The following is a 144,179-nucleotide window of genomic DNA, read 5'->3' on the forward strand; positions in this document are numbered from 1 at the left end:
TGAGCATCCAATCAGGTATATTCTTGATTATTTCACAGGATAAACCTTTTTCTGAGAACTTAACGTTAAAAAAATATTTTTGGCTCTGAACTTGCTTTGGATGAATTGAATGGCAGAACATTTACAGCCAACCAGCTTTCAATTAACTGATGGAAACTGAATGTTTCTCACGCTTACGTTTAGTTATTCAGATTTTGAAATTTATGTCCATTTTAATCAATCCTACTGCCCTTGGAAAACCAAAGTGCAGTGTTTCGGAATGTCAGAAAGAAATTTTTATTTTGCCAGACGGCCCATTTTGACATGCCACAATTGACGTTTCAGATCAATTTTTTTTGGAAATATTTGATCAAAGCACTGCGTTTTTTTTTCGACGCGCGCTCCAACACTAATATACATAGACGATAAAATTGTCTTTGGTATGTTTTTTAGGCTGGTCAATAGAAAATATGTCGGAAAAAAAGACTGAAGAAAAGTATCAAAAAAGAAGTTTTTTTTTAGGCGCCAGAAGGTCAAAATAATCCCAGAGAAAGGCTTTTCGCCTGTTTCCAATCCTGATCCCAATCGCCCTGGAACAAAAAAGACATCCCACTCCAACCCGTCCCCCCTCAAAATAAGTTTGCTCCTTAATGTGTGTGTTTGTGCGTGTCAGGCTGCAAGAGACTACCAGGCTCTGAAGTCGTTCACCAAGGGGGGGATGAACATCACGGCCCTCTCCATCCAGCAGCTGAACAGCGAGGAGAAGAGCAGATTCGTGCAGAAGCTAAACAACGCCACCCACCCACTCATAAACAACACTTACGCAGAGGTACACAGCCCATACTCGCATGTCAACACCCCTTCTCTAGAATGTAGTGGCAAGTTAAGTGAAGTGAGTTGTCTGTTTGTTCATGCAGCTCCGATGTTGCTGGCGTATGACGCAGTGGCTGTTCTTCGTCAGGCATGGGCAGATGTGGTCGTTCAGATCCAGGACACTTCAGGGGGTAATGGTGGGGGGTCGAGTGGGGGCAGCTCCAGTCTGTCGCAGGAGTGCTACGGGAGGAACGGGAACCAGGGACCCCTGTGTCTGTTGTCGAACGAGAACTTGAAGCAGTTCTGCATGCAGCCCAGAGACAGGAAGCCCAGAGTGCAGAAGCTGATGGATCTGTTTATGCGTGCACTGAGACAAGTGCACATCAGTGGCGTCACCGGCAACATCCAGTTCGACTCCAGCGGCTTCCGGCGCAACCTGTCTCTGGAGCTGCATGAGATCTCCTTCATCTCGGAGGACAAACAGGTCAGTTGTCAGTTGTTCGTGATGGAGTAATCCTCCCTTCTTGTTGGATAGTGACAGATGGGCTGTGTGAGTTAAACAGACTGAGCATGAGTATGTTGAGTCTGTTGTGTTGTGCTGTGTTGTGTGTAGATTGGGAAGTGGAGTGACGAAGCGGAGGACTTCATCCTGGATGAGCCTAGTATGGGCATGAGTAGTGGACAGGACGTCCTCACCAGACACCTCATAGTCACATCCATCATAGTAAGCATCCTACAGTTACTCTTATCAACACACCATAGTGTACTAACACTCAATTGTCCAAAGGCAACTGTTTCGCTTGGTTTGCACTGCGAGTAGCTCAGAGTAAAAGTAAAAGGGCAAAAATCAGTTCCAAGTTGATCACGGTTGAAGAATGAATGATATCTCATGATGAGTGGTTGACATATTTTATTCTGAATTGACTTATTACATGTCGGAATGTATTGATTAACACGTATAGTTTGTGTTTGTGTGTGTATTGGAACCTGATCTAAACTACATTTTATGATTGGATAAATTAGATATTTTACCAATGTAAAGTATTTAATATTAACCAATCATGATCCATCTAACTAACAACCCACTTATTTGTAAGTGCTGAAGTTACTTGTAATTTCAGCACCAGAGAGATTTGAATTTAACTTAGAAATTAGTTGGACTCTCCCGAGCACTTCAGCAGCCGCAATAAACCAGTATACCCTAGATCTATTGAGCCTAGCAGAGACTAGTTAAACAACCTGAGACTAGATAGTATAAGAGTAAGATTAGGATCGGTATTAGACTAAGAAGTTGCACGAATCTATCCGGCCGAAAATAAGATAGCGTGACGAGCAGACGGTGTGCCCTATCCGAAATTACTCTATGAGTTATACACTCCAGTCCTAACTCAGTATGTGTATTGAACATGCGTGTTTAGGAGCCGCCGTTCCTCATGTTGAAGGAGCAGGACCCCTCGGAGGGGGTGTTGAGTGGCAATGGGCGCTTCGAGGGCTACTGCGTGGAGTTGGCCCAGATGCTGGCCAATGACCTGGACTTCAGCTACGAGATCAGACTCGTAGGCGACAACCAATACGGAAGTCTCGTCCAGGGCACCAATGGCACCTGGAACGGAATGATCGGCGAGGTCATGACTGGGGTCTGCACACACACACAAACACATATATATACACTCCTTATGATTTGTTACTTTCATTGTCCAAAAATATTGGCTAACTTTGAATAAATAAACCAGCTGGATTTTTCCTTTTGCCCCAATAATGAAAACTTTTTTCTAATTGAAGTTATATTTTGCCCGTTGCTCGTAATTTTTGTAATTTTTGTACTCAGCAGAGGTCTAAACCTTTGACTAATTAGGTGTCTTGTCTCCCAAGTATGTATAATATTGATAGTGATTAATTGGTTTGTTTTGCGTTGACTGTCTATAGACTGCACACCTGGCAATTGCACCCCTGACCATCAATGCAGACAGACAGCGGGTGGTGGCATTCACGAAGCCCTTCATGAACATAGGCATCTCCATCATGATCAAGCGGCCCCAGTCCAAACTGCCAGGCCCACTCTCCTTCCTCGACCCATTCTCAAACGAAGTAAAGCCAAGTAACATACTCTTTTCCCCCACCCCTACACCTCGTATCAACATCTAGTTACCAAAATAACTTGCTATAAGACAAAAAACTATTTGTTGTCATTTTGCTCTGAAATTATCTAACATCGTAGAAAAAAATATATTTTTCCAAACCCAAAAAGTTGAATCCCTAGCTTCAAACGAGAAACATAAACGTTGTTGTTGCTGTTGTTTTGATTGTTGTTGTTGTTGGAATGGTGGTTGTGTGGTTAAATTAGATCTGGTATGGGATCATCATCGCCTACTGTGGAGTGTCTCTGGGTCTGTTCTTCGTGGCCAGATTCAGTCCCATCGAGTGGCAGGACAAAGTGGCCTACAGGGAAGTGACCAGCACCACCACTCTGCCCCCCTCCTCCTCCGCCTCCCTCTCCCTCTCCTCCCCCTCCTCCCCCGCGTGCACTGTGACCAGTCAGCAGCAGCAGGCAGTCTACCTCAAACACAACGACTTCACCCTCAACAACTGCATGTGGTTCTCCCTGGGGGCACTCATGCAGCAGGGCACAGACATCGCCCCCAAGTGAGTGCTGTGCTATACTGTACTGCCGCTAACTCCGCTACTGAATCCCCCTACTCCCACATACATACATATACATGTATATCCAGTCACTCTCATCCTGAGAAAAAACAGCCCCGAGACTTGTGTGTGTGTGTGTGTGTGTGTGTGTGTGTGTGTGTGTGTGTATTCGTGTATACATGTCTGTAAAATGTGTGTAGGGCGCCTGCGTCTCGCATAGTGGGAGGAGTGTGGTGGTTCTTCACTCTGATCATCATCAGCAGCTACACTGCCAACCTGGCCGCCTTCCTCACGGTGGAGCGGATGGTCACTCCCATCAACAATGCGGACGAGTTGCCGGCCCAGAAGGAGATCAGCTACGGCACCCGCTCCTCCGGATCCACCAAACAGTTCTTCAACAACTCCCAGATAGAGGTGTTCAAGAAGATGTGGGACTACATGAGCTCAGCCACGCCCTCCGTGTTCGAGCCATCGGTCAGTCTTAGTCACTCTTTAATCCATATACATGCATCGTTTTTTCTAATCCTTGTGACTAACAAGACCTGTTTGCCTGTGTGCAGATATCGAACTTACTGTTTTCACATGTGTCTGGTAGTGTGTTGCGTGTTGCTCACTCGACTAGTGTGTGTTGAGTAGAATGAGGCTGGGATTGAGCGAGTGAGGAGTAGCAATGGGAAGTATGCCTTCCTGATTGAGAGTGCGATGAATGAGTACGTGCAGCAGCAGAAGCCATGTGACACCATGAAGGTCGGACCCAACCTAGACTCCAAGGGCTACGGCATAGCAGCCGCACACAACTCCCCCTGGGTGTGAGTAGAGCAATGCAGTAGTGCAGTACCACCCCACCCCTACTTCTAACCAGAACAGAACCCTATAGATTAGATAATAGATATTAGTTTTCAGCTCCTCTATTCCATTTTAGTGAGCTTTAAGTTGAAATCCAATCTTTTTAGTTTCATTCTCAGGTCATTCAAAAAAGTTATGATTCATTACTGAAAACTCATTCAATTTTGTTTTTTTTTGGTGCAAAATTTTTCATATGTTTCAACGCCAATTTATATTTTTATTATTGCTAAAATGTAAACATGATTAATATTTCATTTTTAAGCGTTGGACCTTAACTTTAGACTTTTAAAAGGAAGCTCTGATACCGAATAAAAATGTATAGAAAGCTTTACTTATCATAGGGATTTGGAGGTGTTTTAAGGTAATTAAAAATTTGCTTCCCAAATTTCATTGATAGTCAAGTAAACATGGCCTCCAGATCAGGAAGTGATAATAAATGAACTTATAGATTAGAGTGTGTTTTGCTTTGTGATGTGTAGAAAGAACATCACCCTGAAGATTCTGAAGTACCAGGAGGATGGGGCCCTGGAGAGGCTGAAGACTACGTGGTGGGTGGACAAGGGCGAGTGTGGGGGCTCCTTCTCCTCCACCTCCACAGACTCCACCAACTCCCTGGGACTGAGCAGTGTGGCCGGAATATTCTACATCCTCATATCCGGACTGGCCCTGGCCATGCTCAGTGCTGTGGCAGAGTACACTGTCAAGTCATGCAACCACAAACACCTCAACAGAAACAGAAACAACAGCCACACACTCTCCCCCTCGGACCAGCAGGGGCCACACAAGAACAGCGCCCATCATGTACATAATGTGAGTCAACACATTTCTACTAGTGATGCAAAACAAAACAGTCTTTCTTTTTTTCTGGGGTTGATTTTTTACAGGGATAAAAAACAACGGGTGATTTTACGGCACTAATGAAAATTCTCACCCACTGTTTGAGAGTAGGAATAAATTTGATCTACTCGAATAACTTACATTCCAGCTGAATTGGGAGTTGAATGCTAAAATGTAGGCAATGGGTTGCTGTCTGTTTTGTATGAGTAATTGTGGCTGGTGTGGTTTGTGTAGCGAGTGTCGTATGAGCCAGTTGCATGTGTGAATGAAGAGAGAGATGGGAAAGAGTATGGGATGATGAGTCCCCTGGCAACACTGGTGGGGGCACATAACACACCAGGATCGCATTCCTCCGCCACGCCCTACGCATTCATCACTCCCTCCCCCCACCACCATCACCACAGTCTCATCGGCGGCACCACTGTAGTCCCCACCCAGAACCCCACCCTAATGGGCCACATCGGATTCTCCCTCAACCCCCATGCACTCTCAGACGGGAACGGGACGGGGGCAACAGCAGCCATAGCCCCACACACCCTCACAGACTACAACACAAACTACGCCACCATGTACAGCGCCCCCTTCGGATCACAGGCCTACTTCCTCCAGCAGCAGCAGCAGCAGCAGCAGCAGCAGCAGCAGCAGCAGAACCCCCCGCCCTCCCTCAACCAGACAGGCGCAGCAGGAGGGGGAGGCACGATGCAACAACCCCAACCCCCCAGCTACAATATGCAACAGCAAGTCCCCGCCTTTTCCCTCGAGAGTGGTCAGAACTCCGGCAACCCCACCCTCCTAACCCTATCCCACTCCTCTGGACACCACCTCAAGTCCAGAAAATCAAACCACACTGATGTCTGAACCACACTAGTATCCTGTTCTATCTTATCAAGACTACTGAAACAAAACACCAACAGCACATCGATAAACAACAGCATCAAACAGCAAAGATTAAGCCAAGTTTGCGTTGAATATACCAGACAAGGAGATCATTTCATTCAAAGGAGTTGCATGTGCTGCATTTCAATATGTGTATTCTGCATAGATTCTAGATTATTACACGTCTTATTAAAGGGAACAGGGCCAATTTTTGCAATGACGGAGGGTTTTCGGCTAAAATACATTGGGCTCTCAAAAAAAGAAGAAGCCGTTTGTTTTGCCGTCAAAGCAGTTTCAATTTTTTTATTTGATCAGCTTCAATATATTGTGTAAATTAGAACCTGAAGGAAAACTGAGGTTAATTATGATATGCAATTTAAGTTGTTAAGAAGTTTTCCACCGAGATCTAGAAAATATTAAGTTTTCTATAAGGTGATTCGAACTGTCTACAGAAAACTATCGGCCGGGCTTACGTCTAATATGAAGCCATCTATGAAGCTACTGGGAGGATTTTTTTGTATAAACTGTTCAGACAGTCACTCATGGCTACTTGAGAATTGAGAAAGTGAGCTTCACCTGGACCGAAACTTTTGCATAAAATTTTTCATGAAAAGGGGCTGAATAAGCCCAGATTTTAGTATTCCTGAGCCAAGGACACCTGAACGAGTAAAAGTGTTACCGTATGCGGGCATCTTCTACAAATTTGTTCACTCCTGCGCTTATTCAGCTAAAAAACATCATGTTAGGTCTCAAAAGACATAAAATGCGTGATAACCAGTGAGAACTGGAAGCATTGCACACTGTTGCAATAGACGCCACAATTCAGAGGTCATTACGGATTTTGCACTTCAATTAAAAGTTAATCTACCGACTATATCTAAAAAGAAAGAATGTGAGGAGGGAACTGTTTCTCTGCCAATTAGCCATCAATTATAGAACGGGCTTCACTCACACATAGGTTTAATTTAAAAACATTCGCTTTTGTTTAGGGGTGCGGACTTTTCGAAAAATTGATCAGGCCCGAGTTTGGAGCCTCCTTTGAACTTGAAAACACTTCCTCATGAAGTCAATACTAAAACAAACTATACAGCAGAGAAACCCTAACAATTAAAACGAATCAATGCCTAGGAAACCGAATAGGGTAATTTTTCTTGGAAATAAAGTGAGAAAGAGAAAGTGGAGGTGCACTAAGGCTCCTTACGATCGGTTAGACAAACAATTGTGTCTTCAAGATAATTATCACCATATTGCAATCTCGGTTCAAACTGGACACAGTTTTGCTCCATATATTCATTGAAACCATATATTAAAAATCTTGATTGCTACCATCTTTTTGATCCACAAGCATCTGCTTAGCTTATTCATTATCGCATCCTCGCAAATGCCACAGAAGATGGATTGCAGAAAGAAAATCTCATTCTTTGTCTTAGTATCAAAATTTAAAAAAGTTCTTAACATAATTCAAAAAAAATTCATCCAATTGGCTAACGACCTAACTCAACAAATCTCAAAAACAACCCGCATATAGGAAAAAAGAAAACAAATCGATTACAAGACTGCTTGTATCAGGGCAAAGCCCTGAATGTTCTGAGTGCCTTTTAAGGTTTATGGAGCAGTGACAACATTAAAAAATTACGTGAAATAAAACAAAATGAAAGTTTTTTTTTTCTCTAAAATTTGTAATTTTTTATGAAAATCATCCCCCCACACGCCATATAAAGTACAAACGGATAAACTTTGCTCCTTGTAACAAATCAATTATGTGCAAATAAGCTTCTTTCAACCAATTTGGAACGATTTCTAAGAGGGATTAGCTCTCCGCTCACGCGTTAATAGCGCGAAGTATATCGCGCGTTAATTGTCCCACATTGGCCAAAATGGCAATTTTTAAACCCCGTAATTTTACAAAAAATGGTCACCGGTAAAATATCTTTTCCAGTTTGAGATATCAGGACAACAATACCTTTTGATTGATATAAAACAATTCCGTCAAAAATGGCTAGTTAAAAAACCGAAATTTGTCTGAAGAAAAAAAACCCACCCCGAGCACAAATAATCCTTTACTTTCATAATTAATAAATTTTTGTGTTCTAAAAACTTGTAAAAATAATTGATTCCCATTTTACATTCAGACAACGAAATTGGACTTAAATGGATTTAAATCCCTTTTTTCTCGCCAAAACAAAATGCATTATAATTCATTTGTAATCCATGATAATGGATTTCTATATAAGTTGGAAATCACATTAAAATGGATTTTAGTCCACTTTTTTTTTGTTTCGCGCGTCGGAAATTCAGCATTTATCAAGTGAGTTATGCGGAAGTTTTGCAAAGCGAATGTACGGCCTAATCCATTTCTAAACCTAAACTCAAATTGCAAAAAGATTCCGTTAAGCTCCCCCCCCCCTAGCATTTGCCTCTTTGCTCCCTTTCAATCCCCTAACGTTTTTCCTTTGCTCCTCTCCCTCCTCACTGAGCCCCCCTCCCAATTCACCTGAACCTGCCCTCCTCTTCCACCTGAAGCCACCCCCACCACTGAACCCCTCCCCCACCTGAACCCACTCCCTCCCCCACCTGAACCCACCCCACTGAATACAAAAACTAACAAAAATATCAAGTTAGGCAGAAAAAAATTAAATTGTACAACAAGTAACCAACGTAAACAATTTTAGTTTAAAATATAAAAAAAGACTTTGTGTGTTGAAATTAGCATCCCCATCTGAAATTAGTATCCCCACCTGAAATTGGTTGAAAGGAACAAATTTCAGTTTTTGAGTAAAATAAAAAGTTTATGGAGCAGTAATAACATTTAAAAAATTAAAAGAAATAAAACAAAATAAAATTTTTTTAAATAAAATTTGAATTTTTTTAAATAAAAATCATCCCCCACACGCCTTATAAAGTACAAACGGTTAAAATTTGCTCCTTGTAACAAATCAATTATGGCAAATAAGTTTCTTTCAACCAATTTGGAACGATTTCTAAGAGGGCTTAACTCTCCGCTTACGCGTTAAAAGCGCGAAATATATCGCGCGTTAATTGTCCCATATTGGCCAAAATGGCAATTTTTAAACCCCTGTAACTTTACAAAAATTGGTCACCGGTAAAATATCTTTTCAAGTTTGAGATCAGGACAACAATACCTTTTGATCGATATAAAACAAATCCGTCAAAAATAGCTAGTTAAAAAGTCGAAATTTGTCTGAAGAAAAAAACCCACCCCGAGACAAATTTTCCGTTACTTTTGTTATTAATGGATTTTCGTGTTCGAAAAAGTTGTAAAAACAATGGATTACCATTTTACGTTCAATCAACAAAATTGGACTAAAAATGGATTTAAATCCATTTTTTCTCGCCAAAACAAAATGCAATATAATTCATTTGGAATCCATGGTAATGGATTTTTACATAAGTTGAAATCACATTAAAATGGATTTTAGTCCACTTTATTCTTGTTTCGCGCGTCGTGCAAAATTTTGCAACAAATTCTAAATTTATCAAGTGAATTATGCAGAAACCACTCCCTCCCCCACTTGAACCCACCCCACTGAAAACACCCCCCTGAATACACTCCCTGAATAGAACCCCCCCTCCACTGAAGCCCCCTCCCCCCACCTTAACAAACCACCACCTGAACAGCCTCTCCTAAACCACTGCCTCCCCACCTGAACCCCCCCCCCCCACTGAACCCCCGGGGAGGTTTGTTGTAAATGGGCAAACGCTAGGGGTTAATGGAAGGGTGAATAGTCCACCTCCAACTTTATCCCCCCTACCAAAAAAACTTCTAATAATTTACCAAAAATGTTTAAAAAACAAATTTCAGTTTTTGAGTAATTTAAAAAGTAACAAAAATATCAAGTTAGGTTAGGCAGAAAAAAATAAATTGAACAACAAGTAACCAACGTAAACAATTTTAATTTAAAATATAGAAAAGACTTTATGTCTGTTGAAACTAGCATCCCCACCTGAAATTAGTATCCCCACCTGAAATTTGATGAAATGAACAAATTTCAGTTTTTGAGTAACAAAAAAAGAAACAAAAATATCAAGTTAGGCCGAAAAAAGTTAAATTGAACGACAAGTAACCAACGTAATCAATTTTAAGTTAAAATGTAGAAAAGACTTTATGTCTGTTGAAATTAGCATCCCAATCAAGTGGAAAAAAATTGTTTACAATTTATTTTCATTATCAGTGTCCACAAAATTGAAAAAAAATCGATTATAATGGATGAAAAAAGGATTTTGTTGCCTCGAAAAAAAGTAATAGAATAATTCATTTTTAATTGATTATAAGTGATTTGTTTCCGCTTTTGTGGACTTTGAAAAGGAAACTCAATTATAATCAATTTTAACTCATAAAACTCCAATGCAGGAAGGTTTGAATAGAAATTTATGCATGCCTACGCGTATCAGTTTTCGACTGCCTCTCAAGGAAAATGGAGCAGTAATAACAAGAAAAAATAAAATAAAAATAATTTTTTTTTATTTGAAACTTTTCGTAAAAATTATCCGCTTGCACGCCATGTAGCGTACAAAGTGAAAAATTTCACTAATAACGAATCAGTTTTGGCAAATAATCCTCTTCGAACCAATTTGCAACGATTTCTAAGACGGATTAAATTTCTGCTTACGCGTTAAGAGTGAAATATATCGCGCGTTAATTGACTCAAAATGACAAAAATGGCATTGTTTAGACCCCCATAACTTTGCAAAAAATGATCACAGGTAAAATTAATTTTTTTCAATTTTAAGCTGGGGACAACAATATTTATTTGATAAATTTTCGTCAAAATGGCTAGTTAAAAAGTCGGAGTTTGTCTGAAATAAAACCACCCCGAACACCAATATTCTGTTAATTTTGTTAGAAAAATCAGGCCATTAAGCTCCAACCATAAAATTATGTCATAACAAGCCTTTTGTACAGCCCAAAAAATTCATAGGAAAGATGAATCTACAAAAATTAGCGCAAAATTTAAAAAAAATAATTTTTGGCAAATATTTTGGGCTTAATATTGTGAAAATCGTCCCCCCACACGCCATATAAAAAACAAAGTGATAAATTTCGCTCGTTGTAACAAATCAGTTCTGGCAAATAAGCTTCTTTCAACCAATTTGGAACACTTTTTAGGCGGATTAAATCTCCGCTTACGCGTTAATAGCCCAAACTAGCCAAAATAGCAATCTTTAAACCCCCATAACTTTGCGAAAAAAAATCACAGGTAAAATATCTTTTCATTTTTAAGCCCAAGACAACAGTACCTTTTGAATTATATTCAAAAAATCCCGTCAAAAATGGCCAGTTAAAAAGTCGAAATTTGTCTGAGGAAAAAAACACTAAAACGGTTCAAATCATATGGCTCAAAACAACGGAAGGAAAAAGACTCAACTGTTGTTTTTTTGTACATCATTTAACTGTGTCTTACTCCTCAATTTTGAGCTAATTGATTTAATACGTTTTAGCGGTTTTATTTTGGCTTGAATATTCACAAAATGAATTGCATTGCTTAAATGCCGGTAAAAATCAAAGCAAATTTTATCATCATCTTTTTTTAACCGAAGATAACCGAATTTGAAAGAAAAGAGTACGAAAATTCGAGTCTGAGTTAGTTTTACCCGAGTATTTCAAATCAAGACTATAGAAATTTCTTCAGCGCACAATGCAATGAAATTTTCATTAACTGCAAAAGCGTTTGATTGGATCAATTGAGCAATCTCCCCCCCATTCTCGCGTGGGGGGGAGATAGCTCAATAGGTACTTGAGGCATGTTTATAACCACTTGAAAATAGTTTGAATGACATGAAATCATAAAACATATTTTCCAACGAATGTGGAAAGCCAAAATTTACGATGAAAAAGCTCTAAAGTTTCATTTAGATTGAAAAAAGAATCAATAAAACAAGCATAAAAAGCGACTTTTTTCTTTCTTAAAATGACAAAAAAACTTTTTGCGAACAATATTAAGGTGCTGCGGAGAACCGTTTTTGCTATTCAGATACAAGTCTAGAGCACCAGCGTTCTTCGATGAGGCTATGGTCGCCTAAACAAAATTTTGCAAAAAAAAAAACTTTGCAAAAAAAAAAATTTTGCAAAATTTTTCTCGATACTCATGTAAGATAAACTTCGTTCGGTCAATTGATTGCGTGCTATAAACAAATCATCCATCTACTTGCGTTTGCTGTTGTCTTTTTGTAGAGTTTATTCGTGTTTGCTGGGGGGGGGAGATAGCTCAATTGGTCATTACGGGGGGGAGATTGCTCAATTGATCCGTTTGATTTATCTTCAGAAATTGCTAAGACAATGAAGCCTCAAAAAAACTAAAAAACACCCGAACTTGGATTTACCATGAACTTGTCATATTAGAGAATTAGACTTTTCCAGGTTTCTGATAATATCATTCGGGTTCAGGAAACAGATCTGAAAATTTGGAAGTTTGCAAAAGCAACTGATTGGGGCGTCGAAATGGAAAAATCTAACAAAAACTGGGAAGAACTATCCAAACAAGAATTTGCAGATTTTATCCAGAGACTTTTGTCGCTTGGAAAGAGAGGAGTAAACAGAGAAAGTGAATTGAATCGCAAAAGATGTTGAATAAGCAGACATTTAGGTCAGTGATAAAAAGCAGAGACACCGTCTGATTCATAGAGCTCCTGCACACTTTTTGATTGCGACATGTTTGTTTCTATCTAAGCAAACTTATAAGGAATTGAGCTGAAGCGTCATCTGGACAAAGTGAGTGGGAGTATATATCTTCGCAAATTCAAATAATGCTTAAGTAATACTGGTGAAAATCTGTGAGAAAATAATAATTGTGAAATGAAAATATCAAGTTTGAGCTAACTTTCTCTATCTACCCTGCACATCTAACAAATAACAAATAACTACGTTTCAAATAATCAGATCAGTTTTTTCTTGATTATGGAGATTCTTTTGGAATGGAACGTTTCTTAATCAGCAGTTTGTGGGTGAGTCGCATCTCTTATTGAGTCTTTGTAGATTGACATTTGAGTCAGTTATTGTTGCCTGTGTGTGATTTCGAAGTTGTTGCTGCTTTTGCGACTGTGTGACTTTGAGTGCTTGTATGACCTCAGTGTGGTGTGGTTGGGTGTGGTCTGTCTATCTGCGCACTATGTCCTTCTGGGCCACTATTCTGGGGTTGGGTCCACAGTGGAGACACTTGCGCAAAGTGCCCTGTCTCAAAATAGCAGACACCACACTCCCCACCCCACCACCCCCACTCTCCTCACCCTCGCCCCCATTACCACCTCCCCCTTCCACAGTTGTACCAGCAGTGGGCACAGGGCAGCAGAAGGGAGGGTCCAGGGAGTCCACCACTACTTCCAACACCTGCTCCTCCGCCGCCATGATGAACCTAAATCATCAAGCGCATCAGAATCAATAAAAAACCACAATCGCAGCCAATGATTTCATGGCTCTTTCCCAATGAAAGTTCCCCCAGAAATGAATTTCCACCCATAATAGAAAAACCTTGCTATGGTGCGGCCATATATTTTGTTCCGACTTTTCGAAGATGAACTTTGATCAAGGTCGTTTTTTAGGCATGATCAATCTCATTTAGACTGCATAACATGAAATTTGACGAGAGGCTAGCCACCAAATTGGAGCGTTATTTAGCTATAGTTAGCAATAATTCTGGCAATTTTGTTCCAATTCATTTGCCGTACCTGAAAAATAACAGATAATTTAGACAAAAAGTAGAAAAAAAAAGTAGAAAGAGTTAATTCCGATATGGCCCCCAATCCAATGTGATCATCTGATCCTAGAGTACCTCTCGTAGTTAATCAGTCGACGCAGTCTCTTCTTCACAGCCCAATCGTCCGAACACTTTCCTCCCACAATGACTCGGTCGTTGAGGTTGTTTGTTGTGCTGAAAGACACAACCAGATTTGTGTATGTTTGTATGTCTCATTGAACTCAGAAAATAACAAAACTCAGCTATAGTTGCTTTAGAACAGTCTTATGGTGTAAAGCTTATTGTTCCGACTTTCGATAATAAAGAAACGGAATATTTGGGCTCGGGGTGGGTTTTTTTCTTCAAAAAAATAATATAAGTTATGGGGGTTTGGAGATTGGGATTTTGGCCAATTTGGGACTATTAACGCGCGATAAATTTCGCGCTATTACCGCGTTAGCGTAGATTTAATCCGTCTTAAAAATCGTTCCAACTGGTTGAAAGAAGCTTATTTGACATAATTGGTTTGTTACAAGGAGCGATGTCTATCCTTTCGTACCTAATAAGGCGTGTGGGATGAGTGGGATGAGTTTCACTGAAAAATTTCAAGTTTTTGAAATTTTTTTTTTTTTACAATGTATTTTTTAAGGTTATTACTGCTTCTGAAACCTTAAAAGGCAGTCGGAACACTCAAGGCTTCGCGCTGATACGAGCAGTCTTTTTTTTTACATTTATTGTTCGTAGCGAAAGTAATGGAATATTTGTGCTCGGGGTGGTTTTTTCTTCAGACAAGTTTCGACTTTTTCACTAGCCATTTTTCACGGAATTTTTTAACATCATCCAAACATCATTCGAATTTATTGCTGTCCTGATCTTAAGTTTAAAAAGGTGTTTTACCTATGATCCTTTTTCGTAAAATGTAGGGGTTTCAAGATAATCATTTTGGTCAATTTCGTACAATTAACGCACGATATATTTCGCGCAATTAACGCGTAAGCGGAGATTTAAACCGTCGTAGAAATCAATCTCAATGGGTTAAAGGAAGCTTATTTGCCAAAACGGATTCGTTATTAGAAGCGAAATCTATTATTTTGTGCTTATTTGGCGTGTGGTAGGATATTTTTAACAAAAAGTCTGCTTTTATCAATCATAAAAACAAGACTGCTCGTATCAAGGCGAGCCCTGAATGTTCCTCTTTTAAGGTCTATGGAATGGAGCAGTATAACATGAAATAATTAAATGTAATAAAATCAATTGAGATTTTTTTATAAAAACATCCCCCCACACGCCATTTTAAGTACAAAGTGATAAATTTTGCTTCTATTAACACAGCAATTATGGCACATAGGTTTCCTTGAACCAATTTGAAACAATTTCTAAGACGGATTCAATTTCCGCTTTCGCGTTATTAGCGCGAAATATATCGCGCGTTAATTGTCCAAAATTGATCAAAATGGCATCGTTAAACCCCCATTACTTTACAAAAAATGATCACAGGTAAAATATCTTTTCATATTTAAGCTCAAAACAGCAATAGCTTTTGAATGATAAAAAATCTGCCAAAAATGGCTAGTTAAAAAGTCAAAATTTGTCTGCAGAAAAAAAACCCACCCGAGCACAAATAGAAGTTTAGGGCAAAAACTTGACTGTTCTGATTGCTCCTTGAAGCTCTTTTGATTCAAAAAAAGCAATAAAATCATTTAAAAAAGGAAAAAATAAGCGACTCGTTTTTTTTCTTCGTTTGATCCTCGCGCAAACTATCTGTAATACATAAGGATGTTTTAGCATCTTTTTTTTGTAAAATTATGACCAGTCGTGTCAAATCTTAGGCATCCCAGACAAATTCCTTTTCTATAATTTTAGTCAAAAGGCCTAGAATTTCACATATAAAATCATCCCAGTCATAATCTTCCGCCATTTTATTCATCCTGAAGCTAGATATTGCATATGTGTTAAGACTTATCATTGTAAGCAATTGTTGCGTCTATTCATGAGGATGAGTTTAATACAACATATTAAAAAGGGAGCAATACCATTAATATATCATGAAAGGTTAAAATAAGGCAAGTAGTTAATTGGCAGCTAAAAATGCTATTTTGGTCCAATAAACCTTGTTTCGAATATTTTCCTTATTTTGTCATAGAATCCATTTTTATGGCAAAATGGAACAGTCAAGAAAGGATAACAAGAGTGCTCGTATCAGGGCGAAGCCCTGAATGCTCCGACTGCCCCTAAGGTTTATGGAGCAGTAATAACATAAAAAACATTAAAAAAATAAATGAAATAAAAAAAAACGAATTTGTTTTTCTAAATTTAATTTTTTTTCTATGAAAATTATCACCGCACAAGCCGAATACAGTAAAAAACAATAGATTTCGCTCCTTGAAACAAATCAGTTATGGCAAATAAGCTTTTCTCAACCAATTTGGAGCGATTTCTAGGACTGATTAAATCTTCGCTTACGCGTTAATAGCGCGAATTAGGTCGCGCGTTAATTGTCCCTAAATGACCAAAATGACAATCTTTAAACCCCCACGACTTTACCGAAAAAAATCACACGTAAAATATCATTTCAAATGTAAGCTCAGAACAACGATACCTTTTGAATGATAAAAAAACTTCCGTCAAAACTGGCTAGTTAAAAAGTCGAATTTTGTCTAAAAAAAAACCACCCGAGCTCAAGTATTCCGTTACTTTCATATCCAAAGTCGGAAAAACAAGACTGCTCGTATCATGGTGAAGCCATGAATGTTCCGACTGCATTTTAACGTTTATGGAGCAGTAATAACATTTAAAAAGTTAAATTTATTCGTAAAAATGATTTTTTTTTTCAAATTTGAAATTTTTATGAAAGTCATCCCTCCACACGCCATATAAAGTACAAAAGGACAGATTTTGCTCCTAGTAATAAATCAATTATGGCAAATAAATTTCTTTCCACCGGTTTGCAACGATTTCTAAGACGGATTAAATCTACGCGTACGCGTTAATAGCGCGAAATATATCCAGCGCTAATTGTCCCAAATTGGCCAATATGGCAATCTTTAAACCGCCGTAACAATACAAAAAATGATCACAGGTGAAATATCTTTTGAAATTTGAGCTCAGGATTAACCTTGCAACAATCCGGTGTCGTGAAAAATGTAATATATTGACTCTGCCTGCAGTTTAGTCCCAGCCTCAAAACCTTTTGATGGGACGCTAGTTGTTTGGCAGCAGGGATCCTAGCAACTTTATTAGTATAACGTTAGCCAGTTTGTCATGTTTTTTAATCGATGAAATTGAAACGCTGCCAAATTGTTTTCCCATTCACGGATGCATTGCTTGCCTTCTTGTCTTTCATTTATTCTTAATTTTAGTCTAGCTCGTTTTTGTTTTGATATCAAAATAGTTGCTCAGAATTGGTCATTTTTTCAAAAGAAAGTTATTTTACAGCGAAAATCTTAGCTTTCATTATTTGCATGAGTGATTTCGTAGATTGAAAGACGTGTTTTTTTTTTAATTTTTCCTTGATTTAAATGGCTTCAAAATAAAACATTTTGCCTGGATTGGCTTTGTCTTGGAATATATATTTTGTCTATGACTTTATCTGAGACATGTTTTTTTTCTGGAAAGGTTTTGACTGTCCACCCTCATTTCAATTGGGAATACAAAAACACAAAATATTGAAACCCAAAATATTTTCAAACCCCCGCAATTTTACGAAACCTAATCACAGGTTTTTAAAAAAAGATTTAAGGCTGAGCACAAGACAACGACAATTTTCAATTGAAAAAAAAAGCAAACATAAATTTCTAGCTAATTTTTTTTTCAAAAGTGGGAACATTAATTTTTTTCAGGCGTACAATCGGAAAAAGTACAAATTACAACCCGATCATAAGCCTGGAGAGAACGTCATTAGACCTTAATGTTAAATAGTGAGAAAACTAAACTACAGGGTCAAACAGTCATATAGAAACATGGAAAAATAGATAGGCATTGCGCTGCTGACGAAAAGTTTAATTATGAAGTTGACGATTTAGTAAAGTATATTTTGCAGAAAAACACCGCTGCCGAATCAGGTAAATAAGAGAAGATATTACAGCGAACTATCTGAAACAGCTTGAAGGTGAAAGAGACACTCGCATTGTCCAATAGATAGAACCGATGGTTTTTATTGGCTAGAATTTAATGGTCTTAGCTCGTCTGCTCATTTGTTGACTGTGTATTTGAACCAGCCAAGTTTTGCGTCATTTGTGTTAGAAACTTAATTCAATTTTGTAACTATTACATGTTTTCGTGAGGATCATGCAAATGATCAAAATGATGGCTGCTTTTTTATAAATAACTGAAAAGTATCTGACCTGATGCTATCTGTTGAGGTGTTGTTGCGTTTAGTTGTGCTGTCGTGCAGTCTGTCATATTTGGCTGTTTGTGTAGTTGTTGATCCATTCAGGTGTCCTTTTTTGTTAAGCTTACTTGTGCAGCTGCTGCTCATGTTGGTCCCCACCCCATTTTTCAGTTGAGTCGCCGTGAAATGTGAGGGTGGGGCTGTGCTGATGTTGTTGTTGCTGTTGTTGTTGATGTTAGTGCAGATTGTGTCGAGGCCTGTGGGTGGGACGATGGGGATCATGTGGTCATCTGATGCAAGAGGGGTTGGGTGTGGCAATTGTTGCTGTTTGTTTGTGTTGTTTAGGTTGTAGACTATCACTAGTGGCAGTATGCGTGCCAGCTGCTCGTAGCACTCCTCCTCCACCCCGTCTCGAACACTGTTATCACCACTGTTCGCGTCCCTCTTGTCTACAAAGTCGAACACGCTTTACCTCTTCTCAAAATTATCCCAATACAAAGTCTGGGACAACAAGCCAACGAGACTTAGGCCGAAGAGATTTCAAGCCGAACTTTGAAAATTTTCCAAAATTTTAAGGACACTAAAATTGATCCTTGTAACCTTAGGTGATAAAAACTGGCATCCGGCCGGATTGGCATCATGATAGTGATGTACATATATACATATTTATAACTATTGATATAATTTAAAATACAGGTCAACTGACCTTGAGAGCTACGGCGAGTCCGTGCGGCTAGGAGCGTACGGTGTGCAGATTTGAGAAATGAATTATGTTTCAGTTAACTTCTATTTTCTTATTGAGATACCACCTCAGCCGCCAATCCGTACGGTTTCAATAAAGATCATATTCCACGGTATGGCATTACGCAGCCAGCAGGATACAGAAACCAGCAGAGCATTCAACCGTTCTGGCGGAAGGCAATGGCGGAATCGCCTATGGAATAGGGAAAATGGACATAGAAAAGCGTATTGTTCTTCGTGCAAAATCACATGTCATAGAAGCAAAGGAACCAATTTCTGAAATAGAAATTACCGGTGAAACCGAGGCGGAAAAACAAAAACGAGACATACGAAACCAGGAAAAAAAGTCAACTGGGAAAATCAAACAACAAGAGTTCCAGAACGAAGACCAACGTGCAACAATTTCACGTGGGACGAAGCAGATGAGAAGGTGAGAAGTTATATCTTTTTGTGTCTAGTGGCAGAAGGTCAAAGGCATCTATAACACAAACGCCTGGACTCGAGATACATGCAATATCATTTAAAGAGTAGATCCAGATATTGGAAAACATTTGTCACAACGAGGATATTTGCATTCGAAAGAAACAAAATCATCTGCCGAAAACAACGGAAGAATGAATCCTTAGAACAATTCCATGCGGGTTTAGTAGAGCTAGCGGCACGGCCGACTGCGGTAACAGAGAGGACGAACGGGTCCGCGACATGTTCACTGCACATATGACAAATGAGAAAATCACTGAAGAACTACTAGCAGATGAAAGGTAATCACAAAGAGCCTATGAATACGCGATGAGAGGAGAAAAAGGAAGAGAACACAATAGGACCATAAAAACCAATCCATTCGGTCCAACAAACTCACCGACTAGTAAACAAGAACCCATAGGATACATACAGCCACGCGGACGTCAGTCTGACATTACATGGAGAGGAGAGTCGGACCGAAAGGAGAGCCTCTTCGATCCCAGATGACACCGAAGAAAGACAACAACAACAACATATGGAAAATTGACATCCTCCTACCTAGATTTTTCATCGAGCCCTAATAACATCAGAGACGCCAAGGAGACAAAACAACAATCCAGCTGAGGAAGACATTTCTTGAAGATAATATCTCGGATACTAGCCCAACACAGAGCGAGATTCGTGCTTCAACGCCCAAATGACTAGCAGCGCAAAGGCAATCACCACCGTGACCATGACCCAAACACAGACGCAGTTGGCGCGAATACAGTCTCAGACCGAATCAATCAATAGGTGGAGTCACAGTGGGACTGGACGGTCGAACTCAACGATCAATATGAATATTGCGTCAGGCGAGCTGATCCCACAACCTATTAAAGAAAGGACATATTTTCTAATGAGCCACCACCGACAATGACCAGCAACGCTCAACAACTAGAGGCAAGCCATAAGACGACCATGTCGGGGATAGTTGCCACAAAGGACCAAGCCACAGCAACTTCAGATATAATAGAAGTTACGCCTCTGGAACGGGAGCAACCTACAAAGGTATTGGGAATTGCAATCATTACCACAGCGACCCGCAAGGACAGGAAAATAAAGCCAATCGTAAATTTTGTTAAAAAGCGAGGTTGGGACTCTCTCAAGCTAGCTTACGGGGACTACTGGTATAACTTCCAAAACCGCCTACTTGTGAAGGAGGACTGTTTTTTGCTGCACGAGCGCATCATCATCCCGCAACAGCTTAGACAAACAATTCTGGACAGTCTCCACCTCACACACTCGGGCGCTGCCGCGATGCTCGATCTATGCGAGAACATTTGGTTCCCCAACATTCACCGGATCCTTGTCCAAATGGGCTTGAACAGCAGACACTGCACAGAGCGAGGCGAAAACTTAAAATCAACTTTGGGAAAAGACAATAGAATCAGTAGTCGAACCAAACGGAAAAATACAGACCGATTTTGCCAGGCCATCCCGGGTAAACCAAATAAAGACTCTTACATCCTGGTCGCAATAGATAAATAGTCCAAATTCCCAACAGCTATGGTAGTTTCAAAAACAATGGCCAATAAATCTTATGCAAACATTTGTTTCAAACAATGGGTTAACGCGAAAAATTAGATGCGATCAGGCACAAACATTTCGGGCGAAAATGTTTCAAAATTTCTGCAAATCAAATAACCTTAAACTTCTTTTTGCACCAGTAGACGATCGTAGATCTATTGGAGTTCTTGAACGTTTGGATTGTTGAACGGGCAATCCAAACATTATAACGCAGATTGGGGGTTATGATTAATGACCACACAAAACCGTTCAAACTGGCGTCCAAGGGGGCAGAAAAAAATAAAAATTTAATAGTTTCTCCGCACGGAACCACAAAAATTATTCCCTTCGAAGCCCATATGGGCCAAACTTCTTTTTGCACCAGTAGACGATCGTAGATCTATTGGAGTTCTTGAACGTTTGGATTGTTGAACGGGCAATCCAAACATTATAACGCAGATTGGGGGTTATGATTAATGACCACACAAAACCGTTCAAACTGGCGTCCAAGGGGGCAGAAAAAAATAAAAATTTAATAGTTTCTCCGCACGGAACCACAAAAATTATTCCCTTCGAAGCCCATATGGGCCAAAAATTTATACACCACTTTCAAATATAGCAGCAACTAATTCTCAAATAATTTGAATTGGTAAAACGCAAAACACAATTGTTTACATCGAAAAAATTAATGTACCCTCAACTGCCACTAGAAGTATTGCGCGATTTGCATTGCTGGTCGGAGAGCGAAGTAAGAGTCTAGAGGAAACCACTTCAAAAACTACCAGAACCAACAAATGCCAAATTCCACAGAGAAACGAGAACGTCTTCATGTCCAAGCAAACAGGTGTGAGAACTGGGTTTTCATTAGCTAGGAAAAAAGAAGCACTAAAATCAAAGTTCAAAGGAATACAAGCACAACTTGATCCAAACACAAAAAATAATTAGAACAGCTAGCCAGAAAAACAATAAGATTCATAACAAAAATAGAAAAAAATTCAAAACTATTTGAACAAAAGTACAAAATCATAGATGGAAAATTTGTAACCTACACACTACATAGAGCCTGGGTACAAATAAAAGGGAAACAACCTCGGTTATTAGGAGATAGCCCCACTTGTCCATGGGCAGTGCAGACCTTCACGATTAAACGATTACGTTGCTTACAAATCAGCAAGACGAACAGGTCCACGTTTACGTTCTTTAGATATCGAACAGAAGACAAACGCGCCCCGGCACCCAACGTTCAAAGATGATAAAAAACGGGCCTATCTAAACGACTGTCCCGGGACGAGATGTAGGAAAGAAAAAGTGCGGAACCAGAACCATAAAGAAGAACCCCCAACAGGAAACAAGATCCGTAGGAAAACCAGCCCCAAAACAACGAAGAGGCTTGATGTTCCGGAATGGCGACAAAAAAAATCGACGTTTCCGACATCAGCAAGCGATGACGCCCCCACAAACATCTCAACCACAAAAAAACACCAATAGAGGTTACCAGAAATCCAACCCGAAGTCGACACGCAACCTTGGCTAATGCCTTTGGAAACCCTATTACTACAAACAAGGTGGACCAAAAAAAGTGTCAAATCGGTGGGAAAACAATTCGAGAAGCTTTATACACGAAATGGGTTTTAAAGAAAACTCTCCCCAGAATTCATTGTCTGCATCCGTTTCCCAGAAACAATCAAGCCTAGTGTTTCAGGAGGAACGTAAGACGCGGTCAAAGTAGTACATCTCCTATCATCGACCGACAGCCCAAACAACGAAGCGATGAGAATAAACGAAAAGAACGTTGAGGTTGCGAAAGAATCCAGTACACTGGTGATCAACGAACAGGCCAACACTACCGAAGAATATGAAAAGCAAGGCGACGAGGAAATAGTGAACGACGAACTCATCAATAGCACCAACAAAGGCACAAACACAACGGATCAATCATTCTAAGGAATACAAGAGCCCATAAAAGGGAAGTGATGAACAAAATTCACAAAAAAAGAATTCAAAAAGTCTTATCTGAGCTCAAACAGCCCCACAGGGACAACAAACTCAATTCAATTCATTTTGTTCCGAGGGGGAATGTCATCCGGCCGGATTGGCATCATGATAGTGATGTACATATATACATGTTTATAACTGTTTGAATAATTTATATTACAGATCAACTGACCTTGAGGGCTTCGGCCAGTCTGTACGGCTAGGAGCACAGTGTGTGCAGATTTGAGAAAAGATTATGTTTCAGTTAACTTCTTTTTTCTTATTGAGTTACCAGCTTAGCCGCCAACCCTTACGGATTCAATAAAGATCATATTACACGGTATGACAAAAACTAAGCTTGCTTAACCCAAACTGAATGCTGTTTGTAACTATTAAAAAGATGAATTTGAAAACAAAGTAGAATTTTTTTCCGATTTCATAACTTTATAAGAAAATTTTTGGCGTAAAGTCCCTATTCTTACAATCCGGTTTGAAATATTGTCGGCTTGTTGACTGGCACCCATGTTTGGCTATCTGTTCTTGTCTCGTTTAGTTTTACCGGGTCTTTTTACTTATTCCGCCCAAAGTTTATCTTTCCACATTTAAAATTGAAACTAGTTTTCTCGAATCTGATTGGCTAGACTTAGCCAATTTTTTTCAGCGCCAGCTTGAAATTTTGTGTTCAAATTTTAAATTAGATATATAAATTAGGCGACCATATCAAAGTAAAGGGGCTGATTTTCTCGAGGGGGCTGATTTTCAAAAACTTTTGAAATTTCGTCAATCTTTTTTATAGGTCGACCAAAGTCTTATCATTAAAAAGAGGTTTTAAGGGACTATTTGGGTAGTTTTGACCAAAAAATTGTGTTTTTGGCGTACGCTCCCCCTCAAAGGTTTTCTTTATTGGTGCCAAAAGCGCGCTTAGAAAACTTATAGGTTCAGCCAGGCAAAATCGAGCGTCTTAAAATAGTACAAGGAGGACTCATTGAGTAGTCAGGAGGTCAAATCCTTTAGGAAAGCGACCGCCTCTTTCCTAAATCCGCTACTGCCAAAAAATTAAATTGTTTAGAAAAACATTTTGCCCGGAACACAAAAAAAAACACATCACATCGTTTCCAACTTCGGTTTTGATGGAAATCGGCCAAAGAAAAAATTAACGTTATTGTCAACCCTAATTAGTAAACATTGTTATGGTGACCAGTCAATGAGCAGAATGATCTAAAAGCAGAAAGGGTGTAGGAGGAGAAAAACAGTTAAATATTGGTTTTTACGGGCTAATCGCTAAAATCAATTATTTCCTACCGATGAAAAGAATGAATAATGCATTATTTGAGTAATGTTGTCGAGTTTTTTTTTGTTGATTTTTTTTGAAAATATTGCTCATATTACTCAAATTGTGCGTAATCTATTAATTTTTCTTGGGTTAGATTGACAATTCTGATATTTGTTTTTACCGATTCGCTTATAAAAGTTAATATTTCTCTGTTTTTCTGCTCTTGAACCCATTCTACTATTAGATCGTTCTGCTCATTGCTCCGCCTCCTATTGTTATTAGCCAATCGAGCGCGACTCGGGCTTTGATCTCTGCTTTATATTGAATTAGCAAATTTACAAAAACTGAGCGGTATAAATAAAAAGGGAGGCAGGACAAGAAGCCGACTTTGAGTCGAATTGTAAAACTAGGGACTTCAAGCCACAAATTTTGTCAAAAAAAGATAAATTGTGATTATTACAGATCCTGTTTCGAATAATTGCTCAATTTCATGAACTTTCTTTACAAGTTATTGGATTTTTTCAAAAGTTTGAGCATCTAAATGATGTTTATCAGTATTAAAAATTAAAACTTTGTTGAAAGAACTTTCAGGTTTATAAATTATGCATTTCAAATCCGGCCGATTTAGACATCTGATACCATTCTTAAGTGGTGCAATGTTATGGAAAACGCATATTATGAACTGAACTTGCCTAACTTTCTGAAAAAAAAATAATTTAAAGATGAGATAAAGCGTGTTTTGAGGTGCTTGTAAAATTTCTATTTTGGCCTGAAGTCCCGTCGGCTCGTTGTCTTAGGACCACTTTTTAAATTTATAGATATTTTAAGCAGCAACAATATATACAAAATTGCTCGTATCAGGGCGAAGCCCTGAATGTTCCGACTGCATTTTAAGCTTTTATGGAGCAGAAATAACATCAAAAAATTAAATGTAATAAAAATAAAATTAAAATTTTGTTTTTTCTAAAATTTGAAATTTTCAATGAAAATCATCACCCCACACGCCATATAAAGTACAAAAGGATAGACTTCGCTCCTTGTAACAAATCAATTATGGCAAATAAGCTTCTTTCAACCAATTTGGAACGATTTTTCTTCGGATTGACTCTCCGCTTACGCGTTAATAGCGCGAATTATATTGCGCGTTAATTGTCCCGAACTGGCCAAAATGGCAATCTTTAAATCCTCATAACTTTACGAGAGGTTCAGGTGGGGGAGGCAGTGGTTTAGGAGGGGCTGTTCATGTGGTGGTTTGCTAAAGTGGGGGGGGGTTTGTTCGAGTGGGGGTTCAGTGGGGGGGGGGGGTTTATTCAGGGTGTGTATTCAGGGGGGTGTTTTCAGTGGGGTGGATTCAGGTGGGTGAAGGAGTGGGTTCAGTGGTATTCAGGGGGGTGTATTCAGGGGGGTGTATTCAGTGGGGTGGGTTCAGGTGGGGGAGGGATTTGTTTCCGCATAATTCACTTGATAAATGCAAAATTTCTTGCAAAATTTTGCACGACGCGCGAAACAAGAATAAAGTTGACTAAAATCCATTTTAATGTGATTTCAACTTATGTAATAATCCATTACCATGGATTCCAAATGAATTATAATGCATTTTGTTTTGGCGAGAAAAAATGGATTTAAATCCATTTTTAGTCCAATTTTGTTGTCTGAACGTAAAATGGTAATCCATCATTTTAACAACTTTTTAGAACACGAAAATCCATTTACTACAAGAGTAACGGAATATTTGTGCTCGGGGTATGGGTTTTTTTTTCAGACAAATTTCGACTTTTCAACTAGCAATTTTTGACGGAATTTTTTTTATATCATTCAAAAGCTAGTGTTGTCCTGAGCTTAAATTTGAAAAGTTATTTCACCTGTGATCATTTTTCGTAAAGTTATGAGGGTTTAAAGATTGCCATTTTGGGCATTTTGACCAATTTGGGACAATTAACGCGCGATATAATTCGCGCTATTAACGCATAAGCGGAGATTTAATCCGTCTTATAAATTGTTCCAAATTGGTTGAACGAAGCTTATTTGCCATAATTGATTTGTTACAAGGAACAAAATCTCTCTTTTTGTACTTTAAATGGCGTGTGGGGTGATGATTTTCTTAAAAAATTTTAAATTTAAGAAAAAAATTTCATTTTTTTAAATTTAATTTAATTTTTTTTATGTTGTTACTGCTGCTCCATAAACCTTAAAAGGCAGTCGGAACACTCAGGGCTTCGCCCTGATACGAGCAGTCTTGTTTGCCATATATGATTTGTTACAGGGAACGAAATCTATCTTTTTGTACTTTATATGGCGTGTGGGGGGATGATTTTCATAAAAAATTTCAAATTTTAAAAAAAAAATTTCATTTTGTTTTATTTCATTTATTTTTTTATTTTATTACTGCTGCTCCGTAAACCTTAAAAGGCAGTCGGAACATTCAGGGCTTCGCCCTGATACGAGCAGTCTTGTTATGATACCAACTTGACTACATACGAGTTTTCTTGGAGATATCTAAACTCCTGCTGTATAAAAACAGGCTTAGTCATTGTGTCTGAGTAGCCCGTTACGTGGGAGGTCAAAACCACTAGCAGGCTTTTTATAATGAAAGTTTTTATATTGAAATCAGGAATAAAACGTTTCTAGGGACAGATATTTAAGCATGGACAATTTCCAATTCAAGTTGTTTTATTCTGGTTGTTTTGCAAAATAAAACGACATATTTTGAGAAACTATTGTATCAATTTGGCCAAATTAGATTAACTTTAAACCCCCATAATGTCAAAGAGGAATGTTTTTTTTTCTTGAAATTGAGCGCAGAAAACCATAACTTTTTAGATTGCGTAAACAAAATCCGCCAGAAATGTAAGGAGAAAAAAACACCCCGAATAGCACGTCTTTTTTGTCGAATGTTGGAACAATAAGTTTGGAGAAAATAACTGCCGCATAAATCCAAATGGGCCTATTTAGCGTCTGTACTAATCATAAGATCAAATGGATTCATTTTGGAAATCATTAATCCACCGCTTATGCGTGTTAAAAAAACGCAATGTATCGCAGCGTTAATCTCCACAAATTTGCGAATATTGCAATTTTTAAGCCCACAAAACTTTACAAAAATGAGAGCTGATTATCAAAGCAAAGAGGCGACGCGCGCACAGCGAATCCACAGGCGACCTTAAACCGGACTGCTTTGTATTGGACCGTTTTTGTTCGTTTTATGTTTTTTTTTGTATTGGTATGTTTTGTATGGGAATGATTTGCATGTGCACTCTTTTCGGATGATGATATAATAAAACTCACTCTGTCAAAAACTTCTAAATAAAAATTCGGAAATTGGCTGAATAAAAAAATTACCACCCCAATCATAACTATTCTGCTTTTTTCCGAAAGTAGGAACAAAACAATTAAACTGTATATACGAAAAAAGTAGAACATTTCATATTGACTGGGGTATTTTTTCCCTCGAAATTGAGGGAAGGATTATTTGCGGACTGGAACCTTTGGCAAAAGAGACACCAGGCAAACATTTTTCGTGCAAACGTAATCAATCTGCTATTGCAATTTTTTTAACGATAGTTTTACTTGGTAAACGACTACGCCCCTTTTATGGGCATAAATGGTTAAAGAGTAAGGTCAGTCTGTGGTCCTCAAACTTAGATTTTTTGGAGCTGCAGCCTTCAATGAGGCTTTAGAGTACGAAACTCAAAGCAAGGAACATTTGTTGAGAGATATAAAACTGGAGGAACATTTTCCCTCATATATTCTAAAGAAGCATTCAGGCAACTGAAAGGACACACAAATGAATAAAATTATCATCTGAGTCTGTAAATGCTGTTAATTTGTACGAAGAGAAAGTTCGTTGACATTGGCATGAAAAAATACTGCGTCTGTAAGAATAGTTTTTTGTAATATGTGTGAATAAAAGAACTTGAGGTGAGTACCTGTTTGGGATGCATCCACGAATACCACAGCACAGTCCAGATTATCCCTCAACTTCCACACTGCCCCTCCCCCTCCCCCACCCCCAGTGGATGTCTTGGCAGTGGTGCCCCTTGTAGTGGAGGGTGGGGCATACTCAGTTCTGTGGTCACGCTCTTTCATCCTGTCCAACTCCACCAGGTGTAACTGCAGTACATGGAATGACACTACTGACTTAATCAACTCATCCAATCACTTACAGATAAATGTGACTAGTGGGTGAGGGAATCTGCCAACCACACCAAACTCAACACTATCCTGCTATGACACTGTCACTTCTATTCTCTCTTACAGTGGAGTGACTTAGAGTGTGCTTCAAGTCATTGTACAGGGCGAGTGTAGTTAGATTGAGTACGAGTGTAGCATATGTGTACATGTGTAAATGTGTATGTATGTGAGTAAGTATGGTTGACCTTGACAGCTTTGTGTTGCCAGTGGTAGTCGGAGTGTCCGAGCAGCTGTCGCTTGTAGACCAAGTCCACACTGTCCCTGTCACTCAGCCGCACACTCACACTCCCCCCACCACTTCCCCCACCACCGCCACTGCTGCTACTCACACAGGATGCAGGGGGGTGAGAAGGATGAGGCGGCGGGACAGATCCAGTGTGGGAGGGGGTGCCGGTGTGGAGGGAGTCACTCGTCGACTCCGAGTCCTAAGCGGGGGAACAGAATCAACTAATCAGTCTTCTCCGCCAATAGATATACCCAAAAACTCTTAACTGCGATGAACAATACTAAACAACGAGCCTGATTGAACTAAGTCTTAATCGTGGCCCCACCGTGAGCGACTTTTTCAAAAGCCCATCCACAATTGCTACCGCACTACTTGACACTTGACTGACCCTATCCCTGAGCAGTGGGAGTCTGTCGGCTGCATGATTCAGTTGGGATTGTGGGCGTGCCGGCTGGTTGGAGTAGAGGGTCGCACAGGCCTGTCTGAATTGAGTCCTGCCGGATGAGGGGGATCCCAACAGCAGAGCCCTCACAGTCCCCACCGACCCACTGCCACTGCCACTGCCGCTGCCCTCCTGCTGCTGCAGACCACCCATTCCTCCGCCCCAGTCGCCCAACACTTTCTCCAGGCTACTCATGATCCGACCTATACGCAAAAAACCCAGATATCAGACCTGCTATAACAATCAAAAAGAAGTACTTAGTTATTCAGAATTTGGATTACCAGCTTTCTAAAAGATTCTCTAAAAGCATATGTACTTAACGCTATTAGCCCATTCTTGAACCACTAGCCAAATTTGAGTTCCAGCTTGAAAAATTTACATAGAAAAGCTTTTTTGTTCAATTGTTTTTAGCTCGACCAAATTAATTTTCTGCGCACTCGCAAATCACTAATTCGACAAATCTTTCGGAGCAGCAGGCAAACTTTAGAAAAAGAACAAACAGAACAATACAGCGTTTTAAGGGAGCTTTTGGAAAAAGTTGACAAAAAAATAGAGTCTTTTTGGCGCGCGCTCCCACCTGAAAATCATTATATAAGAGGTGGCTAATACATTGGCAAAATCTGTGAATAAAATACACTGACAAAATCACGGTTGCAATACTAGCTCTTGCTAATGAGAAGAATCGAATGGAATAGTTCCCACCCGCACTGAGGTTACATGGTTAATAATCAATTGCAATCGATTTTCCGATTCAAAAATGATGCACTTGTAATGGACGAGGATAACATTTTGGGACCACGCAAGCGATTATAACCATCACAATTCGCTGTTTTCAAGGAATTTAAATCGATTACAGTCTTGTTTACATTCCTTTGTTATAGATTACAATGGATCGAATTCTGTATAAGTAATTTCCAAAATTGTGTGCAAATTGTGAGCAAAGTTTGCAGCTTTTTCTGCTTACTCAACTCATATTGGATTTATTTTGGAAAACAATCTCCATAGCATTTGTCCACATTTAACCCTGCCCAACTCCAACCCGCACTCAGAAAAAAGAGAAAATAATCGATTATATAACAATTAAAATTGTTTTTTTTTTTTTAAATCAGAATTGTAATTAATTAAAAGCGCCAAACGCCAAACTTAGATGTTTAAACGATTTATCATTAAATAAGATTTTTAGTGATGTTATAATAAATTATAATCAATTATAATTGATTATATTTTTCCTAAAATCTCTTATAATCTTTTATAAATTCTTATAACCTCTTATAAACTTTTATAAGAGATAACAATACTGCTCGTATCAGGGCGAAGCCCTGAATGTTCCGACTGCCTTTTAAGCTTTATGGAGCAGCAATAACATAAAAAATGAAATGAAATAAAATAAAATGAAATTTTTCTTTTAATTTAAATTTTTTTTTGAAAATCAACCCCCCCCCCCACAATCCATCTAAAGTACAAAGGATTAAATTTTGCTCCTTGTAACAAATCAATTAGGGCAGATAAGCTTCGTTCAACCAATTTGGAACGATTTCTAAGACGGATTAACTCTCCGCTTACGCGTTAATAGCGCGAATTATATCGCGCGTTAACTGTCCCAAATTGGTCAAAATGGCAAAGTATAAACCCTCACTTTACGAAAAATGATCACAGGTGAAATATCTTTTCAAATTTAAGCTCAGGACAACAAAACCTTTTGAATGGTAAAAAAAAAATTCGTCAAAAATGGCTAGTTAAAAAGTCGAAATTTGTCTGAAGAAAAAAAAACCCACCGCGAGCACAAATATTCCGTTACTTTCGTATCGAAAGTCGGAACAATAATACTTTTTTCTGTCAAAAGTCTCTCAAAGTGAGATATCTTGTCACTCTTTGGTTCATCTGAACACGAAGTCTTACCACGAAGCAAACGTTTCATTGAGATCCCTTCATATTAGTTGAAAGAACCCTGCGGTAGGTGAAACATAACTCTTCTATATAAATCATGAAAATAAAGCAGTGTGCTGATACTTTAGTGGTCAAAAAATAAAAAATGTATATCATGAAACAGCTATAATCAAGAAAAATGAAAAAATAAAAAAGTGATAAATTGATTTGAAAACTGTTAAAACAAATTTCCCAGTTTTCAGATAAACCAACGTCTACGAAAAGCATAAAAAATAAGCAATTGATTGGCAACGTCGAAGACAAAAGGGCAAACAAAAGGATTATAAACAATTATAATTGATTATAATGGATTTTTTCTTGAAAACAAATGAGATAGAAATTCGGATAAAATAATAGTTTCTAATGTATTATAATTGAATGTATTTCATCTCAAAAAGAGAGATCATAATCGATTATTAATTGATTAAAATCATCTTTTTCTCAATTTTTGTAAGACTGTTATTAAAATCATAATATAATCGATCATTGACGCTTGAAACTAAATGTGGCTAACCCCCCCCCCCCCCCCCCCGACTTTTTGAGGGGGGAGGTCTTGAATCTTAAATGCGAGTAGGGGCATCAATTGAATAAAGAGTTCTACCAAAATTTGAATTTGACCAGTATTTTTTGAACAGGTTGCTCAATTGCGCTGAAAAACAACGAACACCAGTAGAAAACATTCAGGATTTTTTCATCAACCCAAACTCCTTTGATTATCGATAGAAAAAAAGTAATCAATTGTGCAAAAACTTGTTTGGACATGGTTGTCCTTTTAAATGTTGCCATTAGCAATGGTCAAATGAATAAAAAACAACGAGTAATTTGCGCTCTACCTTTTTCAGTCGTATTAGTGTCTTGCACATCGGTTTTTTGATCACAATCCATACGTTCTAAAAACGAAGTGCTTTTCTAAAACGCACTTTTTCTAAAACGCAATTATAATTTTGATTTGAAAGCTTTGACAAGTTCTTATGATTCTTATGAATATGCACTTGTTTTTCTTTGTTTCTGCATTTTTTCTCATTTAATATGTGGGGAAGTGATTATGGTAGTGGGATGACATGCCTAGTCTTGTGGCTGTGATGGAGGGAGAGGGAGACCTGGACTGCGATTGGGACGCACACGCGGCTGCCCCTGAGGGAATTGAATGATGCGAACTAGGAGGATGGAGTTGAGGAGGCTGTTGATGAGATGTGAGCCTATGAGGACTTCTGCTGCAGCTGCTGCTTATATGGGTGCAATTATTCACAGTCCTCACACCAGGTGTCTGGCTACTGCCTTCGCCCACTTCTCCGATGCACTGTGTGTTGCTCTTGTTGACCTGTGCCTGTTCTCTGTCCTCTTCTGCAGTGTCGCTCTTCTGCCCACTGCACTTGTGACAGCAGTCTAACACAGTGTCCTTCTTATTGTCCCTGCTGCTAGTGGCGGTGGTGGTGGCTCCTCCTTCACGCCAATCCGTCTGTCCACTTCTTCTTCTTCCCCTCTGTGTCTTACTATCTGCTCGTTCCTTTGAATCCTTCGTTGATTTGGGATTCGCTGATTCCTTCCCCTTCCGTGAACGAAGGATCGGCACCAATCTAAAACACAAGGTCATACGTTTATACACTAAACCATGCCAAAATGAATCTGTCTTCAAAAATTTAGGGAAAAAATGGTCAGGTTTCAAAAATCTCCGCTAGTAATAAGCAATTGTTCGTCAATTGTAACTTTACCGAATTGGTTATCAAGATCTCCCAAAACACCAAAAAAACTATCCTGTGCAAACATTTTAGTAGCTGTCATTTTGGACTGATTGCTGGTAAATCTTTGACCAGCCCTGCCGGTTTTCTCAACATTTAATCGTCCTGAATTATATTACAATCTAATTTTTGAACAATAATATTTAATAAAATTGAAAAGCCCTGCGTGTTTGTTCCTTGTTTTAAAAAGTTCCATTATAAACTGTGCATACAGTTCAAGTGAAATCTGAACGATTTGCATTATAACCCGGGTTGAAAAAATATGAGAGTGAAAAAATTTCAATTTATGGAAAAAGCTTGTCATACAAATTCTGTACTTATTCAAAAGAAGAAAAAAAGTGTGAAAATAGCATGACCATCATGTTTTCCATTTATGAAATTGCATGACTAGCGTTTTTCTATTAATGGAACTGTATGACAAGCACTTTACCAAAGTAGGATACGCAGATGAGAAAACCAATAGATTAAACATGCAGATTAAACTAAGTTTTCAGATATGCCAAAAGTAAGTTAACTTCTTGACTTTCACGTAATATTTTAATTTAAAAAACGGAATTTTTGCATCTGGCTTTGAGGCTTCTATTTCAAAAAAAATGTGGCCTGTTTTTTGGACAGATTTGGGTATAAAAATTATTATAGAAAATTGAAAAATAATCATTCTAGCATCACAAAACACCTCCATTGTGACTTTTGAATTTTCTGTGTCAAACAACTGGTTAGAAACACATAAAATCATTTTCAAATTATAATCGGCCCTTAGTTTTTAATTTTGTAATATTTTGCGTTGTTTTTATAAGAGACCTGTGAAATAGGGGAAAAGTCTTAAAATTGTCATTAGCGGTTCTAAGTCAGGAGATTTTTGTAGTATCGTCACACCGGGTCAGCAATTTGAGAATTTCGACAACAATTTCACTTTTATTCATCAATGTTTTTCGCAAACGCTTCCCAGTGAAAATTGGTATGAAGAATACCTAAACGGCTCTAAACTATCCATAAAAATCTGTTTCTGGAGTTTTTGAGAATTTAACAGATAGACCTGGGGAGATTCTAATTTTTCTTCAAAAATACCCTGCTGTTTTAAATGATCAAGAAGAAATAGACACTTTTGTGTGCTATTTTCTTTTTGGAACCTGATCTAAACTACATTTTATGATTGGATAAATTAGATATTTTACCACTGTAAAGTATTTAATATTAACCAATCATGATCCATCAAACTAACAACCCACTTATTTGTAAGTGCTGGAATTACTTGTAATTTCAGCACCAGAGAGATTTGAATTTAACTTAGAAATTAGTTGACTCTCCAAGAAGACTTCAGCAGCCGCAATAAACCAGTATACCCTAGATCTATTGAGCCTAGCAGAGACTAGTTAAACAACCTGAGACTATATAGTATAAGAGTAAGATTAGGATCGGTATTAGACCAAGAAGTTGCACGAATCTATCCGGCCGAAAATAAGATAGCGTGACGAGCAGACGGTGTACCCTATCCGAAATTACTCTATGAGTTAACCACCTCGAAATTAACTCATCTGGTGCGACCATAAGTCTCGAACAAGACCTTAATAGCTTAGAATTAACCAAAAATAGATTAGAAATTAGACAAAACATTTTTAAAATGTTATACGACGATAATTTAATCTAAATGTCTCTACGACTCAATAGATCAGAGCCAATATTCCGAACGATAACAGAACTACCCGGAATTGCAAGAAGACCTCGAATCAGAGACGACATACGACAAAATAGAAACTTACCAAATAGTTATATGATAGTACGGCAAAAGCCAACACAAACTTTTATATTTAGAATTTTATTAGCAATGAATTTAGATTTTCATTTGCAAACATAAAATTTTGAAGTCAATCTTCATAATCATTTCAGGCGCTAAGACAAAACTATTAATATACAATAACGATTGAGAAAAAGATCTCAGATCGTTTTCTTAAAATTCTGCAGTATTATATAAAACATGTTTGGAAAATATTTATTGAAAATCAAAACAAAAATTAGTAGCATGACAATAAACTGTTAGTAATCATAAAATCATCAAATTGTCCCAGCTTCATCACCTAAAACATAACAGCAATCATAAGCTCACTAATATCATTAAAAAACTAAATCTTTTTCTTAAACAAATTTAAATCATTTTAAACTTAAAATCACCTAAATTTAAAACCAGATCATCAAGGCTTATCCTTGGATCTTAATTCATTTTCTATTTAATTAAATTTAAAACTTGAAAATCAAGGCCTATCCTTGGATCAAAAAGAACAATTTTGTTCTCCCCCACCCACTTAGCTAGTGTCTAACGACCTCAAACGTCGATTCACTATCCAACCCTTTCTAAAAACCCAAGACTAATAGAAATTTTTCAACAAAACTGACCATTCAAATTAGGATAAACAGTGAAGAACTTCGGTTATTCATCCTTCACTTGAACCCTCTTCAAGACCCAGGATAAATCTTAGACTTAGTAAGTTTAAAATAGTATCTAACGAACTACTCGCGTTCTAATTATACCTGAACCTTGTGGATCGATTTACTATTCTCCAACCCTTGAACACAATCACTACCCCCCTATGTAAGATTAAGTAAGTTAACACCTTAGCTTATACTAGCCACGAGAAAGTAAAAAATCATTCTTCGGAATCGATATACTTTTCTCTCCAACCCTGAACAAATAGAACCAGGTTAAGCTAGCCAAAAAATCGTAAGGACTAACAGATTAAGAAAATAGAAATCATCTAACAACTTTTTGCATCCGTCATCCTAAACTTTATGTCATTTAAAAATCTAGGAAACGAACAAATAATCGTTTTACACAACTGTGAAATAGATAACAAAAAATACGATCTTGTAATCACACCTCATACACAAACAGTTGGATATATTAGAACAAAACGACAAACACTAAAAAGAAAAATAATAAACAAACAAAGACAAATCACACGAAAAAGATTTTCCAAAAACAGAAACGCATTTTCAGAATCAGAAGCCAGCAATTTAGACGAACTTTATAAATTAAAAGAATCAATTGATAAAAATTGTCCCATTCACGATCAACTATATTTTTCCGACTCAGAAACAACTTCAAATTCATCAAAAAGAGGAAAAAGACGAATAAAAAAGCAATATAAACACAAACCAGTACACTTATATAACTGGAATCAACCAATTAGACACATCGATAATTACCTATTAACAGTCATTAAACGAAAAAATGAGCCAAACACACACTCCAAGTGAAGATAGTCCAGATGATGACGATATCTTCCCCATCCTCGTAGATGCAACCAATGATAGAGGACAGCATATATTTTGCAAGAATTTACTCCTAAATTTGTTTGAACCCGGAATCAGCCCATGTAAAACAGAGTTCCCAGATGTAAAAATCAAAAGACAAATTATTGATCACTATCTGAAAGATATATGTAATTTGATACAACACTACGGAATCTACACCATAGAATTCACCTCACCAAACCCGAATCACCGCAAATATGTAATTCAAACAGACGACCTTGATTTAGAATTTTCAAAAGTATTCTCAGAATATATAAAAAGCATACAATATCATAACTCACAAAGAGCAAACTCCATATTTACTAACGAAGTTTTTGCAATAATATATAGTTATATCTCAATATTAGAAAACGAAATCCCAATCCCAAATGTCTCACCGACAGAGACATCTAAACATATAAGGGTACGACATGAAATCACACTATTTTCATCTTTCCTAAATATAATTAAAAAAAATTTCACTAAAGATGAGGTTTCACAACATACAAAACATGACTTACAAAAAATTTTGGCATGGTTTATAATAGATTATTTCACACATAATATAGATTTAATTTCACAAGCAAGAAAAAATTTTAGACCTCAAAATTCAAACGATGATACCGCCATCACAGAACAGTCAGACTACATTTGGGACCCCGAATGGTCTCATTATGCATTCATAGATTTCCCACAATCAATCTCAACACAATGAAAACCTTAATGGAACTAGGAATCTCACTCAACAAGATATTTAGACACCATCACACTTCATAAATGAAGAAATTGTCCAAACAACAACAACTACACAACAAAGTATTTCACCGATACGTCCAAATTTAACAACACCAAGAAATACAAACACTTCACTAGCACAGGTAACCTTACAATCAACCGTTAAACCTTCGGTTGCTCCAAAATATTCACAAATGGATTACCAAACATATAGACCCATGACAATACCGTCAAAAACATGCACGCAGATCGTTCACAAGAAACAATTTTGCGGAACATAATTATAATTATACACATTCATCAAAAACAAACTATCCTCCACGAAATAATAATAATAATCAAATCAGATCTCGATATTGGAATAATCCAATGGCAACAACCAATTCAGTAAATTTTCAAGCTAATCCACATCCTCCACAGGATCATAGTGAAAATTACCCATTCTTTCAACAGAATAAAAATAAAAAACAAGCACCTCATCAAACGGATTACCTATCCTCTGATGATGATTATTTACAACCAGATATATTTGCACCATATACCCAAGAATATCGCGGACAAGGAATGCAGAAACCATATACACATCATAGAATTTTTTCTCCACACCAGATAGATACACAAAATCAACAACCAATACAAATGCAAAACCCAATTAATACACAATCTTTTCAACCAATTCAGCCACAAAACCCAATGATTACACACTCACATCAACCAACACAAATGCAAAATGAAATACCACTTCCATATTATCTGCAACAACACGAAATAACAAAAAATCAATTTTCAAATTTTTCACAAATGCCAAATGCAGCAGAATCATTACAAATGACAATGAATCCATACCTTATGGGTAGATCATCAATAACATCAAACAAACCATTAATGGAATTCACAGGAACAGACCCTGAATATTCTGTAGAAGATTATTTAAATGCAGTAACAGCAAATTTAATTTTAAATATAGGACCTGAACCAATTAATACGCCACTACATCAAAACTGGATACATCGACGCACAGCGTTGATACAGACAACCTTAGACGGCGCAGCCCAAAAATGGTTTTCAGTATTGCCTATAGAAATAAAATCAAATTGGAAGAGATTTACACAAGAATTTTCAAAAATGTTTGACTCCGAAAGAAACAAACAACAACAAAGAGTTTTATGTAATGAAATTCGCAGATTACCAAATGAAACCATCAAACAATTAGCAGTACGTATCGAAACACTAGTTCGAAAAGCATATTCATTAAATACACACGATTATAAAAACACAAAAATGACAGAAATCTTAATGATGACCTTAACACCTCAATTAAGGAAAATAGCAATAAAAAAGAGAGCATCTCATCCTTCCTCAATCCGAGAGCCCGATTTAGATTTTCGAAAACTAGTAGACAAGCTAGAGCAAGCGGAAATCACAATGAAACTTGAAGAAACAGAAAATCAGAAATTACAATATGTTAACCGAATCGAAACAAATACCACAAGTATCAACAATATACAGGAATCAGATACAGACCTTGTTGAAAAAATCACTGAAATACTCAATATTTATGAAAAACACCCAAACTTTAAAGGCAAACCATCTTTCAAAAAATGGTGTAATTATTGCCGACGATACGGACATAGCATTTCTGAATGTAGACAAAAACAACAAGATAATCAAAACAAACCTCAAAAATATAAAGAACCAAATAAATCATTCTATCAGTACTTGAAGAAAGATCAAAATCTACCGAACAAAAATGTATACAGCAACAACAGTTCAGGAAAACCACTTCCGAACAATACCAACTACACGAGAAATCAATCACCATATAACTCAAGTTATAGAGGAAGATCACCAGAACGAAGAAATACACAAAATTCGTCACAAAATTATTACAATAGACCAAATAGTCGAAATAACTATTCCAGATCAAATTCAAATACAACACGATTTGTTTCTAGATCTAATTCCCAATCAAGGAATAGATACTATCCAAACAATCAGTCACGAAACTCATCATATAATAGGAATAGAAACTACTCCAATAATCGAAATAGAAGTTATTCAAACAATCGAAATCAAAATTACCCGAACAATCGATCAAGGAATAACTCATATAACAGATCAAACTATCACAGATCAAACAATAATTATCAAAATAGATCACGAAACAATTCACAAAATCGACATTCAAGTTATAATAATCGTTATAGAAATTATTCCCAATCACCACACAGAAATAATAATCATTATAACAATTCCAACAATCGCCACAGAAGTAGTACACCTAAACATCAAAGACGTATAAACCAAGTACAATCAAATCCGGAAACAACATCAGACCCCCCAGGTATTGATGACACAGTAAATGACGAACTACAACTAAATCAAATAAACTATGGATCATCAGATTCAGAAAGTGAAACAGAAAACACTACCTCCATCAATATGATAACAGTCGAAAATGACTAGGAACCTATTATATATGAACAACCTTTTCCATCACACATATATGAAAAGCAATTAGAACTCCTTCACAATTATTATATTGAACCCATACATTCCACACAAACAACACAAGAAACTAGCGAAATCAACACTACAAATAAATCCAATGAAAATGACAAAACAAAATGCTTGAATACAAATCACATCTATCAAAATATACAAAAAGAACAACCTAAAGAAAAAATTTGGACAATACCATTTCTTTTAGAAAGTCCAAGAAACAAAGAATTTCAACCACCAGATCTTGAAATTGATTTTCTAATTGATTCAGGAGCAGAATCAAACATAATAAACATTCCCACATGGAATGAGATAAAAACATTACACCCAAAATTAACACCTCTTGAAACCTCCAGTAAACTAGCAACAGCACAAGGATCAACATTGGTAAACTATGGAAAAATTCAATTATTTCTTCTCCCCACAAGAACAATGGAGCAGAATAAAATTTTAAATAAACCATTTAAACAAATATTTCATATCACTGATATTAAACACAATATCATAGGAATACCATTTATCTCTAAATATATACCAACAACCAACATCTTAAACAGTAAAATACTAATCAAAGATAAATACACAAAAACAAAAGACACATCCCTAACATTTTTCCAAAGATTAAACAAACAACCACCATTCTTTTCAAAATTTTATCCAATATATAACCAACAAAGAAAACACCTGAAACCACTATCAGGAAACATATATAATTTTTCAATAAAACAAGTTCACCAATATGATAAAAAACAAAATAAACAACAACTCTATATGTCAGACTTTGAATTCAAACCTATCCATAAATTTTTCAAAATCACAATCTCATCCATAAAATATTTGAAAAACTCGAATTCAGATATTATATCTCTACATGTATACAACAATACACCCTATCAAGTAACATTACCTTTAGGACTTTTAGGCTATTGCGAAACCAATGCTACGATATCACCAATACACGAAAAAGAATATCGCGTAAATAATATACTCCAATTATTAGATATTTGTCAATCCACAATTCTTAATGAAGAATTATCCATAAATAATATAATAAGTAATGAAAAGAGAAATACAGACTATTTCACAAAAACCCCATATTTCAAACCTACATTCAACATAAGTAACTACACAGAGACTCAACAGAAGTTTTTAACAATGTTTAACTTCCAACACTCACAAATAACACAAGACGAATTTGATAAATTAGCCAAACAGCTAATAAAATATTCATCAGTCTATGCAACATCCAAATTTGATGTTGGCAAAATCAGCTCATCACTACATCTTCCATTAAAACCTGACGCAGTTTTCAAAAAACAAAGAGCAAGTAAAGTACCAATTCATTTACACGATAAAGTGAACAGATTACTTGATATTTTAGAACAATACAAAATTATATCACCGGTAAACTAAGAAGAACAACCAAAAGATAACACATTTATCAACCCTGTTATCATCCTAGCAAAAGGAGAATCATTAAAAATAGTTCTAGACGCTAGATACCTTAATTCACTAATAGACGAATCAAAATGCAATTGGCCTATTGAACCAATATAAGTTATTTTTAACAAAAATAAACGGAAAATACTTTACAACCGCAGATATGAATAGTGCATATAATCAAATGCCACTAGATGAACAATCGCGACGCTTAACACAATTTGTTATTGGAAATCAGCAATATGAATTCAACCGCCTATTCTATGGAATATCCATAGAACCAGCAGCATTTTCAGCTTTTATGAGCAAAATTTTTAGACCACTAATACTCAAGAAAAACGCAATCACTTATTTAGACGATGTTTTTATGCAATCACAGACAAAAGAAGAAATGTTCAATGTTTTAGAACACTATCACAAAATACTTCAGAACGAAAATCTGAAGGCCGCCCCCGATAAATCACACTTCTTTTTAACACGAGTTAAATTCTTAGGACATAATATAGAAAGAAAAACAATCACTCCATTAAAACCACGCATTGATGCTATTCAGAAGCTCCAACCACCAACAAACAAAAAGAAAATCCAAGAATTCCTTGGAATGTTAAACTTTTTAAGCAAATATGTCTATAAAATGCAATTATACCTAAGACCTTTTTATAATATACTTAGACAACAAAATAATTTAGAATGGAACACAGAACATCAAGCACGATTTGAAGAAATTAAAAAACTCTTAACTGAACAAATTTCGAATACAATTCCAGATCCAAATCAACCATTCTATGCAATGTGCGATGCTTCGAATTTTGGCATCGGCGCAGCATTATTACAATCACACAATGGTACAAACAAAATGAACCTTATATCAGCAAATTCTCGACTATTCACTCAAGCAGAGCTACGACTCTCAACTCTAATGAGAGAATGTACAGCCATAATATATACACTAACAGAATATGATTTTCTAATACTTGGATCAAAACATCCAACAGTTCTATTTACAGATCACAAACCAATCATTTTTCTCTTTACACAAAAATCCAATCCAAATCATCGAGTTTATAGATTTCAATTAATTCTAATGAAATTCCCAAACTTACATATAGTTTGGACAGCAGGAAAAAATCTTGCATTACCAGACACATTAAGTCGAAATACAACACCTGAATTACTTACACGTAAAACTACAGTTGAAATACCCAAAAATATAAAATTCTACCTTGCAGAAAATGAAACATCACCCCGACTAGAATGCAAATATGCAGTAAAAACTGACGTTGAACAATCACAGATAAATAATCTACAACACTTCCCACTTTCTTTAGATTGTCAAAATAACCACTACGAAGTTGATCTACTTGGAACATCAACTTTTAAACCAATTCCATATTCACAATGGATAAAAAATAACACACAACAAAAAAGAGTAAAACAATACCCACATAAAAAAGACCTTTTTCCATTAATTGAAAAAGAAAATCTAACTGATAAAATAAAGTTATCAGGACCACAAACGAACGATTCAAAATACACAATAAATCAAGTTTTTGACCTCCATGACCCACTTGATACAATTCCTTTATCTAAATTAGAAAATGAAAATATTTTTCTCCCCCCAACAGATAAAATTACAATTATCAAACTCTTGACCCAAAAACAATATCAAAATCTTGACCCAGTAATTAGACAACTAAAATCATGGCACAAATATAAAACTAAACCCGTCAAGGCAGATACAACTATTTTAGGAAATAAAACACTCCTCCGATATTTTCGAAAATTTAATAATACAACAATTAATGAAAACACAGACCTTCTAGAATACCAATTAAATGAATCTACAGTTCCCTGTCTCCCTCTAAGTATGATTCTTATAGCTTTTAATATTTCACATACACAAAACATTAAAGGACACTCTGGATCAGAGAAAACATATTCAAATTTCATACAAAACTTTTATTTTCCAAATGCACCAATTTGGATAAAAGTACTATGCAATGATTGTATAGTATGTCAGCTAAATAAACCTTATCCAAATCAAAAACAAATAGCTCAAAAACAGTATAAAATTCTACCTTGCAGAAAATGAAACATCACCCCGACTAGAATGCAAATATGCAGTAAAAACTGACGTTGAATAATAACAGATAAATAATCTACAACACTTCCCACTTTATTTAGATTGTCAAAATAACCACTACGAAGTTGATCTACTTGGAACATCAACTTTTAAACCAATTCCATATTCACAATGGATAAAAAATAACACACAACAAAAAAGAGTAAAACAATACCCACATAAAAAAGACCTTTTTCCATTAATTGAAAAAGAAAATCTAATTGATAAAATAAATTTATCAGGACCACAAACGAACGTTTCAAAATACACAATAAATCAAGTTTTTGACCTCCATGACCCACTTGATACAATTCCTTTATCTAAATTAGAAATTGAAAACATTTTTCTCCCCCCAACAGATAAAATTACAATTAAAACTTTGAAACAATATCAAAATCTTGACCCAGTAATTAGACAACTAAAATCATGGCACAAATATAAAACTAAACCCGTCAAGGCAGATACAACTATTTTAGGAAATAAAACACTCCTCCGATATTTTCGAAAATTTAATAATACAACAATTAATGAAAACACAGACCTTCTAGAATACCAATTAAATGAATCTACAGTTCCCTGTCTCCCTCTAAGTATGATTCTTATAGCTTTTAATATTTCACATACACAAAACATTAAAGGACACTCTGGATCAGAGAAAACATATTCAAATTTCATACAAAACTTTTATTTTCCAAATGTACCAATTTGGATAAAAGTACTATGCAATGATTGTATAGTATGTCAGCTAAATAAACCTTATCCAAATCAAAAACAAATAGCTCAAAAACAAGATTTTTAAGGACAAAGTTTGTACTTTAACCACCGTATTTAATTTGATACAAAAGGACCAATTTCCCCCTCATCCGAAGGAAACACCTACATTATGGTAATTGTTGACGCATTTACACATTATGTAGCACTTAACCCAGTACCACATTGTAACGCTTATTATGCTTACACAACACTTTATGAACACTGGATAGCTAAATTCGGACTACCAGAAGTTTTAGTTACAGACAACGGTACAGAATTCATAAATAATGAAATCATCACAATATGTCATTTATATAACATCAAACACAAACCACGTACATCTCACGCACCTTGGACAAACGGCTTAGTCGTCGGTATGAACCGTTCACTACAAGAATATCTTAGATGTATCATCAATGGAAATGATACAAGATACACCGAATGGTCAGCAGATGTAAAACTATTTCCCTTAGCATATAATTCACAAATCACGACAACTCTAGGAATGTCACCATATGAAATGGTTTTTAATCAAAAGCCACGCAAACCGATTATGTTTACAGCAAACTCTCATAAAAATGCACAAAGTTATTGTCAACCGAATAAAGACTCAATTTGTTATAACCTACCTCTACACACACACGATGAAGATCATTTTCATCACCCACAAATTCTTAAATTAGCCTCCGGTACACACACCGAATGGATTTTAAACAGAGATAAAAAACACAATGAAATTTACCAAAAAGTAACAAAAAAGTTGTTACAAAGGCAAAACATTAATGAACAAATAAATTCACGCTTTACACCAGCCTCCGATTTAAAAATTGGAACATTTGTTTTAATACCCAATTTTAACACTCAAAAAGGAATTTCTAAAAAATTACAACCCCTTCGTAAAGGACCATACCAAATAATTGCCAAACCCACTGATGTCACATATAAAATCACCGACTCAGAACAAAAAGAAATTGTTCAACATCGAAACAACCTATTACCTTATTACCCAAAAGAATACGCACTACGTGAACTAACTCAATTATATTCTTTCACAGGTTTAAAAGTTATTCAAAATAACCCACATACGGAAAATAAAACAAAGGAACAACATGACAATCACCTCGAAAACCAAAATAAAAAATCAACTACAACGAAAAACAATACAAAAAAGCTAGATCAAAATACACCACAAAAAGAAAAAAAAAATAGGAAAATGACAAAAAAATAATACCCCAAGAACAAATCGACAAATCAGAACATAGAGAGTCATCACGACTTAGAAATCAACCACGTAAAAAGTATAAAACATTCATTCCACAATCTAAAATATTAAAGAAAGTCGAATTTCAAAAACAGCTTTAATTTTATATTTAATAATTTTTGCACCTCTGAAATATTTTGAACTTTCATTTTTCAAAAAAAACATGCTGATAAACACGCAACGATTCTAGTCATAATTAGCCAATAGGATTCATCCAATCCGTCACCTTCTCTAACTCTAATACAGATCAACTAGACGAACGATATTAAACTCCAGGCATATCTATAACTATAACTTTGCGACCTCCAGGTCAAAAATAAGCAAACCATTCCAACTTGACAACTAAAATAAATATCAACATAATATCATAACCCTCCCTTATCTAATAAACCAAAGATCAACAATATTTCCCCAACTCAGACCTCAAATACCCTCCAAACAAATATGTTAAATTAGCCTAAAGTAAAAGAACGACCATTTTAATTAGCCTAAAGTATAAAAATCTCAAAAATACCCCAGATCATTTGACAAATAAAAATAAAGACAAAGAAGACCTCCCGATCACCATAAAATTTGCCCCCAACAATTTTTCACAAAACTCGACCCACTCGTCAAAAAACCAATAAATAATTCGACCACACTTGAAAATTGCCTCAAACAACAAAAAATATTCGATCGAGAAGCCATTTCTTAAATGCTCTTCTCTCGACCAGTTACCATAATTCTAAACATTCTCGCAAACTTTTTCACAATATTTAAACTTTTCATCATATTTCTTTTTGATACCTTTGAATCTTTTGTAATAATCTTAATCATTTTTTGCAATATTTTTTTAATTTTCTATTCCATATTTGAACTATACCTCCAGCTTTCAAAAGCTATTGACTATATCCACAGGTACGATTCACAAAACTTATCTAAATGATACGAACCATTTTTAGTAGAACAGATATTTTCTTACTATTTGTAATTTTTATAACATTTCTATCATCTCTCATCTTGACAATATGCAAATGTATAAAGAAAGCAATTATCACATTCGCCCTAGCAACAATCCTCCTAATTCTTTTTCTAGAAGAATACTACAATAAACATAAGTTTTTTCACTAAAAGAATAGATCAAAAACCATCAAAAATTGCTAACCAACAATCACACAGTCAGTCTTCACCGACATCATCCCAGGAAAACCCAACAGCACCTTCAATTACCCAAAACCCCCAAACATCTACACGATTTCCTTTCAAGATAACCCATATACCTTTGAAGAACGACACGCTCGCTTATCAGAACCACTAGAACCAGTTCAACGACAAGCACCTCTAAGTGAACCAACATATAACTTATACCCAACATTACCACAAGAATTAAGTAGAATACGAAATCCTAGTCAAAACCAAAACACAGTCGAAATAAATAGACAAATTATACATCCTCGACGAAACAGAAATTTTCAAACTCCCCGAGTTCATTTTGATATACCCCAATCCCCATCACAAAGTACTCCAGAAAACCCCATCGGTATATTACCAGAAACCCCTACGCTTCTTTCACAACGTAGCACCTCAAGCCTACCATCAGATTACTTAGGTTCAACACCAACATCTGAACAAATACGTGAAAATCCCTTTAACCCTACAAACCAAACATCACGACTACCATATTGGACAACACATTCATTCACACAAGGTGAACCAAATTTAATCAATGATCCAATAGATATTTCTACGGATACAACAACATCCTCATCACTACCAGAAACATTATCATTACCATCAACACCATCAATCAGCCAGATTTCACCAACACCTTTTAACTTCAATTTCCCAAATAACCTCGACGCTAGATACCGAGAACAATCATCAACAAATATTCCTTTAAGACTAGACTGGAATACATTCACAGCACCTCCACCATTATTTGGACAACACCCAGAAAGTAACCGACTCCACAACTGGGCACTAAATAGATTACAGTATAGACAAGACATCCACGAAGACATTCGTGCTCATAACATCCAAATACTCCAACAGATTAGTCTACAATTAAAATTTGAAATCACGGTTAAATTAAACAACATTACTCAACATCCCTATCCATTAAATCCACCAAATATAACAGCTCAATCCCTACCACCACCATTTATAACAACTGAAGTAATATACAAATACGACAGATATACCAAAAAGACAATTGGTTACATCACATTTTATAACCCATACTCAGGATTATCATACACATGTATATTCTAAAAATATTGATTTTTCTCCAACTCTTTTTTCTAGTAATCTCCAATCAAAACATAAACCCTTCCCCCCGCACAGGACCCCAAGATTTATTAGTAACACATTACGATTGTGACGAAAACGAACAAAAAACACTACACAAATATGCAATAAATCAAGCATCACAATGCGAAACAGAACCACAAGCCATAGAAACAACAAATGTAATAGCGACACTTTATTCAAAAGCCCGAGCAACAACAGTTATAAGATATAAATTCACAGCAACATTTTCTGAAAAGAAAGTACATTGTTCACAAGTCTCAAATGGAAATAAAAACCGACTTGACCACGAATCATTCTACCAGAGTAATATAGAACGACTTTTACATCTCAATCCCGAAGATTGTAAAAACGAGTTACTCAGACTAAATATCACAAAAAATAAAAACACAGATAGAAATTTAGTGTATTTCCAAGTTTTTTCAGATTCTGTACATCAAGCAGAACTTGAAAGATATCAAGGACATATAAAACTAGACGAAAAATATCCATACAACGGCGCACACGGAAGATTAACTTATGACATACACGATAAACACTGGATACCACATATTGGTATAAATAACCCATCAAACTGCAAAGCAGACACAAAAAATAAAGGATATCAAGAAATAAGGTTTTTCGATTGGAAAATACAACTCGAAAAAATACAACTCACACGCGATTTATCAGACAACACAATGATCTATCAAGGAATTAGATTACCTTGTAAAAACGATCAAGGCTATTGTGACCCTACAACACGAACACAAGCAACAATTGTTTGGTTCCCCGAAGACACATGTACAACATTTCAAGTAGCAAAAATACACGCTCGTATGATAAAATTTCACGAAAAATATTTTATACAGTCCATTTCATATGAACAAGTAAACACATCACGAAAACAAAGTTCTAATTTTAGGAACATACACAATATAGAAAATAAATTGACACGTTTCCAAAAATATCAAGAAACAGAACTTGCATGTAAATACAGAAACCCACTTCACAAAACACAATACTCTGAAATATTAGTTGAATACGAAAAAGGATTCGACATGACCACTGGAAAAAAAATCGACCCATATGCCACAGGTCATCCTCCAAACGAAGGAACATCATATATACCAGTTAATTTTCAAAAAAGTAAAGGTCAACCTGGTGGTTATCTAAAGCCCCATGACACTAGAAGCACACGTTTACAAGAACTATCACTAATGAATAGTACATATTTCGGTAATATCCACTATGATATTCACCTAGATATGAAATTAGACTACACAATTAGCCGCATTTTTCAAGAAATGTCACTCTCTGAATTAGAAACACTTCACCAACTATGCGAATTAGAAAGAACACAAATCCTACAATCACTTGCATTAGCAGTATTAAAAACACCCTACGCAGGATATTTATTATCAGGCAATAGATCAAATTTTTTAGACTATGAAGGAAACATTTTATGGTTTTATACCTGTACCAAAAAAGTATCACCACTATATGTTTTTGAAGATAAACGATGCTATAAAAGAATCCCTATCTTTTATAAGAATAAAGTACACTTCGTTGACACACTTTCAAGACGAACCTATTTCTGGGATACCGCAGTCCCATGTGGATCAGAAAACAGCCACAATGTAGTACAACTGAACCCTGATGAAGATAAATATTACCTTCCTACCCCATATCCCACATTAATGCAATCACTCAAAAAATTTTCACCTGAAAGCATTAGAGCTATTGTTCGAAACCCAAATATTGACTTACAATCAATTGGAATATATTCAAAATCCGATATACAACATCACATTAGAACACAACAATTCCAAGAATTATTAACACAAATGGACACTATACAAAGACAATCAATTGACCAAAACTTACGCAAACTTGCCGAAACAGCAGGATTTGCAGATATTTATACACAAGATTATAGCGGATATTTTAAAGACATTAAAGACTATATATATCTCAACGGTGAAAAATACCAACCACAAGATATCTCACCTATAAATATTTTTAGATTTGTTACACTCAAAAATGAAATTCTTGATTTTCTAGGATGGCCCTATTACATCTTAGAAAAATTAACTATTTTTTACGCAATGTTTAACTTTATAGGATTTCTTTTCTCACTCTTAAAAGAAATCTATAATACATGCGCTATACACACACAAGTAAATAGACAAGCAAGTGTAGCACGCATCTTATTTGCAGGATTTTTTGGAATTTTTTCATCATCAATAAACAAAATTCTTTTAGACGCACAAATAAAAGAATACAACACAAAAATAGCAACAAGACAGAACACATATGACGAAGAACATAACAATGTAGACATTACGCCTACAGCACCACAGTTACCACCCCTACCACATAACCATCCATTATCACTAGTCCCACGAAATTTTCGAAATTTAGCAATAACACATAATCCAAATTTCAGACCAACCATATCACAAAGTCCCATTCAACATATAATGACACACAATTCACTAGATGAAAATACATATGAACAAATCATAGAACAACCACATACAACTGCTTTTCAGTCTGAAAATAATAATTTTTTTAGCCCACGATGAGCCGACAACTTGGATCCCTACACCGCTCAAATTCCCACCCAACCAACCTCAACACTCCAATTACAATAATTCCACTTTTTGCTTTCCCGCCACCCGATTTCCCAACCAATAATATAACATCAGGCATGAATTCAGACACTAATTCACATATCTCAGTTTTATACTCCATCTCACAACTCAATAACCCAGATATTGAAACCCCTGATGAATTTGCCGACTCTGAACCATCTCCATCCAATAATTTTCAAACCAATCCCTCAGTTTTTTCGAAACCCCCTTTTCAACCAATCCCACCGTATAACCCACTCCCATCCATTTCTACACCCTCCTATGCTTCACAAGTTACCCCAACCTACTCTTCACTTCATTCAGATCGATCATCCAATTCTCCAGACACCCCCCAAATCTCCCAAGAGCTAGATAATTTTATCACCTTACAACAACAACCCTTCCACCTTGACACCTCAACTATAAACCAGATTCAACCATAGAATCATCAAACCCACCTACCCCTACACCCTCTTCAGCTTATACCGCATCATCAGCACCATCATCCTCATCCACCGAATCATCAATTAGCACTAATAGAGCTTACCGCACTTTCAAAAGAAAATTCCCAAACCATCCATTTACAACAAAACCAGGAATAGCCCGTGAATATATTAATCACCCAAATCACACTAACACGAGAGAATTTTTAGCAATCACCTTACCTTCATTTCCACAGTATACTTTGAACACCCCTAACGACACTAACAACACACGCAGTTTTGTAGATGAACACGTTTTAATGCCTACACTTCAATGGACATCATATTATCATTTTACTAACCCCCTTTGCCTACCTTTATCTAACACTCACATCGATATAGAACGAAATAAAGATATGCTATATCGACTCACTACACCACTAACACATAGACAATTTACCTACATCGGATATAAAAAGTCACTAAAAACATACACTGCACCCCGAGCTAACGAATATACGCTAGAATATTACGATCATAACATCATCCGAACTAACCAAGACCAATTTTTAGATGATGATCGCTTCGCTAACCCACAAATCACAGAAAATTTTTTCATCAAAACACCATATGTTTTCACACTCAATATATTTGATCGCAAATTCGACCACATCATTTCTGAAGCACTAACCGACACACAAGCTTACGAAAGTTTTAAAGAAAGATTTCAATTATTTTCACTAACCTTTCATTTCCTTGCACCACATGAACGAGATTTGCACTGCTCACACGACATTATGTTACGCACTAAACAAACCCACACATATACATATTACCGCTTTATACAAAATCACTTTGACCTACACACTCCATCAAGACAACCACACCATCGTTTTCAATTTATTAACTCTAAATACACATCACCATTTTTTCTTAACTTCACATATTGCATCAAAGATACTAACCTTCACGGTATTCTTCGCAATTATGATCCCATAACCCAAATGTATATTTTTTGTCCCATCACAAAGACCTTCAACGCAGAAGAATCCAGACCCTTCCTTATCCCACATGAATTTGTTCAACCTATAGAAATCCCCATATTAGAATTCATCCACAACACTAAATATAACCACAAATTATATAATCTCATCCAAAACACACCTTATGAGTTTGAAGTTGGCACTGAAGAACTAAAAACCATTAAAGCACTTCAATTGCTTTGGCCACTGCTTCAAACTAAAAACATCATTCGCATACTAGCAAAGTTACTAACAAATTCCGACATAATCCACGACATCTTCCCCCACGGTTTTTTCCCCGACGACTAACAGGTAAGTATAATTTATACATATTCTTAACTAATAAATTTAAAATAAAACACTAACTATTCTTTATCCATGTTTTATTTAGATTTTTAGTCTTCATCTCACGATCATCTGCAAAATACAATAAAGAAAAATAAAAAATCGAAAACTTCTTCAAATTCTTCAAAACTCTATTAATATTTTACACTAGATAAATTCAATAAAATTCATACCAATGTAGTAAATTAATTTATAAATTATTTCCCTAAAAGCAGTAATTCAAATAATGATGAAAATTTGTAACTTAATTTTTCCCCAAAACTAGCAGTAAAATTGAAATTCTATGTAGTAAATTGATAAAACGAAAATGCAGTACTAACCTTTTGATATTTCATTTACTCGCACAAAAATTCTATCCAAACTCGCACAGCTCGCCCACGAAGAATTGTTTAAAATAATGAATTTCAGTTTCAAGTTTTCACACTCAACAACTCTAACACACGATAACAAGTTTCAAACTTTCCTTTAACCCGGTTGGAAAGGAATTATAAACTAAACAAAACTAACCAATTCAGCTTACTAAACACCACAAATCATAGAATAACAGCATGACTAAGAAAAGGAAACTAACGGTACCCAAACCGGATTAACCCAGTTTAAAACTGGATAATTTATTCTTTTGAAGACTATTATAAAGTCTAAGAAAGAAATAATAAAACACAAAAAAGTCGAAAGACAAACCCATACCAAAAACAATTTGATTATTGAAAAAAGGACAAAACCAACGAAACATAAGAAAAACCACAATAAACCCAACATAAAACGTTATCACATAACAGGACCTCTCACAGAAACCGCACGAAATCATACTCCCACTCCTGGCCTAACCCACCAGAGAGGACGTCCTGAGCATGCTCTATAGCCGGCCTAACCCACCGCGCTACATCCACGCTTTGTGACCACACTCCTATTTTTAATAAGAGGTACTCAAGGGTGAGTAACTCTTCAAAATAACCAAACTAAAACAAAAAGCTTTTGTGAAAACAACTAACCAAAATCATAATTAAAACACCAAACTAATAAAAATTTTATAAAATGTAAATTATACCTTGCAGTATATAGATCAGCATACAACACCAAAGACGAACATCCAAAGACAAAATGACCCCACTACACTCGAAAAAGAATGGCCAACCACAATCAATATGCCGCCCACAATCACAACTCAAAGGATTTAGAGTACGACTTGACTTCGCAGAAAAGGACTTCATTGAACTAGACCAATGACCACCTCGATGTTCAAGTATACGTACAGATCCGAGTAACCAGGCATCCCCTCCACGCACAATCTCCACGCCATTCCCAGACAAGGTCAAACACAAAGAAGTTCTCTACATGAAACGAAAAAACCTGTCATAGCCAACCATTCTGAAATCAGATTTGAGTTTGTTGCGAAAACCCAGTCGTTGTCATGAGAAGACACAACGATTGAACCTGGAACTTCTCTAACAAGAGAACCCAGACGAAATATGATGTTTGCCAAAAACCAACGTTCATCATCCATCATTTGAATTACAGAAAGACTATTCTAAAAAACTCTGTAAAACCCGGATGGGTGAAACCTGATCTAAACTACATTTTATGATTGGATAAATTAGATATTTTACCTCTGTAAAGTATTTAATATTAACCAATCATGATCCATCAAACTAACAACCCACTTATTTGTAAGTGCTGGAATTACTTGTAATTTCAGCACCAGAGAGATTTGAATTTAACTTAGAAATTAGTTGACTCTCCAAGAAGACTTCAGCAGCCGCAATAAACCAGTATACCCTAGATCTATTGAGCCTAGCAGAGACTAGTTAAACAACCTGAGACTAGATAGTATAAGAGTAAGATTAGGATCGGTATTAGACTAAGAAGTTGCACGAATCTATCCGGCCGAAAATAAGATAGCGTGACGAGCAGACGGTGTACCCTATCCGAAATTACTCTATGAGTTAACCACCTCGAAATTAACTCATTTTGCTGATAATAAGTTTAAATTTAAATTAGTCCTTCTGTGGTCTCGCTGTAATATGTTATGTACGTATTTTTGTTATTCTTTTGGGTAGTTAACTGTGGTTATGGGGATGAACGTGTTCGTTTGCACTCGAGTTTTTGCAGAAAACTGCAAAAATAGAGCAAAAAATTATAAAAAAAATCAAATAAATTGAAAACAAAAATGGTATTAATCGATTATAATGGGTTTTAATGGAACTTTGTTTTCAAAAATAATCGATAATAATGGACTAAAAATCCTTCACGTTGTCTAAATTTGTCACGATTAGTGATTATATAGACAACGTTTTATGCTCATTCAGATGCTCATTCGAGGTAGGGAAAAGGAAAAAGAGTCCTATTTTGCAAGATTCTTCCAAAGGAATGCAAATCTTGGAAGTTTGTCTTCTCCATTCATAATGCCAAACCTGGTAATTTTGCAAAAAAAACTTCAAGATTTAAGTTATCAGGTTTTTTTTAGCTGTATGCTGTCTAAAAAAGCCAATTTAACTAGAATTTTTAAGAATCTGTAAAAGTTCAAACATTTGCATAGGTCTTTTTTAAGATTGCACAACCTTGCAATAGTTTTAGTGATCTCAGTTGAGAAAAATTGACAAACATCGGCTAGAGACGTTCAAAAATTATGATTAGCTCTTCAGATCTCTCATTAAATTTTCATTAGACAATCGATTTTAATGAAATATATCGGCAAAAAATTTAACCCAAATGATCGATTTGCAAGACCCAATTACCATGAAAATGGCTTTTCAGGAGGTTTAAATCTAGTGTTTTCAATAATCAATAATCCATTATAAACCATTTTAATCTTTTATAATCCGTTTCTTACTTTCAGAACAATCAATAAGTTTTGCTGTAGATTTTAAATGTTTACTCTACTTTTGCAGCTTCATGTTCAATCAGAAACCGAACGAGCACGTTCATCTGCGTGTACACCCAAAGCGTTCCGGAAACGCCCTTAGGTCCACAACTACCCCATGCACCCCTCCTAACCATAACTAAATCCTTTCACCCTCACAACACCATCGCCTACTTCACGTTCTCAGTCCCCTGTTCAATTCCTTTTCACGCCTCCCCCTCCTCACCATTCTGATCATCCTTCGTATTTGAGGGTTTAAATGTGGGGACCGGGTAATGTGTCAGGGGGGTAGCGTGGCACACACACAAGTATATATGAAAGTTGATCGGAGGAATGAGAGTAGAGTGGGATAAAAAAAACATGAACATGCAAGAGGGGGTTTAAGCAATGAGGGGGGGGGGGGGGGGGGGGGGTAAAAAGAGGGAAGGGGTCACTCACTTGAAGGGACAAAAAATAAAGGAGGTAAAAAATTGGATTATGGAGGGTAAAAAATAAAAATGGTCAGCAAAAACAAAACACTTAAATTGTGCATCAAAAAATTGTGAACTAAAAAATTGAAAACAAGATATCAATTTTCAAAGCCAAAGTGAATCTCACTTTATCTAATAAAACGTGTGCTAAACCAAAAACAACTGTCAAATTTGAGGAATGAACCGAAGAGGAATGATTCAATTACGTTAGTGGAAATCAAAACTGAAGCTAAAATTAAGATAATTTTTTCCTCAAACCCAAAAACTGAATAAAAAAAGAAAGAAGACTGCCTGAATCAGGACAGAAACTTTTTGAATGTTTTTTTTTTGAAAATCATCCACCCTACACACTTAGTAAGTTCAAAGTTATGTAATTTGCTCATGGCAAAGTATTACATAGACCAAAAAGCATGCCTCAAACCAATTTGAAACTAATTCTATTACGAATCAAATGTCCGCTTACCCGTTGATAGCACGAAATAAACCACACGTTTATTATCCCGAATTTGCCAGCCACTTTGACAGTTTTTACACCCCCAAAAATTATAAAGACCTATCTCAAAGATTCAAGTTTGAGTCCAAACGTCGAAAAAAAATGCATCAAAAAATTCAGTCCTAATTCTAAGGAGTTTTTCTTCCGATACTTTTGTGTCTTAAATTAACTCAATTTGAGAAACAACAACTCAAAAGCAACACAACTGCTCGTATCAAGGCGAAGCCTTAAAATTCCGATGAACAAAATTTAAGAAAAAATAATCATTGCGAGGCCAAACTGTGCACTGGATAGGCGCACAATTTTGTGTCTCTATGTTCCTGGATTCCAGAGACAAGTATTTAAACATGTTAAAATTTTGTCAAAATGATCAAGGAAAAAGAAAGAAGAAAGTAAGAACAAAGGGGCAAGTTTGGTGCGGAATCCGCTTAGAATTCACAAAATAAACAGTTTGGCCTCGTAATGATTGATGAATTTTTCAAAAAAAACTAGTGAAAACAATTGATGAAGTTTTCAAATGTTTTGCATATAGCAAAATTATTATTAGACCAAAGAGCATGCCTCAATCCAATTCGGAACGATTTCTAAGTCGGATTAAAGTTCCGCTCACCTGCTAATAGCAAGTATATCGCGCATTAATTGTCCGAAATTGGCAATTTTTAAGCCCCCACAACTTTACGAAAACACAAAAACAGGTGAAACATCTTTTCGAATTTGAGCCCAAGACAACAGTACCTTCCGAATTATATGAAAAAATCCGTCAAAAAATGCTGGTGGAAAAGTCAAGTTTTTTGTCTGGAGAAAAAAAACCTCACCGAGCACGAATATTTTGTCACTTTCATTGAAGGTCGGAACAAAAAAATTAAATCTTCTCATGAACAGCGCAGTTCTAAAATTAGTGTTATGCAGTGCTGATTCGATTTATCCGGACAAAATGATTAAAACTTGAACTTATGAAGCCGTTTTTCTTAAATTGGGTTGTTTTTCGACATTAAATGATGAAAAACAATCTTGCTTAAAAATTTTTATATAATATTTAAACTAAATAAAACTTTTAATAGTACAAAAGATTAATTTGGCCATTTACTGATAAAACTATCTTGCTGCAAGCTTCTGATGAAATTCAACAAAATGTAGGAAGGGTATAATTTTCTCAGCTTTCTATAAACATATTTTTCTTTGTTTGATACCCAAAAAATGCCATTTTTTTTCAATATAATACAATTTTTTTTAAACCTTGTACACATAGCTTGGGAGGTTACACCTTTCTTAAATTTAGATTGGGCTACATATGGGGCTTGCAGTGATGTATTTTTGTCAGCAGATGAAGAAATACGTTTGGAGTAATTAGGGTACATTTTTGGGCCCGAATTTTGCAAAACAAAGAATACCATATTAATTCTGTTAATGTTCTAGATAAAACTGGTTTTCATCATTTTTTGTCCCCAATTTGAGAAGAACAGGGTTTAAATTCCAAGTTTTATTCATTTTGTGTGGATAATTTGAATCAGCACAGTAGTTCAGAGATTATTGATTCCAGAAACTTTTAATTCTTTAACTGATGTAGTTTTTGCGTAATTTGGTATACTGTTCTTGAATTTTGCTGACACATTGGTTCACTGAACGCACCCACCTGGGCGGTATGCAACAAAAACAGCAAAAACAATTCAAGAATACTAAAATAATAGAAGTAATTGGCGTATGGAATGCAAATCTGGCAAGAAGTAAACGATGTATTTTCTTTCACAACTTTTGCAAGGTTGGCATTCAAAAAACACTTGATCATAGGTTTTATTTGTTTAATTTGGAGTTAAATATTTTAAAAGTTTGCTGTCAAAAAGATGAATTTGCTTAAATATATTTTTTTCTTGAATAAAAAATATACCAAAAAATTAGGAATTTCGATTAGGAATGAAACAAATAATTTCAAAATTTGTGCCGAATCAAAAAAAACTTCATCTTAGGTTCTTCTGAGATTTCGTTTAGGAATGAAACAAATAATTTCAAAATTTGTGCCGAATCAAAAAAACTTCACCTTCGGTTCTTCTGAGATTTGCAGAGAGTGTTATAGACGGCCCGTATATTTGCTTAACGCTTGCTAAAATTGAAAGCAATGATAAATAAACTGCGTTTTGAATTTTCTCTTATCTTTTTGCTTTGTTCTATAACAAAAAAGGAACAAAAAGTTTCTGACTATAGTTTGAGAGAGGGAAGAGAAAATATGAATTAAAAGGATCAAGCACCATTTTAGAACTCAACTACACTGTTGTGTTTGTGTAAAAAATTGAGCTGTCTTTACAATGCACAACGGATTAAAAACCGAAACACAACTGAAGAAATAGAATATGTTTATCTTCTTAACCTAAAACACATAAACTCAATGGAGCTGAACTGAGAAGAGTTCACATCGATGGCAATGATATGCATTGGATCAACACAAGGACGAGCAGGTATAATCAGGAGGCCATCATAAATTGAGAGACAGAGGGAAATTAAAGTGATTGTGGGCGATAAAAAGCAACAGCCGAAACCGAACGAGATAGAAACGAATGGCGAGTTCCCCAGAGTGGTTATACTTCCCGCAATCTCAATTTTTGTGCGTTTCCCAGTGATTAAGATTCTGTCTCTAATTTTGTGCACAAGCTAGGCGAAAACATCATTCATAGGTCTGGAACTGGAACTACGATACAGTCATAATCTAGTTTAATCGGACCCAGCAAACAAAGCTCCCCGTATAAAAATCTGGAAGAAGTTTGTTACAAAGTTTTTATAATTTTACATGTGCAGCCATTTTATTATTTCTATAAAAGGGTTGCAAATCTAAGAATAATTTTTTTCTTCCAAATTTTCCGTTTAGAACTTGCACGCTTCATGCAGGTTTGTTTTTATAGCTCATTCACCAGCGCAATTTTGCAGTTTTTGAAAAATGAAAGGCATGCAATTCCCATTATGTTAGGATGCTCGTCAGACAATTCCCTTAATGGAAGAATGCTAGTCATATAATTTCCTTTTATGGCCAAACTATTTCATTATGGGTGAATGCTAGACATACAGTTCCCATAACATTAGAATGCCAGTCATAGACTTTTTATGCAACTTTTTAAATGTATGAAACTTATAGGCATGTTTGTGAATTGTATGACTAGTATTTTTTGTCAATCCTCAATAGTACTAATGTTTACACGGGTTGACCAAAACTTCTTGTCATATAATTTCCATATATGAAAAACTTCTTACCATACAATTCAAACAATACAAAAAACTGTATGAAATCTCTATGATAAAAATTTTTCCAAATATGAAAATTTATGACAAGTGTTTTCCATAAACCAAAATTTTGATTTATTTTTCTAATTTAATTTCTGAAAAATTTTGAGTTGTGTTCGTAACCGAACCCAAGTGACAAAGACCTTGTTTTACCCAAAGCACCAAAGGTTGGACTGTCTTGCATTTACATTGCATACAAAAGAACCTGAATTGTCTTAAAGCTGTCTTTCACAAATGTTATAACGAAAGTAACAAACTTTTAAAGTTTGGCAAAAAATTTCAAAGATGATAATTTTCAAAGATTTTAATTATCCATGGATTGATCTAGGCATACATAAACATGCCATACAAAATGAAGGAGTTGTTTTAAAACAGTTTGAAAAACTGAAAAAAAAACTTTTGTGTATCTAGGAATACGTTATAAACACAAAAATTAAATTTTGCATGCAACAAAAATTTTTTGGAAAATGTTTGTTTGTGTAATAAACTTCTTTTGCGGTTTAGTAAAAAATTTAAAAAAATTCTGGGGCCAGTTCAAAATTACCTTGGAAATTTTTTGTGTCGCCATCGAAAAAATGCTAGTCATACAATTTCCGTATATGGGAATTGTCTGTTAAGCATTTTTTCAAAAAACAAAAATCTCGTTTTATTAAAATCAAAAGCCGCAGAAATTAGTTAGTATCTTTTTTTCAATCATTTTATGAAATTGTATCAAAATTGTATGACAAGCAGTTTTCCATACACTTGATGTATGTAATTGTATGATAAGCATTTTCGGTGTATGGAGATCAACCCGGGTAATTGGAAGTTATAAAAATTCGAGGTTTTGAGAAATAGCGATTGCTCTCTATTGTCGATCAGAAGTTTTTTAGTTACCCCCCTCTTTGCCCCCCTCTCACAGGTTATATACGTTATTTAAAGCACCAAGTAAAACATTTTGGGCGCAGCAACGTTTTGAAAAGAACAAATTGCCTGCTTCAGTTCAAATTATTAAGAACTTGCTTGCAGGTTACGCTTTAATAGTACAAAAAATATAGAGCGTTAATTAACTCAATTTGAAGTATATTCGTCATAACAGTTCCTAATTCAAAGCATTCTAACTAACTACGTTCGATAACACAAAAAACTCTTTTATTTAAGCTTCAGACAACACAGTTTTCTAGATGATTTGAAAAATTCCGCCAGAAAATTTTTAATCTTTGATAAGATGTCGAAAAGTGACTGTGGAAAACAAAACCACCCCAAGTATACAACACCCGCATTTTGTCAAACGTCGGAGGGCAACATAGCCAATTGTAGTTATTCTTACATCAAATGAAATTTATTCACTCCCTAATGTCAAATAATTGAGTTTAATCGTTTTAACTTGAAAAAGATGGTAATTTTACTCACCAGTTTTGTTCCCAATCTTGTGTTGTCGAAAAACAATTAATGTATCTAGGATTACGTTATAAACACAAAAATTAAATTTTGCATGCAACAAAAATTTTTTGGAAAATGTTTGTTTGTGTACTTAACTTCTTTTGCGGTTTAAAAAAAAATTTTAAAAAATTCTGGGGCCAGTTCAAAATTACCTTGGAAATTTTTTGTGTCGCCATCGAAAAAATGCTAGTCATACAATTTCCGTATATGGGAATTGTATGTTAAGCATTTTTTCAAAAAACAAAAATCTCGTTTTATTAGAATCAAAAGCCGCAGAAATTAGTTAGTATCTTTTTTTCAATCATTTTATGAAATTGTATCAAAATTGTATGACAAGCAGTTTTCCATACACTTGATGTATGTAAATGTATGATAAGCATTTTCGGTGTATGGAGATCAACCCGGGTAATTGGAAGTTATAAAAACTCGAGGTTTTGAGAAATAGCGATTGCTCTCTATTGTCGATCACAAGCTTTTTAGTTACCCCCCTCTTTGCCCCCCTCTCACAGGTTATATACGTTATTTAAAGCACCAAGTAAAACATTTTGGGCGCAGCAACGTTTTGAAAAGAACAAATTGCCTGCTTCGGGTCAATTTATTAAGAACTAGCTTGCAGGTTACGCTTTAATAGTACAAAAACTATAGAGCGTTAATTAACTCAATTTGAAGTATGTTCGTCATAACAGTTCCTAATTCAAAGCATTCTAACTACCTACGTTCGATAACACAAAAAACTCTTTTATTTAAGCTTCAGACAACACAGTTTTCTAGATGACTTGAAAAATTCCGCCAGAAAAATCTTTAATCTTTGATAAGATGTCGAAAAGTGACCGTGGAAAACAAAACCACCCCAAGTATATAAAACCCGCATTTTGTCAAACGTCGGAGGGCAACATAGCCAATTGTAGTTATTCTTACATCAAATGAAATTGATTCACTCCCTAATGTCAAATAATTGAGTTTAATCGTTTTAACTTGAAAAAGATGGTAATTTTGCTCACCAGTTTTGTTCCCAATCTTGTGTTGTCGAAAAACGATTAATGTATCTAGGAATACGTTATAAACACAAAAATTAAATTTTGCATGCAACAAAAATTTTTGGAAAATGTTTGTTTGTGTACTAAACTTCTTTTGCGATTTAAAAAAAATAAAAATATAACTTTAAAAAAGTAATTTTGCTCACCAGTTTTGTTCCCAATCTTGTGTTGTCGAAACTTTATCGAATTTGAGAAACACATATTTGATTTTTTTTTCGATTGATTTTAGCCGGTTTTTTAATAGCACCACCATAGAAAATTGTTGAAGAAGAAATCAGTGTATTTCTGTCATACTGCCAGAAAAGCGTGAACAAAAAAAAACAATACAACAATACTAAGATATAATCTATAGATATATACTTATGGAGCTTTACAAATAAACAACCAACAAAACAGCTGGTATATCATTGTGAATTGCTGAATGTTTCGACTGCCTATATTTCAGGGCCAATGAAAAAGTTTATCTAAGTTGACCAAATAAACGAAAAGTTGACGAAATAATCGAAAAAAGATAGAAAACCATTTTTTTTTCTAATCCATCAGCCCAGGCGTAATCTACAAAAGGATTTACAAAGCCTTTCATATACTTTTAACAAGACTGCTCGTATCAGGACAAAGCCCTGAATGTTCCGACTGCCTTTTAAGGCCAATGGAGCAGTAATAACATGGAAAATTTAAAAGTAATAAAACAAAAAAATAATTTTTTTTTTCTGAAAAGTTCAAGATTTTTTGTACAAACCTCCCCCCACACGCCATATTAAGTAAAAAAATAATAAATTTTTCTCGTATTAACAAATCAATTATGGCATATAATCTTCCTTGAACCAATATGGAACGATTTATATGACGGATTAAATCTCGCTTACGCGTTAATAGCGCGAAACATATCGCGCGTTAATTGTCCCACATGGGCAAAAATGTCAATTTTTAAACCCAATAACATTACAAAAATGATCACAGGTGAAATATCTTTTCAAATTTAAGCTCCGAAAAACAATAGCTTTGAATGATGTAGAAAAATTCCTTCAAACATGGCCTTTTAAAGAGTCAAAATTTGTCTGAAGAAAAAAAACCCACCCCTAGCACAAATATTCCGTTACTTTCTTTACGAAAGTCAGAACAAAAAGACCGAAAGTTTTGCCTTAATTCAATTTGGAACGCATTTTTTTCTCAGTAGAGTAGAGCTCATGGTTTTTTATTTCTCAGTGTACGGTCTATTTATATACACCCAATCTGACCCTATCTGACCAAAGTAACGGAATATTTGTGCTCGGGGTGGTTTTTTTTTCTTCAGACAAGGTTCGACTTTTTGACGGAAATATTTTGTTCAAAAGGTATTGTTGTCCTGAGCTTAAATTTGAAAAGATATTTCACCTGTGATAACTTTTCCTTAGGTTAAGAAGGTTTAAAGATTGCCATTTTGGCCATTTTGAGACAATTAACGCGCGATATATTTCGCGCTATTAACGCGTAAGCGGAGATTTAATCCGTCTTAGAAATCATTCCAGATTGGTTGAAAGAAGCTTATTTGCCGTTGTTGATTTGTTACAAGGAGCAAAAACTATTGTTTTTTGCTAGCAGTCTTGCTTCGCCTTGATACGACCTGTCTTGTTTCGTTAACCTCAGTAGATCTAGAAAAAAAACAGTGGCTCTTGCTAGTAATTACCCGGGTTGACCAAAAATGCTTATCATACAATTCTCATAAATGAGAAATTTCTTTTCATACAATTCCATAGGTACAGAAAATTTTATGGAATTTGTATGAAAGGGGTTTTCTCCATAAACCAAAAAGTTGGTTTTTGTTGCTTCATTTATTTTCTGACAAATTTTCGGTTGTGTTTGCAACCGAGCACAAGTGACAAAGACCTTGCTTACTCAAAGCAACAAAGGTTGGACGGTCTTGCATTTACAATGCATGAAAAACGACTTGAATTGTCTTCGAGCTGTCTTTCACAAATTATATATAAAAAGTAAAAAGCTTTTAATTTTTGGCAAAATTTTTCAATAATGATTATTTTAATTTTTTGAATTTTCATATTATCAGACATACAAAAACACGCCATACAAAAGAAATAAGTATTATAGGTTTTTGAAAAAAATTTTAAGTGAAAAGAAAAAAGCTATTATTATCGTATCTAGGACTATGTTATGCACACAAAAAAATAAATTTTGCATGCAAAAAATTTTTTTTTCGGAAAACGTTCTTTGCGTACAAATTAGATTTGCGGTTCAAAAAAAAACAAAGCTTTGGGGCAAGTTTTCAAAATTACTACTGAAAAATTTTTGTGTCGTATATGGAAATTGTATGGTAAGCATTCTTCTCAAAAAAATTTTCAAATCAGTTTTTTTTGTCATCACTGTTCAACTGTTCTCAAAAAGCCGCAGAAATGTTTTAATTTTTTTTCTATTGTTTTTCGAAAATGTATGAAAGTTTTATGACAAGCATTTTCTCCAAACACTTGATGTATGGAATTGTATGATAATGATTTTTGTTGGGTGGAATTGTATGATAAGCAGTTTCGGTGTATGGGGGTCAACCCTGGTAATCATGAGAGCTAGCCGTTTGTTAGAGAAATTGGTATGCTCTGAAATACTTTTCAGCCTGTATTGCACAGTTTAGCGAATGAAATATGCTTCATTACAAATCTGTATTTAACAGTACTAATATTGCACCACAGAGTGTTTCCGGCTCATGACTCATTCAAGCATCCGCTCAAAAAATGGTTGGACTGCGTCGTCTTCTGCAGGTGCGTTCGAGCCATGGAGTCTCTTATTACCGACAAGTCCGCGAACATTTCCGGGAGACTAAAAGAAAAACTTACGCCAAATATTTGTTTAGCTGATTGGTAACAGGCATGGAGACAGATATGTTAGTAATTTGTCAGAGGGTCGCAGCAAACATTTCTAAAAATGACAAATTATTGAGGTCGTTACGATTGGATAAATAACTTCGTATAAAGCAGCAACATCGCTCAAAACACAGCGAAAAAAACACGATAACACTGTGAAATGATGTGTTTAACTAGAAGACAAGAGGCAGGTTAATAAGCGCATCTAGCAAACTGCAGGGACCTAGAAGACAATTGGATTGATTGGTGTAGTCTATTGATTAGAGTCTATGAGTTGTGAGTTGTTGTGTGTGGGATTATGGTAATAAAAAGGGATAGGGATTATGTGATTGGAACTACACTGCAGAAGCTACTGGGATGAGTGCTATTGTGGGATAGTATTCTGTCTGCTGCTGGGGATAATCTGTAAAAAGCAACTGAAGAGATTCACAAATGGGAGGAGAAGGAGCAGTGCAACATCAGTTACACAGGAGTCAGCTGTCAGAATAGTGGCACAGTGTGTGTGTGTGTGTGTGGGGGGGGGGGGGGTGACTATGGTGTATGGATGTGAGAGGAGGGAGGATGTTGATAGTAGACGAGGGTTGAGATAATTATGTGTTATGTTATGGAGCACACACTATGATGAAACTAAGATGCAATACATTAGGCGATGGAGAGTAACAGAGTGAATAAACCAATCAACTCTGTCAAGACCGACTAGCAATAGGGGGGAATAAGGGGCAAGATAGAAGGCCAAGTGAAGGTCATGTAACTGGTAGGGGGTGGGGCAGTTATGCTTTAGACGGACCAGATGAGCTGCTCAGTTGAGGGCCTGAGTGACTGACAGTGTGATATGACAGATGAATAACTAATCCAACCATCTTTTAGAACAGCAGAGGATAGTGCAGAGGAGGACGGGAGGGAGAAACAAACTAGCCAAACAAGTGTAGTCTATACTGAGGTTGATTTGGGGTTTGGGTGACATCATAAGCGGACTGATATAGTTATCTGTCTGAATAGCGAGAGATGAGACCCAACAAAGAGATAAGACTGGAAGTAGAGAGAGAGAGGAAGAGATCAAGTGAATGGAAAATGGAATAAGAGATCGAGGAGAGAGAAACAGGCAGTTGTAACGTAAGAGGAGTTTAACGCGAGCAATGAATGAAATGGTTTTTGTTCATCTCACAGTTCGCTTTGCGAGTCCAATCATTGAAGCGTGGCTTGTGCGCACTTCTTACAGGAGTAAGATGAAAGGAGCCATAATGGAATGGGTATTATGGAGAGTAAATGAGAGAGGAAAGGGGGAGGGGTGGGTCTGTCTGTAGGATGTAATGGAATGGTCTACCGGCGGAGTTGAGTGCTCTTCTTACGCATAGACGGTATGCACTCGTGTTAATAAAGAGTAAAAAGCAGTGGCGATGTTTCTCAAATCATTTTGAATTAAATGTATGGCTAACTAACAGACATCAGTGTGTCCATTTAGTGGCCCCATCAATGACTGTGGTTCAGCCGAGCCCAACAGTACTTTCCACTCCAGTCTGCTAAGAGTGGTTCAGTTCAAGTTCAAGTGTGTGTCCCTCTGCTTTTAATTTTGGATTATTAGTGAATTTTTAATGTTACAGTGGCAGAGTGGGTTGGGTAATTGGCATCCCCGTTTGGAAGTTACAGAGAATAAGAGATGGATATTGAAACAATGACCAGCAGGCCACTAACAGAATAGAACGGCTAAAAATGAAAAACAAAATGAGAGCAAAAAGTGGAATTGACGAGGGGTGAAAATTGAGGGCAGAGTGAAATTGAATATACGAATGGAGAGTTGAATGAAATAAAAAATAATCGGTGGCTGTAAAACAGGATCAGAGCAGAGCACGCCCGCCCTCCCTTCTGCTCCTTGTAGTTGTAACTGTATGGTGTGTATCTAAGTGACGCTTTTAATCCAATTACTGGCCACAAAAGAAACGCTTCCTTTGTTCTCCCGGCCTCAATAGATTATCCCACTTGCAGGTTAGCAATAGATGTCGGATAGAAACAGCCCTGCCTGTCTCCTTATACCTCGCCCTATGCGCCACAAAACCCAACCAATTCCCCCATTTCCCCCATGCTTCCACGGCCACCACTGCTATCCCCCCTCCCTCCCTCCCTCCCCACCCTGTTATAGCAGCACCATTAGGCGCACCCACCTTCAAACAAGGGACACCATCAACGGGTAGTGAAGTGAGCAAGTGTCAAATTGAATTAACGGCCAAAAACACTCCAATTATTCAAATCAGGCAAAGTGAGGCCAAAATGGAGGGTACGGACAGTTTACATTCTAATCTCATTGTTAGAATGTCATGCCATATTATTATTGTTATTTGCCACATTTACTACATATCAATGGCTGAATTACACGACATGTGTTTTTGTTTGCATACAATCAACATGGGGATATTGATAAATGGATTGGCTAAATTGCTATTCAAAATATCACACCTACACGTCCGTGTCCGTTCCTCTCATCTCCTTGCCCCCCCCCCTCACCTTAACCCAAACCCAATTTGTAGCAAAGTTTTATAAAATAAAAGCTGTTTATTGAACTTTATAGAAGGTTATGAGCAGCATAGCAATCAATCAGGTGATCTCCGAAATAACTCATTAAAAGGCGAAATGTGGAAATGGGGAAAGAGGGGCAGGACAAAACATGGAAGACATCACAGATCATATTGTCCCTCTGGAGCAATGAAAGTAACTCTGCACCAATCACTAGCAGACACTAATGGTTCCAGTCGACAACAATCAAGTGGCACGAGAGTGACATGCCCAGTGGTCTCAAAACCGGCAACGCTCCACTCCTCCTCTAATAATTGCCGGCTGGGGACAAGTATTTTTTGACTTCAATCAGGAAGGACGGGAAGGTTGCAGCGAGCAAAACTTGCAATATTCAATCCTATTTCAGAAAATTCCTACAGAGATAAATATTTTGTTACGGTTGTACTTGTTGGGCAAAAAATTTCATGCCTGATCCCCCAAAAATTACAAAAAGTTTATCATTTATGACAACGCAAACGCCACACATAAGCGACAGCGTGCTTCTACCAAACAAAACTAGCCAACTGACAGTTGGAATAAGAGTAATGACCGCAATGAAACTGAAACAAAAACGGACTTGTTTTTTTTTCCAAAAAATCTTTGAGCTCTTTGAATTTCTAGGACAGTTTTTACAGGACACTTTTCGAGAACCCAATTTGAAATCAACCCAATTTGCGAAAACTGGATCAGAAGGCAAAACTTTCATTTCGCTGATAATTAATTTCCTCTTTCAAAATTAGAAAACGATCACGTTTTTCGTGACCTTTACAATTTTGCTGATCGATAGGAGAGTTTGCATTCCTTTTAACAATAGAAATACACTGAAATTTAAAAGAAATCACAAGTCAGACCGCGAAAAGTCAAAAATGGGTGTAAACAAGTTTTAAGACTTTCTCCTGAAAAAAAAACATTGCAATAGAAAAACTTGAAAAATCGTTAATTTTACTGAAGAAGCGCAGTCATTTTGCAAACTGAGACAAGTCTGGGAAACTAGTTTTTTATAGTTGTTTTTATGCCTGACTTCACCGTTTGGATGTCAAGCTCTATATGCATGGCTAGATAAATTTGTGACAACCGTATGCTCAAAAGTAAAATCTCTTTTTTCTTATTTCCTTCGAAATTTTTCGTTTTTTCCTTCAATTAAGAGTTTTAAAGGAATGGGATTTAATTGGTTACAGCAAAACGTATTACGATAGAAAAAAAAGAAAATTTTTAGCAAAAGATTTAAATAATATTTTTAATAGCTAAAAGTTTTGTGGAAGGCTAAACATTGTAACAGATTATGGTCGAAATATGGTATTCATAATGATTTGGGAGAACTCAGAAAATCCGCCTCCCCCATCAAGAAAATCATAGATCAGCCTCTTGCTTTTCGTACACTTTTTGAGCATGCTTGCAAAACTGGCCAAACTCGGCCAAGTCAATGTGGTCACCAAAAGAAATCAACAACTTTAATTCTATCCTATAAACAGAAAAATTTACATTTTGCTGATAAATTTATTACACAGCGCTAGTGCATGTACGAAGTCAGCGAAAACTAAATGTCTCATTATTGTACCGACTTTCGATACGAAAGTAACGCAACATTTGTGGTCGGGGTGGGTTTTTTTTTCTTCAGACAAATTTCGACTTTTTAACTAGCGATTTTTGACGGAATTTTTTATATCGTTCAAAAAGTTTTGTTGCCCTGAACTCAAATTTGAAAAGATATTTCACCTGTGATCATTTACACCTATCTGACCAAAGTAACGGAATATTTGTGCTCGGGGTGGTTTTTTTTTCTTCAGACAAGGTTCGACTTTTTGACGGAAATATTTGTTCAAAAGGTATTGTTGTCCTGAGCTTAAATTTGAAAAGATATTTCACATGTGATAACTTTTCGTCAAGTTATAGAGGTTTAAAGGTTGCCATTTTGGCCAATTAGGGACAATTAACGCGCTGTATTTTTCGCGCTATTAACGCGTAAGCGGAGATTTCATCCGTCTTAAAATTGTTCCAAATTGATTGAAAGAAGCATGTTGCTGTTCCGACTGTCGGGATGTTGCTGTTCCGACTGTTGGGAAAGCAACAGAAAACTGGTGCTTCCTGTGGTTCCTACTTTCGAACTAGCATTTTGACAGATTTTTTTCCACAAGTAGACGGAATAAGCAGAGCTTAATTGCCTTGACACGGGCTTTCGCGTTCTTTTTAATTTGATCAAACAGATCAAATGGCGACGATGCTTTCAAAAATTTGAGCATTGTTCTTTTTTCGGTCTGATTGGGTCAATTGGCGTAATACACAACCTTGTAAATATACGTATTTGGTCTGAAAACTGACCTGTTTAATGGTCGAGCGTATATTGAACGTGACTGCAGTTGCCTATGATTTCATAGAGGAGAAATGCTTCAACTTTAAAAAGCATTCATAAGCAATTATCAGCCATGCCGTTCATGTCATCTGCATGGGTGAATGGTTTTTACGTACCTTACCTGCAGTGGAATGAGATAGCAGGTACCGATTGGCGGGATGGTTTCTGAACGTGCGACTGATTCACTGTCTCATTCAGTTGCAGTTGGCAATAAGGCTAACGAAATAGTCTTTTGACTGAAGCTGATAATGATGGCGAAAAGAAATCAGTCCACGGAGCAAAGAGCAACAACGGGATATATTTTGAGAGGGTGGTTTGACTGCAAATTTCAGATAATAAAAAAACTGAGATATCAGCTGGCCAGCTCAGAGCGAGAACCAAAACACTTCTGGAACTAAAAGAGTGAACTAACTTGAATTAAGAGGAGTCGCAATGCAACACGAGATGCAACGCTGGCTTAGTTTAAGTTGTGATCGGTGGTAATTAATATGCGGATAACAGATTGAGGCCAGACGAGGGAACTGGCAGCTAAAACTGGGAATAATGAGTCGTAGAGTTTTGTCACACCACTGAAGGCATCATTGTTATCTCAACGGAAGATTGAACTTGCGTCACTCAGCGTATATGCATGAGTACTCTTGTTTGTTTGTTTGCTGGCGCATTCATCCCAGTCTTAGAGGCCGGATTGTAGCTCTGGTTTCTATTCTTGTGTCAGATTGGGGGAGTAAATAATTCAAAGAGTCTCCACACAACGTTTAACTCGCCGAATTTATTGTGGCAAGGCTAGGAAAAACAGCAGCTGCTAAGTATTTATTGTTTTTGTGGATGTTGGAGGTCGGGAGGGGGGGGGGGGGTGTTTACTTTGTTTAGTGTTTGTTCACGTGTAGTTATCCAATCTACAATCCCAGCATCGGAATGCTCTCCTTGGCTCAACCACCGCCACCACCAACAGCAGCGGCAGTCGCAGTCGGAGGGGTATTATGACTATAAATAAACGACCTCAAATATCCACAGATTGTAGCTCCCTTTGTCTCCTGCTGTTTAATCTACCATGGCACCAGAACAAAGCTCCATTGTTTTTTCTCTCTTTTCTATTGATGTGTTGAGAGGAAGGGTGTCCAATTGTAAGTATAATGGGCGGAGCAGCATAGAACAGCATCAGTTTCAATGGAAGCTGTTTATGTTTGACATATTTCACATGGTTTCCTAATTAAGCTCATTCATACAATTCAAAATTACTCAGAGTAGGAACTTGACAGTTTTGGATATAGCTAGCCAACTCTTAAATCATTTCATGAAGAAAAAGTCAAAAAGTAACCCCCCCCCCCATAGAGTACATTACAAAAACTCAAAATCAATTCAAAACCATTTCGATTATGTCCTTATACTGAGCGGATTGATGATTGAAATATAACTGCAAATAAAAGTATTTCAGTGATAGATAAAAAACAAAAACAGTTGGCTTCAATCAATCGCAATAGGAGTGCAACAGAACAGAACATCGGATGAACAAAGCAATTTTTAAATGAAAATGCACTCTGGAACTATAAAGAACAGATAAAACCAAATACTTTTTCATAAATCACTACACAACGAATAGCAAGTGCAAAAAGGTGATATTTAAAAACATTTAAATTGAATATCTTCAGTAAATCTTTCGTTTCATACAATAGTAAACCTTTCTATTTGCCGAAATTCATCAGAACATTTCTTATCTAAACGGTGTAAGGTAACAACAGTCCTAAGGGGCAAAGATTGAGGCGACCACAATGAGCAGGTCTCTTCCAGAGATTCTTTTCATTATCTTTATATCTTTGTAATTTATCCAATTCAATTTACCACTGAATTTCTAGAACTTCCATTTCATTTGCTTTGCCGTTTTCTGATAACTGAGCAAAGATCGGATTTTAGGAGAATTGATACCTCATTTGGCCGTCGTTTGATGAGAAAAAGAAATCATCCATTTCAAGAAGCATCCAGGAACAGGGTTGACATTTACTGCATTTTGTGGTTTCCAAAATTTTAGCAAAGCGTAGTTTGCGGAAATTGATGAACCTTTTGCTCAAAAAAGCGTCCTTTGTTTTTATAGATCACACTTTTATAAATGTTTTCAATTCTGCATACAAAACTCTAAAACAGTGATTGCAATTGCTCCTTCCCGAAACTTGAACAAAGTTCAAACTAGTTTCTCCAACACTTTTCTATCAGAGCTAACTATGACACTTCATTACAATTTCTGCTATTTTTCCCAGTTTCTTTGTTTGAGAAGACGGATCATGAGCTACATACCAAATACTTTGTCTTTATTTATGCCCTGTATTTGGAGACGTTTCTCGATCAATCCCTTCCGGAGATGCGTTTTTTTTATTATACTTTCTTTTCAGCTTTTTACTTTTACTGAGCCTTTTGTGAATATTTCATGACCCAAGGCGTATCTATAGTTGCTTGCCATACTTAGATTATCTTCTGACCCAAAAAGTCCTAACTTTCACCTAGCATTTTCAAATTTGGTGGTATAATTTTGTTGAGCTTGTTGCTTTTCACTAGAAACTGATATAATTTTTTTTACTGATCCCGATCTTTTTCTACCACTAATTTTTCACTTCTTTTGTCAGCTGTTCTTAAAAGAGCAAAACTAAGATGCAATTTTGCGAGTTTCGTTGACACGCTGTATTATTTGGTAACCATCCAGAACGTGCTTCTGTTTCACGTGGGTTTCCTTTCTTCAAAATTTCGTTTTTTTGAAGTTCTTATCTGATTGAAAAACATGGAGCATGTAATGTTCTGAGAGTTCATTCAAGCTAAAAGTTTTCAGTAAAATCTTCAGCGAAAATTTTAACAAAGTTACCTGATCGGCTGCAGCTGAACAAAAATTGATCTGATTCTTGATTTACTGCTGTCTCTCTATTATCAGTTCAAGAATTAACTGTCAAAACGTGTCAATCATGGTAAGTTTTGGAAGAAATTATTCAAACCTACCCATGAACTCAACGCTTTATATGTCGATTGCCTCATATATATATTCTAAATTTGTCGAAAAAAAAAAATGACTCACAGAAAATGATTAGTGATTCCAAACCATTTTCACTCAAACCATCTAATTGTAACCTTTTGTTTGAAGCGAGAAAAACTCATATTAATTTCTAAATTTATTTATTTCGATTGAGCACTAAAAATAAATTTCCTAAAATTTTTTCTCAAAGTTTTTCTCTTGTCAACAATTGAGTTTATTATCTCAAACTATTCTTTTTTGCCCTCCTAATGGGTCGTGTATTTCGTTAACAACGTTTTCTGAATGGCTCTTTTGTTCGCCATATTTTTTCATGCTCAGTTTTTACTTGTTGATTCTAACTTGCAGCTCTTATTTTTCACTTTTTGACAAGTGTTTTTTATCCCATGCAAAAATACAAAGTTTTTGCAAAAAATTCAAGTGTATGCTACGAATGACTTTTTTTGTCGTTGTTGCTGCGTTTGAAGCTGTTGATTGACCAGTAGGTTAAGGCATGATTTGTATATCCGATTTGTGAGTCATTTGTATGTCACAAAACAAAAAAATGTTCGAATGATCACTCAATTTTATGTCTTGTTCGCTTTATCTGAGTCTGAATGGGAGCAATGTGTGGGAATGGGAAGCTGAATTTGATTAAAGTTTCGTTCAGGGGCGGATTTAGGGATTTTTCTGTCAAAATTTTCCAAAAAGTGCCCAGTAACGGCCAGAAAATTTGCCTGCGGCGCAGAAGGATTGGCCAAAACAGCGTCTTGTTAGTGCTTTAGGAGAGCTCGGAAAATAAATCCGCCCCCCCCCCCTCGAGAAAATTCTATATCCGCCCTGGTTTCGTTATAATAGCACACTTGCACCCCCCATCCCCACCACAAGCTATCCTTGAGTTCCTCACTAGCTCCTCACATGTTGGTGCTCATATTGTTTTTTTAAATGAAAAGTTGAGCATTTCTCACTGATAGCACAGTTTGCACGAACACGAACGACAATTGAAAAAGGACAAAAGAAAAAGATTTGCTTGACCAAAACATAACACACTTTGTTGCCTTTGTTATTCTTTCGCCTCTGAGTGTAAGAAGAGCATCTTCCGTCATCGCTTCTTTTCGGTTTCTTTGTGAGTGTCTTAGTCAGTCAACAGCTAAAGAGCCTTTACTAAAAAAGGTCTCAGTTGAAACCAAAGATTTAAGCAGACAACCGACTACCCCTCTGCCTCTGAGGTAACGAGTAAAAACGTACACTAAAAACCTAAACAAGACTGCTCGTATCAGTGCGAAGCCCTGAAGGTTCCGAATGCCTTTAAAAGTTCATGGAGCACTGAAAACATAAAAAAATTAAATGCAATAGAATGAAATTAAATTTTTTTTTTGAACTTGAATTTTTTTAAATGAAAGTCATCCGCCCTCAAACCATAAAAAGTACAAAAGAATAGATTTCGCTCCTTGTGACAAATCAATTTGTGCAAATAAGCTACTTTCAACCAATTTGGAACGATTGCTTGGACGGATTAAATCTCCGCTTACGCGTTAATAGCGCGAAATATATCGCGTGTTAATTGACCCAAATTGGCCAAATTGGCCATCCTTAAACCCCCATAATTTTACGAAAAATGATCATAGGTAAAATATGTTTTCAAATTTATGCTCAGGACAACAATTTTTTTTGAATGATATAAAAAAATCCAGTCAAAAATGGCTAGTTAAAAAGTCGAAACTTGTCTGAAGAAAAAAAACCACCCGAGCGCAAATATTTCGTTATTTTTGTATCGAAAGCCGGAGCAAGAAACAGCATCAAATAAAATTGCTGGTTAAAACAGCAACTTTTTGCAAATAAATTCAAACATCCATCTGCGCCTGCGCTCATAGCAAAATGAGTGCATAGATCAGAAATTTTAGCGCTGAAAAAATACAAATAAATATATCAAAATCTGCAAGATCTGTTAAAGAGAGAAAATGCTTCTTTTTTCAGAGGCCGCACGGTCAAAAGTTTACTTTTCGAAAATTATAGTTTTTAGTTAGTTTTTGCACTTGATTTGTTTCTAAGGTCAATTTCACATTGACAATTTTTATTTGTTTTTTTTTTGTGAGAATTAAGGACACCTTGCAACAATCCGGTGTCGTGAAAAATGTAATGCATTGACTCTGCCAGCAGTTTAGTCCCAGCCTCAGAACCTTTTGATGGGACGCTAGATTGACAGCAGGGATCCTTGACAGCAGGGATCCTAACAACTTTATGAGTATAACATTAGCCAGTTTGTCATATTTTTTATTTGATGAAATTGAAACGCTGCAAATTTGTTTTCCCATTCACAGATACATTGCTGGCCTTCTTGTTTTTCATATGTATTCACAATTTTATTTCAGCTCGGTTTTGTTTTGATATCAAATTAATTGCTCAGAATTGGTCATTTTCTTCAAAAGAAAATAATTTTTCAGCAAAAATCTTAGCTTTGATTAATTGCAAGTGTGATTTCGTAGATTGAAAGACTTGAAATATTGAAAGTAGAAAAAAATATATACTGTAGAGCTTTTGTTGGGTAGAAAGCCTTTCATAGCAATAGGTTTGATCGCTAAGCCCAGTAGAGGAGCACAATTTTTAATTGAAAAGTAATGTTGTAGTGTCTGGTACTTTGTTCGCTAACAAAAAAAGGGGGCTAAAGAATTGACCAAAATAAAGTCTTAGTCGCAATATAGGGAGTGAGTAGTATGTCATTTAGGTATGCAAACATTCTCTAAGCGGTTATTTGTTGTTCCGACTTTCGATACGAAAGTAACGGAATATTTGTGCTCGGGGTGGGTTTTTTTTTCTTCAGACAAATTTCGACTTTTTAACTAGCTATTTTTGACGGATTTTTTAAAACTCATTCAAAAGGTATTATTGTCCTGAGCTCAAACTTGAAAAGATAATTTAACTGTGATTATTTTTTGTAAAGTTATGAGGGTTTAAATATTGCCATTTTGACCAATTTGGGACAATTAACGCGCGATATAAATCGCGCTTTTAACGCGTAAGCGGAGATTTAATCCGTCTTAAAAATCGATCCAAATTGGTTCAAGGAAGATTATATGCCATAATTGATTTGTTAATAGGAGCAAAATTTATCCCTTTGTACTTAAAATGGCGTGTGGGGGGATGTTTTCACAAAGCTTTTTAGAAAATATTTTTTAATTTTACTTCATTACATATAAATTTTCCCTGTTATTACTGCTCCTTAGACCTTAAAAGACAGTTGGAACATTCAGGGCTTCGCATTGATACGAGCAGTCTTGTTGTTCCGACTTTCGATACGAAAGTAACGGAATATTTGTGCTCGGGGTGGGTTTTTTTTTCTTCAGACAAATTTCGACTTTTTAACTAGCCATTTTTTGACGGAATTTGTTAAATCATTCAAAAGGTATTGTTGTCCTGAGCTTAAAGTTGAAAAAATATTTCACCTGTGATCATTTTTTGTAAAGTTATGGGGGTTTAAAGATTGCCATTTTGGCCAATTTGGAACAATTAACGCGTGATATAACTCGCGCTATTAACGCGTAAGCGGAGGTTTAATCCGTCTTAGAAATCGTTCCAAATTGTTTTAAAGAAGCTTATTTGCCATAATTGATTTGTTACAAGGAGCGAAATCTATCCTTTTCTCATTAATATGGCGTGTGGGGGGGATGTTTTCACAAAAAGTCTCCAACTTTTTAGAAATTTTTTTCTTAATTTTACTTCATTACTTATAAATTTTTCATGTTATTACTGCTCCATAGACCTTAAAAGGCAGTCGGAACGTTCAGGGCTTCGCCCTGATACGAGCAGTTTTGTTAATACTTACACTTCCTTTGATACATGAAGTACTTGAGGTCGTTGAATCTGTTGACCAGAGACTGTGCAGAAATATTGAGCTGCTGTGTGTCTGAATACAAAACAATCACAATTATCAAGTTTTTTGTGAATCTATCTGTTATGGATTGGTGCGAAAAAAAATCGTCATATCAAAGAGAGAGAAATTTTAAATGAAAAAAGAAAAAATTTTAAGTCGTATCAATGAGAGTTATATTTTGCCACTGTGATTATCGATGGGGTTGTTTTCAAGCTGTATTCGCTCCACGTCAAATGATAAATATTGCAGGCTTTAATTCCGTTCCGTGTCTTTATTTGGCTGGAGAAATGTTTGCGCACACCATTCAAAATCTATTTTTGCTTCTTATCTCGAAAAATTTCTGACAGTGTTGTTTCTTTGGCCTTTGAAGACTTCGGATGCTTCATTGGTTATGGCTGAAGAAACGCTTCAAAATTGACAAAAAGCACACCCCCATGCTTTCTTGGAACTGTTTTTGCATATGATAGAAACAACTTATATATTCTCTGAGACTTTTGCAAGTCTTTGAAGTCATCGCTAGCCGTTTCGGGTTAATTGTCAGAAACTAAAATTTCCAGTACTTCAAATCTGGCAAAGACTGCTGACAGGCATATAAAATAGTTGTTATCACTGGGAAAAACGGATAAATTGAAACAGGGGCGGATTTGGGGGGGGACGCTCCCCCCTCAGGGATTCGACCCCCTGCCGACCCAAAGGGTCCCCCCTTTGGTACTTTTTAAGAAATCCATTTTTGTCGGACCGAACCTAGAATTTTTCTAAAAACGTCTTCGGCGCCAATTGATACTAACTTTGAGGGGGAGCGCGCGCCAAAAAAACGCGATTTTTTTGTCAAAATTTTCCAAAAACTGCCCAAAAACGGCTTTTTGACATGTTTTTTCTTAAAATTTGCCTGCGGCTTTACTGAGTGCTTTAGGAGAGCTCAGAAAATCAATTTGGTCGACCTAAGAAAAGATCGTCAAAATTTTCGAAAATTTTGAAAATCCCCCCTCCCCTCGAGAAAATCCTAGATCCGCCCCTGAATTGAAATATCTTATTAGGGATTAACAAGTCTTTTTGGTAAACATTTTTCAACAAAATAATGATGTATTATGGACTTCATGTAGAGGATAAAGGAAAATTGTGAAAATCAATGGTTTCGACACTAAGCTAAATTAAAACTGATGAAAAAATGACCGCTTTAGTTTGTTTTAGTCAGATCAATTTCGGTTCAAGCTTAAGAAATTGTTTATCATTCTCTCCACGTTTCAACTAAGAGCTTTGACTTGTCTCAGTGTTCATTTCCTTACGCTATCTATCCTAACCATACCAAAATTAATTAGCTAAGAGTGAGTCTATGTGTTACCGGCAGCTATGTATGTAGCTCAGATTGTTCCGACCTGATTATTCAAAAAAAATCTCAAAAAATAGAAAAGTTTTTAGGAATAGAAAATACTATTTTTTTCTTCAATTTTTGGGTTCAAAATATCTTCACTTTTTCAATCCAGAAAAGGCTATTGCAATAGGAAAACAATCGAATGAATAGCTAATTAACAATTAACGTATCGTTAGAATATTAGAAGAATTAAACTTTAAGGTCAGTCTTCAATTCCTGACTAATTTTTGATCTAATTAAGTCTGTGAAACAACAAATCAGACCAGTCTTTCTCAACATTCAGATAATTTTTAAGCATTTTTTAAAAATCCAATTACGACCTTGTGCTTTTAGATGATACCATACTACAGGTGACCCCGTATCAGCTCTTCTTAGAGAAGTCAAAACTGGCCGAAAAAAAAAGATAAGAAACCGAACCTAATAAGTGCTTTCCACTCTTAGAGAGATGTCGGAATGGAAATACGAATTATGCGTCAAAGTTTGTCAGTTAGGAAGTATTTTCAAGGTTCGTTATGAAACTGTTTTTATGTCTGGGCGCTGAAAAGACATAAAACTTATCACTTGTCTCGAACGAATTTTTTACGCAACTGATCACGTGATAATTGTGGGATGGAATGCTGCAGGGCATTGTGTTATGGACAATAACAGTGGTGAAGGGGGGAGCAGTGGTGAAGTGGTTACGTCTCCGCCTCTCAATCGAAAAGTCGGATGTTCGAGGCCCACCATGATCCGTGCTCGTTGCTTGAGGGTGAGGCAACATTACCCAGCCCAGAAAAATAACCAAAAAAAATGCATGTAGTTCTTAAGTAGGGGCACAACAGCGGTTCGCCGTGATGAGCTGTACAGCTCGTATGTTGGTCCTATCCCTCGTGGATAAAATGATCTTAAACAATAAGGATGTTCAAGGCCACCGAGAGTGGCAACAATTCGAAATGAACTACAATGTGTTTTGTGTTTTGTGTGGTGACCTCGAAGAGTGACGTCCCTGTATTTGAGGAGGGCATCCTCCACTGCCTGAATTTCGGAGAGAGTGTAGGCCACCACCACCACACTGGCCACGATCATGAGTCCCATGAGGAAGAGAATGGACAGGGTGCAGAAGACGAGTGCCTGGTTGTGCTTCACACTACTCTTGCTGCTCACAACTACCCTCCTGCTAGTGCTGCTGAAGCCCCCCACACTAACCATGCTCCTACTGCCACTGCCTACCCCCTCCCCCCTTTCATGGTCCACTGCAGGCAGCAGCAACACTCCGGGAGACTCATCATCCCCTTCCTTCTCCGTCTTCCGTCTGGAACCCCTCGACCTGCTCACTCTCAAGTGCAAAAATAGGTCTTAAAAACAGATCCAAATATGGAGAAAAACAAAGTTATATTGAATATGTATACTTTCCAGGATGAACTCATTGTTTTGTTAAAACGAGTTTCCGAAAAAAGCGTGAAGTTTGAGGAAAAAGTGCACTCACGATTTCTGTTGAGACAGCTCCTCGTCTCTTTCGGATACTTGGCGATAGCTCCTCCCCTCCTCCCCTGTCTCCTCATTCACAACTGGTGTTTGCTTCACCTTCCCTGACCCACTTTCACTCTCCTCCCTCTCTCCCTCGCCGCCTTCGGTCGTCTGTCTGGCTCTGACTGGGGCCGAGGTAGTGCCAGTGAGGCTTGTGGTGGTGTGGTCCTGCTTGGATCCAGACTGTGTGGACTCCATCTGTTGCAACACCTCCTGCTCATCCTCCTCTTCTATCATTCTGATCCCACTCAACACCACTTACAACCAAACACTCACTACGCCTAAGTATCTTTCAAGGCTTTAAATTAAGCCACCTAAGTGTCCACTTGGTTTCTGATGCTCCCGAGAAAACACCCACTCTTGGTTATAATTCAGATACAGAAAACTCAACAAATTTTAAGATCTGATTTCATCACTATGCAATAATTGTGATTTTTGATCTTTTACACTTGAACCATATCCGTCATATCCGTGCATGATTCAGGAATTTCAATAGACATTTTTGATTGAATGTTAGTGCCTGCAGATGCATTTTGATGATGACGTCGAAAGAGATACTCTGACGAGATATACCACTCGAACTTTTTACTGCACACTTATTAACACGTATTATACGAAACTTGAAAAACATTATCCGGAAAGAGCCTAACGCAGCAATTTTTTTCAAATTAACCTGTCTTTTGCTGCTGTTTTTCTGCCTTTTTTCCCACTTCACAATCAGTATTGGGTGTTTGGCAAAATAGCATTGGATATCCCCATCTGTTATGGTTTCTTGGTCAAAAAATTTCACTTAACTTGCCATACCAATATTATAACTAGTGTTCCGAGTTTCGCAGAAGTTGATGGGATATTTGTGCAAGGGGTCCCGCACTGACAGAAATGGTTTCCGGTCGATTTATATTGATATTAAATCGATTTTAAATCGATTCAAATTGATTAACTATGTACATTTTACGAAATCAAATGGATTTTAAATCGATTTAAATTGATTTTTTTGAAAATTTTAAATCGATTTAAGTGTCTAAAAAATCGATTTAAATCGATTTCGATGGATTTTACGACACACTAAAATCGATTTTTTTGCTAACAAGGCAAAAAACATGCAATTTAGAAAACTAATTGAAAAACAAAAGAAATAGATAAAAAAAATTGATATAAATCAGATTTTGTCCATTAATATATGTAACAAATCAAGAAAATTGTCAAAATAAACCAGATTTTGCGCTCAAAATTATGCAATGAAATCAAAGAAAATCATCATTGCAAATCAGATTTTGTTCATTAACATATGTAACAAATCAAGAAAATTGTCAAAATAAACCAGATTTTGAGCTCAAAAATATGCAATGAAATCATAGAAAATCATCATTGTAAATCAGATTTTGTTCATTAACATATGTAACAAATCAAGAAAATTGTCAAAAAAACCTGATTTTGAGCTCAAAAATATGCAATGAAATAAATTCAAAAAAACCAATTTTTCACTAAAAAATTAATTACCTAAAAACTAGGAAGATTTAACCAATGGCCATTATATGAATATCAAGCTACGATTTTGGGCTACAGATAGCAACAAACATTTTTGAATAGTTCTTCGAGACAGAGGAGAAATAAGCAAAGCCGTGGGACGAAACACGATTTTTCAAAAAAACCAATATTCCAATAAAAAATTTATTACCTAAAAACTAGGAAGATTTAACCAATGGCCATTATATGAATATCAAGCTACGATATTGGGCTACAGATAGCAACAAACATTTTTGAATAGTTCTTCGAGACAGAGGAGAAATAAGCAAAGCCGTGGGACGAAACACGATTTTTCAAAAAAACCAATATTCCAATAAAAAATTAATTACCTAAAAACTAGGAAAATTTAACCCGAGATTCTCTCCGTGGAGTAGCGAGAGTCTCTGTATCCTCCGGGGGAGGGGGGTAGGCATTTTACAAGCATTTTAGTCAATTTTACAAGCATTAGTTTTACAAGGGTTAGTTTTGCAAGCATTTTAGTCAATTTTGGTATTTGTAACGACACGTAACAAAAATTCTCATTCTTTTTTTGTCATTCGAAAATTTAAAGAGAAAAAAGCAGTGGAAAAAAATCGATTTAAATCGATTTAAAATCGATTTGGATCGATTTCATTTTAGGTCGGATTTAAGATCCATTCAAATCGATTCAAAATCGACTGGAATCGATTTTTTTTAGGGTTGAAATTAAATCGATTTAAATCGATTTAAAATCGATCCAAATCGATCTGAATTTTTTGTTTTGATTAACTTACTTTTTTTACAACTTAAATCGATTTCAATCTAATCTGCATACTTTTTTCATACTAAAATCGATCGAAATCCATTTTTGTCAGTGCGGGGTGGCTTTTTTTCCAGGCAAATTTAAAATGTTTACCTGGCTATTTTTACGGGAATTTTATATAATCTGAAAGCTATTGATGTCTTGAGCTCAAAGTTAAAAGATACTTTACTTGTGACCATTATTTGCAAAAAAATGTATTTGGCCAAATTGGGATAATAAAAACGCGATATTTTCCTGCAATTGTGGCAACATAATCCAGCTAGGAAAGTCTTCTATATTGATTTGAAAAATGTTTATTGTTCTAAGCAACACATTACTATATGCTAAATATTTCACTTTGTACTTCAATTGGTCGGAAAATGCATGATTTTTAAGGTTCCGTTTTTTATCAGGTATACAAAACAAAAAACGATAGAGGGTTTTTTAGGCATCACCCTGATACGGAAACTTTGTTCTTTTTTGTTGTCTTGTCTTTGAAATATCTTTTACAGGGATTGTTTTCTTTTTAAGAAATGGCTCCAACATAACTCCAACATTGCGAGGCATAAAATTTCTCAGACAAAAAATCTCGTTCTTTTTTCCAATAACTGGATCAATTTCTTTAGGAAATTAATTTTTCATTTAGCAACAAAACACTTAACTTTCGCTGGCAGGTGTTAACATCAAGAAAATGTTTCCTATGTGCTAAAAATAGAGAAGTTCTACTGTTTTTTTTAAACCAAAAATTGGACAGTATTTGTGCGGTATTTTTTCTCCAGACAAAGTTCGACTTTTTAACTAGCCAATTTTGACGTTTTTTATATCAGTCGAAAACTATCGTTGTTTCAATCTCAAACTTCAAAAAAATTTCAAGCGTGATTTTTTGTTAGGTTATGGGCGGTTAAAGATTTGGGATAATTTGGGATTATGAACGCGCGATATATTTTGTCCAATAAACGCGTAAGCGATTTTTCATCATTCCAAAAAAGATTCCAAGTTGAATTGAGGCATGCTATTAGATCTATTTGATACTTTGCGATATGCTAAATGTATGGCTTTGTACTTTAGATAGGGGATGCATTTCGCAAAAGAAAATCTGAAAAAAATATATGAAATGAATTTTTTAACTTTTTTTTTGATGTTTCATCATTTTTTTTCTAAAGCGAACACTACTCTATAGATCTTAAAGGGCAGTCGAAACATTCAGTGCTTAGCCCTGATACCAGCAGTCTTGTTCTAACTTAAGGTCTCTATGCGGCTAAAAGGTAAGTACAAAAGTAATTTGATTGATTGAGAAAAGTAGCGACAATTTACCAAAAAGCTCTGCAACCGCGTCCCTCCATCGGAGAAACTTAGACCCTCCTTTATTGTTCCGACTTTTGTAACGAAAGTAACGGAATAATTGTGCTCGGGTGGTTTTTTTTTCTTCAGACAAAATTCGACTTTTTAGCTAAACATGTGTGACGGAATTGTTTTTTATTATTCAAGAGGTATTGTTGTCCTGAGCCTAAATTTGAAAAAATATTTCACTTGTGATCATTATTTGTAAAATTATAGGGTTTAAAGATTGCCTTTTTGGCCAATTTGGGACAATTAACGCGCGATATATTTCGCGCTATTAACGCGTAAGCGGAGATTCAATCCGTATTAGACATCGTTCCAAATTGGTTGAAGGAAGCTTAATTGTCATAATTGATGTGTTAATAAGAGCGAAGTTTATCACTTTGTACTTTATATGGCGTGTGGGGGGATGATTTTCATAAAAAAAACTTCAAATTTTTGAAGAAAAAATTTTTCTTTTCATTTTATTACCTTTGATTTTTTTTTAAGTTTTACTGCTCCATAAACCTTAAAAGGCAGTCAAAACATTCAGGGCTTCGCCTTGATACGAGCAGTCTTGTTTCATTTATCAAAGAAAATTCGAAAGAGAGTATTTATTATCAGAATAGCGATATCTCAATGGTCAACATGCTTCAACCATCAACAATTTTAGTTCGTTCAGACCACCGAAATTCGGGAAGAAACGAGCTTTATGGCAATTATTTTCAAAAGAAACCAGGCCATGCAAAATTGACTAACATAACCAACCTATTTAAAAGATAATTTGCTTTTTACAAAAAACTGTATAATATTGCAATTTTGGAAAAAAGCAATCTTAAATTTTTAGAACTGCGAATCGTTTCATTTTTTCAAAAAAAAATTAAGTTAATTAATAATTAATTGTAGTTCCTGCGAATCGCAGAGGAGCTATCAGTAGGCCTTAACAGTCCTGTCGAGGATAGTACATTTGTATTATCTCCCCACATTCCAGACAGTGTTAATTTGCTGAGCGAAGCTCTTTTTTTTACGACTCAAGGCCGTTTTTTTTGCGTCTAGAACTTTTACGTGGTACCACTATTGCAGCCAAATTTGGTCAGGTTGTGGTAGACCTGAAGCTGGAGGTCAAGTGAGAGCTTGTCCTCACACACTATCATTGCCATGGCATGGGATCGAATACACGATCTGACGATTTCAAAGTGAACGCCTTACCACTGTGCTAAGTGCCTCCAAGGTTGGGAAAGTAGCGTTTAAAAATCTCGTTCAATATTTCCTGGAAACAAAATTTGTTCGGAAAATTGTCAAAAAAGTGTAAAAAATGTTAACGAAAAAATTAAATCTTTATTTTTTCGCTTTAATAATTATTTTCTTTATCATTTCCGAAGAAAATTGCTTTTTTGAAGTTTTCAATGAATATGATCGGAACGAGATAAGTGCTACTTGTACAGCAACTGGCTACTCCTGTTTAAAATTATGTTTTTTATTAGTGTTTTTAGATGAAGCTCGCGAAGTGTCATTTACTATAGCCAAGCGGGTTCAGATGCAAAACCTGAAGCTCGAAAGAAAGAAGTTAGAAAATACAAGCCTGGGAAAAAATTTCTTACATAGGATGATCGAAAACAAAACAAGTCCAATCTCTAGTTTTGATATCAACAGCAGAAGCAATGTAAAATCAAGGGTACAAAAATTGGTGATTTTGAGCCATAATTATTTCGGAATGAACAAAGTATTTACCAACGTTGCAGTAAAATTTTAGGTGCATTAAGGAAAACCCGTAGGCCGTCAAGCATCGCAACATGATAAAGCTATACAATAATAATCAGTTTTCTAAAACTGCTAAAAATTGTCCTTTTAATGTCAATCCAACTTGTCTGAACATTCCAGTTTTTCAAACAAAATGACAAAATTTGAAAACTAAGCGATCTTAATTTACAAATATAAGCTTAGAAATCAACAATGTGACACATCAAAAATGACAACATTGAAAACTCGTATAGGTGAAGAGAATAAACACAATAAAGCCCCAAAAATCTTAATTTGAAAAACTTTTTTTTTAAAATAAACTTGAAAGATTCATCCTAGTCTCAAGCAAAACTGGTCTGAACTATTCCGTTTTTCAGTTTGAATGAAATGAAACTCAAACATCAAGCAATGAGGTCAACTATGCGTAGAATAGTAGAACAAACAACAAGTTATTTTTCAGGTCTGAAACAAAACTGGTCTGAACTATTCCGCTTTTCAGTTTGTATGACTTGAAACTTAAAAATCAAGCAATGATGTCAACTATGTGTAGAATAGTAGAACCAACGAAAGTTTCTTTTTCGGTCTGAAAAAAATGGTCTGAACTAATCCGTTTTTCAGTTTGAATGCCTTGAAACTTAAACTTCAAGCAATGAGATCAACTATGTCTAGAATAGTAGAACAAAAAAAGTGATATTTCAAGTCTGAAACAAAACTGGTCTGATTTATTCCATTTTTCTTTCACTTTGATCGAATTGAAAGTTAAACAATAATCAAGGATGTCAACTATGTGTAGAATAGTAGAACAATTAAAAAGTTTTTTTTTCAGGTCTGAATCATAACTGGTCTGAACTTTTCCGTTTTTCAGTTTGAGTGAATTAAAACTTAAACATTTAGCAATTAGGTCAACTATGTGTAGAATAGTAGAACCAACAAAAAATCTTTTTTTAATGTGTGAAATAAAACTGGTCTGAACAATTCCGTTTTTCAGTTTGATTGACTTGAAACTTACACATCAAGCATTGAGTCCAGCTATGTGTAGAATAGTAGAACACACAAAAAGTTATTTTTTAGGTCTGAAACAAAACTGGTTTGATGTATTCTGTTTTTAAGTTTGATTGAACTGAAACTTAATGAGGTCAACTATGTGTAGAACAGTAGAACAAATAAAAAGTTATTTTTTAGGTCTGAAACAAAAACTGATTTGATCTATTCCGTTCTTCAATTTGAATGCCTTGAAACTTAAACATCAAGCAATGAGGTCAACTATGTGTAGAATAGTAGAACAAACTAAAAATTTATTTTAGGTCCGAAACAAAACTGGTCTTATCTTTTCCGTTTTTCAGTTTGAGTGAAATTAAACTCATTGAGGTCAACTATGTGTAGAATAGTAGAACAAAAAAAAAGTTAATTTTCAGGTCTGAAACAAAAATTGGTTTGATCTATTCCGTTTTTCAGTTTGAACGACTTGAAACTTAAACATCGAGCAATAAAGTCAAGAATGTGTAGAACAGTAGAATAAACAAAAAGTTATTTTTTAGGTCTGCAACAAAACTGGTCTGATCTATTCCATTCTTCAGTTTGTAGGAATTGACACTTAAACATCAAGCAACGAGGTCAACTATGAGTGGAATCGTAGAACACACAAAAACTATTTTTTTAGGTCTGAAGCAAAACTGGTCTGAACTATTCCGTTTTTCAGTTTGAATGCGTTGAAACTTAAACACCAATCAAAGAGGTCAACTATTTGTAGAATAGTAGAACAAACAAATTTTTTTTAGGTCTGAAACAAAACTGATCTAAACTATCCCGTTTTTCAGTTTGAATGACATGAAACCTAAACATCAAGCAATGACGTCAACTATGTAAAGAATAGTAGAACAAACAAAACTTTATTTATCTAGGTCTGAAACAAAACTGGTCCGAACAATTCCATCTTTCAGTTTGGATGACTCAAAACTTAAACATCGAGCATTGAGGTCAACAATGTGTAGAACAGTAGAACAAACAAAACTTTATTTATCTAGGTCTGAAATGAAACTGGTCTGATCTATTCCGTTTTTCAGTTTAAATGACTTGAAACTTGAACATCAAGCAATGACGTCATCTATGTGTAGAATAGTAGAACACAAAAAAAGTTATTTTCGTTGGGTCTGAAACAAAACTGTCTGATCTATTCCGTTTCTCAGTTTGAATGAGTTGAAACCTAAACATCAAGCAATGTTGTCAACTATGTAAAGAATAGTAGAACAAACCAAACTTTATTTTTTAGGTCTGAAACAAAACTGGTCTGAACAATTCCGTTTTTCAGTTTAAATGACTTGAAACTTGAACATCAAGCAATGACGTCATCTATGTGTAGAACAGTAGAACTGACAGAAATTTTCTTTTTAGGTCGAAAAAAAAGGTCTGAACTATTCCGTTTTTCAGTTTGAATGCCTTGAAACTTAAACTTCAAGCAATGAGATCAACTATGTGTAGAATAGTAGAACAAACAAAAAATTATTTTATAGGTCTGAAACAAAACTAGTCTGAACTATTCCGTTTTTCAGTTTTAATGAATTGAAACTTAAACATCAAGCAATGACGTCAACTATGTGTCGAATAGTAGAACAAATAAAAATTTCATTTTTTAGTTCTGAAACTGGTCTGATTTATTCCATTTTTCTTTCACTTTGATCGAATTGAAAGTTAAACAATAAGCAAGGATGTCAACTATGTGTAGAATAGTAGAACAATTAAAAAGTTTTTTTTTTCAGGTCTGAATCATAACTGGTCTGAATTTTTCCGTTTTTCAGTTTGAGTGAATTAAAACTTAAACATTTAGCAATGAGGTCAACTATGTGTAGAATAGTAGAACCAACAAAAAATCTCTTTTTAAAGTGTGAAATAAAACTGGTCTGAACAATTCCGTTTTTCAGTTTGATTGACTTGAAACTTACACATCAAGCATTGAGTCCAGCTATGTGTAGAATAGTAGAACACACAAAAAGTTATTTTTTAGGTCTGAAACAAAACTGGTTTGATGTATTCTGTTTTTCAATTTGAATGCCTTGAAACTTAAGCATCAAGCAATGAGGTCAACTATGTGTAGAATAGTAGAACAAACTAAAAATTTATTTTAAATCCGAAACAAAACTGGTCTTATCTTTTCCGTTTTTCAGTTTGAGTGAAATTAAACTCATTGAGGTCAACTATGTGTAGAATAGTAGAACAAAAAAAAAGTTAATTTTTAGGTCTGAAACAAAAATTGGTTTGATCTATTCCGTTTTTCAATTTGAATGCCTTGAAATTTAAACATCAAGCAATGAGGTCAACTATGTGTAGAATAGTAGAACAAACTAAAAATTTATTTTAGATCCGAAACAAAACTGGTCTTATCTTTTCCGTTTCTCAGTTTGAGTGAAATTAAACTCATTGAGGTCAACTATGTGTAGAATAGTAGAACAAAAAAAAAGTTAATTTTTAGGTCTGAAACAAAAATTGGTTTGATCTATTCCGTTTTTCAGTTTGAACGACCTGAAACTTAAACATCGAGCAATAAAGTCAAGAATGTGTAGAACAGTAGAATAAACAAAAAGTTATTTTTTAGGTCTGCAACAAAACTGGTCTGATCTATTCCATTCTTCAGTTTGTAGGAATTGACACTTAAACATCAAGCAACGAGGTCAACTATGAGTGGAATCGTAGAACACACAAAAACTATTTTTTTAGGTCTGAAGCAAAACTGGTCTGAACTATTCCGTTTTTCAGTTTGAATGCGTTGAAACTTAAACACCAAGCAAAGAGGTCAACTATTTGTAGAATAGTAGAACAAACAAATTTTTTTTAGGTCTGAAACAAAACTGATCTGAACTATCCCGTTTTTCAGTTTGAATGACATGAAACCTAAACATCAAGCAATGACGTCAACTATGTAAAGAAGAGTAGAACAAACAAAACTTTATTTATCTAGGTCCGAAACAAAACTGGCCCGAACAATTCCATCTTTCAGTTTGGATGACTTAAAACTTAAACATCGAGCATTGAGGTCAACAATGTGTAGAATAGTAGAACAAACAAAACTTTATTTATCTAGGTCTGAAATGAAACTGGTCTGATCTATTCCGTTTTTCAGTTTAAATGACTTGAAAATTGAACATCAAGCAATGACGTCATCTATGTGTAGAATAGTAGAACACATAAAAAGTTATTTTCGTTGGGTCTGAAATAAAACTGTCTGATCTATTCCGTTTCTCAGTTTGAATGAGTTGAAACCTAAACATCAAGCAATGTTGTCAACTATGTGTAAAGAATAGTAGAACAAACCAAACTTTATTTTTTAGGTCTGAAACAAAACTGGTCTGAACAATTCCGTTTTTCAGTTTAAATGACTTGAAACTTGAACATCAAGCAATGACGTCATCTATGTGTAGAATAGTAGAACTAATAGAAAGTTTCTTTTTAGGTCGAAAAAAAGGTCTGAACTATTCCGTTTTTCAGTTTGAATGCCTTGAAACTTAAACTTCAAGCAATGAGATCAACTATGTGTAGAATAGTAGAACAAACAAAAAATTATTTTATAGGTCTGAAACAAAACTAGTCTGAACTATTCCGTTTTTCAGTTTGTATGACTTGAAACTTAAACATAAAGCAATGAGGTCAACTATGTTTAGTACAGTAGAACACATAAGTTATTTTTGTTGGGTCTGAAACAAAACTATCTGATCTATTCCGTTTCTCAGTTTTAATGAATTGAAACTTAAACATCAAGCAATGACGTCAACTATGTGTCGAATAGTAGAACAAATCAAAATTTCATTTTTTAGTTCTGAAACTGGTCTGATCTAATCCATTTTTAAGTTCGAATGAATTGAAACTCAATGAGGTCAACTATGTGTAGAGTAGTAGAACCAGCAAAAACTGATTTTATAGGTCTGAATCAAAACTGGTCTGAACAGTTCCATTTTCAGTTTGAATGACTTGAAATTTAAACATCGAGCAATAAAGTCAACGATTTGTAGAACAGTAGAACAAACAAAAAGTTATTTTTTAGGTCTGCAACAAAACTGGTCTGATCTATTCCGTTCTTCAGTTTGTAGGACTTGACAATTAAACATCAAGCAATGAGGTCAACTATGAGTGGAAAAGTAGAACACACAAAAACTTATTTTTAGGTCTGAAGCAAAACTGGTCTGATCTTTTCCGTTTTTCAGTTTGAGTGAATTTAAACTCAATGAAGTCAACTATGTGTAGAATAGTAGAACCAGTAAAAATTTACTTTTTAGGTCTGAAACAAAACTGGTCTGAACAATTCCATTTTCAATTGGATTGCCTTGAAACTTAAACATCAAGCAGTGAGGTCAACTATGTGTAGAATAGTAGAACAAACAAAAAATTTGTTTTTGGTCTGAAACAAAACTGGTCTGAACTATTCCGTTCTTCAGTTTATAGGACTTGACATTTAAACATCAATCAATGAGGTCAACTATGAGTGGAATAGTAGAACACACAAAAACTTATTTATAGGTCTGAAGCAAAACTGGTCTGATCTTTTCCGTTTTTCAGTTTGAATGAAACTAAACTCAATGAGGTCAATTCTGTGTAGAAGCGTAGATCAAAAAAAAAGTTATATTTAGGCCTGAAACATAACTGGTCTGAACAATTCTGTTTTTCTTTTGAATGACTTGAAACTTGAATATCATGCAATGAGGTCAAATATGTGTAGAACAGTAGAACAAACAAAACATTTTTTAAGGTCTGAAACAAAACTGGTCTGAACGATTCCGTTTTGCAGTTTGCATGAATGGAAACTTAAACATCAAGCAATGAGTTCAACTGTGTGTAAAATAATAGAACACACGAAAAAGTAATTTTTTAGGTCTGAAACAAAACTGGTCTGATCCAATCCGTTTTTCAGTTTGAATGAATTGCAACTCAATGAGGTCAACTATGTGTAGAATAGTAGAACAAACAAAAAGTTATTTTTTAGGTCTGAAACAAAACTGGTCTGAACAATTCCGTTTTTCAGTTTGACTGATATGAAACTTAAACATCAAGCAATGAGGTCAACTATGTGTAGAATAGTAGAAAAAACAAAAAATTACTTTTAGGTCTGAAACAAAACTGGTTCGAACTATTCCGTTTTTCAGTTCAAATGACATGAAACCTAAACATCAAGCAATGACGTCAACTAGAAAAAGAATAGTAGAACAAACAAAAACTTATTTTTTAGGTCTGAAACAAAACTGGTCTGAACAATTCCATTTTTCAGTTTAGATGACTTAAAATTTAAACATCGAGCATTGAGGTCAACAATGTGTAGAATAGTAGAACAAACAAAAAGAAAAAATTATTTTTTAGGTCTGAAACAAAACTGGTCTGATCTTATCCGTTTTCAGTTTGAATGAACTGCAACTCAATGAGGTCAACTATGTGTAGAATAGTAAAACAAACAAAACTTTTTTAAGGTCTGAAACAAAATTGAACTGAATTATTCCGTTTTTCACTTTGAGTGAGTTGAAAGTTAAACATCAAGCAATGGGATCAACTATATTTAGTATAGTAGAACACAAAAAAGTTACTTTTGTTGCGTCTGAAACAAAACTGTCTGATCTATTCCGTTTTTTAGTTTGAATGAGTTGAAACTTAAGCATCAAGCAATGGGATCAACTATATTTAGTATAGTAGAACACAAAAAAGTTATTTTTGTTGAGTCTGAAACAAAACTGTCTGATCTATTCCGTTTTTCAGTTTGAATGAGTTGAAACTTAAACATCAAGCAATGAAGTCAACTATGTGTCGAATAGTAGCACAAACAAAATTCTTTTTTAGATCCGAAAAAAACTTGAAATTTAAACATCAAGCAATGAGTTCATCTATGTGTAGTATACTAGAACACACAAAAAGTTATTTTTTAGGTCTGAAACAAAACTGGTTTGATCTATTGCGTTTTTCAGTTTGAAAGCCTTGCAACTTAAATGTCAAGCAATGAGTTCAACTATGTTTAGTATTGTAGAATACATAAAAAGTTATTTTTTCTTGGGTCTGAACAAAATTGGTCTGATCTAATCCGTTTTTCAGTTTGAATGATTGAAACTTAAACATCAAGGAATGACGTCAACTATGTGTCGAATAGTAGAAGAAATAAAAAGTTATTTTTTTGTTCTGTAGCAAAACTGGTCTGATCTATTCCGTTTTTCAGTTTAAATGAATTGAAACTCAATGAGGTCAACTATGTGTGGATAAGTAGAACAAGCAAAAACTTCTTTTTTAGGTCTGAAGCAAAACTGGACTGAAAAATTCCGTTTTCAGTTTGAATGACTTGAAACTTAAACACCGAGCAATGAAGTCAACAATGTATAGAACAGTAGAACAAACAAAAAGTTATTTTCTAGGTCTGCAACAAAACTAGTCTGATCTATTCCGTTTTTCAGTTTGAATGCCTTAAAAATTAAACATCAAGCAATGAGGTCAATTATGTGTAGAATAGCAGAACAAACAAAAAATTTGTTTTAGATCTCAAACAAAACTGGTTTGAACGATTCCGTTTTGCAGTTTTGCATGAATGGAAACTTAAACATCAAGCAATGAGTTCAACTGTGTGTAAAATAATAGAACACACAAAAAAGTAATTTTTTAGGTCTGAAACAAAACTGGTTTGATCTATTGCGTTTTTCCAGTTTGAAAGCCTTGCAACTTAAATGTCAAGCAATGAGTTTAACTATGCTTTGTATTGTAGAACACATAAAAGGTTATTTTTGCTTGGGTCTGAAACAAAATTGGTCTGATCTATTCCGTTTTTCATTTTGAATGATTGAAACTTAAACATCAAGGAATGACGTCAACTATGTTTCGAATAGTAGAACAAATAAAAAGTTATTTTTCAGTTCTGTAGCAAAATTGGTCTGATCTATTCCGTTTTTCAGTTTAAATGAATTGAAATTCAATGAGGTCAACTATGTGTAGATTAGTAGAACCAGCAAAAACTTCTTTTTTAGGTCTGAAACAAAACTGGTCTGATCTATTCCGTTTTTCAGTTTGAATCCCTTGAAATTTAAACATCAAGCAACGAGGTCAACTATGTGTAGAATAATAGAACAAACAAAAAAGTTGTTTTAGATCTGAAACAAAACTGGTCTGAACAATTCCGTTTTGCAGTTTTGCATGAATGGAAACTTAAACATCAAGCAATGAGTTCAACTGTGTGTAAAATAATAGAACACACAAAAAAGTAATTTTTTAGGTCTGAAACAAAATTGGTTTGATCTAGTCCGTTTTTCAGTTTGAATGAATTGCAACTCAATGAGGTCAACTATGTGTAGAATAGTAGAACAAACAAAAAGTTATTCTTCAGGTTTGAAACAAAACTGTTCTGAACAATTCCGTTTTCCGTTCAAATGCCTTGCAACTTAAACGTCAAGCAATGAGTTCAACTATGTTTAGTGTAGTAGAACACATAAAAAGTTATTTTTTCTTAGGTCTGAAACAAAACTGGTCTGATCTAATCCGTTTTTCAGTTTGAATCCCTTGAAATTTAAACATCAAGCAACGAGGTCAACTATGTGTAGAATAGTAGAACAAACAAAAAAGTTGTTTTAGATCTGAAACAAAACTGGTTTGAACGATTCCGTTTTGCAGTTTTGCATGAATGGAAACTTAAACATCAAGCAATGAGTTCAACTGTGTGTAAAATAATAGAACACACAAAAAAGTAATTTTTTAGGTCTGAAACAAAACTGGTTTGATCTATTGCGTTTTTCCAGTTTGAAAGCCTTGCAACTTAAATGTCAAGCAATGAGTTTAACTATGCTTTGTATTGTAGAACACATAAAAGGTTATTTTTGCTTGGGTCTGAAACAAAATTGGTCTGATCTATTCCGTTTTTCATTTTGAATGATTGAAACTTAAACATCAAGGAATGACGTCAACTATGTTTCGAATAGTAGAACAAATAAAAAGTTATTTTTCAGTTCTGTAGCAAAATTGGTCTGATCTATTCCGTTTTTTAGTTTGAATGAATTGAAACTCAAGGAGGTGAACTATCTGTAGAATAGTAGAACAAGCAAAAAATTATTTTTAGGTCTGAAACAAAACTGGTCTGAAAAATTCCATTTTCAGTTTGAATGACTTGAAACTTAAGCACCGAGCAATGAAGTCAACAATGTATAGAACAGTAGAACAAACAAAAAGTTATTTTCTAGGTCTGCAACAAAACTAGTCTGATCTATTCCGTTTTTCACTTTGAATGCCGTAAAAATTAAACATCAAGCAATGAGGTCAATTATGTGTAGAATAGCAGAACAAACAAAAAATTTGTTTTAGATCTCAAACAAAACTGGTTTGAACGATTCCGTTTTGCAGTTTTGCATGAATGGAAACTTAAATGTCAAGCAATGAGTTTAACTATGTTTAGTTTTGTAGAACACATAAAAAGTTATTTTTGCTTGGGTCTGAAACAAAATTGGTCTGATCTATTCCGTTTTTCAGTTTGAATGATTGAAACTTAAACATCAAGGAATGACGTCAACTATGTGTCGAATAGTAGAACAAATAAAAAGTTATTTTTCAGTTCTGCAGCAAAACTGGTCTGATCTATTCCGGTTTTTAGTTTAAATGAATTGAAATTCAATGAGGTCAACTATGTGTAGATTAGTAGAACCAGCAAAAACTTCTTTTTTAGGTCTGAAACAAAACTGGACTGAAAAATTCCGTTTTCAGTTTGAATGACTTGAAACTTAAACACCGAGCAATGAAGTCAACAATGTATAGAACAGTAGAACAAACAAAAAGTTATTTTTTAGGACTGCAACAAAACTGGTCTGATCTATTCCGTTTTTCAGTTTGAACCCTTGAAATTTAAACATCAAGCAACGAGGTCAACTATGTGTAGAATAGTAGAACAAACAAAAAAGTTGTTTTAGATCTGAAACAAAACTGGTCTGAACGATTCCGTTTTGCAGTTTTGCATGAATGGAAACTTAAACATCAAGCAATGAGTTCAACTGTGTGTAAAATAATAGAACACACAAAAAAGTAATTTTTTAGGTCTGAAACAAAACTGGTTTGATCTAGTCCGTTTTTCAGTTTGAATGAATTGCAACTCAATGAGATCAACTATGTGTAGAATAGTAGAATAAACAAAAAGTTATTCTTCAGGTTTGAAACAAAACTGTTCTGAACAATTCCGTTTTCCGTTCAAATGCCTTGCAACTTAAACGTCAAGCAATGAGTTCAACTATGTTTAGTGTAGTAGAACACATAAAAAGTTATTTTTTCTTAGGTCTGAAACAAAACTGGTCTGATCTATTCCGTTTTTCAGTTTGAATGAATTGAAACTTAAACATCAAGCAATGACGTCAGCTATGTGTCCAATAGTAGAACAAATTAAAATGTTATTTTTTGGTTCTGAATCAGAACTGGTCTGATCTATTCCGTTTTTCAGTTTGAATGAATTCAAACTCAAGGCGGTGAACTATCTGTAGAATAGTAGAACAAGCAAAAACTTATTTTTAATATCTGAAACAAAACTGGTCTGAAAAATTCCATTTTCAGTTTGAATGACTTGAAACTTAAACACCGAGCAATGAAGTCAACAATGTATAGAACAGTAGAACAAACAAAAAGTAATTTCTTAGTTCTGCAACACAACTGATCTGATCTATTCCGTTTTTCAGTTTGAATGCCTTAAAACTTAAACATCAAGCAATGAGGTCAATTATGTGTAGAATAGTAGCACAAACAAAAAATTTGTTTTAGGTCTGAAACAAAACTGGTTTGATCTAGTCCGTTTTTCAGTTTGAATGAATTGCAACTCAATAAGGTCAATTATGTGTAGAATAGTAGCACAAACAAAAAATTTGTTTTAGGTCTGAAACAAAACTGGTCTGAATTATTCCGTTTTTCAGTTTGTAGGACTCGAAACTTAAACATCAAGCAATAAGGTCAAATTTGTGTAGAATAGTAGAACACACAAAAAATTATTTTTAGGTCTGAAACAAAACTGGTCTGAACTATTCCGTTTTTCTGTTTGTATGACTTGACATTTGAACATCAAGCAAAGAGGTCAATTATGAGAGGAATAGTAGAACACACAAAAACTTATTGTTTAGGTCTGAAACAAAACTGGTCTGATCTTTTCCGTTCTTCAGTTTGAATGAATTTAAACTCAATGAGGTCAATTATGTGTAGAAAAGTAGATCAAACAAAAAGTTATATTTGGGCCTGAAACAAAAATGGTCTGAAAAATTCCGTTTTTCTTTTGAATGACTTGATACTTGATTATCATGCAATGAGATCAAATATGTGTAGAACAGTAGAACAAACAAAAAATTTTTTAGGTGTGAAACAAAACTGGTCTGAACGATTCCGTTTTGCAGTTTGCATGAATGGAAACTTTAACATCAAGCAATGAGTTTAACTGTGTGTAAAATAATAGAACACACAAAAAAGTAATTTTTTAGGTCTGAAACATAAATGATTTGATCTAATCAGTTTTTCAGTTTGAATGAATTGCAACTCAATGAGGTCAACTATGTGCAGAATAGTCAAACAAACAAAAAATTTTTTTCAGGTTTGAAACAAAACTGGTCTGAACAATTCCGTTTTCAGTTCGAATGACTTGAAACTTTAACATCAAGCAATGAGATCAACTATGTGTAGAATAGTAGAACAAACAAAAAATTTTTTTTTTAAGTCTTAAACAAAACTGGTCTGAACAATTCCGTTTTTCAGTTTGAATGACATGAACGTAAACATCAAGCAATGAGGTCAACTATGTGTAGAATAGTAGAACAAACAAAAAGTTACTTTCAGGTCTGAAACGAAACTGGTCTGAACAATTCCGTTTTCAGTTCTAATGACTTGAAACTTTAACATCAAGCAATGAGATCAACTATGTGTAGAATAGTAGAACAAACAAAAATTTTTTTTTAAGTCTAAAACAAAACTGGTCTGAACAATTCCGTTTTTCAGTTTGAATGACATGAACGTAAACATCAAGCAATGAGGTCAACTATGTGTAGAATAGTAGAACAAACAAAAAGTTACTTTCAGGTCTGAAACAAAACTGATCTGATCTAATCCGTTTTTCAGTTTGAATGCCTTAAAACTTAAACATCAAGCAATGAGGTCAATTATGTGTAGAATAGTAGCACAAACAAAAATTTTGTTTTAGGTCTGAAACAAAACTGGTCTGAATTATTCCGTTTTTCAGTTTGTAGGACTCGAAAATTAAACATCAAGCAATAAGGTCAACTTTGTGTAGAATAGTAGAACACACAAAAAGTTACTTTCAGGTCTGAAACAAAACTGATCTGATCTAATCCGTTTTTCAGTTTGAATGCCTTAAAACTTAAACATCAAGCAATGAGGTCAATTATGTGTAGAATAGTAGCACAAACAAAAAATTTGTTTTAGGTCTGAAAAAAAACTGGTCTGATCTAATGCGTTTTTCACTTTGAATGCCTTGCAACTTGAACGTTTAGCAATGAGTTCAACTATGCGTAGAATAGTAGAAAAAACCAAAATTTCATTTTAGGTCTGAAACAAAACTGGTCTGAACTATTCCGTTTTTCTGTTTGTATGACTTGACACTTGAACATCAAGCAATGAGGTCAACTATGTGTAGAATAGTAGAACAAACAAAAAGTTACTTTCAGGTCTGAAACAAAACTGATCTGATCTAATCCGTTTTTCAGTTTGAATGCCTTAAAACTTAAACATCAAGCAATGAGGTCAATTATGTGTAGAATAGTAGCACAAACAAAAAATTTGTTTTAGGTCTGAAAGAAAACTGGTCTGATCTAATGCGTTTTTCACTTTGAATGCCTTGCAACTTGAACGTTTAGCAATGAGTTCAACTATGCGTAGAATAGTAGAAAAAACCAAAATTTCATTTTAGGTCTGAAACAAAACTGGTCTGAACTATTCCGTTTTTCTGTTTGTATGACTTGACACTTGAACATCAAGCAATGAGGTCAATTTTGAGAGGAATAGTAGAACACACAAAAACTTATTGTTTAGGTCTGAAACAAAACTGGTCTGATCTTTTCCGTTCTTCAGTTTGAATGAATTTAAACTCAATGAGGTCAATTATGTGTAGAAAAGTAGATCAAACAAAAAGTTATATTTGGGCCTGAAACAAAAATGGTCTGAACAATTCCGTTTTTCTTTTGAATGACTTGATACTTGAACATCATGCAATGAGGTCAAATATGTGTAGAACAGTAGAACAAACAGAAATTTTTTATAGGTCTGAAACAAAACTGGTCTGAACGATTCCGTTTTGCAGTTTGCATGAATGGAAACATTAACATCAAGCAATGAGTTTAACTGTGTGTAAAATAACAGAACACACAAAAAAGTAATTTTTTAGGTCTGAAACAAAACTGATTTGATTTAGTCCGTTTTTCAGTTTGAATGAATTGCAACTCAATGAGGTCAACTATGTGTAGAATAGTCAAAGAAACAAATTTTTTTTCAGGTTTGAAACAAAACTGGTCTGAACAATTCCGTTTTCAGTTCGAATGACTTGAAACTTTAACATCAAGCAATGAGATCAACTATGTGTAGAATAGTAGAACAAACAAAAAAGTTTTTTTTTTAAGTCTGAAACAAAACTGGTCTGAACAATTCCGTTTTTCAATTTGAATGACATGAAACTTAAACATCCACCAATGAGGTCAACTATGTGTAGAATAGTAGAACAAACAAAATGTTACTTTCAATCTGAAACAAAACTGGTCCGAACTATTCCGTTTTTCAGTTTGAACGACATGAAACATAAACATCAAGCAATGGCGTCAACTATGTAAAGAATAGTTGAACAAACAAAAGTTTATTCTTTAGGTCTGAAACAAAACTGGTCTGAACAATTCAATTTTTCAGTTTATATGACTAAAAAATTTTAAACAATGAGTAGAATGAGACAATGAGGTCAACAATGAGTAGAATAGTAGAAAAAACAAAAAGAAAAAATTATTTTTTAGGTCTGAAACAAAACTGGTATGATCTAATCCGTTTTTCAGTTTGAATGAATCGCAACTCAATGAGGTCAACTATGTGTAGAATAGTAAAGCAAACGAAAAGTTATTTTTAGTTCTGAAACAATACTGGTCTGAACTATTCCGTTTTTCACTTTGAGTGAATTGAAATTTAAAGATCAAGCAATGAGGTCAACTATGTTTAGAATAGTAGAGCAAACAAAAAATTACTTTTTAGGTCTCAAACAAAACTGGTCTGAACTATTCCGTTTTTCAGTGTGAATGACTTGAAACTTAAGCATCAAGCAATGAGGTCAACTATGAGTAAAATAGTAGAACACACAAAGAGTTGTTTTTTAGTTTTGAAACAAAACTGGTCCCATCTATTCCGTTTTTCAGTTTGAATGAATTGAAACTCAAGGAGATCAGCTATGTGTAGAATAGTAGAACAAACAAAACTTATATTTTAGGTCATAAAAAAGTGGTCTGATTTATTCATTTTTCAGTTTGAATGACTTGCAACTCAAGGAGGTCAACTATATGTAGAATAGTAGAACAAACAAAAACTTATTTTTCAGGTCTGAAACAAAACTGGTCTGAACAATTCCGTTTTAAGTTGGAGTGACATGAAACTTAAACATCAAGCAATGAGGTCAACTATGTGTATAAAAGTAGAACAAACAAAAAGTTATTTTTAGGTCTGAAACAAAAGTGGTCTGAACTGTTCCGGTTTTCAGTTTGAATGACATGAAACCTAAACATCAAGCAATGACGTCATTTATGTAAAGAATATTAGAACAAACAAAACTTTATTTTTTAGGTCTGAAACAAAACTGGTCTGAACAATTCCATTTTTCATTTTGTATGACTTAAAATTAAACATCGAGCATTTAGGTCAACAATGTGTAGAATAGTAAAACAAACAAAAAGTTTTTTTTTCAGATATGAAACAGAACTGGTCTGAACAATTCCGTTTTTTGGTTTGAATGACTTTGAAACTTAAACATCAAGCAATGAGGTCAACTATGTGTAGATAAGTCGAACAAACAAAAGTTGTTTTTTAGATCTGAAACAAAACTGGTCTGATCTACTCGGTTTTTCAGTTTGAATGAATTGAAAATCAAGGAGATCAACTATGTGTAGAATAGTAGAACAAACAAAAAGTTTTTTTTAGGTCTAAAACAAAACTGGTCTGAACAATTCCGTTTTTCATTTTGAGTGACATGAAACTTAAGCATCAAACAATGAGGTCAACTATGTGTAGAAAAGTAGAACACACAAAAAGATATTTTTTAGGTCTGAAACAAAACTTCCGTTTTTCAGTTTGAATGAATTGAAACTCAATGAGGTCAACTATTTGTAGAACTGTAGAACAAACAAAATTTTTTTTAGGTCTGTAACAAAACTGGTCTGAACTATTCAGTTTTTCAGTTTGAATGCCTTGAAACTTAAACACCAAGCAAAGAGGTCAACTATGTGTAGAATAGTAGATCATACAAAAAATGTTTTTTTTTTAGTTCTGAAACAAAACTGGTCTGAGCTATTCCGTTTTTCACGTTGAGCGACTTAAAACTTGAACACCAAGCAAAGAGGTCAACTACGTGTAGACTAGTAGAACAAACAAAATTATTTTTTTTTAGTTCTGAAGCAAAACTGGTCTGATATATTCCATTTTTCAGTTTGAACGGAAAACTCAATGAGGTCAATTATTTGTAGAATAATAGAACAAACAAAATTAAATGACTTGAAACTTAAAAATCCATTAATGTGGTCAACTATGTGTAAAATAAAAGAACAAACAAAAAGTTATTTTTCAGGTCTGTAACAAAACTGGTCTGAACTATTCAGTTTTTCAGTTTGAAAGAAATGAAACTCAATGAGGTCAACTATTTGTAGAATAGTAGAACAAACAAAATTGAATGACTTGAAACTTAAACATCAATCAATGAGGTCAACTTTGTGTAAAATAAAAGAACAAACAAAATGTTCTTTTTTAGGTCTGTAACAAAACTGGTCTGTTCTATTCCGTTTTTCAATTTGAGCGACTTGTAACTTAAACACCAAGCAAAGAAGTCAACTATATGTAGAATAGTAGAACAAATAAAAAGTATTTTTTTAGTTCTGAAACAAAACTGGTCTAATCTATTCCATTTTTCAGTTTTAACTCAATGAAGTCAACTATTTGTAGAATAGTAGAACAAACAAAATTTTTTTAGGTCTGAAACAAAACTGATCTGAACTATCCCGTTTTTTAGTTTGAATGACTTGAAACTTAATCATCAATCAATGAGGTCAACTATGTATGAAATAAAAGAACAAACAAAAAGTTATTTTAGGTCTGTAACGAAACTGGTCTGAACTATTCCGTTTTTCAGTTTGTATGCCTTGAAACTTAAGCATCAAGCAAAGAGGTCAACTATGTGTAGATTAGTAGAACAATTAAAAAGTGTTTTTTTTTAGTTCTGAAACAAAACTGATCTGAACTATTCCGTTTTTCAGTTTGAGCGACTTGAAACTTAAACACTAAGCAAAGAGGTCAACTATGTGTAGACTAGTAGAACAAACAAAAAGTTTTTTTTTAGTTCTTAAACAAAACTGGTGTGAATATTCCATTTTTCAGTTTGAATGAATTGAAACTCAATGAGGTCAACTATTTGTAGAATAGTAGAACAAACAAATTTTTTTTAGGTCGGAAACAAAACTGATCTGAACTATCCCGTTTTTCAGTTTGAATGACTTGAAACTTAAACATCAATCAATGAGGTCAACTATGTGTAAAATAAAAGAACAAACAAAAAGTTATTTTAGGTCTGTAACAAAACTGGTCTGAACTATTCCGTTTTTCTGTTTGAATTTCTTGAAACTTAAACACCAAGCAAAGAGGTCAACTATGTCAACTATGTGTAGCTTAGTAGAACAAACAAAAAATTATTTTAAGTCTGTAAGAAAACTGGTCTGAACTATTCCGTTTTTCAGTTTGAATGCCTTGAAACTTAAACACCAAGCAAAGAGGTCAACTATGTGTAGATTAGTAGAACAAACAAAAGTTATTTTAGTTCTGTAATAAAACTGGTCTGAACTATTCCGTTTTTCAGTTTGAATGCCTTGAAACTTAAACACCAAGCAAAGAGGTCAACTATTTGTAGAATAGTAGAACAAACTATTTTTTTTAGGTCTGAAACAAAACTTATCTGAACTATCCCGTTTTTCATTTTCAATGACTTGAAACTTAAACATCAATCAATGAGGTCAACTATGTGTAAAGTAAAAGAACAAACAAAAAGTTACTTTTAGGTCTGTAACAAAACTGGTCTGAACTGTTCCGTTTTTCAGTTTGAAGGCCTCGAAACTTAAACACCAAGCAAAGAGGTCAACTATGTGTAGATTAGTAGAACAAACAAAAAGTTATTTTAGGTCTGTAACAAAACTGGTCTGATTCTTCCGTTTTTCAGTTGGAATGCCTTGATACTTAAACCCCAAGCAAAGAGGTCAACTATCTGTAGAATAGTAGAACAAACAAAAAAGTAATTTTTTAGTTCTGAAACAAAACTGGTCTGCACTATTCAGTTTTTTAATTTGAGCGACTTGAAACTTAAACACCAAGCAAAGAGGTCAACTATGTGTAGAATAGTAGAACAAACAAAAATTATTTTTTTTAGTTCTGAAACGAAACTGGTCTGATCTATTCACCTTTTCAGTTTGATTGTTTTGAAACTCAATGAGGTCAATTATTTGTAAAATAGTAGAACAAACGAAAAATATTTTTTAGGTCTGTAACAAAACTGGTCTGAATTATTCCGTTTTTCAGTTTGAATGCCTTGAATTTTAAACACCAAGCAAAGAGGTCAACTATTTGTAGAAGAGTAGAACAAACAATTTTTTCTTAGGTCTGAAACAAAACTGATCTGAACTATCCCGTTTTTCATTTTGAATGACTTGAAACTTAAACATCAATCAATGAGGTCAGCTATGTGTAGATTACTAGAACAAACGAAAAGTTATTTTAGGTCTGTAACAAAACTGGTCTGAACTATTCCGTTTTTCAGTTTGAATGCCTTAAAACTTAAACACCAAGCAAAGAGGTCAACTATTTGTAGAATAGTAGAACAAACAATTTTTTTAAGTCTGAAACAAAACAGATCTGAACTATTCCGTTTTTCAGTTTGATTGCCTTGAAACTTAAACACCAAGCAGAGAGGTCAACTGTTTGTAGAATAGTAGAACAAACAATTTTTCTTAGGTCTGAAATAAAACTGATCTGAACTATCCCGTTTTTCATTTTGAATGACTTGAAACTTAAACATCAATCAATGAGGTCAACTATGTGTAAAATAAAAGAACAAACAAAAAGTTATTTTAGGTCTGTAACAAAACTGGTCTGAACTATTCCGTTTTTGTGTTTGAATGCCTTGAAACTTAAACACCAAGCAAAGAGTTCAACTAGGTCAACTATGTGTAGCTTAGTAGAACAAACAAAAAATTATTTTAAGTCTGTAAGAAAACTGGTCTTAACTATTCCGTTTTTCAGTTTGAATGCCTTGAAACTTAAACACCAAGCAAAGAGGTCAACTATGTGTAGATAAGTAGAACAATCGAAAAGTTATTTTAGGTCTGTAACAAAACTGATCTGAACTATCCCGTTTTTCATTTTGAATGACTTGAAACTTAAACATCAATCAATGAGGTCAACTATGTGTAAAATAAAAGAACAAACAAAAAGTTATTTTAGGTCTGTAACAAAACTGGTCTGAACTATTCCGTTTTTGTGTTTGAATGCCTTGAAACTTAAACACCAAGCAAAGAGTTCAACTATGTCAACTATGTGTAGCTTAGTAGAACAAACAAAAAATTATTTTAAGTCTGTAAGAAAACTGGTCTTAACTATTCCGTTTTTCAGTTTGAATGCCTTGAAACTTAAACACCAAGCAAAGAGGTCAACTATTTGTAGAATAGTAGAACAAACTTTTTTTTTTTAGGTCTGAAACAAAACTTATCTGAACTATCCCGTTTTTCATTTTCAATGACTTGAAACTTAAACATCAATCAATGAGGTCAACTATGTGTAAAGTAAAAGAACAAACAAAAAGTTACTTTTAGGTCTGTAACAAAACTGGTCTGAACTATTCCGTTTTTCAGTTTGAAGGCCTCGAAACTTAAACACCAAGCAAACAGGTCAACTATGTGTAGATTAGTAGAACAAACAAAAAGTTATTTTAGGTCTGTAACAAAACTGGTCTGATTATTCCGTTTTTCTGTTGGAATGCCTTGAAATTTAAACCCCAAGCAAAGAGGTCAACTATCTGTAGAATAGTAGAACAAACAAAAAAGTAATTTTTTAGTTCTGAAACAAAACTGGTCCGAACTATTCAGTTTTTCAATTTGAGCGACTTGAAACTTAAACACCAAGCAAAGAGGTCAATTATGTGTAGAATAGTAAAACAAACAAAAAGTATTTTTTTAGTTCTGAAACGAAACTGGTCTGATCTATTCACCTTTTCAGTTTGAATGTTTTGAAATTCAATGAGGTCAATTATTTGTAAAATAGTAGAACAAACTAAAAATATTTTTTAGGTCTGTAACAAAACTGGTCTGAACTTTTCCGTTTTTCTATTTGAATGCCTTGAAACTTAAACACCAAGCAAAGAGGTCAACTATTTGTAGAATAGTAGAACAAACAATTTTTTCTTAGGTCTGGAACAAAACTGATCTGAACTATCCCGTTTTTCATTTTGAATGACTTGAAACTTAAACATCAATCAATGAGGTCAACTATGTGTAGATTACTAGAACAAACGAAAAGCTATTTTAGGTCTGTAACAAAACTGGTCTGAACTATTCCGTTTTTCAGTTTGAATGCCTTGAAACTTAAACACCAAGCAAAGAGGTCAACTATTTGTAGAATAGTAGAACAAACAATTTTTTTTAGGTCTGAAACAAAACAGATCTGAACTATTCCGTTTTTCAGTTTGATTGCCTTGAAACTTAAACACCAAGCAAAGAGGTCAACTATTTGTAGAATAGTAGAACAAACAATTTTTTCTTAGGTCTGAAACAAAACTGATCTGAACTATCCCGTTTTTCATTTTGAATGACTTGAAATTTAAACATCAATCAATGAGGTCAACTATGTGTAGATTAGTAGAACAAACAAAAAGTTATTTTAGGTCTGTAACAAAACTGGTCTGAACTATTCCGTTTTTCAGTTTGAATGCCTTGAAACTTAAACACCAAGCAAAGAGGTCAACTATTTGTAGAATAGTAGAACAAACAATTTTTTTTAGGTCTGAAACAAAACAGATCTGAACTATTCCGTTTTTCAGTTTGATTGCCTTGAAACTTAAACACCAAGCAAAGAGGTCAACTATTTGTAGAATAGTAGAACAAACAATTTTTTCTTAGGTCTGAAACAAAACTGATCTGAACTATCCCGTTTTTCATTTTGAATGACTTGAAATTTAAACATCAATCAATGAGGTCAACTATGTGTAGATTAGTAGAACAAACAAAAAGTTATTTTAGGTCTGTAACAAAACCGGTCTGAACTTTTCCGTTTTTCAGTTTGAATGCCTTGAAACTTAAACACCAAGCAAAGAGGTCAACTATGTGTAGATTAGTAGAACAAACAAAAAAGTTATTTTAGGTCTGTAACAAAACTGGTCTGAACTATTCCGTTTTTCAGTTTGAATGCTTTGAAACTTAAACACCAAACAAAGAGATCAACTATGTGTAGATTAGTAGAACAAACAAAAAGTTATTTTAGGTCTGTAACAAAACCGGTCTGAACTATTCCGTTTTTCAGTTTGAATGCCTTGAAACTTAAACACCAAGCAAAGAGGTCAACTATGTGTAGATTAGTAGAACAAACAAAAAGTTATTTTAGGTCTGTAACAAAACCGGTCTGAACTATTGCGTTTTTCAGTTTGAATGCCTTGAAACTTAAACACCAAGCAAAGAGGTCAACTATGTGTAGATTAGTAGAACAAACAAAAAGTTATTTTAGGTCTGTAACAAAACCGGTCTGAACTATTCCGTTTTTCAGTTTGAATGCCTTGAAACTTAAACACCAAGCAAAGAGGTCAACTATGTGTAGATTAGTAGAACAAACAAAAAGTTATTTTAGGTCTGTAACAAAACCGGTCTGAACTATTGCGTTTTTCAGTTTGAATGCCTTGAAACTTAAACACCAAGCAAAGAGGTCAACTATGTGTAGATTAGTAGAACAAACAAAAAGTTATTTCAGGTCTGTAACAAAACTGGTCTGAACTATTGCGTTTTTCAGTTTGAATGCCTTGAAACTTAAACACCAAGCAAAGAGGTCAACTATGTGTAGATTAGTAGAACAAACAAAAAGTTATTTCAGGTCTGTAACAAAACTGGTCTGAACTATTCCGTTTTTCAGTTTGAATGCCTTGAAACTTAAACACCAAGCAAAGAGGTCAACTATTTGTAGATTAGTAGAACAAACTATTTTTTAGGTCTGAAACAAAACTTATCTGAACTATCCCGTTTTTCATTTTCAATGACTTGAAACTTAAACATCAATCAATGAGGTCAACTATGTGTAAAGTAAAAGAACAAACAAAAAGTTACTTTTAGGTCTGTAACAAAACTGGTCTGAACTATTCCGTTTTTCAGTTTGAAGGCCTCGAAACTTAAACACCAAGCAAAGAGGTCAACTATGTGTAGATTAGTAGAACAAACAAAAGGTTATTTAAGGTCTGTAACAAAACTGGTCAGATTATTCCGTTTTTCAGTTGGAATGCCTTGAAACTTAAACCCCAAGCAAAGAGGTCAACTATCTGTAGGATAGTAGAACAAACAAAAAAGTAGTTTTTTAGTTCTGAAACAAAACTGGTCTGAACTATTCAGTTTTTCAATTTGAGCGACTTGAAACTTAAACACCAAGCAAAGAGGTCAACTATTTGTAGAATAGTAGAACAAACAATTTTTTCTTAGGTCTGAAACAAAACTGATCTGAACTATCCCGTTTTTCATTTTGAATGACTTGAAACTTAAACATCAATCAATGAGGTCAACTATGTGTAGATTACTAGAACAAACGAAAAGTTATTTTAGGTCTGTAACGAAACTGGTCTGAACTATTCCGTTTTTCAGTTTGAATGCCTTGAAACTTAAACACCAAGCAAAGATGTCAACTATTTGTAGAATAGTAGAACAAACAATTTTTTCTTAGGTCTGAAACAAAACTGATCTGAACTATCCCGTTTTTCATTTTGAATGACTTGAAACTTAAACATCAATCAATGAGGTCAACTATGTGTAGATTACTAGAACAAACGAAAAGTTATTTTAGGTCTGTAACGAAACTGGTCTGAACTATTCCGTTTTTCAGTTTGAATGCCTTGAAACTTAAACACCAAGCAAAGAGGTCAACTATTTGTAGAATAGTAGAACAAACAATTTTTTTTAGGTCTGAAACAAAACAGATCTGAACTATCCCGTTTTTCATTTTGAATGACTTGAAACTTAAACATCAATCAATGAGGTCAACTATGTGTAGATTAGTAGAACAAACAAAAAGTTATTTTAGGTCTGTAACAAAACTGGTCTGAACTATTCCGTTTTTCAGTTTGAATGCCTTGAAACTTAAACAGCAAGCAAAGAGGTCAACTATTTGTAGAATAGTAGAGCAAACCATTTTTTTTAGGTCTGAAACTAAACAGATCTGAACTATTGCGTTTTTCATTTTGAATGCCTCGAAACTTAAACACCAAGCAAAGAGGTCAACTATGTGTAGATTGGTAGAACAAACAAAAAGTTATTTTAGGTCTGTAACAAAACTGGTCTGAACTATTCCGTTTTTCAGTTTGAATGACTTGAAACTTAAACATCAATCAATGAGGTCAACTATGTGTAGATTACTAGAACAAACGAAAAGTTATTTTAGGTCTGTAACAAAATTAGTCTGAACTATTCCGTTTTTAGTTTGAATGCCTTGAAACTTAAACACCAAGCAAAGAGGTCAACTATTTGTAGAATAGTAGAACAAACAATTTTTTCTTAGGTCTGAAACAAAACAGATCTGAACTATTCCGTTTTTCAGTTTGATTGCCTTGAAACTTAAACACCAAGCAAAGAGGTCAACTATTTGTAGAATAGTAGAAACAAACAATTTTTTCTTAGGTCTGAAACAAAACTGATCTGAACTATCCCGTTTTTCATTTTGAATGACTTGAAACTTAAACATCAATCAATGAGGTCAACTATGTGTAGATTACTAGAACAAACGAAAAGTTATTTTAGGTCTGTAACGAAACTGGTCTGAACTATTCCGTTTTTCAGTTTGAATGCCTTGAAACTTAAACACCAAGCAAAGAGGTCAACTATTTGTAGAATAGTAGAACAAACAATTTTTTTTAAGTCTGAAACAAAACAGAACTGAACTATCCCGTTTTTCATTTTGAATGACTTGAAACTTAAACATCAATCAATGAGGTCAACTATGTGTAGATTAGTAGAACAAACAAAAAGTTATTTTAGGTCTGTAACAAAACTGGTCTGAACTATTCCGTTTTTCAGTTTGAATGCCTTGAAACTTAAACAGCAAGCAAAGAGGTCAACTATTTGTAGAATAGTAGAGCAAACCATTTTTTTTAGGTCTGAAACTAAACAGATCTGAACTATTGCGTTTTTCATTTTGAATGCCTCGAAACTTAAACACCAAGCAAAGAGGTCAACTATGTGTAGATTGGTAGAACAAACAAAAATTTATTTTAGGTCTGTAACAAAACTGGTCTGAACTATTCCGTTTTTCAGTTTGAATGACTTGAAACTTAAACATCAATCAATGAGGTCAACTATGTGTAGATTACTAGAACAAACGAAAAGTTATTTTAGGTCTGTAACAAAACTGGTCTGAACTATTCCGTTTTTAGTTTGAATGCCTTGAAACTTAAACACCAAGCAAAGATGTCAACTATTTGTAGAATAGTAGAACAAACAATTTTTTCTTAGGTCTGAAACAAAACAGATCTGAACTATTCCGTTTTTCAGTTTGATTGCCTTGAAACTTAAACACCAAGCAAAGAGGTCAACTATTTGTAGAATAGTAGAAACAAACAATTTTTTCTTAGGTCTGAAACAAAACTGATCTGAACTATCCCGTTTTTCATTTTGAATGACTTGAAACTTAAACATCAATCAATGAGGTCAACTATGTGTAGATTAGTAGAACAAACAAAAAGTTATTTTAGGTCTGTAACAAAACTGGTCTGAACTTTTCCGTTTTTCAGTTTGAATGCCTTGAAACTTAAACAGCAAGCAAAGAGGTCAACTATCTGTAGAATATTAGAACAAACCATTTTTTTAGGTCTGAAACTAAACAGATCTGAACTATTCCGTTTTTCAGTTTGAATGCCTCGAAACTTAAACCCCAAGCAAAGAGGTCAACTATGTGTAGATTAGTAGAACAAACAAAAAGTTATTTTAGGTCTGCATCAAAACCGGTCTGAACTATTCCGTTTTTCAGTTTGAATGCCTTGAAACTTAAACACCAAGCAAAGAGGTCAACTATGTGTAGATTAGTAGAACAAAAAAAAGTTAATTTAGGTCTGTAACAAAACTGGTCTGAACTATTCCGTTTTTCAGTTTGAATGCTTTGAAACTTACACACCAAGCAAAGAGGTCAATTATTTGTAGAATAGTAGAACAAACAATTTTTTTTAGGTCTGAAACAAAACTAATCTGAACTATTCCGTTTTTCAGTTTGAATGCCTTGAAACTTAAACACCAAGCAAAGAGGTCAACTATGTGTAGATTAGTAGAACAAACAAAAAGTTATTTTAGGTCTGTAACAAAACTGGTCTGAACTATTCAGTTTTTCAATTTGAGCGACTTGAAACTTAAACACCAAGCAAAGAGGTCAACTATGTGTAGAATAGTAGAACAAACAAAAAAGTATTTTTTTTAGTTCTGAAACGAAACTGGTCTGATCGATTCCACTTTTCAATTTGAATGTATTGAAACTCAATGAGGTCAACTATTTGTAGAATAGTGGAACAAACGAAAATTATTTTTTAGTTCTGAAACAAAACTGTACTGAACTACTCCGTTTTTCAATTTGAGCGACTTGAAACTTAAACACCGAGCAAAAAGGTCAGCTATGTGTAGATTAGTAGAACAAACAAAAACTTATTTTAGGTCTGAAACAAAAATGGTCTGAACAATTCCGTTTTTCAGTTTGAATGCCTTGAAACTTAAACACCAAGCAAAGAGGTCAACTATTTGTAGAATAGTAGAACAAACAAAGTTTTTTTAGGTCTGAAACAAAACTAATCTGAACTATCCCGTTTTTCATATTGAATGACTTGAAACTTAAACATCAATCAATGAGGTCAACTATGTGTAAATTAAAAGAACAAACAAAAATTATTTTTAGGTCTGTAACAAAACTGGTCTGAACTATTCCGTTTTTCAGTTTGAATGCCTTGAAACTTACACACCAAGCAAAGAGGTCAACTATGTGTAGATTAATAGAACAAACAAAAATTTATTTTAGGTCTTTAACAAAACTGGTCTGAAATATTCCGTTTTTCAGTTTGAATGCCTTGAAACTTAAACAAGAAGCAAAGAGGTCAACTATCTGTAGAATAGTAGAACAAACAAAAAAGTAATTTTTTAGTTCTGAAACGAAACTGGTCTGATCTATTCCACTTTTCAGTTTGAATGAATTGAAACTCAATGAGGTCAACTATTTGTAGAGTAGTAGAACAAACAAAAAATATTTTTTAGGTCTGAAACAAAACTGATCTGAACTATCCCGTTTTTCATATTGAATGACTTGAAACTTAAACATCAATCAATGAGGTCAACTATGTGTAAAGTAAAAGAACAAACAAAAATTATTTTTAGGTCTGTAACAAAACTGGTCTGAACTATTCAGTTTTTCAGTTTGAATGCCTTGAAACTTACACACCAAGCAAAGAGGTCAACTATGTGTAGATTAATAGAACAAACAAAAATTTGTTTTAGGTCTGTAACAAAACTGGTCTGAACTATTCCGTTTTTCAGTTTGAATGCCTTGAAACTTAAACACCAAGCAAAGAGGTCACGTATCTGTAGAATAGTAGAACAAACAAAAAAGTAATTTTTTAGTTCTGAAACGAAACTGGTCTGATCTATTCCACTGATTTGAAACTCAATGAGGTCAACTATTTGTAGAGTAGTAGAACAAACAAAAAAGTGTTTTTTAGTTCTGAAACAAAACTGGTCTGAACTATTCCGTTTTTCAATTTGAGCGACTTGAAACTTAAACACCAACAAAGAGGTCAACTATTTGTAGAACACTAGAACAAACGAAAAGTATTTTTTTAGTTCTGAAACAAAACAGGTCTAATCTATTCCATTTTTCAGTTTGAATGAATTGAAACTTAAACTACAAGCAAAGAGGTCAACTATGTGTAGATTAGTAGAACAAACAAAAAGTTAATTTAGGTCTGTAACAAAACTGGTCTGAACTATTCCGTTTTTCAGTTTGAATGCTTTGAAACTTAAACACCAAGCAAAGAGGTCAACTATTTGTAGAGTAGTAGAACAAACAATTTTTTTAGGTCTGAGACAAAACTAATCTGAACTATTCCGTTTTTCAGTTTGAATGCCTTGAAACTTAAACACCAAGCAAAGAGGTCAACTATATGTAGATTAGTAGAACAAACAAAAAGTTATTTTAGGTCCGTAACAAAACTGGTCTGAACTACTCAGTTTTTCAATTTGAGCGACTTGAAACTTAAACACCAAGCAAAGAGGTCAACTATGTGTAGAATAGTAGAACAAACAAAAAAAGTATTTTTTTAGTTCTGAAACGAAACTGGTCTGATCGATTTCACTTTTCAATTTGAATGTATTGAAACTCAATGAGGTCAACTATTTGTAGAATAGTAGAACAAACGAAAAGTATTTTTTAGTTCTGAAACAAAACTGGTCTGAACTATTCCGTTTTTCAATTTGAGCGACTTGAAACTTAAACACCAAGCAAAAAGGTCAGCTATGTGTAGATTAGTAGAACAAACAAAAACTTATTTTAGGTCTGAAACAAAACTGGTCTGAACAATTCCGTTTTTCAGTTTAAATGCCTTGAAACTTAAACACCAAGCAAAGAGGTCAACTATTTGTAGAATAGTAGAACAAACAAAATTTTTTTAGGTCTGAAACAAAACTGATCTGAACTATCCCGTTTTTCATATTGAATGACTTGAAACTTAAACATCAATCAATGAGGTCAACTATGTGTAAAGTAAAAGAACAAACAAAGGTTATTTTTAGCTCTGTAACAAAACTGGTCTGAACTATTCCGTTTTTCAGTTTGAATGCCTTGAACCTTACACACCAAGCAAAGAGGTCAACTATGTGTAGAATAATAGAACAAACAAAAATTTGTTTTAGGTCTGTAACAAAACTGGTCTGAACTATTCCGTTTTTCAGTTTGAATGCCTTGAAACTTAAACACCAAGCAAAGAGGTCAACTATCTGTAGAGTAGTAGAACAAACAAAAAAGTCTTTTTTAGTTCTGAAACAAAACTGGTCTGAACTATTCCGTTTTTCAATTTGAGCGACTTGAAACTTAAACATCAACAAAGAGGTCAACTATTTGTAGAACACTAGAACAAACGAAAAGTATTTTTTTAGTTCTGAAACAAAACAGGTCTAATCTATTCCATTTTTCAGTTTGAATGAATTGAAACTTAAACTACAAGCAAAGATGTCAACTATGTGTAGAATAGTAGAACAAACAAATTTTTTTTTAGGTCTGAAACAAAACTGATCTGAACTATCCCTTTTTTCATTTTGAATGACTTGAAACTTAAACATCAATCAATGAGGTCAACTATGTGTAAAGTAAAAGAACAAACAAAAAGTTATTTTTAGGTCTGTAACAAAACTGGTCTGAACTATTCCGTTTTTCAGTTTGAATGCCTTGAAACTTAAACACCAAGCAAAGAGGTCAACTATGTGTAGAATAATAGAACAAACAAAAATTTGTTTTAGGTCTGTAACAAAACTGGTCTGAACTATTCCGTTTTTCAGTTTGAATGCCTTGAAACTTAAACACCAAGCAAAGAGGTCAACTATCTGTAGAGTAGTAGAACAAACAAAAAAGTCTTTTTTAGTTCTGAAACAAAACTGGTCTGAACTATTCCGTTTTTCAATTTGAGCGACTTGAAACTTAAACATCAACAAAGAGGTCAACTATTTGTAGAACACTAGAACAAACGAAAAGTATTTTTTTAGTTCTGAAACAAAACAGGTCTAATCTATTCCATTTTTCAGTTTGAATGAATTGAAACTTAAACTACAAGCAAAGATGTCAACCATGTGTAGAATAGTAGAACAAACAAATTTTTTTTTAGGTCTGAAACAAAACTGATCTGAACTATCCCTTTTTTCATTTTGAATGACTTGAAACTTAAACATCAATCAATGAGGTCAACTATGTGTAAAGTAAAAGAACAAACAAAAAGTTATTTTTAGGTCTGTAACAAAACTGGTCTGAACTATTCCGTTTTTCAGTTTGAATGCCTTGAAACTTAAACACCAAGCAAAGAGGTCAACTATCTGTAGAATAGTAGAACAAACAAAAAAGTAATTTTTTAGTTCTGAAACAAAACTGGTCTGAACTATTCAGTTTTTCAATTTGAGCGACTTGAAACTTAAACACCCAGCAAAGAGGTCAACTATGTGTAGAATAGTAGAACAAACAAAAAGTATTTTTTTAGTTCTGAAATGAAACTGGTCTGATCTGTTCCACTTTTCAGTTTGAATGAATTGAAATTTAATGAAGTCAACTATTTGTAGAATAGTAGAACAAACAAAAAGTATTTTTCAGTTCTGAAACAAAACTGGTCTGATTTTTTCCGTTTTTCAATTTGAACGACTTGAAACTTACACACCAACAAAGAGGTCAACTATTTGTAGAATAGTAGAACAAACAAAAAGTATTTTTTTAGTTCTGAAACAAAACTGGTCTAATCTATTCCATTTTCAGTTTGAAATAATTGAAACTTAAACTACAAGCAAAGAGGTCAACTATGTGTAGAATAGTAGAACAAACAAAAAAATTTTTTTAGTTCTGAAACAAAACTGGTCTGAACTATTCCGTTTTTCAATTTGAGCGACTTGAAACTTAAACCCCAAGCAAAGAGGTCAACTATTTTTGGAATGGTAGTACAAACAAAAAGTATTTTTTAGTTCTGAAACAAAACTGGTCTGAATTATTCCGTTTTTCAGTTTGAATGCCTTGAAACTTAAACTAAAAACAAAGGGGTCAACTATGTGTAGAATAGTAGAACAAACAAAAAGTAATTTTTTAGTTCTGAAACAAAACTGGTCTGAACTATTCCGTTTTTCAATTTGAGCGACTTGAAACTTAAACACTAAGCAAAGAGGTCAACTATGTTTGGAATAGTAGAACAAACAAAAAGTATTTTTTTAGTTCTGAAACAAAACTGTCCTGAACAATTCCGTTTTTGAGTTTGAATGCCTTGAAACTTAAACACCAAGCAAAGAGGTCAACTATTTGTAGAATAGTAGAACAAACAAAGTTTTTTTAGGTCTGAAACAAAACTGATCTGAACTATCCCGTTTTTCATATTGAATGACTTGAAACTTAAACATCAATCAATGAGGTCAACTATGTGTAAAGTAAAAGAACAAACAAAAATTATTTTTAGGTCTGTAACAAAACTGGTCTGAACTATTCCGTTTTTCAGTTTGAATGCCTTGAAACTTACACACCAAGCAAAGAGGTCAACTATGTGTAGATTAATAGAACAAACAAAAATTTATTTTAGGTCTGTAACAAAACTGGTCTGAACTATTCCGTTTTTCAGTTTGAATGCCTTGAAACTTAAACACCAAGCAAAGAGGTCAACTATCTGTAGAATAGTAGAAAAAACAAAAAAGTAATTTTTTAGTTCTGAAACGAAACTGGTCTGATCTATTCCACTTTTCAGTTTGAATCAATTGAAACTCAATGAGGTCAACTATTTGTAGAGTAGTAGAACAAACAAAAAAGTGTTTTTTAGTTCTGAAACAAAACTGGTCTGAACTATTCCGTTTTTCAATTTGAGCGACTTGAAACTTAAACACCAACAAAGAGGTCAACTATTTGTAGAACACTAGAACAAACGAAAAGTATTTTTTTTAGTTCTGAAACAAAACAGGTCTAATCTATTCCATTTTTCAGTTTGAATGAATTGAAACTTAAACTACAAGCAAAGAGGTCAACTATGTGTAGATTAGTAGAACAAACAAAAAGTTAATTTAGGTCTGTAACAAAACTGGTCTGAACTATTCCGTTTTTCAGTTTGAATGCTTTGAAACTTAAACACCAAGCAAAGAGGTCAACTATTTGTAGAGTAGTAGAACAAACAATTTTTTTTAGGTCTGAGACAAAACTAATCTGAACTATTCCGTTTTTCAGTTTGAATGCCTTGAAACTTAAACACCAAGCAAAGAGGTCAACTATGTGTAGATTAGTAGAACAAACAAAAAGTTATTTTAGGTCCGTAACAAAACTGGTCTGAACTATTCAGTTTTTCAATTTGAGCGACTTGAAACTTAAACACCAAGCAAAGAGGTCAACTATGTGTAGAATAGTAGAACAAACAAAAAAGTATTTTTTTTAGTTCTGAAACGAAACTGGTCTGATCGATTTCACTTTTCAATTTGAATGTATTGAAACTCAATGAGGTCAACTATTTGTAGAATAGTAGAACAAACGAAAAGTATTTTTTAGTTCTGAAACAAAACTGGTCTGAACTATTCCGTTTTTCAATTTGAGCGACTTGAAACTTAAACACCAAGCAAAAAGGTCAGCTATGTGTAGATTAGTAGAACAAACAAAAACTTATTTTAGGTCTGAAACAAAACTGGTCTGAACAATTCCGTTTTTCAGTTTAAATGCCTTGAAACTTAAACACCAAGCAAAGAGGTCAACTATTTGTAGAATAGTAGAACAAGCAAAATTTTTTTAGGTCTGAAACAAAACTGATCTGAACTATCCCGTTTTTCATATTGAATGACTTGAAACTTAAACATCAATCAATGAGGTCAACTATGTGTAAAGTAAAAGAACAAACAAAAGTTATTTTTAGGTGTGTAACAATACTGGTCTGAACTATTCCGTTTTTCAGTTTGAATGCCTTGAAACTTACACACCAAGCAAAGAGGTCAACTATGTGTAGATTAATAGAACAAACAAAAATTTATTTTAGGTCTGTAACAAAACTGGTCTGAACTATTCCGTTTTTCAGTTTGAATGCCTTGAAACTTAAACACCAAGCAAAGAGGTCAACTATCTGTAGAGTAGTAGAACAAACAAAAAAGTCTTTTTAGTTCTGAAACAAAACTGGTCTGAACTATTCCGTTTTTCAATTTGAGCGACTTGAAACTTAAACATCAACAAAGAGGTCAACTATTTGTAGAACACTAGAACAAACGAAAAGTATTTTTTTAGTTCTGAAACAAAACAGGTCTAATCTATTCCATTTTTCAGTTTGAATGAATTGAAACTTAAACTACAAGCAAACATGTCAACTATGTGTAGAATAGTAGAACAAACAATTTTTTTTTAGGTCTGAAACAAAACTGATCTGAACTATCCCTTTTTTCATTTTGAATGACTTGAAACTTAAACATCAATCAATGAGGTCAACTATGTGTAAAGTAAAAGAACAAACAAAAAGTTATTTTTAGGTCTGTAACAAAACTGGTCTGAACTATTCCGTTTTTCAGTTTGAATGCCTTGAAACTTAAACACCAAGCAAAGAGGTCAACTATCTGTAGAATAGTAGAACAAACAAAAAAGTAATTTTTTAGTTCTGAAACAAAACTGGTCTGAACTATTCAGTTTTTCAATTTGAGCGACTTGAAACTTAAACACCAAGCAAAGAGGTCAACTATGTGTAGAATAGTAGAACAAACAAAAAGTCTTTTTTTAGTTCTGAAATGAAACTGGTCTGATCTGTTCCACTTTTCAGTTTGAATGAATTGAAATTTAATGAGGTCAACTATTTGTAGAATAGTAGAACAAACAAAAAATATTTTTCAGTTCTGAAACAAAACTGGTCTGATTTTTTCCGTTTTTCAATTTGAACGACTTGAAACTTAAACACCAACAAAGAGGTCAACTATTTGTAGAATAGTAGAACAAACAAAAAGTATTTTTTTAGTTCTGAAACAAAACTGGTCTAATCTATTCCATTTTCAGTTTGAATGAATTGAAACTTAAACTACAAGCAAAGAGGTCAACTATGTGTAGAATAGTAGAAAAAACAAAAAAAAATTTTTAGTTCTGAAACAAAACTGGTCTGAACTATTCCGTTTTTCAATTTGAGCGACTTGAAACTTAAACACCAAGCAAAGAGGTTAACTATTTTTGGAATGGTAGTACAAACAAAAAGTATTTTTTAGTTCTGAAACAAAACTGGTCTGAATTATTCCGTTTTTCAGTTTGAATGCCTTGAAACTTAAACTAAAAACAAAGGGGTCAACTATGTGTAGAATAGTAGAACAAACAAAAAGTAATGTTTTAGTTCTGAAACAAAACTGGTCTGAACTATTCCGTTTTTCAATTTGAGCGACTTGAAACTTAAACACTAAGCAAAGAGGTCAACTATGTTTGGAATAGAAGAACAAACAAAAAGTATTTTTTTAGTTCTGAAACAAAACTAGTCTGATCTATTCCATTTTTCAGTTTGAATGAATTGAAACTCGATGAGGTCAACTATTTATCAAATAGTAGAACAAACAAAAATATTTCTTAGGTCTGAAACGAAACTGATCTGAACTATCCTGTTTTTCAGTTTGAATGCCTTGAAACTTAAACACCAAGCAAAGAGGTCAACTATCTGTAGAATAGTAGAACAAACAAAAAGTATTTTTTTTAGTTCTGAAACGAAACTGGTCTGAGCTGTTCCACTTTTCAGTTTGAATGAATTGAAACCCAAAGAGGTCAACTATTTGTAGAATAGTAGAACAAACCAAAAAGTATTTTTCAGTTCTGAAACAAAACTGGTCTGAACTATTCAGTTTTTCAATTTGAACGAGTTGAAACTTAAACACCAAGCAAAGAGGTCAACTATGTGTAGAATAGTAGAACAAACAAAAAGTATTTTTTTAGTTCTGAAACGAAACTGGTCTGAGCTGTTCCACTTTTCAGTTTGAATGAATTGAAACCCAAAGAGGTCAACTATTTGTAGAATAGTAGAACAAACCAAAAAGTATTTTTCAGTTCTGAAACAAAACTGGTCTGAACTATTCCGTTTTTAAATTTGAACGACTTGAAACTTAAACACCAACAAAGAGGTCAACTTTTTGTAGAACATTAGAACAAACGGAAGGTATTTTTTTTAGTTCTGAAACAAAACTGGTCTAATCTATTCCATTTTTTAGTTTGAATGAATTGAAACTTAAACTACAAACAAAGATGTCAACTATGTGTAGAATAGTAGAACAAACAAAAAAAAATTTTTTAGTTCTGAAACAAAACTGGTCTGAACTATTCCGTTTTTCAATTTGAGCGACTTGAAACTTAAACACCAAGCAAAGAGGTCAACTATTCTGGGAATGGTAGTACAAACAAAAAGTATTTTTAGTTCTGAAACAAAACTGGTCTGAAATATTCCGTTTTTCAGTTTGATTGCCTTGAAACTTAAGCTAAAAGCAAAGAGGTCAACTATGTGTAGAATAGTAGAACAAACAAAAAGTAATGTTTTGGTTCTGAAAAAAACCTGGTCTGAACTATTCCGTTTTTCAATTTGAGCGACTTGAAACTTAAACATCAATCAATGAGGTCAACTGTGTGTAAAATAAAAGAACAAACAAAAAGTTATTTTTTAGATCGATAACAATCCTGATCTGAACTATTCCGTTTTTCAGTTTGAATGCCTTGAAACTTAAACTACAAGCAAAGAGGTCAACTATGTGTAGAATAGTAGAGCTAAGAAAATTTTTTTAGGTCTGAAACAAAACTGATCTGAACTATCCCGTTTTTAGTTTGAATGACTTGAAATTTAAACATCAATCAATGAGGTCAACTATGTGTAAAATAAAAGAACAAACAAAAAGTTATTTTTTAGGTCTGTAACAAAACTTGTCTGAACTATTCCGTTTTACTGTTTGAATGCCTTGAAATTTAAACTACAAGCAAGGATGTCAACTATGTGTAGAATAGAAGAACAAACAAAAAGTAATTTTTTTTAGTTCTGAAACAAAAATGGTCTGAACTATTCTGTTTTTCAATTTGAGCGACTTGAAACTTAAACACCAAGCAAAGAGGTCAACTATGTTTGGAATAGTAGAACAAACAAAAAGTATTTTTTTAGTTCTGAAACAAAACTGGTCTGATCTATTCCGTTTTTCAGTTTGAATGAATTGAAACTCAATGAGGTTAACTATTTATCAAATAGTAGAACAAACAAAGTTTTTTCTTAAGTCTGAAACAAAACTGATCTGAACTATCCCGTTTTTCAGTTTGAGTGACTTGAAACTTAAACATCAATCAATGAGGTCAACTATCTGTATAATAGTAGAAAAAACAAAAAGTTATTTTCTAGGTCTGTAACAAAACTGGTCTGAACTATTCCGTTTTTCAATTTGAATGCCTTGAAAATTAAACACCAAGCAAAGAGGTCAACTATGTGTAGAATAGTAGAACAAACAAAAAGTAATGTTTTAGTTCTGAAACAAAACTGATCTGAACTATCCCGTTTTTCAGTTTGAGTGACTTGAAAATTAAACACCAAGCAATGAGGTCAACTATGTTTGGAATAGTAGAACAAACAAATAGTATTTTTTTAGTTCTGAAACAAAACTGGTCTGATCTATTCCATTTTTCAATTTGAATGAATTGAAACTCAATGAGGTCAACTATTTATCAAATAGTAGAACAAACAAAATTTTTTCTTAGGTCTGAAACACAACTGATCTGAACTATCCCGTGTTTCAGTTTGAATGAATTGAAACTTAAACATCAATCAATGAGGTCAACTGTGTGTAAAGTGAAAGAACAAACAAAAAGTTATTTTTTAGGTCGATAACAAAACTGATCTGAACTATTCAGTTTTTCAGTTTGAATGCCTTGAAACTTAAACTACAAGCAAAGAGGTCAACTATGTGTAGAATAGTAGAACCAACAAATTTTTTTTTAGGTCTGAAACAAAACTGATCTGAACTATCCCGTTTTTCAGTTTGAATGACTTGAAACTTAAACATCAATCAATGAGGTCAACTATGTGTAAAATAAAAGAACAAACAAAAAATTATTTTTTAGATCGGTAACAAAACTTGTCTGAACTATTCCGTTTTACAGTTTGAATGCCTTGAAATTTAAACTACAAGCAAAAAGGTCAACTATGTGTAGAATAGTAGAACAAACAAAAAAATTTTTTTTTAGTTCTGAAACAAAACTGGTCTGAACTATTCCGTTTTTCAATTTGAGTGACTTGAAACTTAAACACCAAGCAACGAGGTCAACTATGTTTGGAATATTACAACAAACAAAAAGTATTTTTTTAGTTCTGAAACAAAACTGATCTGAACTATCCCGTTTTTCAGTTTGAATGAATTGAAACTCAATGAGGTCAACTATTTATCAAATAGTAGAACAAACAAAATTTTTTCTTAGGTCTGAAACAAAACTGATCTGAACTATCCCGTTTTTCAGTTTGAATGACTTGAAAATTAAATATCAATCAATGAGGTCAATTATCTGTATAATAGTAGAAAAAACAAAAAATTATTTTCTATATCCGTAACAAAACTGGTCTGAACTATTTCGTTTTTCAGTTTGAATGCCTTGAAACTTAAACACCAAGCAAAGAGGTCAACTATGGGTAGAATAGTAGAAGAAGCAAAAAGTATTTTTCTAGTTCTGAAATAAAACTGGTCTGATCTCTTCCGTTTTTCAGTTTGATTGAGTTGAAACTCAATGAGGTCAACTATTTGTAGAATAGTAGAAGAAACAAAACTTTTTTTTAGGTCTGAAACAAAAATGATCTGAACCATCTCGTTTTTCACTTTGAATGACTTGAAACTTAAACATCAAGCAATGAGGTCAACTATGTGTAGAATAGTAGAACAAACAAAAAGATACTTTTAAGGGCTGAAACAAAACTGGTCTGAAGTGTTCCGTTTCTCAATGTGAATGACTTGAAACTTAAACATCAAGCAATAAGGTCGACTATCTGTAGAATATTAGAACACACAAATGTTGTTTTTTTAGTTCTGAAACAAAACTGGTCTGATCTATTCCGTTTTTCAGTTTGAATGAATTGAAAATCAAGGAGATCAACTATGTGTAGAATAGTAGAACAAACAAAAAAAGTTATGTTAAGGATCAAACAAAACTCGTCTGAATAATTATGTTTTTCATTTTGAGCGACATGAAACTTAAACATCAAGCAATGAGGTCAACTATATGTAAATGTCAAAATGTGTAGAATAGTAGAACTAACAAAAAGTAATTTTTTAATTCTGAAACAAAACTGGTCTGAACTATTCAGTTTTTCAATTTGAGCGACTTGAAACTTAAACACGAAGCGAAGAGGTCAACTATGTGTAGAATAGTAAAACAAACTAAAAGTGTATTTTTAGTTCTGAAACAATACTGGTCTGATCTATTCCATTTTTCAGTTTGAATGAATTGAAACTCAATGAGGTCAACTATGTGTAGAATAGTAGAACAAACAAAAAGTTTTTTTTCAGATCTGAAACAAAGATGATCTGAACCATCCCGTTTTTCAGTTTGAATGACTTGAAACTTAAACATCAAGCAACGAGGTCAACTATGTGTAGAATAGTCGAACAAACAAAAAGTTGTTTTTTAGATCTGCAACAAAACTGGTCTGATCTATTCCGTTTTTCATCTTGAATGAATTGAAAATCAAGGAGATCAACTATGTGTAGAATAGTAGAACAAACAAAAAAAGTTATGTTAAAGATCAAACAAAACTCGTCTGAACAATTATGTTTTTCATTTTGAGCGACATGAAACTTAAACATCAAGCAATGAGGTCAACTATGTGTAAATGTCAAAATGGGTAGAATAGTAGAACAAACAAAAAGTAATTTTTTAATTCTGAAACAAAACTGGTCTGAACTATTCAGTTTTTCAATTTGAGCGACTTGAAACTTAAACACGAAGCGAAGAGGTCAACTATGTGTAGAATAGTAAAACAAACTAAAAGTGTATTTTTAGTTCTGAAACAAAACTGGTCTAATCTATTTCATTTTTCAGTTTGAATGAAATGAAACTCACTGAGGTCAGCTATTTGTAGAATAGTAGAACTAAAAAAAATTGTTTTTAGGTCTGAAACAAAACTGATCTGAACTATCCCGTTTTTCAGTTTGAATGACTTGAAACTTAAACATCAATCGATGAGGTCAACTATGTGTAAAATAAAAGAACAAACAAAAATTATTTTTTAGGACTGTAACAAAACTAATCTGAACTATTCCGTTTTTCAGTTTAAATGACATGAAAATTAAACATCAATCAATAAGGTCAACTATCTGTATGATAGTAGAAACATTTTTCAGTTTGAATGAATTGAAACTCAATGAGGTCAACTATTTGCAGAATAGTAGAACAAACAAAAAGTTTTTTTAGTTCTGAAACAAAACTGGTCTGAAATATTCCGTTTTTCAATTTGAGCGACTTGAAACTTAAACACCAAGCAAAGAGGTCAACTATGTGTAGAATAGTAGAACAAACAAAAAATATTTTTTTTAGTTCTGAAACAAAACTGGTCTAATCTATTTCATTTTTCAGTTTGAATGAAATGAAACTCAATGAGGTCAGCTATTTGTAGAATAGTAGAACTAAAAAAAATTGTTTTTAGGTCTGAAACAAAACTGATCTGAACTATCCCGTTTTTCAGTTTGAATGACTTGAATTTTAAACATCAATCGATGAGGTCAACTATGTGTAAAATAAAAGAACAAACAAAAATTATTTTTTAGGACTGTAACAAAACTAATCTGAACTATTCCGTTTTTCAGTTTAAATGACATGAAAATTAAACATCAATCAATAAGGTCAACTATCTGTATGATAGTAGAAAAAAACAAAAAGTTTTTTTTTCAGGTCTGTAAAAAAACTGGTCTGAACTATTCCGTTTTTCTGTTTGAATGCCTTGAAATTTAAACACCAAGCAAAGAGTTCAACTATGTGTAGAAAAGTAGAAGAAGCAAAAAGTACTTTTTTAGCTCTGAAACAAAACTGGTCTGATCTATTCCGTTTTTCAGTTCGTTGAATTGAAACTCAATGAGGTCAACTATTTGTAGAATAGTAGAACAAACAAAACTTTTTTTAGGTCGGAAACAAAATTGATCTGATTTTTTCCTTTTTTCAGTTTGATTGACTTGCAACTTAAACATCAAGCAATGAGGTCAACTATGTGTAGAAAAGTAGAACAAACAAAAAGATACTTTTTAGGGCTGAAACAAAACTGGTCTGAAGTGTTCCGTTTCTCAATGTGATTGACTTGAAACTTAAACATCAAGCAATGAGGTCAACTATGTGTAGAAAAGTAGAACAAACAAAAAGATACTTTTTAGGGCTGAAACAAAACTGGTCTGAAGTGTTCCGTTTCTCAATGTGATTGACTTGAAATTTAAACATCAAGCAATAAGGTCAACTATCTGTAGAAGATTAGAACACACAAATGTTGTTTTTTTTTTGTTCTGAAACAAAACTGGTCTGATCTATTCCTTTTTTCAGTTTGAGCGACTTGAAACTTAAATACCAAGCAAAGAGGTCAACAATGTGTAGAAAAGTAAAACAATCAAAAGGATACTTTTTAGGGCTGAAACAAAACTGGTCCGAAGTGTTCCGTTTCTCAATATGAAGGACTTGAAACTTAAACATCAAGCAATAAGGTCAACTATGTGTAGAATAGTAGAACAAACAAAAAAACATTTTTAGTTCTGAAACAAAACTGGTCTAATCTATTCCATTTTTCAGTTTGAATGAAATTAAACTCAATGAGGTCAACTATTTGTAGAATAGTAGAACTAACAAAATTTTTTTAGGTCTGAAACAAAACTGATCTGAACTATCACGTTTTTAAGTTTGAATGACTTGAAACTTAAACATCAATCAATGAGGTCAACTATGTGTAAAATAAAAGAACAAACAAAAAGTTATTTTTTAGGTCTGTAACAAAACTGGTCTGAACTGTTCCGTTTTTCAGTTTCAATGCCTTGAAACTTAAACACCAAGCAAAGAGGTCAACTATTTGTAGAATAGTAGAACAAACAAAACGTATTTTTCAGATCTGAAACAAAACTGGTCTGAACTATTCCGTTTTTCGATTTGAGTGACTTGAAACTTAAACACCAAGCAAAGAGGTCAACTATGTGTAGAATAGTAGAACAAACAAAAAAAAATTTTTAGTTCTGAAACAAAACTGGTCTAATCTATTCCATTTTTCAGTTTGAATGAAATTAAACTCAATGAGGTCAACTATTTGTAGAATAGTAGAACTAACAAATTTTTTTTAGGTCTGAAACAAAACTGATCTGAACTATCCCGTTTTTAAGTTTGAATGACTTGAAACTTAAACATCAATCAATGAGGTCAACTATGTGTAAAACAAAAGAACAAACAAAAAGTTATTTTTTAGGTCTGTAACAAAACTGGTCTGAACTGTTCCGTTTTTCAGTTTCAATGCCTTGAAACTTAAACACCAAGCAAAGAGGTCAACTATTTGTAGAATAGTAGAACAAACAAAAAGTAATTTTTTAGTTCTGAAACAAAACTGGTCTGAACTATTCCGTTTTTCAATTTGAGCGACTTGAAACTTAAACACCAAGCAAAGAGGTCAACTATGTTTGGAATAATAGAACAAACAAAAAGTGTTTTTTTTTTAGTTCTGAAACAAACCTGGTCTGAACTTTTCCGTTTTTCAATTTGAGGGACTTGAAACTTAAACATCATTCAATGAGGTCAACTATCTGTATAATAGTAGAAAAAAAAACAAAAAAATATATTTTAGGTCTGTAACAAAACTGGTCTGAACTGTTCCGTTTTTCAGTTTCAATGCCTTGAAACTTAAACACCAAGCAAAGAGGTCAACTATTTGTAGAATAGTAGAACAAACAAAACGTATTTTTCAGATCTGAAACAAAACTGGTCTGAACTATTCCGTTTTTCGATTTGAGTGACTTGAAACTTAAACACCAAGCAAAGAGGTCAACTATGTGTAGAATAGTAGAACAAACAAAAAAAAATTTTTAGTTCTGAAACAAAACTGGTCTAATCTATTCCATTTTTCAGTTTGAATGAAATTAAACTCAATGAGGTCAACTATTTGTAGAATAGTAGAACTAACAAATTTTTTTTAGGTCTGAAACAAAACTGATCTGAACTATCCCGTTTTTAAGTTTGAATGACTTGAAACTTAAACATCAATCAATGAGGTCAACTATGTGTAAAACAAAAGAACAAACAAAAAGTTATTTTTTAGGTCTGTAACAAAACTGGTCTGAACTGTTCCGTTTTTCAGTTTCAATGCCTTGAAACTTAAACACCAAGCAAAGAGGTCAACTATTTGTAGAATAGTAGAACAAACAAAAAGTAATTTTTTAGTTCTGAAACAAAACTGGTCTGAACTATTCCGTTTTTCAATTTGAGCGACTTGAAACTTAAACACCAAGCAAAGAGGTCAACTATGTTTGGAATAATAGAACAAACAAAAAGTGTTTTTTTTTTAGTTCTGAAACAAACCTGGTCTGAACTTTTCCGTTTTTCAATTTGAGGGACTTGAAACTTAAACATCATTCAATGAGGTCAACTATCTGTATAATAGTAGAAAAAAAAACAAAAAAATATATTTTAGGTCTGTAACAAAACTGGTCTGAACTATTCCGTTTTTCAGTCTGAATGCCTTGAAATTTTAACACCAAGCAAAGAGGTCAAATATGTGTAGAATAGTAGAAGAAGCAAAGAGTACTTTTTTAGCTCTGAAACAAAACTGGTCTGATCTATTCCGTTTTTCAGTTTGAATGATTTGAAACTCAATGAGGTCAACTTTTTGTAGAATAGTAGAACAAACAAAACTTTTTTAAAGTCTGAAACAAAATTGATCTGAACTATCCCGTTTTTTAGTTTGAATGGCTTGAAACTTAAACATCAAGCAATGAGGTCAACTATGTGTAGAAAAGTAGAACAAAACAAAAAGATACTCTTTAGGGCTGAAACAAAACTGGTCTGAAACGTTCCGTTTCTCAATGTGAATGACTTGAAACTTAAACATCAAGCAATAAGGTCAACTATCTGTAGAATTTTAGAACACACAAATGTGGTTTTTTAGTTCTGAAACAAAACAGGTCTGATCTATTCCGTTTTTCAATTTGAGCGACTTGAAACTTAAACACCAAGCAAAGAGGTCAATTATGTGTAGAATAGTAGAACAAACAAAAAGTATTTTTATAGTTCTGAAACGAAACTGGTCTGATCTATTCACCTTTTCAGTTTGAATGTTTTGAAACTCAATGAGGTCAATTATTTGTAAAATAGTAGAACAAACGAAAAATATTTTTTAGGTCTGTAACAAAACTGGTCTGAACTTTTCCGTTTTTCAATTTGAATGCCTTGAAACTTAAACACCAAGCAAAGATGTCAACTATTTGTAGAATAGTAGAACAAACAATTTTTTCTTAGGTCTGAAACAAAACTGATCTGAACTATCCCGTTTTTCATTTTGAATGACTTGAAACTTAAACATCAATCAATGAGGTCAACTATGTGTAGATTACTAGAACAAACGAAAAGTTACTTTAGGTCTGTAACGAAACTGGTCTGAACTATTCCGTTTTTCAGTTTGAATGCCTTGAAACTTAAACAGCAAGCAAAGAGGTCAACTATTTGTAGAATAGTAGAACAAACCATTTTTTTAGGTCTGAAACTAAACAGATCTGAACTATTCCGCTTTTCAGTTTGAATGCCTCGAAACTTAAGCACCAAGCAAAAAGGTCAACTATGTGTAGATTAGTAGAACAAACAAAAAGTTTTTTTAGGTATTTAACAAAACCGGTCTGAACTATTCCGTTTTTCAGTTTGAATGCCTTGAAACTTAAACACCAAGCAAAGAGGTCAACTATGTGTAGATTACTAGAACAAACGAAAAGTTATTTTAGGTCTGTAACAAAACTGGTCTGAACTATTCCGTTTTTCAGTTTGAATGCCTTGAAACTTAAACACCAAGCAAAGAGGTCAACTATTTGTAGAATAGTAGAACAAACAATTTTTTTTTAGGTCTGATTCAAAACAGATCTGAACTATTCCGTTTTTCAGTTTGATTGCTTTGAAACTTAACCACCAAGCAAAGAGGTCAACTATTTGTAGAATAGTAGAACAAACAATTTTTTCTTAGGTCTGAAACAAAACTGATCTGAACTATCCGGTTTTTCATTTTTGAATGACTTGAAATTTAAACATCAATCAATGAGGTCAACTATGTGTAGATTAGTAGAACAAACAAAAAGTTATTTTAGGTCTGTAACAAAACTGGTCTGAACTATTCCGTTTTTCAGTTTGAATGCCTTGAAACTTAAACAGCAAGCAAAGAGGTCAACTATTTGTAGAATAGTAGAACAAACCATTTTTTTTAGGTCTGAAACTAAACAGATCTGAACTATTCTATTTTTTTTTGTTTGAATGCCTCGAAACTTAAACACCAAGCAAAGAGGTCAACTATGTGTAGATTAGTAGAACAAACAAAAAGTTTTTTTAGGTATTTAACAAAACCGGTCTGAACTATTCCGTTTTTCAGTTTGAATGCCTTGAAACTTAAACAGCAAGCAAAGAGGTCAACTATGTGTAGATTAGTAGAACAAACAAAAAGTTATTTTAGGTTTGTAACAAAACTGGTCTGAACTATTCCGTTTTTCAGTTTGAATGACTTGAAACTTAAACATCAATCAATGAGGTCAACTATGTGTAGATTACTAGAACAAACGAAAAGTTATTTTAGGTCTGTAACAAAACTGGTCTGAACTATTCCGTTTTTCAGTTTGAATGCCTTGAAACTTAAACACCAAGCAAAGAGGTCAACTATTTGTAGAATAGTAGAACAAACAATTTTTTTTAGGTCTGAATCAAAACAGATCTGAACTATTCCGTTTTTCAGTTTGATTGCCTTGAAACTTAAACACCAAGCAAAGAGGTCAACTATTTGTAGAATAGTAGAACAAACAATTTTTTCTTAGGTCTGAAACAAAACTGATCTGAACTATCCGGTTTTTCATTTTTGAATGACTTGAAATTTAAACATCAATCAATGAGGTCAACTATGTGTAGATTAGTAGAACAAACAAAAAGTTATTTTAGGTCTAATACAAAACTGGTCTGAACTATTCCGTTCTCAGTTTGAATGCCTTGAAACTTAAACAGCAAGCAAAGAGGTCAACTATTTGTAGAATAGTAGAACAAACAATTTTTTTTAGGTCTGAAACTAAACAGATCTGAACTATTCCGTTTTTCAATTTGAATGCCTCGAAACTTAAACACCAAGCAAAGAGGTCAACTATGTGTAGATTAGTAGAACAAAGAAAAATTTATTTTAGGTCTATCAAAACCGGTCTGAACTATTCCGTTTTTCAGTTTGAATGCCTTGAAACTTAAACACCAAGCAAAGAGGTCAACTATGTGTAGATTAGTAGAACAAACAAAAAGTTAATTTAGGTCTGTAACAAAACTGGTCTGAACTATTCCGTTTTTCAGTTTGAATGCTTTGAAACTTAAACACCAAGCAAAGAGGTCAACTATTTGTAGAATAGTAGAACAAACAATTTTTTCTTAGGTCTGAAACAAAATTGATCTGAACTATCCCGTTTTTTATTTTTGAATGACTTGAAACTTAAACATCAATCAATGAGGTCAACTATGTGTAGATTAGTTGAACAAACAAAAAGTTATTTTAGGTCTGTAACAAAACTGGTCTGAACTATTCCGTTTTTCAGTTTGAATGCCTTGAAACTTAAACAGCAAGCAAAGAGGTCAACTATTTGTAGAATAGTAGAACAAACCATTTTTTTAGGTCTGAAACTAAACAGATCTGAACTATTCCGTTTTTCAGTTTGAATGCCTCGAAACTTAAACACCAAGCAAAGAGGTCAACTATGTGTAGATTAGTAGAACAAACAAAAATTTATTTTAGGTCTATCAAAACCGGTCTGAACTATTCCGTTTTTCAGTTTGAATGCCTTGAAACTTAAACACCAAGCAAAGAGGTCAACTATGTGTAGATTAGTAGAACAAACAAAAAGTTAATTTAGGTCTGTAACAAAACTGGTCTGAACTATTCCGTTTTTCAGTTTGAATGCTTTGAAACTTAAACACCAAGCAAAGAGGTCAACTATTTGTAGATTAGTAGAACAAACAAAAAGTTAATTTAGGTCTGTAACAAAACTGGTCTGAACTATTCCGTTTTTCAGTTTGAATGCTTTGAAACTTAAACACCAAGCAAAGAGGTCAACTATTTGTAGAATAGTAGAACAAACAATTTTTTCTTAGGTCTGAAACAAAATTGATCTGAACTATCCCGTTTTTTATTTTTGAATGACTTGAAACTTAAACATCAATCAATGAGGTCAACTATGTGTAGATTAGTAGAACAAACAAAAAGTTATTTTAGGTCTGTAACAAAACTGGTCTGAGTTGTTCCGTTTTTCAGTTTGAATGCCTTGAAACTTGAACAGCAAGCAAAGAGGTCAACTATTTGTAGAATAGTAGAACAAACCATTTTTTTTAGGTCTGAAACTAAACAGATCTGAACTATTCCGTTTTTCAGTTTGAATGCCTCGAAATTTAAACACCAAGCAAAGAGGTCAACTATGTGTAGATTAGTAAAACAAACAAAAATTTATTTTAGGTCTATCAAAACCGGTCTGAACTATTCCGTTTTTCAGTTCGAATGCCTTGAAACTTAAACACCAAGCAAAGAGGTCAACTATGTGTAGATTAGTAGAACAAACAAAAAGTTAATTTAGGTCTGTAACAAAACTGGTCTGAACTATTCCGTTTTTCAGTTTGAATGCTTTGAAACTTAAACACCAAGCAAAGAGGTCAACTATTTGTAGAATAGTAGAACAAACAATTTTTTCTTAGGTCTGAAACAAAATTGATCTGAACTATCCCGTTTTTTATTTTTGAATGACTTGAAACTTAAACATCAATCAATGAGGTCAACTATGTGTAGATTAGTAGAACAAACAAAAAGTTATTTTAGGTCTGTAACAAAACTGGTCTGAACTATTCCGTTTTTCAGTTTGAATGCCTTGAAACTTAAACAGCAAGCAAAGAGGTCAACTATTTGTAGAATAGTAGAACAAACCATTTTTTTTTAGGTCTGAAACTAAACAGATCTGAACTATTCCGTTTTTCAGTTTGAATGCCTCGAAACTTAAACACCAAGCAAAGAGGTCAACTATGTGTAGATTAGTAGAACAAACAAAAATATATTTTAGGTCTATCAAAACCGGTCTGAACTATTCCATTTTTCAGTTTGAATGCCTTGAAACTTAAACACCAAGCAAAGAGGTCAACTGTTTGTAGAATAGTAGAACAAACAAAAAGTTAATTTAGGTCTGTAACAAAACTGGTCTGAACTATTCCGTTTTTCAGTTTGAATGCTTTGAAACTTAAACACCAAGCAAAGAGGTCAACTATTTGTAGAATAGTAGAACAAACAATTTTTTCTTAGGTCTGAAACTAAACAGATCTGAACTATTCCGTTTTTCAGTTTGGATGCCTCGAAACTTAAACACCAAGCAAAGAGGTCAACTATGTGTAGATTAGTAAAACAAACAAAAATTTATTTTAGGTCTGTATCAAAACCGGTCTGAACTATTCCGTTTTTCAGTTTGAATGCCTTGAAACTTAAACACAAAGCAAAGAGGTCAACTATGTGTAGATTAGTGGAACAAACAAAAAGTTAATTTAGGTCTGTAACAAAACTGGTCTGAACTATTCCGTTTTTCAGTTTGAATGCCTTGAAACTTAAACACCAAGCAAAGAGGTCAACTATGTGTAGATTAGTAGAACAAACAAAAAGTTATTTTAGGTCTGTAACAAAACTGGTCTGAACTATTCAGTTTTTCAATTTGAGCGACTTGAAACTTAAACACCAAGCAAAGAGGTCAACTATGTGTAGAATAGTAGAACAAACAAAAAAGTATTTTTTTTAGTTCTGAAACGAAACTGGTCTGATCGATTCCACTTTTCAATTTGAATGTATTGAAACTCAATGCGGTCAACTATTTGTAGAATAGTAGAACAAACGAAAAGTATTTTTTAGTTCTGAAACAAAACTGGTCTGAACTATTCCGTTTTTCAATTTGAGCGACTTGAAACTTAAACACCAAGCAAAAAGGTCAGCTATGTGTAGATTAGTAGAACAAACAAAAACTTATTTTAGGTCTGACACAAAACTGGTCTGAACAATTCCTTTTTTCAGTTTGAATGCCTTGGAACTTAAACACCAAGCAAAGAGGTCAACTATTTGTAGAATAGTAGAACAAACAAAAATTTATTTTAGGTCTGTAACAAAACTGGTCTGAACTATTCCGTTTTTCAGTTTGAATGCCTTGAAACTTGAACACCAAGCAAAGAGGTCAACTATCTGTAGAATAGTAGAACAAACAAAAACTTATTTTAGGTCTGAAACAAAACTGGTCTGAACAATTCCGTTTTTCAGTTTGAATGCCTTGGAACTTAAACACCAAGCAAAGAGGTCAACTATTTGTAGAATAGTAGAACAAACAAAAATTTATTTTAGGTCTGTAACAAAACTGGTCTGAACTATTCCGTTTTTCAGTTTGAATGCCTTGAAACTTACACACCAAGCAAAGAGGTCAACTATGTGTAGATTAATAGAACAAACAAAATTTTATTTTAGGTCTGTAACAAAACTGGTCTGAACTATTCCGTTTTTCAGTTTGAATGCCTTGAAACTTGAACACCAAGCAAAGAGGTCAACTATCTGTAGAATAGTAGAACAAACAAAAAAGTAATTTTATAGTTCTGAAACGAAACTGGTCTGATCTATTCCACTTTTCAGTTTGAATGAATTGAAACTCAATGAGGTCAACTATTTGTAGAGTAGTAGAACAAACAAAAAAGTCTTTTTTAGTTCTGAAACAAAACTGGTCTGAACTATTCCGTTTTTCAATTTGAGCGACTTGAAACTTAAACACCAACAAAGAGGTCAACTATTTGTAGAACACTAGAACAAACGAAAAGTATTTTTTTAGTTCTGAAACAAAACAGGTCTAATCTATTCCATTTTTCAGTTTGATTGAATTGAAACTTAAACTACAAGCAAAGAGGTCAACTATGTGTAGAATAGTAGAACAAACAATTTTTTTTTAGGTCTGAAACAAAACTGATCTGAACTATCCCTTTTTTCATTTTGAATGACTTGAAACTTAAACATCAATCATTGACGTCAACTATGTGTAAAGTAAAAGAACAAACAAAAAGTTATTTTTAGGTCTGTAACAAAACTGGTCTGAACTATTCCGTTTTCCAGTTTGAATGCCTCGAAACTTAAACACCAAGCAAAGAGGTCAACTATCTGTAGAATAGTAGAACAAACAAAAAAGTAATTTTTTAGTTCTGAAACAAAACTGGTCTGAACTATTCAGTTTTTCAATTTGAGCGACTTGAAACTTAAACACCAAGCAAAGAGGTCAACTATGTGTAGAATAGTAGAACAAACAAAAAGTATTTTTTTAGTTCTGAAATGAAACTGGTCTGATCTGTTCTACTTTTTAGTTTGAATGAATTGAAATTTAATGAGGTCAACTATTTGTAGAATAGTAGAACAAGCAAAAAGTATTTTTCAATTCTGAAACAAAACTGGTCTGATTTTTTCCGTTTTTCAATTTGAACGACTTGAAACTTAAGCATGAATCAATGAGGTCAACTATGTGTAAAGTAAAAGAACAAACAAAAGTTATTTTTAGGTCTGTAACAAAACTGGTCTGAACTATTCCGTTTTTCAGTTTGAATGCCTTGAAACTTACACACCAAGCAAAGAGGTCAACTATGTGTAGATTAATAGAACAAACAAAAATTTATTTTAGGTCTGTAACAGAACTGGTCTGAACTATTCCGTTTTTCAGTTTGAATGCCTTGAAACTTGAACACCAAGCAAAGAGGTCAACTATCTGTAGAATAGTAGAACAAACAAAAAAGTAATTTTTTAGTTCTGAAACGAAACTGGTCTGATCTATTCCACTTTTCAGTTTGAATGAATTGAAACTCAATGAGGTCAACAATTTGTAGAGTAGTAGAACAAACAAAAAAGTCTTTTTTAGTTCTGAAACAAAACTGGTCTGAACTATTCCGTTTTTCAATTTGAGCGACTTGAAACTTAAACACCAACAAAGAGGTCAACTATTTGTAGAACACTAGAACAAACGAAAAGTAATTTTTTAGTTCTGAAACGAAACTGGTCTAATCTATTGCATTTTTCAGTTTGATTGAATTGAAACTTAAACTACAAGCAAAGAGGTCAACTATGTGTAGAATAGTAGAACAAACAATTCTTTTTTAGGTCTGAAACAAAACTGATCTGAACTATCCCTTTTTTCATTTTGAATGACTTGAAACTTAAACATCAATCATTGAGGTCAACTATGTGTAAAGTAAAAGAACAAGCAAAAAGTTATTTTTAGGTCTGTAACAAAACTGGTCTGAACTTTTCCGTTTTTAAGTTTGAATGCCTTGAAACTTAAACACCAAGCAAAGAGGTCAACTATCTGTAGAATAGTAGAACAAACAAAAATTTTTTAAGTCTGAAACAAAATTGATCTGATTTATCCCGTTTTTCATATTGAATGACTTGAAACTTAAGCATCAATCAATGAGGTCAACTATGTGTAAAGTAAAAGAACAAACAAAAGTTATTTTTAGGTCTGTAACAAAACTGGTCTGAACTATTCCGTTTTTCAGTTTGAATGCCTTGAAACTTACACACCAAGCAAAGAGGTCAACTATGTGTAGATTAATAGAACAAACAAAAATTTATTTTAGGTCTGTAACAAAACTGGTCTGAACTATTCCGTTTTTCAGTTTGAATGCCTTGAAACTTGAACACCAAGCAAAGAGGTCAACTATCTGTAGAATAGTAGAACAAACAAAAAAGTAATTTTTTAGTTCTGAAACGAAACTGGTCTGATCTATTCCACTTTTCAGTTTGAATGAATTGAAACTCAATGAGGTCAACTATTTGTAGAGTAGTAGAACAAACAAAAAAGTCTTTTTTAGTTCTGAAACAAAACTGGTCTGAACTATTCCGTTTTTCAATTTGAGCGACTTGAAACTTAAACACCAACAAAGAGGTCAACTATTTGTAGAACACTAGAACAAACGAAAAGTATTTTTTTAGTTCTGAAACAAAACAGGTCTAATCTATTCCATTTTTCAGTTTGATTGAATTGAAACTTAAACTACAAGCAAAGAGGTCAACTATGTGTAGAATAGTAGAACAAACAATTCTTTTTTAGGTCTGAAACAAAACTGATCTGAACTATCCCTTTTTTCATTTTGATTGACTTGAAACTTAAACATCAATCATTGAGGTCAACTATGTGTAAAGTAAAAGAACAAGCAAAAAGTTATTTTTAGGTCTGTAACAAAACTGGTCTGAACTATTCCGTTTTTAAGTTTGAATGCCTTGAAACTTAAACACCAAGCAAAGAGGTCAACTATCTGTAGAATAGTAGAACAAACAAAAATTTTTTAAGTCTGAAACAAAATTGATCTGAACTATCCCGTTTTTCATATTGAATGACTTGAAACTTAAGCATCAATCAATGAGGTCAACTATGTGTAAAGTAAAAGAACAAACAAAAGTTATTTTTAGGTCTGTAACAAAACTGGTCTGAACTATTCCGTTTTTCAGTTTGAATGCCTTGAAACTTACACACCAAGCAAAGAGGTCAACTATGTGTAGATTAATAGAACAAACAAAAATTTATTTTAGGTCTGTAACAAAACTGGTCTGAACTATTCCGTTTTTCAGTTTGAATGCCTTGAAACTTGAACACCAAGCAAAGAGGTCAACTATCTGTAGAATAGTAGAACAAACAAAAAAGTAATTTTTTAGTTCTGAAACGAAACTGATCTGATCTATTCCACTTTTCAGTTTGAATGAATTGAAACTCAATGAGGTCAACTATTTGTAGAGTAGTAGAACAAACAAAAAAGTCTTTTTTAGTTCTGAAACAAAACTGGTCTGAACTATTCCGTTTTTCAATTTGAGCGACTTGAAACTTAAACACCAACAAAGAGGTCAACTATTTGTAGAACACTAGAACAAACGAAAAGTATTTTTTTAGTTCTGAAACAAAACAGGTCTAATCTATTCCATTTTTCAGTTTGATTGAATTGAAACTTAAACTACAAGCAAAGAGGTCAACTATGTGTAGAATAGTAGAACAAACAATTTTTTTTAGGTCTGAAACAAAACTGATCTGAACTATCCCTTTTTTCATTTTGAATGACTTGAAACTTAAACATCAATCATTGAGGTCAACTATGTGTAAAGTAAAAGAACAAACAAAAAGTTATTTTTAGGTCTGTAACAAAACTGGTCTGAACTATTCCGTTTTTCAGTTTGAATGCCTTGAAACTTAAACACCAAGCAAAGAGGTCAACTATCTGTAGAATAGTAGAACAAACAAAAAAGTATTTTTTTAGTTCTGAAACAAAACTGGTCTGAACTATTCAGTTTTTCAATTTGAGCGACTTGAAACTTAAACACCAAGCAAAGAGGTCAACTATGTGTAGAATAGTAGAACAAACAAAAAGTATTTTTTTAGTTCTGAAATGAAACTGGTCTGATCTGTTCTACTTTTAGTTTGAATGAATTGAAATTTAATGAGGTCAACTATTTGTAGAATAGTAGAACAAACAAAAAGAATTTTTCAATTCTGAAACAAAACTGGTCTGATTTTTTCCGTTTTTCACTTTGAACGACTTGAAACTTAAACACCAACAAAGAGGTCAACTATTTGTAGAATAGTAGAACAAACAAAAAATATTTTTTTAGTTCTGAAAGAAAACTGGTCTAATCTATTCCATTTTTCAGTTTGAATGAATTGAAACTTAAACTACAAGCAAAGAGGTCAACTATGTGTAGAATAGTAGAACAAACAAAAAAAATGTTTAGTTCTGAAACAAAACTGGTCTGAACTATTCCGTTTTTCAATTTGAGCGACTTGAAACTTAAACACCTAGCAAAGAGGTCAACTATTTTTGGAATGGTAGTACAAACAAAAAGTATTTTTTAGTTCTGAAACAAAACTGGTCTGAACTATTCCGTTTTTCAGTTTGAATGCTTCGAAACTTAAACTAAAAACAAAGGGGTCAACTATGTGTAGAATAGTAGAACAAACAAAAAGTAATGTTTTAGTTCTGAAACAAAACTGGTCTGAACTATTCCGTTTTTCAATTTGAGCGACTTGAAAGTTAAACACTAAGCGAAGAGGTCAACTATGTTTGGAATAGTAGAACAAACAAAAAGTATTTTTTTTAGTTCTGAAACAAAACTAGTCTGATCTATTCCATTTTTCAGTTTGAATGAATTGAAACTCAATGAGGCCAACTTTTTATCGAATAGTAGAACAAACAAAAATATTTCTTGGGTCTGAAACAAAACTGATCTGAACTATCCCGTTTTTCAGTTTGAATGCCTTGAAACTTAAACACCAAGCAAAGAGGTCAACTATGTGTAGAATAGTAGAACAAACAAAAAGTATTTTTTTAGTTCTGAAACGAAACTGGTCTGAGCTGTTCCACTTTTCAGTTTGAATGAATTGAAACTCAATGAGGTCAACTATTTGTAGAATAGTAGAACAAACAAAAAGTATTTTTCAGTTCTGAAACAAAACTGGTCTGAACTATTCCGTTTTTCAACTTGAACGACTTGAAATTTAAACACCAACAAAGAGGTCAACTTTTTGTAAAAAATTAGAACAAACGAAAGGTAATTTTTTTAGTTCTGAAACAAAACTGGTCTAATCTATTTCATTTTTTAGTTTGAATGAATTGAAACTTAAACTACAAGCAAAGAGGTCAACTATGTGTAGAGTAGTAGAACAAACAAAAAAAATATTTTAGTTCTGAAACAAAACTGGTCTGAACTATTCCGTTTTTCAATTTGAGCGACTTGAAACTTAAACACCAAGCAAAGAGGTCAACTATTTTGGGAATGGTAGTACAAACAAAAAGTATTTTTAGTTCTGAAACAAAACTGGTCTGAAATATTCCGTTTTTCAGTTTGAATGCCTTGAAACTTAAACTAAAAGCAAAGAGGTCAACTATGTGTAGAATAGTAGAACAAACAAAAAGTAATGTTTTAGTTCTGAAACAAAACTGGTCTGAACTCTTCCGTTTTTCAATTTGAGCGACTTGAAATTTAAACATCAATCAATGAGGTCAACTGTGTGTAAAATAAAAGAACAAACAAAAAGTTATTTTTTAGATCGAAAACAAAACTGATCTGAACTATTCCGTTTTTCAGTTTGAATGCCTTGAAAATTAAACTACAAGCAAAGAGGTCAACTATGTGTAGAATAGTAGAGCTAACAAATTTTTTTTAGGTCTGAAACAAAACTGATCTGAACTATCCCGTTTTTCAGTTTGAATGACTTGAAACTTAAACATCAATCAATGAGGTCAACTATCTGTATAATAGTAGAAAAAACAAAAAGTTATTTTCTAGGTCTGTAACAAAACTGGTCTGAACTATTCGGTTTTTCATTTTGAATGCCTTGAAAATTAAACACCAAGCAAAGAGGTCAACTATGAGTAGAATAGTAGAACAAACAAAAAGTAATGTTTTAGTTCTAAAACAAAACTGGTCTGAACTATTCCGTTTTTCAATTTGAGCGACTTGAAACTTAAACACCAAGCAATGAGGTCAACTATGTTTGGAATAGAAGAACAAACAAAAAGTATTTTTTTTAGTTCTGAAACAAAACTGGTCTGATCTATTCCATTTTTCAGTTTGAATGAATTGAAACTCAATGAGGTCAACTATTTATCGAATAGTAGAACAAACAAAAATTTTTCTTAGGTCTGAAACAAAACTAATCTGAACTATCCCGTTTTTCAGTTTGAATGACTTGAAATTTAAACGTCAATCAATGAGGTCAACTGTGTGTAAAATGAAAGAACAAACAAAAAGTTATTTTTTAGGTCGATGGTCGATAACAAAACTGATCTGAACTATTCCGTTTTTAAGTTTGAATGCCTTGAAACTTAAACACCAAGCAAAGAGGTCAACTATCTGTAGAATAGTAGAACAAACAAAAATTTTTTAAGTCTGAAACAAAATTGATCTGAACTATCCCGTTTTTCATATTGAATGACTTGAAACTTAAGCATCAATCAATGAGGTCAACTATGTGTAAAGTAAAAGAACAAACAAAAGTTATTTTTAGGTCTGTAACAAAACTGGTCTGAACTATTCCGTTTTTCAGTTTGAATGCCTTGAAACTTACACACCAAGCAAAGAGGTCAACTATGTGTAGATTAATAGAACAAACAAAAATTTATTTTAGGTCTGTAACAAAACTGGTCTGAACTATTCCGTTTTTCAGTTTGAATGCCTTGAAACTTGAACACCAAGCAAAGAGGTCAACTATCTGTAGAATAGTAGAACAAACAAAAAAGTAATTTTTTAGTTCTGAAACGAAACTGGTCTGATCTATTCCACTTTTCAGTTTGAATGAATTGAAACTCAATGAGGTCAACTATTTGTAGAGTAGTAGAACAAACAAAAAAGTCTTTTTTAGTTCTGAAACAAAACTGGTCTGAACTATTCCGTTTTTCAATTTGAGCGACTTGAAACTTAAACACCAACAAAGAGGTCAACTATTTGTAGAACACTAGAACAAACGAAAAGTATTTTTTTAGTTCTGAAACAAAACAGGTCTAATCTATTCCATTTTTCAGTTTGATTGAATTGAAACTTAAACTACAAGCAAAGAGGTCAACTATGTGTAGAATAGTAGAACAAACAATTCTTTTTTAGGTCTGAAACAAAACTGATCTGAACTATCCCTTTTTTCATTTTGATTGACTTGAAACTTAAACATCAATCATTGAGGTCAACTATGTGTAAAGTAAAAGAACAAGCAAAAAGTTATTTTTAGGTCTGTAACAAAACTGGTCTGAACTATTCCGTTTTTAAGTTTGAATGCCTTGAAACTTAAACACCAAGCAAAGAGGTCAACTATCTGTAGAATAGTAGAACAAACAAAAATTTTTTAAGTCTGAAACAAAATTGATCTGAACTATCCCGTTTTTCATATTGAATGACTTGAAACTTAAGCATCAATCAATGAGGTCAACTATGTGTAAAGTAAAAGAACAAACAAAAGTTATTTTTAGGTCTGTAACAAAACTGGTCTGAACTATTCCGTTTTTCAGTTTGAATGCCTTGAAACTTACACACCAAGCAAAGAGGTCAACTATGTGTAGATTAATAGAACAAACAAAAATTTATTTTAGGTCTGTAACAAAACTGGTCTGAACTATTCCGTTTTTCAGTTTGAATGCCTTGAAACTTGAACACCAAGCAAAGAGGTCAACTATCTGTAGAATAGTAGAACAAACAAAAAAGTAATTTTTTAGTTCTGAAACGAAACTGATCTGATCTATTCCACTTTTCAGTTTGAATGAATTGAAACTCAATGAGGTCAACTATTTGTAGAGTAGTAGAACAAACAAAAAAGTCTTTTTTAGTTCTGAAACAAAACTGGTCTGAACTATTCCGTTTTTCAATTTGAGCGACTTGAAACTTAAACACCAACAAAGAGGTCAACTATTTGTAGAACACTAGAACAAACGAAAAGTATTTTTTTTAGTTCTGAAACAAAACAGGTCTAATCTATTCCATTTTTCAGTTTGATTGAATTGAAACTTAAACTACAAGCAAAGAGGTCAACTATGTGTAGAATAGTAGAACAAACAATTTTTTTTAGGTCTGAAACAAAACTGATCTGAACTATCCCTTTTTTCATTTTGAATGACTTGAAACTTAAACATCAATCATTGAGGTCAACTATGTGTAAAGTAAAAGAACAAACAAAAAGTTATTTTTAGGTCTGTAACAAAACTGGTCTGAACTATTCCGTTTTTCAGTTTGAATGCCTTGAAACTTAAACACCAAGCAAAGAGGTCAACTATCTGTAGAATAGTAGAACAAACAAAAAAGTAATTTTTTAGTTCTGAAACAAAACTGGTCTGAACTATTCAGTTTTTCAATTTGAGCGACTTGAAACTTAAACACCAAGCAAAGAGGTCAACTATGTGTAGAATAGTAGAACAAACAAAAAGTATTTTTTTAGTTCTGAAATGAAACTGGTCTGATCTGTTCTACTTTTAGTTTGAATGAATTGAAATTTAATGAGGTCAACTATTTGTAGAATAGTAGAACAAACAAAAAGAATTTTTCAATTCTGAAACAAAACTGGTCTGATTTTTTCCGTTTTTCAATTTGAACGACTTGAAACTTAAACACCAACAAAGAGGTCAACTATTTGTAGAATAGTAGAACAAACAAAAAATATTTTTTTAGTTCTGAAAGAAAACTGGTCTAATCTATTCCATTTTTCAGTTTGAATGAATTGAAACTTAAACTACAAGCAAAGAGGTCAACTATGTGTAGAATAGTAGAACAAACAAAAAAAATGTTTAGTTCTGAAACAAAACTGGTCTGAACTATTCCGTTTTTCAATTTGAGCGACTTGAAACTTAAACACCTAGCAAAGAGGTCAACTATTTTTGGAATGGTAGTACAAACAAAAAGTATTTTTTAGTTCTGAAACAAAACTGGTCTGAACTATTCCGTTTTTCAGTTTGAATGCTTCGAAACTTAAACTAAAAACAAAGGGGTCAACTATGTGTAGAATAGTAGAACAAACAAAAAGTAATGTTTTAGTTCTGAAACAAAACTGGTCTGAACTATTCCGTTTTTCAATTTGAGCGACTTGAAAGTTAAACACTAAGCGAAGAGGTCAACTATGTTTGGAATAGTAGAACAAACAAAAAGTATTTTTTTTAGTTCTGAAACAAAACTAGTCTGATCTATTCCATTTTTCAGTTTGAATGAATTGAAACTCAATGAGGCCAACTTTTTATCGAATAGTAGAACAAACAAAAATATTTCTTGGGTCTGAAACAAAACTGATCTGAACTATCCCGTTTTTCAGTTTGAATGCCTTGAAACTTAAACACCAAGCAAAGAGGTCAACTATGTGTAGAATAGTAGAACAAACAAAAAGTATTTTTTTAGTTCTGAAACGAAACTGGTCTGAGCTGTTCCACTTTTCAGTTTGAATGAATTGAAACTCAATGAGGTCAACTATTTGTAGAATAGTAGAACAAACAAAAAGTATTTTTCAGTTCTGAAACAAAACTGGTCTGAACTATTCCGTTTTTCAACTTGAACGACTTGAAATTTAAACACCAACAAAGAGGTCAACTTTTTGTAAAAAATTAGAACAAACGAAAGGTAATTTTTTTAGTTCTGAAACAAAACTGGTCTAATCTATTTCATTTTTTAGTTTGAATGAATTGAAACTTAAACTACAAGCAAAGAGGTCAACTATGTGTAGAGTAGTAGAACAAACAAAAAAAATATTTTAGTTCTGAAACAAAACTGGTCTGAACTATTCCGTTTTTCAATTTGAGCGACTTGAAACTTAAACACCAAGCAAAGAGGTCAACTATTTTGGGAATGGTAGTACAAACAAAAAGTATTTTTAGTTCTGAAACAAAACTGGTCTGAAATATTCCGTTTTTCAGTTTGAATGCCTTGAAACTTAAACTAAAAGCAAAGAGGTCAACTATGTGTAGAATAGTAGAACAAACAAAAAGTAATGTTTTAGTTCTGAAACAAAACTGGTCTGAACTCTTCCGTTTTTCAATTTGAGCGACTTGAAATTTAAACATCAATCAATGAGGTCAACTGTGTGTAAAATAAAAGAACAAACAAAAAGTTATTTTTTAGATCGAAAACAAAACTGATCTGAACTATTCCGTTTTTCAGTTTGAATGCCTTGAAAATTAAACTACAAGCAAAGAGGTCAACTATGTGTAGAATAGTAGAGCTAACAAATTTTTTTTAGGTCTGAAACAAAACTGATCTGAACTATCCCGTTTTTCAGTTTGAATGACTTGAAACTTAAACATCAATCAATGAGGTCAACTATCTGTATAATAGTAGAAAAAACAAAAAGTTATTTTCTAGGTCTGTAACAAAACTGGTCTGAACTATTCGGTTTTTCATTTTGAATGCCTTGAAAATTAAACACCAAGCAAAGAGGTCAACTATGAGTAGAATAGTAGAACAAACAAAAAGTAATGTTTTAGTTCTAAAACAAAACTGGTCTGAACTATTCCGTTTTTCAATTTGAGCGACTTGAAACTTAAACACCAAGCAATGAGGTCAACTATGTTTGGAATAGAAGAACAAACAAAAAGTATTTTTTTTAGTTCTGAAACAAAACTGGTCTGATCTATTCCATTTTTCAGTTTGAATGAATTGAAACTCAATGAGGTCAACTATTTATCGAATAGTAGAACAAACAAAAATTTTTCTTAGGTCTGAAACAAAACTAATCTGAACTATCCCGTTTTTCAGTTTGAATGACTTGAAATTTAAACGTCAATCAATGAGGTCAACTGTGTGTAAAATGAAAGAACAAACAAAAAGTTATTTTTTAGGTCGATGGTCGATAACAAAACTGATCTGAACTATTCCGTTTTTCAGTTTGAATGCCTTAAAACTTAAACTACAAGCAAAGAGGTCAACTATTTGTAGAATAGTAGAACTAACAAATTTTTTTTAGGTCTGAAACAAAACTGATCTGAACTATCCCGTTTTTCAGTTTGAATGACTTGAAACTTAAACATCAATCAATGATGTCAACTATGTGTAAAACAAAAGAACAAACAAAAAGTTATTTTTTTAGTTCTGAAACAAAACTGATCTGAACTATCCCGTTTTTCAGTTTGAATGACTTGAAACTTAAACATCAATCAATGAGGTCAACTATCTGTATAATAGTAGAAAAAACAAAAAGTTATTTTCTAGGTCTGTAACAAAACTGGTCTGAACTATTCCGTTTTTCAATTTGAATGCCTTGAAAATTAAACACCAAGCAAAGAGGTCAACTATGAGTAGAATAGTAGAACAAACAAAAAGTAATGTTTTAGTTCTGAAACAAAACTGGTCTGAACTATTCCGTTTTTCAATTTGAGCGACTTGAAACTTAAACACCAAGCAATGAGGTCAACTATGTTTGGAATAGAAGAACAAACAAAAAGTATTTTTTTAGTTCTGAAACAAAACTGGTCTGATCTATTCCATTTTTCAGTTTGAATGAATTGAAACTCAATGAGGTCAACTATTTATCGAATAGTAGAACAAACAAAAATTTTTCTTAGGTCTGAAACAAAACTGATCTGAACTATCCCGTTTTTCAGTTTGAATGACTTGAAATTTAAACGTCAATCAATGAGGTCAACTGTGTGTAAAATGAAAGAACAAACAAAAAGTTATTTTTTAGGTCGATAACAAAACTGATCTGAACTATTCCGTTTTTCAGTTTGAATGCCTTAAAACTTAAACTACAAGCAAAGAGGTCAACTATTTGTAGAATAGTAGAACTAACAAATTTTTTTTAGGTCTGAAACAAAACTGATCTGAACTATCCCGTTTTTCAGTTTGAATGACTTGAAACTTAAACATCAATCAATGATGTCAACTATGTGTAAAACAAAAGAACAAACAAAAAGTTATTTTTTTAGTTCTGAAACAAAACTGGTCTGATCTATTCCGTTTTTCAGTTTGAATGAATTGAAACTCAATGAGGTCAACTATTTATCAAATAGTAGAACAAACAAAATTTTTTCTTAGGTCTGAAACAAAACTGATCTGAACTATCCCGTTTTTCAGTTTGAATGACTTGAAATTTAAACATCAATCAATGAGGTCAACTATCTGTATAATAGTAGAAAAAACAAAAAGTTATTTCTAGGTCTGTAAAAAAACTGGTCTGAACTATTCCGTTTTTCAGTTTGAATGCCTTGAAACTTAAACACCAAGCAAAGAGGTCAACTATGTGTAGAATAGTAGAACAAACAAATAGTATTTTTTTAGTTCTGAAACAAAACTGGTCTGATCTATTCCGTTTTTCAATTTGAGCGACTTGAAACTTAAACACCAAGCAATGAGGTCAACTATGTTTGGAATAGTAGAACAAACAAATAGTATTTTTTTAGTTCTGAAACAAAACTGGTCTGATCTATTCCATTTTTCAGTTTGAATGAATTGAAAATCAATGAGGTCAACTATTTATCGAATAGTAGAACAAACAAAATTTTTTCTTAGGTCTGAAACAAAACTGATCTGAACTATCCCGTTTTTCAGTTTGGATGACTTGAAACTTAAACATCAATCAATGAGGTCAACTATGTGTAAAATAAAAGAACAAACAAAAAATTATTTTTTAGGTCTGTAACAAAACTTGTCTGAACTATTCCGTTTTACAGTTTGAATGCCTTGAAATTTAAACTACAAGCAAAGAGGTCAACTAAGTGTAGAATAGTAGAACAAACAAAAAGTAATTTTTTTAGTTCTGAAACAAAACTGGTCTGAACTATTCCGTTTTTCAATTTGAGCGACTTGAAACTTAAACACCAAGCAAAGAGGTCAACTATGTTTGGAATAGTAGAACAAACAAAAAGTATTTTTTTAGTTCTGAAACAAAACTGATCTGAACTATCCCGTTTTTCAGTTTGAATGAATTGAAACTCAATGAGGTCAACTATTTATCAAATAGAAGAACAAACAAAATTTTTTCTTAGGTCTGAAACAAAACTGATCTGAACTATCCCGTTTTTCAGTTTGAATGACTTGAAACTTAAACATCAATCAATGAGGTCAATTATCTGTATAATAGTAGAAAAAACAAAAAGTTATTTTCTATATCTGTAACAAAACTGGTCTGAACTATTCCGTTTTTCAGTTTGAATGCCTTGAAACTTAAACACCAAGCAAAGAGGTCAACTATGGGTAGAATAGTAGAAGAAGCAAAAAGTATTTTTCTAGTTCTGAAATAAAACTGGTCTGAAGTGTTCCGTTTCTCAATGTGAATGACTTGAAACTTAAACATCAAGCAATAAGGTCGACTATCTGTAGAATATTAGAACACACAAATGTTGTTTTTTAGTTCTGAAACAAAACTGGTCTGATCTATTCCGTTTTTCAGTTTGAACGAATTGAAACTCAAGGAGATCAACTATGTGTAGAATAGTAGAACAAACAAAAAGTATTTTTCAGATCTGAAACAAAGATGATCTGAACCATCCCGTTTTTCAGTTTGAATGACTTGAAACTTAAACATCAAGCAACGAGGTCAACTATGTGTAGAATAGTCGAACAAACAAAAAGTTGTTTTTTAGTTCTGCAACAAA

At 34.0% G+C, this 144,179-nt stretch overlaps 2 protein-coding genes across 3 annotated transcripts; one reads left to right on the plus strand and one right to left on the minus strand.

Moving 5' to 3' along the window:
* Positions 1-652: 652 nt before the first annotated feature.
* On the plus strand, positions 653-6,382 carry LOC134845896 (glutamate receptor 2-like; the record flags this gene model as incomplete). The annotated part of the gene is given in 9 exon segments (XM_063863017.1): positions 653-1,276; positions 1,406-1,516; positions 2,211-2,417; positions 2,719-2,880; positions 3,137-3,435; positions 3,633-3,906; positions 4,069-4,241; positions 4,758-5,088; positions 5,350-6,382. Coding segments are annotated over 9 exon segments (2,805 nt in total), but the record flags the coding sequence as incomplete, so codon positions are not given.
* A 6,172-nt stretch (positions 6,383-12,554) lies between these two features.
* Positions 12,555-65,746, minus strand: LOC134845751 (uncharacterized). Of its 2 annotated transcripts, XM_063862813.1 has the most exons (8): positions 63,694-65,746; positions 31,858-32,369; positions 28,813-29,069; positions 28,384-28,623; positions 27,934-28,117; positions 18,026-18,461; positions 13,779-13,877; positions 12,555-13,361 (listed from the first exon to the last, which is right to left on the minus strand). In XM_063862813.1, the coding sequence occupies exons 1-8, from the start codon at positions 63,726-63,728 to the stop codon at positions 13,106-13,108; spliced, it is 2,019 nt and encodes a 672-aa protein (XP_063718883.1). In that variant the 5' UTR covers positions 63,729-65,746; the 3' UTR covers positions 12,555-13,105. The 2 variants fall into 2 exon arrangements, with proteins under 2 accessions (XP_063718883.1, XP_063718884.1); XM_063862814.1 differs by lacking the exon at positions 63,694-65,746 and having other exon boundaries at positions 32,051-32,132.
* Positions 65,747-144,179: the final 78,433 nt, after the last annotated feature.

This window comes from Symsagittifera roscoffensis, chromosome 5 (assembly GCF_963678635.1).
Source record: "Symsagittifera roscoffensis chromosome 5, txSymRosc1.1, whole genome shotgun sequence".
Classification (NCBI taxonomy): domain Eukaryota; kingdom Metazoa; phylum Xenacoelomorpha; order Acoela; family Convolutidae; genus Symsagittifera; species Symsagittifera roscoffensis.

Coding starts and splice junctions, on each gene's coding strand:
- LOC134845751 (XM_063862813.1), bottom strand. CDS start 63,728: ATGCCTGTTACCAATCAGCTAAACAAATATTTGGC. Junction 32,370..63,693: donor CAGCTAAACAAATATTTGGC/GTAAGTTTTTCT, acceptor CTTGTGTTTTAG/ATTGGTGCCGATCCTTCGTT. Junction 28,624..28,812: donor TCCCACTGCTCAGGGATAGG/GTCAGTCAAGTG, acceptor TCCCCCGCTTAG/GACTCGGAGTCGACGAGTGA.